Here is a 121,896-nt window from a genome sequence, read left to right as displayed (position 1 = left end):
CACTGTGGTGGAAGGCACAAAAATTTGGCCAGTCCTCCTCCATTTCCCCCCCGTGTACAGGACCAGAGTCCAGTCAGTCCAGGATCGGCTCTTCCTCACCGGAGACTGCGGCTTTAGATTGTTGTAGGCCGCAGGCCGGCGGTCGAGATTTAAAGTCCCCGCCACAGCCAGAAGCACCGTAGACTGCAGGGCCGGCGGTTGAAGCTCCCCTCCAGGGGTGATGGTAAGTCCATGCCGGCCCCGCGGTAGAAGTTGGCCACGGGCCGGCAGTGATGGCTTCTTCTTCCCCCGGGTCCCCCACGAGGGATCCCGGGCTGTAGACGCCGCACCAGCTGGAGCTCTGCAGACCGCGGCTTCAGGCTGCGACTTCAGGCTGCCGGCTGCCCCGGGCCAGCGAAACGGAGCGCTCCCCTCCAGCGAGGGCTCACCCGCTCCACAACAAGAGTCCACGCTGCGCCCGCCGCTGAAGCCCGGGCGTGTCTCCGGGAAAGGCCGCGTCGATCCTTGATGTTAGGCCACGGGGGAGGCGACCTGGAAAAAGTCGCCTCTCCATGGAGGAGGCGACCGAAGCGGTTTCCCCCTCACCCCCCCCACACCACCCCCCACACAAAACACACGAAGAAACACAAAATACACACTTTAAAACATACTAAAAAATAAATAAAAGCTGGAAAAACTGACGCGCTGCTGACATGGCTGCACACAGAGGAGCGCCCCCTTAGATAGATATCAAATACAGGGGTACAAAAATAATCAGGAAAGCACAAGTTAAATTATGATTTTGCGCTAACTGCAGATTCTACATTAGGTCTACATTAGTACAATTTTATGGCTCCGACCTTGAAGAGCAAGTGATGCCTCATTCACTTCCTGGCATAACAAGCTCTCTATCTCTCACACATCAAATATCTTTCTTTAATTGTTCAATATGGAGAGAGGACAAAGAAGCTGCAGGGGAGCTTATAGAAGGACTGAGGCTTGTGTTATCCGGCCAGCAATGCATGAGAGAGTGGGGGACATAGCGGGTGTGGTGGATTTCCTGAGAGTTGGCCTGCCCTTCCAGACAACAGGCTTGTGGGAGCTCCCCCAGGGCAGGGTGAAGTTAGGTGTAGAGGACATATGTTTCCCAGGCCACATTGTGAGAACATAGCAATCTCTCCTGAGGACATCAATCCCACTCTCCTCACTCCCTAAATCTCACTGAGGTATAAAAGGTGCTTCTGTAGTTAAACTGTAGCCCCCAGAAACTGATATTATCCATTTACAACTACCAATAAAACTTTGTCCCTGACTGTAACAGAAAATGCAATAAATACTCAGCAGGTCAGGACCCTTCATTAAAACTGTCTCCTTTTCCCCCCCAAAATTCAAGCATTTGCATTTTTTTAAATTTCCAAACTTAGCTGTACTTTGCGGCAATTTTATTTGTCTTCTCTACATCCTAGTTTCAATTATTTTAAATTCATCCTGCAGTTTTATAAAAGCCTCGGTAATCAGATTATAGGTAAATTATTCTAATTGGGATTAAGACATAATGGGTGGTGAGTTGTCATTAAGGTGCATGCTGCTGGAGTATACACGGTTACTTCATGCTCTCCACTTGCGGAGGCATTTACTGTTACCAAGATCGATACCTTAATAGGAAAACAAAGCAAAACCCAGGACCATGATGAGCTGGAAACACAAGAGACTGCAGATGCTGTAATCTTGAGCAAAATACAAAGTAGAGGAACTCGACAGGTCGGGGACATCTATGGAGGAAAATACAGACACCATTTTGAAGAAGGGTCCCGACCCAAAACGTCGGCTGTCCATTTTTCTCCACAGAAGCTGCCTGACTTGCTGAGTTCATAAGATCATAAGTGATAGCAGAATTAGGCCATTCGGCCTGTCAAGTCTACTCCGCCATTCAATCATGGCTGATCTATCCCTCCCTCCTAGCCCCATTCTCCTGCTTTCTCCCCATAACCTCTGACACCCGTACTAATCAAGAATCCATCTATGTCTGCCTTAAATATATCCACTGACTTTGCCTCCACAGCCTTGTGTTGCAAAGAATTCCAGATTCACCATCCTCTGACTAAAGAAATTCCACCTCATCTCCTTCCTAAAAGAAGGTCCTTTAATTCTGAGGCTATGACCTCTGGTCCTAGAATCTCCCATTAGTGGAAACATCCTCTCCACATCCACTCTATCCAAGCTTTTCACTATACTGTACTTCAATGAGGTCCCCTCTCATTCTTCTAAACTCCAGCAAATATTGGCCCAGTGCCGTCAAATGCTCCAAAAGTTCCTCCAGTAGTTTGTTCTTTTGCTCAATGGTGAGTTAATTAAATGGCAAAGAGCATGTTCCAGAAAACAATACTGCCTGTGCGTTGGAGTACAGTTTGTACTAAAACCTTGTGCAATGTATCAGATTTGAACTCTGGCGAGGTGCCGATTGTCAGTAAGATATGGATCGTTTCTCAGGCAGCCCCGTCCCATTGGATGAGCAAAGGGGCGTTCCACTAAACATGGGAACTGTGACATGGAAGTGGCCAGAGGTGGGCAGCTGGGGTTGTAAACGGCCGGGCTAACAGTGCGAGCTGAGGGTGGCGTTGACAGCCTTGAGTAGGTCTATTCTCAATAACCAAAATCGGTTATAAAGAGGTCGGTTAAAACAAGGATTTCCTGTACAGAACAATACGTATTCCCACTCCATTAACACCGGTGGAACAAAGACTTTATAATGCTGGCAAAAGGAATGTAATGCTGAGGCTCTTGAAGGCAGCAGGCAGGCCACATTTGGAGTATTATGAACAATTTTGGGCACCATATCTGAGGAAGGATGTGCTGGCCCTAGAGAAGGTGCAGAGGAGTTTTACAAGAATGATCCTAGGAATGAGTCGGTTAACTTATGATGAGCGTTTGATGACCTGGGCCTGTATTCGCTGGAGTTGGGAAGAATGAGGGGACCTCGTTGAAAAGTACCGAATAGTGAAAGGCTTGGATAGAGTGGATGTGGAGAGGATGTTTCCACTAGTTAGTCTAGGACTAGAGGTCATAGCCTCAGAGGTAAAGGAGGTTACTTTAGGAAGGAGTTGAGAAGGGTTTTCTTTAGTCAGCGAGTAGTGAATTTGTGGAATTCTTTGCCACAAAAGGCAGTGGAGGCCGTCAATGCATATTTTTTAAAGCAGATAGATAGATTCTTGATTAGTACGGAGTCAGGGTTATGGGGAGAAAGCAGGAGAATGGGGTTGGGGGGAGAGATAGATCAGCCATGATTGAATGGCGGAGTAGACTTGATGGACCGAATGGGCCTAATTCTGCTCCTATCATGTGTTGACCTTATGACGTGCTGCAAGTATACAGCTTAAGTGTCTTTTCCGACAAATCATGTTTTCTTGGGAAACCTGTGGGGTAGTTTTCACACACGGTTCGTTGCCGCCTTATCTTGGGACAAGTTGGCCCCCATTTCTAGTACGTGGTGGCTCATCAAGGCATTCAGGTAGAAAACACATCAGCGGCAGCTCTTCGCAAATGATTCCCATGGCACCACTTGTTTCTGACTAGGATCTGCTTGTTAGTTTAGTTTAGAAATACAGCATGAAAACAGTCCTTTGTCACACCGAGTCCACATTGACCATTGATCGCCCGTTAACTCTAGTTCTATATCATCACATTTTCCCTACACATTAACTGTATTATACAGAGGCCTATAAACCTACAAACTCCCATGTCTTTGGGGCATTGGTGGAAACCGAAGCACCACGCGGTCACAGGGAGAACATGCAAACTCCACGCAGACAGCACTCCAGGTCAGGATTGAACCAGTCTCTGGCACTGCGAGGTAGTGGATCTACCAGCTTCGCCACTGTGCCGCCACATTTGACAAGCTCCAAGATTGTGCCAACAGAAAACACCTTTCATCTTGCCAATGTACTTAGCCTTGAACTAGACAATTTGGGAGGTAAAACTATGAATGAGTGGTTACCAGGATATGAGGCATGTATTGAAGGAACCCTCCCAACTTGCAAGCCAGGTTAAGAGCAGCTGGAGTTTCAAACTAAAAATAAACTAATACGTCCATTGAACGTTTTGGGTTATGCAAAAACCCTGTATTGGAGGGCAGCCTATGTTGTAGAGTACCCTTGCCGATGCTACGCTAACATTTTAAAATTTAATTCTGTATGGGTTTATTATTCTCACCTGTACCGAGATACAGTGAAAAGCTTTTGTTAGGGTGCTATCCAATCAAATCAAACTATACAAGAGTATGATCACACCATACATCAGAACAGGTAAGGCAAAGAGAAAAAAATGTGCAGAATATAGTATTAAGGCATTATAGCATTATAGAGTTAGAGAAAAAATACAAGGCCTGCAACGAGGTATGTTGAAAGACCAATACCTTTGCTTATGGATGGACAGTTCAGTAGTCTGATAATAGTGGAAAGAAGCTGTTCTTCCATCTGGTGGTACGTGCTTTCAAGTTTTTGTATCCTCTGCCCAACGGGAGAGAGAAGGGGAAACCCAGAGTGAAAAAGGTCCTTGATTGTGTTATAAAAAGACACAAAGTGATAAAGTAACTCAGCAGGTCAAACAGCATCTCTCGAGACATGGATGGGTGACATTTTGGATTGGGACCCTTGTTCAACATAATCCTTGATTATGTTGGCTGCTTTCCTGAGGCACCATGAACTGCAGCGTGGATGTTGGGGGATGCTGGTTTGGGAGATGGACTGGGCATCCACAACTCTATGTTTTGTGGTCTTGGGCAGAATGGTACCAAAACCAAGCTGTCATGCATCCTGATAATAGCAGGATAGTATGCTCATACTAGTAGCTTTCCATGGTGCATCTGTAGAAGTTGGTCAGAGTCATTTGAGACACGAGACAGACTTCCTTATTATTCTGGGGAAGTAGAGATGTTGGCCCTAGCTTCATTGTGGTCGGTCCAGGACAAATTCACACCAAGGAACCCGAAGTTCATAACCATCTCCACTTTGGCACCATTGATGCTGATTGGGGCATATTCTTTACCTGGCTTCCTGAAGTCAATAGCTCACTCCTTCATCTTGCTGACATTGAGGTTGTTAATTTGACACCATGTTACTAAACTCTATCTCCTTCCTGTACTCATCATTGTTCGAGATCTGGCCCACTATGGTGGTGTTATCTGCAAACTTGTAAATGGAGCAGAATTTTGTTGCTCAGTCACAAGTGTATAGAAAGTATACTAAGAGGCTGAGAACACTTCTTTACAGGGCCTTTCCAGTTCTAATGTTGAGAATTATTGTGGATAATGTTTTGTGGCCTACCCTCACAGATTGTGGTCTATGGGTCAGGACGTCAAGGATCCAATGGCAGAGGGAGTGCTGACTCCTGGGTCCAGAGCTATACTCAGTAAATCGACAAACGCATGCACAAAAATATTTGATGCGTATAATTTCTTGAAATGTATAGGTCTAAACAGTCACAAAATAACGTGATTTTGCATTAAATATCAACACATTCAAGAAGGGTCTCGACCCAAAATGTTGCCTATTCCTTCTCTCCATAGATGCTGCCTCACCCGCTGAGTTTCTCCAGCATTTTTGTCTACCTTTAAAAGGATGCGATGCTTATAAATGAAGCTTCATTCAGTCAGCCGCAACCCTTGGGCAAATAACCATTTCAAATCATATACATCATGGCAAGTGCAGAAATACCTCTGCTAACATTGAGCATCACAAGAGAAATTAGGTGAATGCAATTCGTTAAAGAAGCTAAGCAAAAAAATAAATATTTTTATTCTAAATTTATCTCTGTAATATTGATTTAGTCAATGGTGAATGTTTGAGCTGTTCACAGCTTTATCATACTATTCACCAACTACTACAGTAGATTTTATTAGTAGGGCAGTCTGGGGTATTACAAAATATATAACATCCACAACCACTCCATTCGCAGCTACAAAACAAAAGATTGAATTATAAACTTCTTTAAAATTCTTTTATAAAATGTTTGCATTAGTTATAAACCATAAATTCATATATATTATTCTACCATTTTATATATATTATATATATACACGCACACACCCATAATGCATATATTATATTTGTTTAAAAATCACACATCGGTACAGAAATTCTACTTTAAATGCAGAAATATAAATTAAGATTTCACAAGTCTTCTGCCATAAGCAACCCCAAAAGAAATATTAGTCAGCTTTTTAAGTTTTTCCTTGAGTGTTATAATTAGCTAGAGGGAGGATGGGAAAACGCAAGATGGTTTGACTTGTGAGGGATCACATGAAAAATCCTCCAATACAAGTTGGCAATGAGATGCAGAGTTTTTGAAAGTGATGAAACGAGGAATTTTGGTAGCATGGCTGGGAGTGACATTCTTGATGCAGGTAGCATCTGATTATGGCAGTTTATCAATAACATAAGTTAATTGTCCAAACAGATTGGGAAGACGCATACTGAAAACTCTCATTCTAAATTGCAAGAAATGTTTTAAAAAAAGATGGAATAAATGTATATCTACAGATAGAATATTTGGGAAGTATTTTCATAAGGTCATAAGTCTTAGGAGCAGAACTAGGCCATTCGGCCCAACAAGTCTACTCCATCATTTAATCATGGCTGATCTGTGTCTCCCTCCTAACCCCATTCTCCTGCCTTCTCCCGATAACCCCTGACACCCATACTAATAAAGTAATCAAAATCATAATTTTGGAAGTAATGTGGATTGTGAGGGAAAATTATTGTGTAATTTGAGTATCACTTGACTGTCTATATCCCTTCCCACACCTGCTGCTGCTACTCGAGGACGTAAAATAACCAGGTGGACCGAAAAGAGTAAATGATTTGGGTCACCTATGAATTGTTTGTATTACTCTGATCAAAGGTTTTTGGAAATGTTTTTCATCCACAGATGTCTAAATATTGCTAAATATTTCAAACAATTTGTTTTCATTTCACCTTTCCAACATTTGCAGTGTTTTGATTTTGTTTCGACTTCACTAGGGGGCCAAGTTCAAAACCAACAAATCAGTTTCCTAGGAGAGCAGAAAGATAAGATGGCAATCTCATTGCCACAACAATGTAACTGGGCCAAAAATTGATTAAAAAATAAGGACAAAAAGCACACGCCGACCAGTCTATCAACTGGCAAATGGGTCCAAATATACATCATAAACTCAGCTGGCAAATTTGGTGCTTTCGTTGGTCAATAGGAATGACCTCAGGAAAGACCAATAGAACACTAACTCACAAATTCCCAAACAAAACTCAGCATCACATTATCAATTAATGCTTAATCACTCACTTTAGTATATGATGTGATCTTACCGTTAAAGCAATTTTCATTTGTTGCCTAGGATCAAAATTTAAATGGTTAACTGAATATGTGTCCAATGATTGACAAGGCTAGAGTTCATAATTGCAGTTGACCAGTAGGTTATGCAAGGGAACAGCAAGCCTTCAAAATATCTCTCTCAAACATACACATACAATCTCAGTCATGCTTTCACTGCAGATATTTGAAAAGGACCTGTTGGGTTTGTTATAGGAACGTTTTATTACCCCAGGGCTCACTTTAACATTGGTTTGACCAGCCAGTGAAATACTTGAAAATTCTAGGTTACTTTTGAGTACATGTGCACATCAACTGGTAGTTTGGAGAATGGCATTCATCCCACCGGCCTGTGGCAGCTGTTAAAAGATCTGCCCACTTTGTTCCACTCCCTGGCTCTTTCCACGCATGCTTCAATATTCTTCCCTTGTCTTAGAAAATGACTACCTCCCCCACCTTAAATAGCCTGCCTATAATATTTTGGAAACAAGATACATGAGTGGGCATTAAACACTGCAGAGCCTAAAGACTGTGTATAGTCTGATCATTTGTGTTCAATAATGGATCCACCTGATTTGTTGAAATGGAAGAATGCTGATATCTGGGTGTTTACAGAAGTCCCTACACAGGGCAAGGGCTACAATAAACAGATTCTTCAGAGGTAGACTTAATGTGTAATCTGATACAAAGTCTAACTTTTTTTCTGCACCTATTCACATCCATTTAACGTTATGTTAGTGAAGAGCATATTTAACATGGTAAACAAAGCAGTGTTTGACAACTAGATTCACCAGGGTTGTAGAAAGAATGGTGAGTATATCAAATGGAATAGACTTTTGAGACAACAGCTTGAGTGAAAGAAAAAGTCACAATGAAATGCAAAACAAAAGAATAATTGTCGTGTACTTTTTCTGGTAAGTGCTACTACCACCATAAAAATAACAAAGACATTTCAATATTGTACTGCACCCTTCAAAAATCCAATTGAGAAAACAGTCTAGTAGTTCTAAACCTAGATTTTCGTAGACCATGGGATTACATTCGGCAGAAAAATCGGCATGGTCAGATGATGACCATGGTATGACTGTATGGTAAATCAAATTTTATTGGTATGATTGTATGGCAAATCAAATTCCTCGTATGTCGCGAAACATACTTGGCTAATAAAGTACGATTATTATTATGATAATGATGTTGAAAGCTTTCCATTAGAAAAAAAAATGAAGGTGGCATGGGATATTTTGGGGAGAAGAGAAAAGAATACAAGATGTCAAAACAACATGAAACAGCCATACACAGATTCTAATGGATCTTGACAGATGAAGAAAGGCCATAGGTTTGCTGTAAATTTTCATCCTATTACATTAAAGTTATTATAACCAAACCGTACAAGGTAATGCAGCATGTACCACATATACATCAACAAACCATGGCCAGATTCAAGTAATGGAGCATGTTTCAAAATGTATTATAAGGAAAGATAACATGGGCAACCATTACAAAACAGTTAAAAATTACCTGAGGTCACATTTGTTTTTGTGTGGCTAAAATTATTTTGGATTGCATAGCCAGCCCTTTGTAAATGTAATTTTGATAAATTATCATTATTCACAGGCAGTTGTTAAAACTCTGGACCTGTATTTTATACTCTCCAGAATTCTGGATTTTGCAATGTTTGGAGATTCCAGCATTGAGAGGATTATAAAGGATTAAAAAAAATATATACCATCCATCTTTATCTCACCACATCCTCTCCAATAGTCCTGCAGGTAAACAGATATCATACACAAGCATAAACAGAGCCCATAGATTTCAATTAGAACCTTAATCTATGGCACTACTTTTTCATTTAGAGATTGCGAGCATTCCAAAAATCCCAAGCCACAGCTCTGAACACCCAGAAGATATTAAATTTAAGTTTTAAAAGATATTCTAACATTTTTAACAGTTATACAGATATTTGAGATACGTGAAAATTATGTTAAAATCTCGACTCTTTTGTAAGCTACTAACTGGAATGGTGAATCTGGGCTTTTGTCATGTGCAGAATGCACAATGACAACTTCAATTTCTTTGATATAAACATTTTTCTGTTTTTAGATAATAGCTGGCGGCCAGCATTTGTTGCTCCTTGCTAACCGCCCTTTGGCTAAATGAATTGGGTGTTGGGTTGCAATATCCTCACAATTATGCAGTGTTGAGACATTTAGAGGGCAAAAAGTCATCGGTGTGAGGCATAAACGGAGTACCTCTGCAATGGATAGGAATCAAGCAGAAAACAGATTTGCATCACCATTGTGTAAACCTGCAAGGAGAATGATGACTGCAAATTCTGCAAGCCAGTAGTCGGTCTAGTAACTTGTATCGAAAATAAGGCAAAAATATATCAGCAAAGATTGAAGGTAGCTTGAAATTCAGCTGCCTTCAAGTGGTAGGAACTCCTAACTATGAAAATCACAAGATCTATTCTGCTTCTAGAACAGTCAATGTTATACAAAATGTTTCTCACAACATCTTAGTGGCAGGATTCCCAAGCCTTTAACAAATTCAACAAGCAAAACACCCCAAAAAATAGCAGTTTCTAACCACACAAGTGATAAGAGTGCAAGATATGCCATGTTACGCATCAGTAAAATCGTTTGTGCAGAATTTATTTGTTAATAAATCTGCTTTCTCTAATATATTAAATATTATTTTACAAGGGTTAATGCAGACACAAGGATTTACATTCCTCATGTTCACTGGTGTCCTGGATGAAGGCACAACTATCAAAATTAATAAAGTACTAACAAAGTAATCCTTATCAAATAAGCTTAAAATAAATAGTATGCAAGAAAGATGTTAAACATGTACTCAGTCAGACATTGGCTCAGTTTCTGGAAAGAACACAAAAAGTAAACATGCCGTCGACCAACATTTCAATCTCTGGTTTAATCATTAGCTAAAATACTAGTCATATTTCAAGTGCTGGTAAAAGGAGGATGAAAAGATGCATCTCAAGATAGCAGAAATGTTCTTCCCCCTCCCTTATTTTGTTTGATCAACTAAATTTCACACAAAAAAATGTATTTTCCATTATTGAAGCTTTCCATGCAGATATAAAGTATTTCCTCAGCTCTCCTCCATTGTGTTCCATTCCCTAATGAGGCTCCATAGGACCTACCTCTTCCACCAAGCTTCATCTTCCCAAAATGTCTCCACGTGGCTTGATGTCAAATTTTAATACGTAATCTTACTGTTAAGCACCTTCGGATATTGTTCTATGTAAATGCAAACTGGGGTTTTATCTGTCAAATCAACCCCATTGATAAAACAAAAATACATTAATGCAAGTAGCTGAATAATAATTTGTGGATTGCCTTAAAGCAGCATCTATCCATAGGCTTCAACTCATGGGTATGTTAGAGAGGAATCTACTGATGTCTAATCAGGAAATAAATGCCTAACTGTCTGGGCAAAGGTGAGATGCCCTCCCATCCCTTTGGAATAGATCACCTTTCTAATGGAGTATTTCTGCAATATTCCTTCAGCTTTGATTGCAGTTACACAACCAAAACTACTTCCCATCAATATTCCATAATAGCTACTTCATGGAGAAAGGGCAACTGAGCAGATTGATCTGAAACTCGGGTTAATATCCTGCACGTTTCAATTCGCTGATGGAACTGCATAATACTTCACAGCAACAATCTGCTGTTTATTTACTATGAATTCTGCAAACATATTATTTCCCAGTTACTTAGGAAACCTAGAGTTATTTCTCAAGGCTGCAATGTACATCATTAGTTGGTTATCTGCACTATACACACATCCAGTATATCAGCCCTGTTCACAGAGTTCAGTGTGTTTGTCTCACATTGAGGTGGATACACATTTGCTTTGTTACCCTTGAAGATGTTGATTTAATTAGTTGAAGGGCTTCTCTATAGACAACATTTCTGTGTAGAGAGATGAAGTATTTACAATTCATTGTACTGCAGCGACTGTTAGTTTCAGTGGACAGAGCCTTTGTTTATTTGATTGCACCAATCAGTACTTGCTTTCATGTCCTCGATGTCTTCACAAATTGAATACGCAATTGGGTTTGGGACCAAAAATAGGGGAGCCACTGTTTACCGTCTCTGGCCAAATTCATCTTACTGCAGCTACACAAATCCACTTCATTCCTTCTCGAATTAAATGCCTATTTTATGGATTCTGCTGAAGAACTATTTAAGGGAATTACCCGCACAAAGAAATATCATTGATATCTCACATTGAAAATACAATTTTTTCCTCTATGGTTGTAATGCTCTTTTATGTTGCAAACTCTCACCCTTCCTTATGTTTTAAAAATACTAAAGATCAAAATGTCTGTGGAAGTGTACATATTTTAATGGTTTCTGGTTTAAGAATGACAAAAAAAAATTCTGGTTTAAGAATGACAAAAAAAAATCATTTAATCTCTGGGTTGAAAGGTAAAGAACACAAATCATTAATTGAAGTCTGGATCATTGTGGTAGCTGCTTCTGCAGTTTTCGAGTCTTGATCTGGAGAGAGCTCTGGACTCAAGGGATATAATTTATTTATAAAGGCTCCACAAAACCCAGGCCTTATAGGAATTAACCTGTTGGGAAACCAGCTGTAAAAACTAATGATAAGACACAAAATTGCAGAATAACTCAGTCGGTCAGGCAGCATCTCTGGAGAAAATGGATAGGTAATGTTTTAGGTCGGACCCCTTCTTGAAACGTCATCTCTCCATTTTCTCCAGAGATGCTGCCTGACCTGCTGAGTTACTCCAGCATTTTGTGTCTGAAGAAGGGCCCTGACCCGAAATGTAATCTATCCATTTTTTCCAGAGGCTGCCTGATCTGCTGAGTTACTCCAACATTTTGTGTCTATCTTTGGTATAAACCAGCATCTGTAGTTCCTTTTTATTATGTAAAAACAGGTGCTATGTTTCAATACTATATTACCAGGGGCTATAGTTTTTGGTGAATAAATATTCTCATTTGTATTAAGTGAACTTTGGCAATTATATTTTACCCAACATTTCTATGATTCACCTGTGAAAAATCAGTGATGTAGTTCCTTATCAAATCCCCTTCCTGTAAACAAGACCACTGCTTCATGTCTCACAGTCCACCTTGAAGCTTACAAACTCCACCTCACTGATTACAAAGATGCCCTCATTGCTGCAAAATCTGCCTACCTCTCCAAACTCATCAGCTCTTCCAAACCCACCACCTGCTCCCTCGACCCTCTCCCCACTCCCCTGCTGAAGTCCTGCCTCCCCGTTCTCTGCCCCTACCTCACTAATCTCTTCAACTCCTCATTGTCCCAAGGAATTATCCCCTCCACTTTCAAAACTGCTGCTGTCACACCAATCTTAAAGAAACCTGGTCTTGATCCCTCCTCTCTCATTAACTACCGCCCAATCTCAAACCTCCCCTTTCTTTCAAAAACCCTGGAGCGTATCGTTGCGTCGCAACTTCATTCCCACCTCCTTGCGTATAACCTACTTGAACCCCTCCAATCTGGCTTTCGCCCCCTCCATAGCACAGAAACTGCTCTCCTCAAAGTCCTCAACGACCTCCTCACCTCTGCTGACACTGGTTCCCTCAACATCCTCATCCTCCTCGACCTGAGCGCAGCCTTCGATACAGTGAACCATAACATCCTGCTCACCAGACTCAAAGACCTCGGCATTGAAGGCTCTGCACTCGGCTGGCTCCGTTCCTACCTTTCCAACAGATCCCACATCTCTCTCCACAACCACACCTCTGCTACAGCCACAGTCACTCAAGGCGTTCCCCAAGGCTCCGTACTCGGCCCCCTCCTCTTCATCATCTACATCCTCCCCCTTGGTCAGATACTCCGCCACTTCAACCTGGACTTCCACTGTTACGCCGATGACACCCAGATCTACCTCGGCACCAAATCCCCCCACAACCCCCCCCTCTCCCATATCAACTCCTGTCTGTCAGCTATAAAAACCTGGATGCAACATAACCTCTTCAAACTCAACAGCGATAAGACAGAATTCCTCCTCATAGGCTCCAAAGCCACACTCAGCAAAATCAATAACCCCACTCTCACCATCGACGGCACCACTGTCTCCCCATCTCCCAAGGCCCGCAACCTTGGCGTGATCTTTGATTCCACCCTCTCCCTTGAGCCTCACATCCGCCATGTCATTAAAACCTCCTTCTTTCATCTCCGCAACATCGCCAAACTCAGACCCTTTCTCACACCTCCCGCTGCTGAAAGACTCATCCATGCCTTCATCTCCTCCCGACTGGACTATTGCAACTCACTTCTCCTTGGCATCAGCTCCACCTACATCAACCGACTCCAACTGGTCCAGAACGCAGCCGCCCGACTCATCACCCACACCAAATCCTGGCATCACATCACTCGTCCTCAAACAACTTCACTGGCTTCCCATCTCCCACCGGATCACCTACAAAATCCTGATCCTCACCTATAAAACCCTCCACCATCTGGCCCCCCCATATCTCACTGACCACCTCTCCCCCTACCAACCCTCACGGTCCCTCAGATCCACATCAGCCGGTCTCCTCTCCATCCACAAGTTCAACCTCCGCAGTTTTGTGGACAGAGCCTTCTCCAGGGCAGCTCCCAGGCTCTGGAACTCCCTCCCCCAACTGAGCCGCAATTCCGTGTCCCTCACCATCTTCCAGTCCCGCCTCAAGACCCATCTCTTCACCTCTGCCTATCCTTAGCCCCACGTCCCCCTCCCTTTTCATCTGTGCATTAATTGCCTCATATTGTGTTTTGAATTGTATTCTGTCTTTACTTTGTGTACTAGTCATGTCTCTACTATTTATTTCATTCCCCTTACATGTTTTTCCTCTACCTGCTAAATTTTTTGTAAGGTGTCCTTGAGACTCTTGAAAGGCGCCCATAAATAAAATTTATTATTATTATTATTATTACCCAGGCAAATATTCCACGTTTCCAATTTTACCACTTCAAGATACTGTGAATTGTACAATGGAACTGAAAATAAAACCAAATTAAGTTTGTTTTGATAAAATATGCTGTTCAAAACTCAGTTAAACACCGACAGGTTACAGTGAGTTTAACAGTTTACTTATTGCAAGTGACGGGATTGTACTGGATAAAGTGACTATTTAGCTGCGTGAAACATTGTTTCATTAGTAAACTGTAATAATGATGTTGCTCCGCCAAAATAAAAGTTAATGTATAGCATTAATATCAGGTACAAATTTGGTGCAGGGATGATTTCACTTATCCAAAACAAGGCTACAGAATTGAGAGAATTTAGAACGTTCCACTGTATTAAATGATTGAAGTCAATAGCATTAATTTATTTAAGAGGAAGCATGGGGGCATGGTATCTTTTGAAATGATGAGCAAGATGGAAGGATCTTGTGTGGGAATTAATGCCAGCATAGATCAGAAAGGTTTAAAGTTCCTATGCTGAAAATCTCTCTGCAATTTGCCAGTCATACCATGTGTGTACGGTTGCATCTCCCCAGAGAATGTTGCAGGGTCTTAATTGGATTGCAATTGGTGACATGTACTACCCATAAACAGAGGAAGGGCACTGAACCGGGAAATTGGTGCTTTCAGCAGCTGAATAAGTTGTGCATGGGCTGAAAACAGTGTCTTCAAATCCTGTCACTTCTTTGGGAACTCTATTCCAGCAGGGCATCAGTTTTATTTCAGGTTGATTATAACACAAGAACCCTGTGTTTGAGGTAAGACTGTCTGAACCAACATACACATGAATAATAGGTCACCGGCTGGAAATGTTAACTTTGGTTGCTTACTGACTGGCCTGCTGAGTGGTTTTTGCATCTTTGTTTCTCCAGTTTTTGAATTTGGACACCAATTAAAAAATGGCAAGCGTTAGTTAGTTGGGCAGGATAGGAATAAGAGATATTTAAGTCCTCCAGGCTCTTAAGGGAGGGATGTCCTCCCTTTAATGACTCCACCTCTCTCTCTCTCTCCAAGACTCTCTTTAAAACTTTCCTTGGAGGCTTCTGATCACCGCTCCTATGTGGCTCAGTGCCAAATATAGCTGAATAATGCCGTGGCATGTTTTACTGTGAAAGGCTTTAGAAAAATGTAAGTTTTTGTAGTTTCCCCAACCTGGTAGGAAATAATGTCAATATCCTCCAAACAGCACAGGGAAAGAAAAATTGGTGGTTGGGGAGCGTAGGATGGGGAAGGGAAAAATACAGTTTTTAAGCATTCACCACAGAATTGGCTATGGCTACACCCTGTTTAAGTCCATCCTATGCTTAACAGAGATTTTTGCACCTTACAGAGTCAGTAGTTTTCCCCTATTCTGACCCTGTTTACTTTCGTGAGAGCTATTGTTGTTTTAACCTACCTGTAGAGTTCACGTTACATGATTCTCATTTGTTTTGGGTGTTATTTCTTAAAATTAGCACAAAATAAAAGCTTGAGGTACTCCTCAGTTACAGGCCTACACAGTAAGCATAAAATTCGCCACACTGCAGGTCATACATCTCTGTGTCAGTGTAGTGTCAAAACATTTTTTTCCCTTCTTCTCCGAGAAGGGTCTTGCAGTGAGGCAGCCATCGTTAATCTCTGAAGTGTGCTCTTTAAAGGCCAGGAGCTGCAACTTGATTTTAGTTGCAGGAGGATTCAGTTGCCCAATTGGAAGACACTGTCTTTGCTGGTACATTACGCGCTGATGGAAAAGTATCTGGCCTACGACAGGATAGCATTAGAACGATTCATTCCTATCAAATTATCAGCACTGAGTGTTCGTCTTATAACAGCTTTGCCCATGTCATTATATTTGTCCTCACACAACCTGGAGATTGCCTGCAAGGAAATATTAAAAAAAGATTAAATCCACCATTAATTTTCTGCAATTCATTGTTCATTGTTCTGTTTCGGTACATATGGCAATTAAACAGTCTTGACTCGATTACTAAACCTGTCCATTTTTGTTTCCCTTGCATCAATCATTATTTTCAAGTGCAGATGATTCCCACATAAGCAATTGGGGTAACAAAAATCCACTCGGACGGAATTCACAAATCATTACCAAAACGTATGAGACACAGATAAAAAGTCACCCTCATCGAATTCTATATTGATCAATTTTGTCAATATATTTTCAACTTGAATATTATGATAATGCGCAGATGATGTGGATGGTTTTCTACGAACACATTACAGGTTACTTGTATTTTCTTCCAACCTCCCCTCACTATGCAGTGTCTCTCTCAAGACAGCAAGCAACAACATGGTAACAACATGTTGGACATTGTGTTGCCCTTGGGACTTCATCCAAGAACACCTCATTCAAGTTAATACAAAAAACATGGGTTTGGAACACATTCGGATTGCTCTCCAGCCCTTGTGCATGCCGTTCACCGAGATGCAGTTTTGGACTTTGGGGAGTCGGGTAAAGGAGAGGAACTCTGGGGAGTAGGGCGAGTCGCCTGCCAAGGTACTTAGCTTATGATGATGTCCCGGAGTCAGGTTTTAAGGCCTGTAACCAATTATTGTTATATTTCTGATTAATGGCAACAGGAATGTTGATGGTGGGGGACCTGAAGGATGTTGAATGTCCGCCCAAGTCTCACTGCATCCAGGCATGGACTGGTTCATTGGCTAAGGCATTGTTAACGGAAATGAGCAGTGCAGAACCATGTTTTCAATAGCTTTACTTTCCCTTGCAAACACAATAAAATGACTGGTCTGCAGGACTGACGAAAACCCTTCAAAGCAGCTGGCAAAAAGATTAATACATTTTTGCACACATTTCTCTCTCTAAAAGCAGAATATGAAAATTGCAATTTTCAAAACCAGTATTTGCAATACAGGTGCACAACCTTTTATCCGAAGATCCAAATAACGAAAACCTCCGAATAGCGGCCATTTTTTCGGTCCTTGAAGAAAGGTCCTTGAAAACGTTCACCGAGGGCGGCCCGCAGAGGTGACAGCGGAACCTCCGGTCGGTCCTCGAAGAAAGGGGAACTAAATCCCCATTCATAAAAGAGAAGATGAGGGTATATTGCGCGGGAGGGTTAATAATTGACAATATGCTGCTGCCTGCCCGCTGAATTAAAAAGTTCCCACGGTAGACTCACGATATACAGTGTTTCGTGAGTCTTGCGTGGAACTTTTTAACTCAGCGGGGCAGGCAGCAGCAGATTGTCGCTCCCTTCAGTATCACCCCACCTACACCCCTCTGCTTCCCGGCCATGTGTGTGACCCCTTCCCTCCCCTCTCCAGCTCCCCGCTCATTGCACCGGCGCGGGGGCTTTGCACTGTCTTCACGCCGGCGATTGCAGCAGGACCATGTCAGGACCAATTGGACATCGACCACCAGGCCCACCGCAAGCACGGAGATCCCAGAGACCCACAGCCAACAGCAGCCCAGCCCAGCCCCACTCCAACTACAGAGGAACCTGGGTTGCGGATGACGGGGCGCAGCTCGGGGCGTCGTAGGGGCCCATCGGGGAGCGGCCACTCAAAGCCACGCCGGGAGATGTAGGGCCCTGCCCCGGTCTTGATGTTGGAGCCCCCGGCGGGCGCTAGCAAGTCCGCGGCAATTTACAGCCGCGCCGGGCGTTGTAAGGCCCCCCTCCAGGTCACTCTCAACCTCTATGATGTTTGCTCTCAACCCCGTAATTCGGGCGGGAGAAGTCGCCGCTGCCGGTGCCCCGCAAAGCAGTCTCCCACCGGAGACCCGCGAGCTCCCGGTGTCACCATCCACCGGAGTCGGGTCGCAGCAGCTCGCACCCGCAACTCTCCACGCTCCGAAGCTGGCTAGCTCCACGGAGGTAGGTCCGTAGGTCCACAGCTCCCACCGCCGCCCACCGACCCCCAGGCCCACTGCAAGCACGGAGATCCCAGAGACCCACAGCCAGCAGCAACTCCAGCCCAGCCCCGCTCCAACTCCAGAGGAACACGTAGGGGCAGAAGCTGATGGTGTGCAAGGTACGTCTTGTTCTTGGGGTGGCGGATGAGGGGGCGCAGCTCGGGCTGTGGGCGAACTGCCACTTGTCGCTGTAGCGGCCAAATATCATATAGGAGCTCCTCTATGATCTTTGGTAGCGGCCCATCGGGGAGCGGATTCCTCTGGAGTTGGAGGGGGAGGGGGGTATTGTGCTGTTTGATCGCCCCCTGCTATCCCAGGGACAGGGAGACACAGCGGCTTTTTAGACTGGTGGGCAATCACTTCCAAAGTTCTGCCCACACAGTCAGTACACTTCTCCTACACTGTATTTCATACAAACATTTATTCTGCAAGAAAAAACGACATTGAAGACTCAAACTCGCGATCGAGTAACTGCCAGGATCAAGGCGCAAACTCGCGACCTTGCGGATATGAGCCGAGCACTCTACCACTGAGCCAGCCATTAAAATCTACGCAAAAAAATTTCCATTCCGAAGACCGACAAATTCTGAATTACGAAAAGTGTCTGGTCCCAAGGCTTTCGGATAAAAGGTTGTGCACCTGTAATTAAGAAAATGTATCAAGAGATTGGGTCACCAATAGTGTATCATTTTAAGAACGAAGGATGCACTTGCAACTCTTGAAAATCACTTAAATTACTGCCGACAGGAGAATGTGCCAAGTGACTCAATAGTGTATGGGATGAGGCATAGGTAGGTTGATTCACTTGAAACACAATTCCAGTTTATCCATATATCTTTGTTACATGCTTGTTGATGTTATTGGCAGCACCCAATTAGACAAGCCTGTTCACACTTGAGAATAAGATTGGTCGCATTGCTGACCCTGCTGACTCAAGGTTAATATCAGGAATTGGAGCAAGTTGGACTGACATCATTGTCTAATTAAGGGGCAGGCAGCCTTCGGACAAAACTTTAAACAGGCATAATCTACTATCCTAGATTATGCAAAAAAATAAATAAAGAGATAAATAAAATCCCAGGTCTCTTTTCAAAGAGAAATTCGGTAGTTTCAACACAACACAACACAAGCTGGTTTGTTTCCAATTATCATATTGGTTATCTCTTTGTCATTTGTGGGGTACCGTGGATATAAAACATATCAGGATGACCCTTGGTCAAATACATGTTCTGTAAATGGATAGTGCATTAGGTATTTCTGACAATCTTTACCTCCAGTTTCTGTGCTCGCTCTTTGCTGAGTGGTTCCAAGGGGAAGTTCATATTGTTATCATCTGCCAGAGAGCGCAGATCAAAGTAATATTTGGCGTAAACACTAGCAGGAACATTAATATTAAACTGTAGCAACTCTAGGAACTGTCTCTCCATCTCATTCCTGTAGGGAAAGAAAACAAAATAAAAAATATTTTAATAACAAGGTAGCAATTTCTCAATTTTTCAATAACAAGGTAACAATTTCTCAACTGGAAAGGCTGGTGGGTGTTTTCATACTGGTGTATACCAAAAGGCAGACAGTAGCACCCTATTTATTACAATGGAGTGTAAAATCTGAAATCAAAGGCATGTAATCCCAAAGCACCAATGGCATCATAACATAAAACATAAAACATAAAAAAATGAAAATTGTATGTTTGGAAACCATGGAACATCTATACTTAATAAAAGACTATCAAAAACCCAATTAACTTCACCAATCCAGTCCTGGAATGTGCAGATAAATTTAGCATTAGGCCAAAAATCAAACCATTTCATGTTGCACCCCCAGAGCTGAGGACTGCACAGAGTTGGTCTGGGGAGGCAGAAGAGCAACTATGGACTGCTTGGAGTCAGTAGACTGGGCAATGTTCAAGGACTCAGCAACGAACCTGAATGAATTTGCCACAGTCGTTACAGACTTCATAAGGAAATGTGTGGAGGATTGCGGTCCTACAAAAATCATCCGAGTGGTTCCTAACCAGAAGCCTTGGATGAACCAGGAGATCCGCATTCTTCTGAAGACCAGATCCTGGGCATTCAGGTCTGGTGACGCAGAGGTCTATAAGAAGTCCAGATATGACTTTGACAAGGCCATCAAAATGGCCAAAAGGGACATCCGCTCAAAGCTGGAGGATGGGACAACTGTGGCAGGGCTTGAATGCCATCACCTCCTATAAGGCAAAATCAGGAGGCAGCTCAAGGAACAGCAAAGCATCACTCCCTGACGAGCTCAAGGCATTCTACGCATGCTTTGATAGGGAGAACACTGATGTGCCTTCCCGAGCTCCCATACATGGTATTACAGTCACAGAGACTGAAGTCAGAAGATCCTTCAGGGGGGGGGTGAACCCCCGGAAAGCGCCTGGACCTGATGGCATATCCAGTTGAGTTCTTAAAACCTGTGCAGACCAACCGGCTGGAGATTTTGCGGACATTTTGCGAACATTTTCAACCTCTCATTATTGAGGTCTGTTCTCATCTGCTTTAAGAGGGCACCAATAATGCCCAAGAAGAGTAAGGTGACGTGCCTCAACGACTATCGACCAGTGGCACAAACGACCATGGTGATGAAGTGCTTTGAGAGGTTGGTTATGGTGCATATTAACTCCTACCGCAACAAGAACCTTGACCCATTACAGTTCGCCTACCGTCACAACAGGTCAACGGAGGATATGATCTCACTGGCTCTCCACTCCGCACTGGACCACTTGGACAATAAAAACAGTTACGTCAAGCTGTTGTTTATAGACTACAGCTCGGCGTTCAATACCATCATCCCCTCCAAGCTTGTTACGCGATTGGCCAAGCTGGCCATCCGTGAGTCAAGGCGCCAGACGGTGGAGGGCTCTACCCCTTTTCCAGGGATACGTCCGTGCCCGGGTGCGGATAGAAAGGGAATACGCCCTGTCTACGGGCACCCTGAGGGAGTACCGCGACCGCTGGGAACCGAGGGGGGTTGAATGTATCCTGGACAAGGATTGCAATATAGTTGTTTAGCAGTTGCTTAACATATTTGTTCGTCTTGTATTAAGGTGGTGTTTTGTTTTATTGTATTGTAAATACTATTTTAATATTTGAATAAATATTTTTGATCTTAAAAAAAACAAAAAAAAAAACAAAAAAGCTTGTTACGCGAGGTGTGATGTTGTGGAGTTCCCGTCCAAACACAAAACGAGTGAGTTTAAACATCATTTTGGAATTCAGTGGAGGTACAACGATACATTTAAACATCCTTGAGTCTCGCTGTGACACTGCAGAGATTTGTTTTAAAGTTTCTGTGTGTTTTGGGACTGCGAGCAGTATTATCAGCAAATTGCTCAGCTCCCACTACTGTGGCTGGCAACCTGCCAGGAAACTATGGCGCTCCAAAGGGGGGAGTAAACCTTTCTGGACTTTTACGCCTGCGGCTAGAATAACCCACCCTTACTGCCACGCGGTGCTGACCGGGCCGGTCTGTCTTTCGTGCGGTGTGGGAGGTTTTCTGCACCGTCTCGACCTCCTTCTGCAGCCTTTGGGAACCTGGAGCCTCCTTTCTCTCAGCAAGACCGGCGGAGGTAGGAGGCTTCCAACAACAGAGACTACAGGCAAAGCCCTTTCTTTGCTGCAGGCGCAGCGAACGCCAGCTGGGATTGTCTGCGAAGGTCAGCAGCTCACCAGGGAACACAGGAGAGCCGAGATAGCCGGGCGAAGAGGTGGTGATGCAGTAGTTTTCATGGGAGCCGCCATTATCAACATTCGAGGCGACACCACTTGGATCCCTACCTCGAACTGTTCCATTTTGTTTTTGTGTGTGGACTTGGTCTCGTGCCATTTGGACTGTCTGAGTATGTCTGGCACTTTGTTTAAGTGCTTTGCTTAAATTGTAGCTGCTGATACCATGCACGGTCAGTGTTCTGGGGGATCGGGGCCTTCCGGGAGCAATGCAAAGGCGGCTGCTTCAGCTGCTCCTCTTGGGGCCCGATTCCCCATGAGGAACTCGCCTTTCGAGCATGGGATAAGGTGCTACTTGCCCCCCCCCAAATGAATCTGGAGGACTGCACGGCTGCTTGGGGTTGCGCAGAGCACGGGTGGGGAGGGTCAAAAGAATGGGGGCAAGGTGACAAAGAAGATGAAACACATGGGGAACAAAACCCCCGGAGACAAGAATGTTCTACCCATTCCGTCACCTCCCGTTAGGGAGTCCGCAAGCCCCATATTTCAACCAAGGGCGGAGGGGATCGGGCGGGAGGAGGGAGTACCACAGAAGAAGGTTGCTCAGGCGACCCCAGGCGATCGAAAAAGAGGAGGAATCTCTCTAGGGAGGAGCGGAAGGGGGCCAAACGCGAATCCTCCAGGGGGGAGGGGAGTACGGTGGTGGAGGAAGACTCCCGCCCTCTGGTTCAGACCCCGGTCCCATGCTCTGGAGGGGATTCTGGGGAGGGTGGCGATGGGGACCACTCGGGTGATATGGAGCAGGGGGGAGATTTTTGTTGGTGAGGGAGACCTGCATCAGGCACCCGAGGAAGCCCAGGAGCAACCCACAGGACCTGGCTCCAGTGGGACTACCTGAGTCTGGTGCACCAGAGTCCACTCTGGACCCAACTGGGGAAGGGATAGATGCCCCCACTGCCTGGGTACATCTGGGGAAGGCTCCTCTGCCAGAGGCAACCACTGCACAGGGTGGGGCAGGAGTATCGAACACCAAGGGTGTGTCCGGGGATGGGGATAGTGACACCATTTGCAGTGAGTGGGTGGAAGGAGACTCCTCGGACAATGAGCCAATGGATTGTCTCGCTCCCCCCGGTGCCACTGCACTTATTCCAGTGGAGGAAATCCGCGAGTTCATCGTGGCCACCGAAGGAGCCCAACATCGGCCCAGACTGGCCTCCCTCCAGTGGCCAAACTTATATACAAAATGGCGGCGGCGCAGGCACATCGCGACGCCCCGTGTCTCCCAAGAATTGGAGAAATAGCGACAATTCCCCTACCTGTCTCAAGGCTGCTCACATGGAGCAGTCTTGTATCCCTTTCGTACAGCCGACAGGAACTTCTGGACTTCGGTTCATGCGGCTGCAACAACTTTCTGGGCGATCTCCGTCTCGCTCCTGAGCTCGTCAGAGCAACGGAGCACCGGAGCCGCGGGGCTGGAGACCGCCAGCAGAGCCGCGGGGCTGGAGACCGCCAGCGGAGCCGCGGGGCTGGAGAACGCCAGCGGAGCCGCGGGGCTGGAGAACGCCAGCGGAGCCGCGGGGCTGGAGAACGCCAGCGGAGCCGCGGGGCTGGAGAACGCCAGCGGTGCCGCCGGGCTGGAGAACGCCAGCGGAGCCGCGGGGCTGGAGAACGCCAGCGGAGCCGCGGGGCTGGAGAACGCCAGCGGAGCCGCGGGGCTGGAGAACGCCAGCGGAGCCGGAGAACGGTAGCGGAGCCGCGGGGCTGGAGAACGCCAGCGGAGCCGCGGGGCTGGAGAACGCCAGCGGAGCCGGAGAACGGCAGCGGAGCCGCGGGGCCGGAGAACGTCAGCGGAGCCGCAGAACGCCAGCGGAGCCGCGGGGCTGGAGAACGCCAGCGGAGCCGCGGGGCTGGAGACCGCCACCAGAGCCGCGGAGCGGCAGAACACCAGCGCGCACCAAGCCAGCTCGGCCGACCAGAGGCACCAACAGACAGCGACGCGTACGAAAGCATCGCCGGGGACGCAGAGGTGGGTTAAAGGCCAGGTTAGAGCTAGTCCCACACAGGCTAGCGATTCCTAGCCTTTTCCTCGCCAACGTGCGCTCACTGGCAAACAAAATGAACGAACTCCAGCTAAGGATCACCTCCCACAACTGGATCAAAGACTGCAACATCCTGATCTTCACAGAAACTTGGCTCAACATCGATGTTCCTGATAGCGCCATCCAGCTAACGGGGCGTCATTTACTCCGAGCGGACAGGACAAGACTCCGGTAAGACCAGAGGTTGTGGTCTGTGCATTTATGTAAATAAAGCATGGTGCACGGACTCCACCATCATCGAGAGTCACTGCTCAGCTAACCTTGAGTTCCTCTTGGTTAGATGCAGACCGTTCTATCTGCCCAGAGAGTTTACCTCCACTGTTGTGACTGCAGCCTATATCCCTCCGGATGCTAATGCCAAGCTTACAATGAAAGAGCTGCACACTGCCATTAGCAAACAACAGACTCACAACCCCGAGGCAGCCTTCATTGTTGCGGGTGACTTCAATCACTCCAACCTGAAGACTGTACTCCCCAAATTCCACCAACATGTCTCCTTCGCCACTAGAGTAGACAAGACACGGGACAAAATCTACACTAACATGGCTGAAGCTTACAAAGCCGTCCCCCTCCCCCACCTTGGTCAGTCTGATCACCTCTCATTGTTCCTGCTCCCTAAGTACTCCCCACTCATCAGACGGGTTAAACCCACTGTGAGGACAGTTAAAGTCTGGTCAGAGGAAGCGGACTCCACACTTCAGCAGTGTCTTGCAGCCCAGGCCACCCTTGACTCCCACACGGACATTGATTCCTACACATCCTCTGTTCTGGAGTTTATAAACTCCACCATCAATAGTGTCACCTCCCTCAAACGGGTGACCATATTCCCGAATCAGAAGCCATGGATGAACAGCGAGATCAGGCTACTGCTGAAAGCACGGGATACCGCTTTCAGGTCAGGCGATGCTCGAGCCTACAGTTCATCCAGGGCTAACCTGAAGAGGCACTTCAACAACAACTCCGACCCCCGACGCATGTGGCAAGGCATCCAGGCCATCACGGACTATAGACCCACCAACACCACCCCCACATTCAGCGACGCCTCCTTCCTTGAGGAGCTTAACCACTTCTATGGCCGCTTCGACAGGGACAATCTAGAGACAGCCATCAAGGCTGTGCTCCCTGCTGATCACCAACCCCTCACACTCACCCCCTACGACGTGTACGTGGCACTGAGTAGGACTAATGCACGTAAGGCTGCTGGCCCTGATGGCATCCCCGGGCGCGTCCTCAGGGCCTGTGCTGCGCAGCTGACAGACGTCTGGACTGACATCTTCAACCTGTCACTTGCCCAAGCAGTTGTCCCCATGTGCCTTAAAACCACCTCCATCGTGCCGGTGCCAAAACACTCCACTGCGGCAAGCCTCAATGACTTCCGCCCAGTTGCACTTTCTCCCATCATCACCAAGTGCTTCGAGAGGCTGGTCCTGGCACACCTCAAAGGCTGCCTACCCCCCACATTGGATACCTATCAGTTTGCCTACCGCAAGAACAGGAGTATGGAGGATGCCATCTCAACGGCACTTCACTCCGCCCTCTCCCACCTCGACAACAGAGACACTTACGTAAGAATGCTGTTCATCGATTACAGCTCAGCATTCAACACCATTATACCCTCTAAACTGATCACCAAACTCAGCGACCTGGGCATCGACCCCTCCCTCTGCAACTGGATACTGGACTTTCTAACCAACACACCCCAGTCTGTTAGGTTAGACAAGCACACCTCTTCAACCCTCACCCTGAACACCGGCGTTCCACAGGGCTGTGTGCTGAGCCACCTCCTTTACTCTCTCTTCACCTACGACTGCACACCTGTACATGGTACTAACACCATCATCAAGTATGCAGATGATACAACGGTGATTGGCCTCATCAGCAACAACGATGAGTCGGCCTATAGGGACGAGGTCCAGCTCCTAGCAGCATGGTGCGCTGACAACAACCTGGCCCTTAACTCCAAGAAGACCAAGGAGCTCATTGTAGACTTCAGGATGTCTAGGGGCGGCACGCACACCCCCATCCACATCAACGGGACGGAGGTGGAACAGGGGGTCAACATCTCCGATGACCTCTCTTGGACCCACAATATCTCAACTCTGGTCAAGAAGGCTCACCAGCGTCTCTTCTTCCTGAGGAGACTGAAGAAGGTCCATCTGTCTCCTCAGTGACTGCCAATCATGCCCCCTCCTCCCCCCCCATGCATGTAAATAGATTTATTTATTGAAATCATATTCTATGTCGCTCTTCCAGGGAGATGCTAACTGCATTTTGTTGTCTCTGTACTGTACACGGACAATGACAATTAAAGTTGAATCTGAATCTGATGGGCTCTCCCAGCTCGCTGAACCTCATCCTCAAAAACGACCTGGAGAAGGACGCCAAGACCAAGAGCTGTGTCGTTCCTGTTGAGGGACCAGTAGAGCGTTCCTTGTAGCCAAGGTCCGGAGGGCAAGGAGCACTGCCACCGCACCTAGGGTCCGTAGGGGGAGGAGCGGCTCTGCTGTTAGCGACCGAAGGACTGGTGAAATAATCTAGGGAGTGGGTAGGGCCGAAGATGTCCTGGTTGGGTTGCTCCGAGGCCAGGCCAAGCTGGCCTTCCGTGTGTCACGGCGCCAGGCAGAAGAGGGCTTTGCCCGAGCCAAATGTTTGCCCCTTTATCGGAGTTACATCCGCGCCTGGGTGGTGTTAGAGAGGGACATAATTGTACAATAGTTCTTTAGTATATTGTAAGGATTATAAAATAGTAGTATGTAAATTTAGTGTCTGAATAATTTGGTGATTTTGTAATATGGTGGCGGGTGTGTCACCACAGTTTTGTTTTGAATCGTGATGGTAATTAAAAAAATATTTTTGATACAAAAAAGGAATACAAAACTGATTACCAAGCTCACGGAACTGGGTCTCTGCGCATCCCTCTGCATCCTCGACTTCAACCACAGACCACAGTTTGTTCGAATTGGCAGAAATACTTCTTCATTAACATTCAATACGGGAGCACCTCAAGGCTGCGTGCTCAGCCCCCTGCTCTACTCACTCTAAACTCATGACTGTGTAACCAGACACAGTGCGAACTCCATCTTCAGTTTGCCGACATTCAGTAGAGGCCCTGGTCCCATCTCTCTCTCCCTCATCTCTCTCTCCCTGATCACTCTCCCCTGCCCACCATCTGCAGCAATTGGGGTCCCATCTACCCGTCCCCGCGGGTCTGTCTCCTCCGCCGTCGCGGTAACTCACCCTCACGGCTTTCTCAGACATCTTCTCCACCAGCTCATCGAAACTGATAGTGCCCACCGTGGCGAGGCGGCAGCGAGCAGGCAGGCAGGTGGGCAGGGCAGGGACGTGCCAAGCAGCGGGCGGGCAGGACGGGGATGGGCCGAGCGGCAGCAGCGGGCGGTGGGAAAGGGATGGGCCGAGCAACGGCTGTGTCGGAGTAGGCAGAGGGAGGGAGAGTCAGGTTGCAGGATGGCCGAGCAGTTTGCGCGGAGTTTGAGACACACACACACACTGCAAACTGGTCCAATCGTCAAGTCAACGGGATCTAAACCACAGCTAACAATGAATGACCTATGGAGGAATGAACTGCAGATGCTGCTTTTTATGGAGGGAGGGAGGGAGTGACTGAGGGTAGGGAAAAGGAGAGGGATGAAGGAATTGGGGGAGGGGAGGAGGTGAGGAGGTGAAGGACAAGAAGAGGGAGGGTGAAGAGGAGGAGAGTGCGTGCTGGGGGATGAGGGGAAATGAGCCGTGCCTGTGCAGTTGGGGGCTATGTGTGAGTGGTGCAATATTGCGTTGGGGAGATGGGTTGCATTGGGGGAACGGGTGAGTGGTGGAATGTTGCATTGGGGAACGGGTTACGTAGGTGGACCAGGCCTCCCGTGTGACAGGGACCCAACGGGTCAAACTTAGTCTAGTCCTGTTTATATCTATGGTGGAGAGAGCCAAAACTTCAAATTCCTGGGCATGCATATTTCCAAAGATCTTTCCTGGACCCAACACACTGATTATAAATAAAGCACATCAACGCCTCTACTTCCTGAGAAGATTACGGAGATTCGGTATGTCAGAGAGGATTCCCTTGAACTTCTACAGGTGTACAGTAGAGAGCATATTGACTGGTTGCATCATTGTCTGGTTCAGCAACTTGAAGCTCTGACCTCTTCACTACCGAAGGGATTTGTCAGAGTCGCTGCCTCAAAAGGGCAGCCAGCATCATTAGAGACCCACACCATCCTGGCCACACACTCATTTCACCCCTGCTATCGGGAAGAAGATACAGGGTCTGAAAAGTCCAGGTTCTGGAACAGCTTCTTCCCTACAGAGAGAGCGTGCGAGAGAGAGTGAGTGTGTGTGTATATATGCATATATAGGTAGACACAAAATGCTGGAGTAACTCAGCGGGTGAGGCAACATCTATGGAGAGAAGGAATCTTCTCCAGTCTGAAGAAGGGTCTCAAGCCAAAACGTCGCCAATTCCTTCTCTCCATAGATGCTGCCTCACCCGCTGAGTTACTCCAGCATTTTGTGTCTACCTTCAATTGAACCAGCATCTGCAGTTCTCCCTTAAATAAAGTGTGTGTGTGTGCGCGCGCGCGCGTGTGTGTGTGTGTGTGTGTGTGTGTGTGAGTGTGAGAGTGTGTGAGTACGTGTACACACTGAACTTTTTTTTCTCTCTCGTTTATCATATTGTTTAGTGTACTATGTTTACATATTCTGTTGTGCTGCAGCAAGTAAGAATGTCATTGTTCTATCTGGGACTCATGACATTAAAACATTCTTGACTCTTATCTTTTAATTCATCTAAATTTATAGCTGTCAACATAGCTGGCAAATGTAGTTGTACATTTTCACAGTACAAAGCATTCATGCCAAATGTATATTTACAGTGCTCTCCATAATGTTTGGGACAAAGACCCATCATTTATTTATTTGCCTCTGTACTCCACAATTTGAGATTTGTAATAGAAAACAATAAATCACATGTGGTTAAAGTGCACATTGTCAGATTTTAATAAAGGCCATTTTTATACATTTTGGTTTCACCATGTAGAAATTACAGCAGTGTTTATACATAGCCCCCCCCCCCCCCCATTTCAGGGCACCATAATGTTTGGGACACAGCAGTGTCATGTAAATGAAAGTAGTCATGTTTAATATTTTGTTGCATATCCTTTGCATGCAATGACTGCTTGAAGTCTGCGATACATGGACATCACCAGTTGCTGGGTGTCTTCTCTGGTAATGCTCTGCCAAGCTTGTATTGCATCAATCTTTAGCTTATGCTTGTTTTGGGGGCTAGTCCCCTTCAGTTTTCTCTTCAGCATATAAAAGGCATGCTCAATTGAGTTCAGATCAGGTGATTTACTTGGCCACTCAAGAATTTACCATTTTTTAGATTTGAAAAACTCCTTTGTTGCTTTAGCAGTATGTGTGGGAAAATTGTCATGCTGTAGAATGAACCGCCGGCCAATGAGTTTTGAGGCATTTGTTTGAACTTGAGCAGATAGGATGTGACTATACACTTCAGAATTCATTCTGCTACTACCATCAGCTGTTGTATCATCAATGAAGATAAGAGAGTCAGTACCTCCAGCAGCCATACATGCCCAGGCCATAACACCCCCACCACCGTGTTTCACAGATGAGGTGATATGCTTTGGATCTTGGGCAGTTCCTTCTCTCCTCCATACTTTGCTCTTGCCATCACTTGGATATAAATGAATCTTTATCTCATCTGTCCGAATGACCTTTGTCCAGAACGGTGGTTGATCTTTTAAGTACTTTTTGGCAAACTGTAACCCTGCCATCCTATTTTTGCAGCTAACCAGTGGTTTGCATGTTGCAGTGTAGCCTCTGTATTTCTGTTCATGAAGTCTTCAGTGGACAGTGGTCATTGACAAATCCACACCCGACTCCTGAAGGGTGTTTCTGATCTGTCGGACAGGTGTTTGGGTCTTTTTCTTCATTATAGAGAGAATTCTTCTGTGATCAGCTGTGGAGGTCTTCCTTGGCCTGCCAGTCCATTTGCGATTAGTAAGCTCACCAGTGCTCCCTTTCTTCTTAATGATGTCCAAACAGTTGATTTTGGTAAGCGAAAGGTGTGGCTGATGTCTCTAACAGTTTTATTCTTGTTTCTCAGTCTCATAATGGCCTCCAACTTTCATTGGCACAACTTTGGTCTTCATAGAAACATAGAAAATAGGTGCAGGAGTAGGCCATTCGGCCCTTCGAGCCTGCACCGCCATTCAATATGATCATGGCTGATCATCCAACTCAGTATCCTGTACCTGCCTTCTCTCCATACCCCCCTGATCCCTTTAGCCACAAGGGCCACATCTAACTCCCTCTTAAATATAGCCAATGAACTGGCTTCAACTACCTACTGTGGCAGAGAATTCCTAAGATTCACCACTCTCTGTGTGATGTTAATAAACAGCAATTAAATTTCTATAGGTGATGGAAAGACTGGCGGAAAGACTAGGTGCTGAGCGCTCCCTTTTACCTGCATGAAGGAGGCAATTAAACACACCTGAGCAATTACAAACATTTGTAATTGGAACTCCGGAATGCTGAGACCGCCGAGATAAACATCGCGGAGCTGCGGGTCTGTGGAGCGGCCAGCTGCGGCGCTGAACTGAAACATCGGGAGCCTGGGATCTCTCGATGAGATCGCCAGTGGTGGAGCTCCATCCGGCGCGGCCTTGTTGGCTTCGGAAGCCGCGGTCTCCGGTAAGGGAAGTGGCCGTTCCAGGGTTCCCATGCTGCTGAGAGGACTCTCCCGACGCCGGAGTACCATCACCCAGCGAGAACGGCCTGGAACATCGGGCCTCCGTAAAGGCAACTGTGGAGGCCTCAATAGGACTGACTAAAATAACCTTTGAACCTTTCGACCTTTGAACAAACGCCTGTGAAGCAATGTGTCCCAAACATTATGGTGCCCTGAAATCGGAGGACTATGTATAAACACAGCTGTAATTTCTACATGGTGAAACCAAAATGTATAAAAATACCCTTTAATAAAATCTGACAATGTGCACTTTAACAACATGTGATTTTTTTTACTATTACAAATCTCAAATTGGGTAGTACAGAGGCAAATAAATAAATGATGGGTCTTTGTCCCAAACATTATGGAGGGCACTGTAGCTGCTGCGTTTGGCATTGTATTATCCCTGTTGCCAGCTAGAAAGAGAAGAGTAGTGAAACCAATCTATACAAACCATGAATATATCAACCAAAACTACATCTTCTTTCCTCAACTGTGTTATATTACTGCACACCATGGTGATAGGTATGGGTAGCTCGGAGATCTGGCTAACAATCTAAAAAATTTCGGATCTCACCAGGCCAGCAAAAAATTATGCTTGATTAATAAAAGCTATTAGTAATGATCACAAAATTATCATTCCAAAAAACTATTTGTTTCACTGAGATTCGGCAGGGAAGAATAACTATTTATCTAATTTGGCCTATATATGACTTAAGACCAAGAGCAAAGTGGTTGTCACATAAATACTTTCTTAAAGAGTGTTCTCAAAGGTGGGAATAGAATTCATGAGGGATGTCAGGAGCTGATTATTCAGAGAGGAAATAATGTAAATCAAGAACTTTCCCCAAAATCATGTTAAAGCTGCAGTCAATTCAAAATATCACTGATAGATTCAATAATTGATAGATTTGGTTTAGGCAAGAATATTAAGTATACAACAACAATGGGTAATTGGAGTGAAGATATAGATCAGTATGATTCTACTGATAAACTAAGGGGCTGAATGGCCTATTCTTGTTCCTCATGAAAACACAAACTATCCGATTAAATGACAAAATTGTAGGCCTTTTCACATTATGTATGCAGAGCCTCACAGGTTAGTCCTCGCTTAGCTCCATTCACAATCATTCCCAACACCTCAGGAGAAAATCTGTTCAGCCGCAGGACATACTGTAAGTTCCTTAGGATGTTGTCCTAGACCCAAACATCTTCCAGTTAGTCTAACATCGGTAGTGGGGAAACTGCTAGTCAGTTATTAAAGATGGGATAGCAGCACATTTGGAAAGTGGTGAAATCATTGGACAAAGTCAGCATGGATTTACGAAAGGTAAATCATGTCTGACGAATCTTATAGAATTTTTCGAGGATGTAACTAGTAGAGTGGATAAGGGAGAACCAGTGGATGTGTTATATCTGGACTTTCAGAAGGCTTTCGACAAGGTCCCACATAAGAGATTAGTATACAAACTTAAAGCACACGGTATTGGGGGTTCAGTATTGATGTGGATAGAGAACTGGCTGGCAGGAAGCAAAGATTAGGAGTAAACGGGTCCTTTTCACAATAGCAGGCAGTGACTAGTGGGGTACCGCAAGGCTCAGTGCTGGGACCCCAGCTATTTACAATACATATTAATGATTTGGACGAGGGAATTGAATGCAACATCTCCAAGTTTGCGGATGACACAAAGCTGGGGGGCAGTGTTAGCTGTGAGGAGGATGCTAGGAGGCTGAAAGGTGACTTGGATAGGCTGGGTTAGTGGGCAAATCCATGGCAGATGCAGTATAATGTGGATAAATGTGAGGTTATCCACTTTGGTGGCAAAAACAGGAAAGTAGACTATTATCTAAATGGTGGCCGATTAGGAAAAGGGGAGATGCAATGAGACCTGGGTGTCATGGTACACCAGTCATTGAAAGTAGGCATGCAGGTGCAGCAGGCAGTGAAGAAAGCGAATGGTATGTTGGCATTCATAGCAAGAGGATTTGAGTATAGGAGTGAGACCACACCTGGAGTATTGCGTGCAGTTTTGGTCTCAAAATCTGAGGAAATACATTCTTGCCATAGAGGGAGTACAGAGAAGGTTCACCAAACTGATTCCTGGGATGTCAGGACTTTCATATGAAGAAAGACTGGATAGACTCGGCTTGTACTCACTAGAATTTAGAAGATTGAGGGGGGATCTTATAGAAACTTATAAAATTCTTAAGGGGTTGGACAGGCTAGATGCAGGAAGATTGTTCCCGATGTTGGGGAAGTCCAGGACAAGAGGTCACAGTTTAAGGATAAAGGGGAAATCCTTTAGAACCGAGATGAGAAAAACGTTTTTCACACAGAGAGTAGTGAATCTCTGGAACTCTCTGCCACAGAAGGTGGTTGAGGCCAGTTCATTGGCTATATTTAAGAGGGAGTTAGATGTGGCCCTTGTGGCTAAAGGGATCAGGGGGTATGGAGAGAAGGCAGGTACAGGATACTGAGTTGGATGATCAGCCATGATCATATTGAATGGCGGTGCAGGCTCGAAGGGCCGAATGGCCTACTCCTGCACCTATTTTCTATGTTTCTATGTTTCAACTGTTTCACCATCGATCTTCATACTGAAACTAAAGTAGGTGAGGATGGCCATTCATGACTTCATTCACAGGTCCTCAGATAATGAAACAATTTACGTCTTTAAGCAGCAGGTTCTGGATAATAATCAGGGCATGGGCAAGTAACAATCATGCATAGATGAACCAGGCAACAAACTTCTTCATCAAGAGACTCCAAACATCTTTGTTATTCAATGACAATCCTTTGGTCAGTATTAACCATATAAACATCGAGGCTACAAAACCAAGTCAAAGATTGGGAACACTGAAGAGCGAGATTCATCTTCCCAATCCCTAGCCTTTCCAACTCTACAAGGCACACCAGAAACACAGTGTGGTTGCAATCTAAAATATACACTACAGCAATTCACTAAAGGTTCCTCAACACTACTCAGACTTACAATATTCATTATGCGGAAGGTAAGTGGTAAGAGGTTAAGAGGGGTCCACAGAGGGGGTTTTTTCACCCAGAGGTTGGAATCTGGAACATACTGCCCAAGGAGGTGTTGGAGGCAGGTACTCCTATAACATTTAAGTAATATCTAGATGAGCACTTGAATTGCAAGACAAATAATGTAGCAAACCACAGTGGTAAATGGGATTAGTACAGATGGTGATGATGGTCAGGAAGGAACATGAAGGGGCAAATAACCTGTTTATGTGCTGTACGACTATGACTCAGGATGTGAACTAGATCAGTGGACCATTAAAAAAAAGCACACAGAGTTATTTGAGATAAAGGGTGCACTTTTAACTTCGAATTCTGTAGAATCTAGGTTTCCAAAGTATAGAGTCGGGTTCAAAGCACGGAATATCTTGTACAGTACAACAATTATGCCACAGGACGGCAGTAAAGACTATGCAACAAAAATAAACAAACTATAAATACATGTGCACCTTGCGCTTAGAAATGCAACCAGTTTTAATAAAGTATAATATGTTTACAATTTTAATTTGAGTTTACGCAATAGGTAAAGTGAGATGGCAATAACTGCACATTCATCACATGTGCATCATACAAAAATATTCTGTCCTTTAAACTGATATCAAAAAATAAATCTAACGAAAAGATATTCAGTTTCACATCTTTCAAAAATATAGTATCCACACAACAAATGAACAACATTCATATGTGTAAGAAAGAACTGCAGATGCTGGTTTAAATCGAAGGTAGGCACAAAATGCTGGATTAACTCAGCAGGTGAGGCAGCATCTCTGGAGAGAAAGAATGGGCGATGTTTTGGATCGAGACCCTTCTTCAGAAGCATTCATATTCGTATTATCAGCAAGTGAATCAAAGCCACTTTCACAAGGATAATAGACAGATTTACTGGGGAGCTAAAAACACATACATACACACAGACACATACACACACAACACACAAAGGCCTTAGCCAGTCACCAAGGCAACAAATGGACTCTCAGAATACTGCTGTTATCATGTCAGAGGATGAGAGCTCTTGAGCCTGCAGAGACGCATTACAGAAAAGGCTTTTAACAGAAGGCTGCTCTTCGTTATGCAACAGACTAATGTACAGGTAGCATATAGCAGGAGCGCTACTCTCCATTGCCTTTGACATCTGGAACCATGGAAGCTGTGCAATTTTCAATGAGCTTTATTAAATAATTATCTTAAAATGAACCTCAATATCCACTTACTCTCATCTTCTATCAGCTTCCAATTTTTAATGAAGCCGAACAAAGGCAACAATACAAAAAATAAACAGCCCCAAGATTTCTTAATTTACTTGTCATTCATTCCCACATTCATGGCAATAATCTTGGGAAAGGGCACCAACAATATGTTACAAGTAAATAAAGCAGTAGCAGCTTGCTAAAATTTGATGCAAGCTTCCCCCAGTGTTGGTAACATGCATAAGGCAAATTTAACAAGTATAGTTGAGATAATTCATCCACCTAATTTCCAAAATTAACCTTATTCACACATTGCCTGCGTCAATAGTTCAACTGCTTATTTTAGTAACTTGTAAAGAATTATTAAGATAATAGAATTTGGGCTCTTGTCTTTGTTATTTCCCCCTCCCCCAAACTCAATTATTTTGCAAGCTCCTGCAACACTAGTTATACATTACCCAATTTAAAGTAGAGATTAATGTAGAGATCCCAAACTTTTCTGCTTTCCTCTTTGTTAGATATCATAAAATCTCCTTCTTCTGCAACATTTGTGCATGCTGACCTACATTATCTGCTAGTAATGCTATGTTGTAAAGACTTTCAATTGTGCTCCAGTTTCAGTTCTTTACCTGTAAAATCTCTTCCAGACCTCTGAAATATCTAGAATGCCTACTCTCTTCCCAAAACAGCTTTGCAAGGAGGTAGGGGTGCTTCCTGACATCAAACGTCTTGACATGGCTGCCATATTGTCCCCTTATAAGGCTTTGTGTCATATTTTATTTGATAACTTTCCGATGGACCACATAGGGATATTTCATTATATTAAAGGTCTTTTGTAAATGTAAAATACAGTGAGCCTGAAAATGCTAATTAAGTCTGAATGTTGTGTTAATTCAACTTTTGCAAGACAAAACACTACAGATGCTGGAATCTGGAGCCACAGAGCATGTTGGACGAACTCAGCGAGTTAAGCAGTGTCTGCTGAAGGAACGGAGTTGTTAGGTTACAGGTTGAAACCTTGTATCAGGACTGATGTATGTTTTGAACCTAAAACATTGACAAATCCTCTCACCACAGATGCTGGTAAATTCCTCAAAGAAATCAGAGTGCCAGAATAGCTCAGCAGGTAAAGCAGCATCCCAGGAGAACATGGATAGGCAATATTTTAAACTGGAGAATTTGATATTCATACCGTTGGGTTGTAAGTGACTAACACAGAATATGTGTTGTTCCTCCAGTTGCGCGTGGTCTCATTCTGGCCGTGGAGGAGGACCAGGACAAAAAGGTCAAGCAAGGGAAAGAGAAGGGGAGTTAAAATGAACAGTAACCAGGAGATCGTGCAGTCCTTGGCGGGCTGAGCATAAGTGTTTGGCAAAGCAGTCGCCGAGTCTGCGCTTCGGCTCTCCGATGTACAAGCGGCCTCATCAGGAACATCGGGAGCGGTCTCTGCGAAAGGTGGAAAGGGGTGGGTGATGAGAAGATGGTGGGCTCACTTTGGAAGTGGTGGTAATGTCAGACTATAATGTGTTCGCTGCAAAGGCTGGTGGAATGAAAGGCATGGACCAGGGCAACTATCCTTGTAACGCCTGGGGTGAGGGGGAGTGAGAGCAGAACTACGGGACGCAAAGTAGACGCGGGTGAGGGATCCCTCTATAACAGCAGGTGGAAAACCATGTTTACTAAAGAACAAGTAAATCTCATATGTCCGAGAATGGAATGCCTCATCTTGGAAGCAGATGCAGTGGAGAGAGAAAATGTGAGTAGGCGAGTGTTTTTGTAAGTGGCAGGGTAGGAAGAAGTGTACTCCAGATAACTGTGGGAGAACTGTGTTGGTTTGTTGTAGATGTCAATTCATTGTCTGTACCAGAGAAAGAGTAGGGGGATGTTGCCAATGTACATTTGGAGTAAGGACTGTAAGTAACCAACAAAAAGGCTGGGATAGCTGGGGCACACATGAGTACACATGCCTACACATTTAAGTTGGAGAAGGTGAGATGAATCAAAGGAGAAGTTGTTGAGGGCGAGGACAAGTTCTGCCAGGTGGAGGAGAGTGCTAGAGGAGGGAAATGGATTAGATTCTTTGCAAGAGGCAGGGTGGAAGGAAGCTTGGAGCAGATAACTGTGGGAGTGGTGGGTTTGTAGCAGATGCCAGTCAAAAGTCAGTCCCTGTAATGGAGAGAGAGAGAGGTTAAAAAAGGAGAGAGGGGTTTCAGAGGTGGTCCAGGAGAATTTGAAGACAGTGTGGAAGTTAATTAAATCAACAAGTTCTGCATGGATGTAGAATGCAATTCAGATTTAACGGAGACAGAGTACAAAACTACATAATCCTCCCCAATCCCTTCTTCCCCAATGTGACGCTTTCTTTCTTGCCCACTCCTCCCTGCGCCCAATATGGACGCACCTATTTCTGTCCTCCATCTCCATTCGTTCCTCTAGCTTCACAATTCACAACTCTTCAATTATTTTAGTTTCAAACCATGTCTTTTCATCAGTCTAAAGAAGGGTCTCGACCCAAAAGGTCACCAGTCCATTTTCTCCTGAGATGCTGCCTGACTCGCTGAACAACTCCAGCATTTTGTCTTCTTTTGTAAGCCTGCATCTGCAGTTCCTTGTTTCCAGTTTGTGGTTCAACTTTGGCAAATTTAGATAAAGATCAACTCAAATACTTACATATCTTCAACAGTCATGTCTTTCAGGATCTGACAGTAGTCCACATTCCAGACTGCCTGATCATCCCATACCTTGGAAGCAAGCAGTATTGCACCCAACACGATCCGTTTCCAGTTACTGGGGCAAATATCTATCTCAGCATACGTTAGCAACCTCTCTAGGTATACCTGTAAACAAGAATGTTCAATCAAGTTATAATGATACAAACAAGAGTAAAACATAGATTTGAGCTCTTAATACTTTCATGTGTGGGTTTGGGGATTGGAAAACATAGATTACCATAACTGTCAAAAGAACCACCAAAAATGCAGCTGTATAGAAAAAAATGGAGAAGGACGAAGTCAAATCCCCAATATGTTGAGAGTAGAACCAAGTACTATTTTTACTGAGCATCTTTCATGTTATCTTTACTACAAATTGTCACTGTTTTGACAAACCTCAAAGCTCTCATAAGGTAAGGATGTAGTCCCAATCTCTCAACCTATCTAATTGCAGTCCATGGACATTAATATCTGCACTTTCTCTGTCGCTGTAACATTATATTTTGTACTCTGATTATTGTTCTCTTTGCGCTGTTATACTTTAATATGGTTTTATGCAGTCAGTCACAGTACAATTTAACTGGGTAGCACACAAAACAGTTTTTTCCTCTGCATCTCAGTACACGAGACAATAATAAACCAATACTAATGCAGAAGGTTTAAGGGTTGTGACTCATATGCAGTATTTCTCAGTTTCCACTGCGCAGCCCAAAGATGGTAAGAAACGGTGAAGAAAAAAAACTGAGGCCAAGACAATCTGGTGCGGTTTTGCAGGTTTCTTGGCAGAGTTCTCAATGAACAAGGAAATCAGTGGCCAAGGAGTGGTAGGCCTGTTTGGTTGGTTAGTGGTGCACGATGACCTAAAAGGGAATAAAAATCAAAACGAATAAAAATAAAATGTCACATCACTATGGTGCTGCCTCAGTACACGTGACAATAATAAACTAAACATACCGTAACACTGAGTGACATGGATTGTAATCTGGTATATACAAGAAAGCAACTTCCTTTTACCAAGGAGGGAATGGGGAAGGAGAAAATTAGTTGCCATTTATTGCTCACAGTAGATTCAAAATGACAGAACAGGGACATACCAACAGCAGCAGATCATTCAGCTCCTACACCCTGTTCCCCAATCAAGTCCATGCCCAATCTGTGATCCAACGCTTCCCTATATTCTTAACAAGGGCGACACAGTGGCGCAGTGTTAGAGTTGCTGCCTTACAGAGTGAGAGTCGCTGCTTCCATCCTGACTACGGATTCTTGTCTGTAGAGTTTGTACGTTCGCCTCGTGACCTGCGTGGGTTTTCTCCGGGTTCCACGGTATCCTCCCACACTCCAAAGATGTACAGGTTTGTAGGCTAATTGGCTTGGTATAATTGTAAAGTGTTCCCACTGTTTCCATTATAGTGTAAGTGTTCAGGGTTCGGTGGTTGGTGCGGACTCGGTGGGCCGAAGGGCCTGTTTCCGGCTGTACCTCTAAACTAAACTAAGAATGGCAAACCAGTTGCTGATGGGGCCTCTAGGCACAAGTTCATATGGTGCAACAATTAAAAAAAACAAACACTTCCAAAAAAGGCATAAAACACACAAGATGGCAGCAGATCATTCAGCTCCTGCACCCATGGCCAATCTGTGATCCAATGCTTCCCAATATTCGTAGTGTTTTTGGTTATCAGACACATATCAACATCTGATTTAAAGTTATCATGGACCAAGTATCCATTGCCATGGACAGAAGATTGTTCCCAATTTGCAAACATGTTTTATTATCTATTCCATCAGTTTCCCTCAGTATCTTGAAATCTTTAGACAAAGAATGCCTTAACCGTCCAAATTTCAGAAAGTAAAATACTCGTTTCTTTTAACTCTTTTCATAATTTAACATTTAGTGTCATGGCTATTACTCCAATAAACCTATGCTCTTCCAGATTTGTTGTTTTCCCACCAACAACTTTCACACCAATAATTAAGGCCTCCTCCAGGAAATGTTGCCTTTAGTTTTGCAAAGTGCAGCATACTAACATTATCCTACATCTAATAGAATTACTGCAGACTTTTTGCATAGGTGAAAGCCTGATGGTCAAGAATTCTGGTTGGTGGCCTCAAAACAGTTCAAATGAATTATTACCAGGTAGAGCAGTTGAGACAAAAAAAAGCAGATCAACTCAAGAATAAGAATGGGAAGCACATCATGGCAAATGAAACAGGAGAATTTTGGTTAAATCTTGTAGAATAGGATAAAACTTGTTTATAGCATTATAAACCAGCTTGGCCAGAAGATAACCAGCAAAAGAGCCTTGCTGTAAAAAAAAATGTATAACTATTTTAAAAAATATCAAAATTTCCATTGAAAATTGGTAGGCATAAAGCAACTTCAGCTGAAAACACCAGAGGGACAAGAAGCAACATTACCACCTAGTGGTGAGGTATGATTTGTAAAATCAAATGCAAATATATCACAAACAACATTCATTCTCAATTAATGGACTCAGCATGACAAACATGTTTGTGCACCAATTTATGAGAATCTATGAGTAATTTTACAAATGTTATCTTTTGGAAACTGAAAACAGAAACCGACTGCACAGATTGTTACCCACCGTGTCCATGCTGACTCGGTGAAGGCTGGCTAATAAATCAATTCAATTTTGAATTTACATATGACACCTGATATATCATAATTGATGTATAAAGTAATCTCGCAATTTCGCATTGGTTTCTGTTAATCTCTTTAATTTCAACAGGCAGCAATGTCAATTTGTATTAGGAATCTGATCACAGCTGCAAGTTCTAAATGCACAATATGGCAACATATTCCGGCTGCGTGTCAATTTCAATGCACGTAAATGATGGGTGTGAAGTACACGTCTATGATCAATGTGTAGGAAGGAACTGCAGATGCTAGTTTGTACCGAAAATCGATACAAAATGCTGGAGTAACTCAGCAGGACAAGCAGCATCTCTGGAGAGAAGTCATGGGTGACGTTTCGGGTCAGGACCCTTCTTCAGACTATGAGTCATGGGAGAGGGAAACGAGATTTGGAAGGGTACAAAGAACATGCAAGGTGACAAGAACAGATCAAAGCAGACGATGATTACCGAAATGTACAATGGCTCGTTGTTGGAGGGGAAGGTGACGACGAGTAAAATTAATCAGGAGGACAATAAAACTAGTAGGAGAACTAGGGTGAGGGAGGGATGGAAAGAGAGGAAAAGCAAGGGTTATAAGTTAGAGAAATCAATACTCATACCGCTGGGTTGTAAGCTGCCTAAGCGAAATATGAGGTGCAGTTCCTCCAATTTGCGTTTGGCCTCACTCTGACAGTGGAGGTGGCCCAAGCAGAAAGGTATCAAAGGTATTTTATTAGTCACATTCACATACACCTAGGTGTAGTGAAGTGAAATGCTTTTTGCCATTTTGCAGCACACAAAAAAAGAATACAGACATAATACCAATGAGAGTCTTAAACACATACATCCCCCCACAATGGCTCCCACCATGAGGGAAGGCACAAAGTCCAGTCTCCAACCCCAGTTCACCCATAGTCGGGCCCATTGAGGCCTCCACAGTTGCCTCTACGGAGGCCCGATGTTCCTGGCCGTTCTCGCCGGGTGATGTTGCTCCGGCGTCGGGAGAGTCCTCTCAGCGGCTTGGGAACCCTGGAATGGCCGCGTCCGCACTGGAGGCCGCGGCTTCCGATGCCGACAAGGCCGCGCCGGTTGGAGCTCCACAACTGGCGATCTCATCGCGAGATCCCAGGCTCCCGGTGTAAAGCTCAGCGCCGCCGCCCGCAGGTGGCCGCTCCACAGACCCGCAGCTCCGCGATGTTGTTCCCGGCGGTCACAGCTCACCGGAGCTCCAGCGCGGCGACCCAGGCAAGGCATCGCCTGCTCCGCGATAGCGCTCCAGCGTTGTGTCGCTGCCGAAGCCGAGGTTCTGGGCGGTCCGCGACAGGAAATGCCGCTCCAGGCCCGCTGGCAGGCCGCGAGGACGGGTCGAAGCTCCAGCCCGGAGAAAAGCCGCCTCTCCGACCAGGTAGGGACCCTGAAAGGCAGTTTCCCCCTCCCCCCCCCCACCCAACATAAAAAAGTCTAGACCTCCAACAAAACATTTTAACTAACTTAAAATAAAAATAAAAAGTTGAAGAGACAGACAGCTGCTGGCAGGGCAGCCGTGCACAGGACAGCGCCCCAGTATAGGAATGGGAGGGGAGTTCATGAGATCATAAATGAAAGGAGTAGAATTAGGCCATTCGGCCTATCAAGTCGATTCCGCCATTCAATCGTGGCTGATCTATCTCTCCCTCCTAACCCCATTCACCTAACTTCTCCCCATAACCTCTGACCTGTAATAATCAAAAGCACCCGGGAGATCACGTGGGTCCATGAGGACTGCCTATGCTCAATGTTGTGTGTTTAAGTACTCAAAACCAAGGATAAATGTCTTCTCCGGTAGCTCTTAGCTAATATATCAATCTGTCAATATTAAACAACCATAACAAACCCCCTTATTCATGACATATTAAAAAGGCACACGTCTCAAATGCAACTCTTAGTTGAAATTTGATTAGTTAATCAGAAGTCTTATTTTTCAAATGAAGAGAAAGGCAAAAAGAACAACCAGGCATTGCTTAATGAATTATTTTTCAATTGATTTGATGAATTAATGCGGTATTCAAAAAGAGATTTCGTGAAAATACAAGGAGTTGCAAAACCTACAAAGGGAGGACACCTTTAATAAAAGGCAAACCACCATACAGCTGAAAAAAAAAAAAACTACAAGCATAAAGGAGGTTGGCTTAATTACGAATGAAGTCAGCCCATCACTTTCAATCTTCAAGTAATAGGCACAACTACGGTTGGGAAATTAGTACATATTATTGCTACCTGTTCAAAAAACAAGAGTAATTTATTGGGCAACTGACTGAAGGTTAACTTTATAAAGGATGACATTCCGATGAATATTCAATTTGTTAGGAATACTTATGCTTGGCTTGAGAATATCAATCAATTGGGACAAGCATTTATTTCAACCTGATGGTTTGGGGGAGGTAATCGGGAGATTACCTAGCAGCTGCTTGAAATCCCAAATCCTATGAATGTGCAGTTAAGACAGGGTTGGACAATAAAAAATATTCTAAATATCAGCCAATGCAAAATAGGTGTTAATTTTTAATTAAGTTGCTGGTCAATAATAAATGTAATTCACCATTCTGTACTGTACAAATCTGCCCAAAACACTTTATTTCACTCTCTATCCCACTCCCACGATATCCTTTTAAGAGAGCTGAAACAAATGAGAATGAAGCTATGGATTAGGTAACTTTCAAATCATTATTGCAATAAGTTCAAATGCTGTACAAGGTTGGCTGTACAAGGACACCAAAAATACATGCACGGGTACAAGTCCCTTACCAGCGTCACTATTGCACATTCTGCAGTCAATTGGGCAGCACTGAAGAGAGTCCGTATGAACCGGTATATATGTTTGTGTTCTGGATCACGTTTATAATAATCTACTGGCACTTCTTCTTTCTGCAACAAAGGTACAAAATGTCAAAAAGGTTTATTAGTAAAGCAGTCCCTTCTCTGACAAATCAACCCAATCGGGGAAAAGCAGCAGTACTTTCTGCCAACATTTAGTTTGTACTATACAAACCAACTGGCGAAGGCCACCAAATTATGTTCACCCATCACCACAGCCAAGTTTTGAAGCACAGCATGCAGAGAACTGTTGGATGTTCACAATCAGTACTTCAATCCATTTCACTGTTCTCCAGTGGGATGGCATGATGCTAGTTTAGCAGAAGATTGACTATTCTGGGTTTGCAGCCACACCACACTATAATTCACAACACAATTTGGCAATTTTGCTATTAAATGAAACAATCTGGAAAATTACATTACACTGATGAACAACTAAAACAGACCATTTGCAGAAGCTATTTGTATAACATATGGAATAATCTTTGATTCAGTTTTACTTGGGGCACCTTTCCTTAACTCTTTCCTGGATGTCAATGATCGGATCAATGCTGGTTACTGCACTCAAAAATAATGTAAAAATGTCATGACTTTTGCTGCCAATTTCCACCTTTACATGGTCGATCCTTGACACTTACCTTCAGTGATATCTCTGTCTCTATCGCGAGGAACAGGCTAGTCAATAGGTGCAGGAGGAGGCCATTCGGCCCTTCGAGCCAGCACCGCCATTCACTGTGATCATGGCTGATCATTCACATTCAGTACCCCGTTCCTGCCTGCTCACCATATCTCCTGACTCTGCTATCTTTAAGAGCTCCATCTAACTCTCTTGAAAGCATCCAGGGAGTTGGCCCCCACTGCCTTCTGAGGCAGAGAATTCCACTGATTCACAACTCTCTGGGTGAAATCGTTTTTCCTCATCGCCGTTCTAAATGGCCTATCCGTTATTCTTAAACTGTGGCCCCTGATTCTGGACTCCTCCAACATCGGGAACATATTTCCTGCCCCTAGCGTGTCTAATCCATTAATAATCTTACATGTTTCAATAAGATCCCCTCTCAATCTTCTAAGTTCCAGAGTATACAAGCCCAGCCGCTTCATTCTATCAACATATGACAGTCCCGCCATCCTGGGAATTAACCTTGCGAACCTACGATGCACTTCCTCAATAGCAAGAATGTCCTTATTCAAATTTGGAGAACAAAACTGCACACAATGTGGTCTCACTAGGGCCCTGTACAACTGCAGAAGGACCTCTTTGCTCCTATACTCAACTCCTCTTGTTATGAAGGCCAACATGCCATTAGCTTTCTTCACTGCCTGCTGTACCTACATGTTTACTTCCAGTGGGTGGTGAACAAGGACCCCCCAGATCTCTTTGTACTTCCCCTTTTCCCAATTTGACATCATTCGGATAATAATCTGCATTTCTGTTTTTGCCATCAAAGTGGATAACCTCACATTTATCCACATTAAACTGCATCTGCCATGCATCCGCCCACTCACCCAACCTGTTCAAGTCACCCTGCATCCTCATAGCATCCTCCTCACAGTAAGTGATAAACATCCTTTACAAACCTACATCTCTCAGATAACAACAATACTTCTTCCCCCTCTGCCTCGGAATCCATACCTTTTCCTAGTTTTTCAGCTTCTTTCGTAGTTCCAATGTGTAGATTTTCCATACAGGTCGAGATATCTTCCTGACCTATGATTTCCACTCTCTACAATTGACAAAACCTTCAGCTGCATCTCATCGATTTCTACAAGTCGGCTCTCATCCCCTCTCTTCCTGGGAACAGTAAAGGTAAAACTCCTCTGGTCTTTAACTCTCACCACAGCAGCCTTCGTTTTCAACATATTATCCTCCGCAGTTGTCTTCACCGAGATTCCACCACGGGACATTTCTTTGCAACTCCTCTGAGCATTTCAAAAGGGACCCTTTGAGACTCTCTGGGCCATTCTTCTGACTCCACCCAACATTCCCCATTTCACATGACTCCTTCTTACAACTGTAGGAGATGCAAATCTGTTTCATTTCTTCTAGCTTATCATCCAGAGACACAAACAACTCAATGTTAAATCAGGTAGTCATTTTCTCGGGTTATATCAGAATTGACCATTTCTGCTCTACCTTGCGCGCCTGTGATATTGGCTGAGTTTTTATCCTTCCATTAGTTCCACCTGACTCACTAGACATGTCCTAGAAACCTGCATTTGCCAACATTTTATTCCTTTGTGTTCCCTAATTGCCTCATTTAATTGATATTGGTCCATTTTCTCATCTGACTGCTCTCATTAACCTATCAACAGGAAGACTTTTTGCACCCTCGCGCTCACAAATCCTGGCCTCAACCTATGATATTAATTTAGTCCTGTCCATCCCTACATTGCTCTCTCTGCAACTTAAAACCAACTTGACTTCTCTCTTCCTAGTTCCAATAAAGGGTGTTAGACCTGAAACATTAGATGTTTCACTTTCCACTGAAAATGCCTGACCTGCTGAGTGTTTGTTGTGTTTTCTGTTTCTAGCATGTGCATTAAAAATAAATCACTATGTTCCTTATCATGGTGCAGAGACTCCCATAGAGGAATTAGCGGCACTAAAGTCTTTATTTAAATTGGATGTATTGTCAATGTACTTTGTGGTTACACTAAATTTGCAGAAAATATAAAACGTTTACATAAGTTAAAAATGCATGATGATAGATGTTGAGGGACAAGAGGGATGTGTTGAGACAATTAGTGAAAGCCACAAGAGGACCAAATTTGTGTGCACTTTGTGAATTCTGCCACTGTCTAACCGTCAGAAATGTACAGAGACCTATATAACAATACAAACATGATTGGCGATCAGTATATCCATCTTCATCATGTTCACACACTAAGTTCAAAGAATTCAATCCCCATACTGAATGTTTTGTTAATTTATTCATTTTGTGATGACTTGGTGGGGAGAATTGTAAGATTTCAATTTAAAAAATACTTACTGTCAGTGGATGCATTTTCTCATCAAAAATATCTATTGATCTGTCAGAGTCTCTGCAGAAGTAACACACAAACAACATTAACCACTCATCGCCTTCTTCTTGCCTATAATCTATATTCTGCTGCTCCTTCAACTGCATAGCTATGGAACCCTTTGCTCAGTATTGAAGCATTCATCCATGCCGTCCAAATTTATCAGCCGAGCATTTAGCCCTTTGTAAAACCTAGCACTCCCTTGCTACTTCAACACGTTAAAGCTGTCAGATTTCTTCCTGTTTGTGTTGGAAGTTGCAGAAATGATCACACTAAATTTGTAGCATAAATGCTATCGATTTGATCCAAACTGGATATCCTGATGTCCACAAATCTTTGCTCATCTTATTTCATCTGCCCCAACGTGTTCATCTATTCCATTCTCCATTATGTTTTAGTTTTCCTTCAATTTAAATGTATCGGTGACATTTGCCTCAACTGCACACATGGAAGCAGATTCCATATTTGAAGTACTCCAAGGGTTAAGTTTCTTGCGAATTTCTTAGTGATTATTTACATTGTTTTATAAACAAATATTAAAACTATTGCATTTAACTGACCAACCTTCAGCTGAAGGTCTGTTTACCACCTGTTCATACATAACTGGAATCTGCCAGGATCAAATCTGGAGATCTCCAAGCAAACTGCACTTCATGAGCAGAACCCGATAGAACTCATAAATAGTGGAATTGCTCTTATTGATCCTTCTTGCACTTGCCAGGAAATATATCGCCCCCATCTCTTTTCCAGTTTCCTCCTGCCTACTACAAACCTTAACACTTATTAGATTGAGTCGTGGATGAAGATTTTCTCTTACAACAAGAGACTGAGCAAACATCTACAATCCCGAGAGTTTAGAAGAGAAATCCCTGACCTCAACCATTACTTTGCACTGCTGTGTCAGGAACATTGTGCAAATTCTTTGCTCATGCTCTAGCAGCACTGAATCTCCACCAGTCAGTGCAGAGAGGTCGCCTGCAAAGACTGGGGCAAATGTGCCAGCTCAAGGCCAGGATGTGGGCTTCAAGGTAGCATCCTGGCTAGTACAATGGTTGAGGATCGTTTCTGGGGACCAACAGCACCTGCTGCATGTGTTGATCAGCTCAGATTCAACGATGTTTCTCATGTAATGGAAGTTCCTGCCTCCTCTCTTTCTGGCTGCACAGAATTTCCAGCTTGATATTTCTTCACAGTTATAGCTCAATTGTGGTTCGTGGATGTTAAGCTTGCTAAAACGAAATACTTCCAGTCTGAAAAGAAGTTTGTAGCTAGTGGAAGACAGCAGGGCCAGGGCGGTTTCTATCATCTCCAGCGAGAGACTACAAGAACTGGGTGGTCTGTCAACACATGAAGCAGGTGCTGTTAGTCACGGCTGCTCAACATGGCAGCGGAGTATTGAGTCGCGGGGTGTTAAGGTTTGAGTAGCTCCGAGACCAACACCACGGTCTCGGCACAGCAATAGGAAAGACAGGGGTTTGCACCAGGTTTCAGTAAAGCAACATTGTCAGTAATGCATTTCTAGAAATAGATTATAATAATCTTTTTTAATAATGATTCCAGTAGTGTTCTAGTTCCCGATAACACATCCTGAGCACAATGCAAAGCATCTATGTATTCTGTTGCAGTATTTGGTTAAAAAAATGATCAGACAACCTGACAAAATGTTTAAGGTAGACAAAAGTGCTGGATAAACTCAGCGGGTGAGGCAGCATCTATGGAGCAAAGGAAATAGGCGACATTTCGGGTCGAGACCCTTCTTCAGACTCTGAAGGGTCTCAACCCAAAACGTCACCTATTTCCTTCGCTCCATAGATGCTGCCTCACCCACTGAGTTTCTCCAGCATTTTTGTCTACAGACAACCAGACAACGCATCCAAATAAATACACACAAAATATGTGGAAGGACTGATACCTATAAAATGCAAAACTGTAGTTTAATACATCTGATTATCCAACCTGTACATCAGGTTCCAGCTTTATGAAATGTTTTTCCTCTATCATATCTGCACAGGTGGGATCAAACCAATTAGGTATCAAGAATTCCTTCAACGTTCTTGAACCTTAAAAAGGAATTGTGTTCTTCTTGTCATTCCCCTGAAGAATATTTGTACATATTTAATGGAAAGTTACTCAACTCATTTTTAGGTGCCTCGCCACCATACCCCTCAAACACATACCTATATAGCAATGCTTCCTTTGCCACTTTTTAATAAGACTGACTGAAAATGTCATGTAGTATTAATCTTAATGATTAATAATCTAAATGATCTTTCATCGTTTTTTAAAAATTGGATGGAAGTGGAAACTTGCAGTCCGAACTTACTGGTATGACTGCTCTTTTGGAGTGAAAAAGAAACGTTTTATATAATCACACAAATTAGTTTGAACAAGAGAGCAGTGGACAATTAATGGCCACTAAAGGAATAATTTGAAAAACGTAAGATTACCTGTTCTTTGTGTGATAATAAATTGCCAGGGTGACGCTATTAAGAAAAAAACAATGTTAATAAATGGGTAAAGTCTGCGCCTTGTTGTAAATTTAAGTACAAACCAATACTATCAACAAATGCAATTTCCCATCATCTCTTAACATGTCCAATGGCTAAACTCAAGCATTGTGGGGATAGAGATTTTGGATTTTCCCAGATGTTGTAAAGTATTAAAGTAAAGTTTGAAGAGAAAGGCAAGATTTTTTTTTAAATTGAATGTTCTTATTATCCATTTCCAAAGAAAGGCAGGGTATTTTAGGCCAGATTGGTCACTCAAACCAGTCTAACACATCGTGAGAAGCCAGAAAACTCAGGTGAGCCACACTTCCACAAATGCCCAATAGTTTACAACATCTGGGAAAATCCAAAATTTTCAGACTTGTCTGGGTATCAAACGTACAAATTTACCAAAGAAAAAAGCAACTGCAAAAGAGCATTTCATCCATATCATCAACCTCACCTGTTAATTTACGGTCAAATTAGACATTCAGTTATTTTACTGAACAGTGGTACTTGAATGAAAAATGGTACAGGTAGTACAGTTAATAGGATGTAGTGGCATCAATATTTTGCCAATACAGGCAGTTATGCTTTAACACAAATGTTTTGTTCCCATGAACCTTTACGTTATTATAAAACTGCTATAAAAAAACTGTTAATGGGCAGAAACTATGCAGAAGCTAGAATTCCTGACTCGAGAGAACAGATTTTATTTTCCCCGCAGTATTTCCAAAAAGTTATTTTTAATAGCTATAAGTTTATTTTTGTTACTGCAACCTAAAAATACTAAAAGTTATGTCCTTAAGAGGCAATGGCTCCTGATTAAAACAGGGACGTTACACAAAAGCAAATTTTTTTGCAAGATAGCTTTTTTTTAGCTTGTCATTTTCCAAAGTAACTTTTAAGCGGGGGGGGGGGGTTCCTGATAAAAAATAGAACTATAACTAATTTGGCCCGCGTTATACAAATAGTGTTCCCTAATTCATCAATTGTGTTATATCCATTTGTGATATGGAAACACGTTCTAGCAGAACTACCTGTCTAATCAGAATTGCCACCGATTTCTTCATAAATCTAAAAGCACAACTTGCTTTAAATGTTATAACCAATTTGCATGGTGAATTTGCATAGATGGCATATGAAATTAATGAATATTTTAATTGTCTCTTGTGGTGTTGGTTAATGAATAAATTTTGGCTACGAGTTTGGAAACCATTCCACTCCTTTCAAATTATATCATGGGATCTTTCAGATCATCTAGAAATGCCTTGGTTTTACATCCTAATCTGATGGTTTACATCTCATGCATCTTTAGCCCAAATAATGTGTTTATATATTTATGTCCTGTTCTTGGCTTTACTCCACCAGGTCTCTCTACTTTAATAAAGGATCATTTACTCAGATAACTCGCAACATAATTTTAAAAGATTATTAATCAATACAAAAACTAGAGGGCATGGTATTCCACAATTGGGCAAGCACAGAAATCTAAGCAAAAAACAAATTGCTGGAGAACTCAGTGGTTCATGCATCAGCTGTGGGGGAGGGGTATTTTTTTTTACCATTTCAGATCAAAGTCAGGCTAGGTTTACTGTTTTTTAATTTGACCTGATTTAAAAAAAATGCACGTGCTGATTATCTTACCATTTAATTGTGCTTTTCAGGTTTGGTTGGCTTACAGTGCTGTCATCAATAAATATCGTTGAACATGAGCTGTATTTTTTACTGAGTTGACCAGGAGATACCTGTATAAAATAAAATAAAGTCACTGCATTATAGTACTTTTAACTTGGTAGAACAGCAAGTCAATTTGTGTGAAATAAACAAGTGTGCTCCATAAGAGTTTGCATCTCCATCATAACTAATTGATGATATTACACAACTCTGCACCATATTGCAGAACTCCCTGATCCAACCTACTACTTTGACTGCCACAACACTGTTCTTTACTTTAGTATCTCCTTACGTGACAAAATTCAAACCCTATTCAACTTGCAAACCACTCCAAGTTTGCTGTAGATTTTAAAAGAGTCAATTTTACTAAGCAGTTTCTATCACTGTGAAATTAACGCTCATCTCCAATTGTAGCAGTAGCAAGAGGTTAAGCAGTACCTAGTTAAAATAGAGATACTGAGCTAAAACACAGATCTGGATCATTGTGACTAAATTGAAAAACTGCACCCTAATCCTTACTTGTGAATTTGTCCACGTATGATCTTTTCACATAAACAAAGACACCACAAAAACCCATAAAAAGGATCAATATTCGTTGCAGGGAAACTCCTAAAGAAAATAAACAGGCACTTCCCAAATCTCTGCAAATGTTAGTTCTTGATTCATCAGAAAATAAACTGTAGATGGACACAAAATGCTGGGGTAACTCAATGGGACAGGCAGCATAGCTGGACAGGAGGAATAGATGACGTCTCGGGTCAAGATCCTTCTTCAGACCTGAAACATCACCCATTCCTTCTATCCAAAGATGCTGCCTGTCCTGCTGAGTTACTCCAGCATTTTGTGTCTATCTTCGGTGTAAACCAGCATCTGCAGTTCCTTCCTACCCAGGAAATAACGTAATGCTTTCAAGTATTATTACAAATAACATAAAAAAGTAGTGATTCTCCAAGCATGTGCTTTATTCCTTTGTCTATGTTACAAACTGCTGAATGAGCACAACATCTAGAATTACAGAATAAATCAGGATATTACAATGTGAAACCTAGATGAAAAATTGCATGAACAATGAGAGACAATGTTGGTTTTTTTTTTTAAATGAGAAAAAACTGTATAATTGAGTAGAATAGTTGGTGAATTGAGATCACATGATGTAATCTCAAGTAATACATGATGACTCTGTGATATACAGTAATATAGGAATCTGCGACTAACCTGAAGGAGTACACCACTGTCATGACCGATTTCATCAGCAAGTGCAGAGAGGAGTGTGTGCCGAAGAAAACAATCCGAATGTTCCCCAACCAGAAACAATGGACGAACCTTGAGGTACATTCTCAGGTGAAGGCTATGACTGCTACATACAAGTCAATCGATCCCAAGCGGTACAATAAAGCTTGTTGCGATCTTTGAAATGTCATCAGGAATGCCAAGAGGCCATACCAGGACAAACTTGAGTCCCAGTATAATCACTGGCAGACTGTGGCAAGGCATGAATACTATAACTGGCTGCAAAGCAAAGTAAGGCAGCATCACTGGTGATAGTGTGGCTCTCCATGATGAACTTAATGCATTCTATGCTCGCTTTGAGCAGAAGGCCGTGAAGGTGACAATATCTCGACATAGTCAAGTGCACCTTTTCCCAGTATCACTGTGCAGAAGTTAGATTGGCCTTCCTGAGTGTGAACCCACAGAACGCAACTGGCCCGGATGGAATCCCTGGCCGTACCCTTGGGAACTGCACGGACCAACTAGTGGGAGTGTTCACGAACATCTTTAATCCTCCCTACTCTGTTCTGAGATACCCACCTGCTTCAAGACGACGGCATCATTTTGGTGCCAAAAAAAAAAAGCAAGATCTCAGGCTTTAATGCACTGCAGTTTGCCTACAGCCCAAGTCCACAGCTGATGCCATCTCGCTAGCCCTACACTCATTCCTGAAAGAACTGGTTAAGAAGGACATCTACGTAATTGAAAACAGTTTTCAGTTCTGTTTTCAGTACCATTATCCCCATTCATGCTCATCTCCAAACACGTGGAACTTGAGTCGGCATTCATCCCTGCAACTGGATACTCAATTTGCTGACCAACAGACCCCAATCAGTGAGGATAGGTGACCAATCTCCCTCTGTGATAATCCTCAACACTGGGATGTGTTCTCACCCCCCCCCTTCTAAACCCCTTAGTCACCGTGCTGCTAAATTCCAATCCAACTCAATTTACAAATTTGCAGATTACACCACAGTTGTGGGCCGGATATCGAATAACGAGATGGAGTACAGAAAGAATATTGAGAACCTCATAACGTGGTGCCAAGGCAACAACCTCTCCCTCAATGACAGCAAGACAAAGGATTGTAATCGACTTCAGAAAACGAAGCGGTACACACACCCATACATACATATGTTCACACACATTAACTGATGGCGCCGAAGTAGAAATCGTTGGAAACTCCAACTTCTTAGGAATAAATATTACCAACAATTTGGCCTGGACCAGCCACATCGAAGCAATGGCCAAGAAAGCACACCAACGCCTCTACTTCAGCATGTCTCCAACAAACCTCACTAAATTCTACAGATGCTTCGTAGAAAGCTTTTTATCAGGACATATCTTGGGAGCAGTTCCATCCAAGATCGCAAGAAATTGAAGAGTTATGGATGTAGTTCAGACCATCATGCAAACCAAACTCCCTTCCAATGACTCCATCTATATTTCATGCTGCCTCAACAAGGCCACCAGCATAATCATGATCTAGTCTCACCCCAAACACTCCCACTTCTCCCCTCTCCCATCAGGCAAGAGCAACAAAAATGTTAAAACACTAATATCCTGATTCAGAGACAATTTCATCCCAGCTGTTATCAGGCAACTGAACCATCTTCTCAGGTGTTCCTGACCTTCCATCGACCTCATTGGAGACCTACAAACTATCTTTAATCAGACTTTATCTGGCACTAAATGTTATACACTTTATCTGTACACTGTGGATGGCTTGATTTTAATCATGTACAATTAGTATTTAATAATTCTGTACATCCTCAGGCATTCTTGTGGGAACTGGCCTCAGCAATCCGCAAGTCACCGCACCATTTAGTTCTCTTATTTTCACTCAATATATTTTGTCCTAATGCAGCAAATTATACTTTTGAAAGGACAGTGGCCCTGAAATTATATCAAAGTGGATGAATACCTGGGTCCTTTTTGAAAGTCTAAGTGGAAATGCCAATAGATATTAAAATAAATGTGTTTATAAAAATTAGAGCCAAAAATGTTATGCATTCTTATGCTAATTTCCTACAATTTAATTTCTAGAGCCTATAAAAACCAATATCAGTCATCTTCAACTTAATGTTCGATGTTCGTTGCAGAAATCAAAGATATGTTTTCTTTTCAAATCCCAATGCACATATCGGACACAAGGTGGCACCCAAAACCTTCCCTGACACCCTGCCGGGTATTCTAGCACAGCACACATTATGCCACACATTACAAATATGTCGATCATCTCTCCCCCCTGGGACAATGCAAGCTGCAGACATTTATATTCTACTTACGGCATACAACCTGAATTAACATACACATTACATATGCCCGAGTATTTTCTGCATTTTCTGTTTTTATTTTAGATTTCCAACTTCAGATCTTCAGTTTTTTGTTTTTTTTTCCAATTTGATGATATTGGCTAGCATGCACCATGTGTAAAGTTATCCTCATCACAATGATTATGCTAAAAAATATACTAAATATTAAATTGATAAAACAAAATATTGAAATTGCACAAGGGAACTGACCAACAGTTGCATATCTAGGCTAACTAAATTTTGAGTGTTTTCAGTAAGGGTCAACAGAAGTGAAAATGTCAATACATTTTTGGGAAAGTCTGAAGTTCTATTGAAAGACCGAATGGCTGAAATGGTAGAGCAGAGAGTTTGTTTACAAGAACTTCACTTACATGGTTTATGTGGTTACTCTTCCTCTTCTCTCTGACTGTTTACAAAACAAAAATGGAAGTGAAATTAAAACATCAGTTGCTCAACTCAATGAGCCAATTTTTAGATTATGATTTATACAATTTAAACGTGGGAACAGCAGATACAGCTGAAGCGTTGCAAGCATGTTGCTACAGTAAATTTGTTATTTACTGCCTCTCACATAATCAACACATCATAATAGACTTCAAAACCAGTTAAATAGTTTTCAGGTATAATCAATGGTTCATGGGCAAGCTTCACAGGCAAGTTGTGCAAGGCAAGCTCCAATAAACAGTAATGAGAAAACAAATTAATTCACCGATGGATGGAGGGTAAATACTAGCTAGATCACTGGGAGGACTATCCTGATTTTCCTCAATGGAAGAATCATTATAATAAACAGCGCAGAAGTAGATGTAGGTACAGTCTTCCAACTGTACTTAAATCTATATATATCTATCTATACATAACTAAAACTCAGATCTTGTGCTCTTCCGGTTTGTGTAGTTTTTTCGCCACCTTACTCACCATTCTCCTGTGCTCAAGTGCAACAAGTTTTGTTCCGATCGATGGTATGTTGTAAAAGTTATTAAGGTTAAAATATCGTAAAAAACTCTCATGTGCAGATTGGTCTCCTCTCCCGTCAGTCCCCGCCACAGATTGACCTCCTTTCCTGTCAGCCGGGATTGACCTCCTTTCCTGTCAGCACTGATTGGCCGTGTCCGCTGTCAGTCGTGCAGCAGCACATAGCAGTAGCAAGCATAGCAGAAGTCGGCTGGAGGTCGCCACCGGCGTCGCGGTGAAGGAGTGGCGGCAGCTGGCGATGCCCGACGAGCTGCGGCCGCCAGGTATCTGATGGGGAGGGTGGGTGCCACAGATGAGCCCGGGGACTGGGCCTGGGCTGGGGCCGAGCCTGGTGCTGGAGCTGGAGTGAGGGCCGAGCCAAGGGCTTGGGATGGAGCCGTGACCGGGGCCGAGAAAGAAGCCGCTGTCAGGGCTGGAACCAAGGACGAGCCTGGGCCAGGGACGAGCCCGGAGATGAAGTCGATGCCTGGACTGGAGCCCACGCGGCGGCCGATTTGTGGGCTGGAGTCTACAGCCAGGACCGGGCCGAGTACGAGAACCAGGCCGAGATCCAGGCCCTGGCGCTGCTCTACGACCTGGGTAGGAGCTGGGGCAGGGAATGGGAGTGAGGGGAGGAGGATGAGGGAAATGACGAGGAGGGAGATGGGGTGGGTAGTGGGTGGTAGAGGGAGATGGGGTGGGGAGTGGGGTGGTAGAGGGCGATAGAGGGAGATGGAGGGTGGAGGAGGGAGATGGAGGGTGGAGGAGGGAGATGGAGGGTGGAGGAGGGAGATGGAGGGTGGAGGAGGGAGATGGAGGGTGGAGGAGGGAGAGGGGTGGAGGAGGGAGATGGGTGGAGGAGGGAGAGGGGTGGTGGAGGGAGAGGGAGGTGGAGGGAGAGGGGGGGGGAGGAGGGAGAGGGGGGGGTGGAGGAGGGAGGGGGGGGTGGAGGAGGGAGAGGGGGGGGTGGAGGAGGGAGAGGGGGGGTGGAGGAGGGAGAGGGGGGGGTGGAGGAGGGAGAGGGGGGGTGGAGGAGGAGGGAGATGGGGGGGTGGAGGAGGGAGATGGGGGGGTGGAGGAGGGAGATGGGGGGGTGGAGGAGGGAGATGGGGGGGTGGAGGAGGGAGATGGGGGGGTGGAGGAGGGAGATGGGGAGGTGGAGGAGGGAGATGGGGAATATTGCGTTGGGGGAACGGGTTGCGTTGGAGGAAACGGGTGAGTGGTGGAATATTGCACTGGGGAATGGGTTGCATTGGGTGACCAGGCCTCCCGTGTGACAGGGACCCAACGGGTCCCACTTAGTCCAGTCCACCATAAAAACAGCATTTTAGGCTAATTCCTGTTCCTGTCTCCCACCTTGTGAGTTTGGGAGGTAATCATCCAGGCAGAGTGTATTCCCATATTACATCAATTCAATTTTATGAAACTCTAAAAATACTACAAGCAAACAAACTGAAAATTTAGATTATGATACACCTGAAGTATTATCGGCATGGTGGTATCGCTAGTAGATGCTCATAGACCAGCATCCTGAGGGTGTTGCTATTGAGAGAAAAACTTCCTTTAGAAAGTATCTCCACTCATAACATGGGATTTAATGGGAAAAAAAGGTTCCACGTTACATAAAATGACAATGAGGACATTTTTCTAGGAATGCAACCTTTCCAGAATGTGGGGGTACACTGCAATTTTTAAATATGATGATGATTTCAACTCTTTGGGAGATCGAGCTTCAGACCCCCGTGGGACGTGAGATTTTCGTTATGCACCTCAGCACTACAGCTTCTAGATGTGCACAGGTTAAGAAGTGGGGTATTTGCCCAACTAGACATCAACCTCTCTAATTAGCAGGACAAAGTAGCTTGTTTCAGGAAACAAGGTAGTGTGCATGCCACAGTCATCATCAATGGCGACAAAGAGGAGATGCTCGAGAGCTTCAAGTTCCTAGGGATAAACATCAACAAGTTGGTCTTGACCAACCACATTGAAGTCACAACCAAGAAAGCACACCAACATCTCTACGTCCTCAGAAGACTAAGGAAGTTCAGCATGTCCCCAACGACTCACCTCTACAGATGCACCGCAGAAAGTGTCCTGTGGGCATGCATTACAGTTTAGTACAGCAACAACGCTGCCCAAGACCACAAGAAATTGAAGAAAATAGTGGATGTAGCCTAGCTCATTATGCAAACTAGTGTACCCTCTGCCCTTCCTCCCACCCCCCCCCCCCACCATCACGATTGATACCATCTGCACTTCATGTTTCCTCAAGTAAGCAGCAAACATAATCATTTAAATCCAATCATTTACTCTTCTTCCCTCTCCTGTCGAGCAGAAGATACAAAAACTTAAAAGCACGTACCACCAGATTCAGGAAAAGCCTCTTCTGCACTGCTATCAAACGGCTTGAAAGTCCACTCATAAGGATGTAGTCCCAATCACCCACCCTACTGCATTGCAACCAGAGTACATTTTGTCCACGCTCTCTCTGCAGCTGTAACTCTATAATGCTCTAATACAATATTCTGCGCTTTGGTATTTTTCTCTTTATACTAGTCGTTGTACTTGTGTATGACGTGGTTACATTCATGTATAATATGATTTTACTGGATAGCATAATGTATATCTCAGTACATGCGACAATAAAAAAGCAATATCAATATCTATAGCCAAATCTTTCTGAACCAGTGGAGAGCGTTACTACTTAAAACAATCCATAAGTGGCATAGGATGAATCAGCTTTTAACTATGAACAGACATTAACAGATACCATTTTTGCTGCAATGTTCAGTGACACTTAGTAAATAACATTATTAAGAATTGAAGTACACATGATTCACATGGAAATTTGTCAGCTGTTCTATGTAAGCGATATATTTGCTCCGAAAGTGGCTGAGCAGAGAGAGACAATAGGTTATTGACAGAAATCGATTCTGCATACTTTGACCGAGAGATGTGAGCTCAACGAATAAAGCAAAAGCAGCTCAAAATGACCTTGGTGCAGATCAGATGGAATTACTGTACTTTAGGTAGGATATAAAGATTTGGCAGAGTGCAGATTCTCTGGAATGATTCCAGTTTCAAGAGTCTCAGTTGGAAGTTAGACTGGAAAAGCTGGCGGGTGAGGGGGTGGGGTGACAGTGGTCTCCTCCTAGAGAAGCTTTTTCCCTAAAAGTGCAGAAGATGATCATGGTATAGGTATGATGGACAGAGAGATGCCAGAAGGATCAAGATCCACCTAATTAAAAAATGTCAGCAAAGGGCAGAAAGAGTATGCAAAATAAAGCTGCTAGGAATAAGTACAAACTAGTAATCACTGTGGCTGGTGGAAACAGACTCAATGTGTTCAAAGGAATATCTCATGGACACTTGGGAAACAATAATTTGCAGGGTTTTCGGAAAGAACAGAAAGTGATTGATCGGAGTGCTCTGTTAATTCAATGATTCTATCGTGCCTCTCGGTGCTCAGAAGTTTGGTTGGTGTACGAGTCCCCAAATCTACGGATGAGCTTAGAGTAGCGTTGTTACAAAACCTACCATCAGTGGCGCTGCATATCTGCCACTGCCTGTGCATGTAATTCCCGAGGTTTGGGGAGGAGGGTGGGGGTTAAAATGCAGGTTTGTATTGGTTGTCGGAGAGGGATTTCTTCGGGCTGCTAGCTGATGAAGAAAAATCGTAAGCGCTTCCATTCCTGTTTTTAAAAAAAAATTTGCTGAACGATTGCATCGCTGCATTGAAGTTAAACGCAACTTCTAACGCCTTCAACATCGGGGATCGCAATATCAGGATAAAACAAATGGTATTTCGTCTATTTAACATATTATCTTGCTTTTTGGTGTGGCTTCATTTTAATCTTATGATGCGAAAAATGTTATTTAGGCCCACATACGAATCAGCCGTGTCTTGCATGCCAATATGGGCTTAAAATTTATGGCAACGGCAACATTCCAATCGATCACATTCCAGAAACATCCACTCTCAAGATAATCAAATTCATTATTTTTTTGCAAAATCATGTCAAAAGAACATCTAAATCATCTATATTTTGTGTTATTGCCTATCCATAATCAATATTTTCACACTAAATATCCACAGTACAGTTTTAGTCAGATGCATTGTACAAAAAATAATGATTTTGATTATCTTGAGAGTGGATGTTTCTGGATTAATTTATGGGAATTAAACATTAAACATTAAATTCCTTCCATTTGGCATATGACAAAGTGAAATTTAAAAATCGTTATATTGTGAATTCTTGTGTGAATGGGATGTTTGTTATTTGTTATTTGGATACTTAGGCTATTTAAAATTTTTAGCCTTCTCTTAAGAAATGGATAGATGTTTAGATCTAGTAATTGAATTTAGATGAATTTAATTGATTTGATGAGACTAATGAATATGATTTTTTGGTTGGGTATTTACTATTTGTTTTAGCGTTTAATTTAATCTAAAACGGTAAATAATAACTTGTTTCTGTTAATGCTGTTCAGTGGTTTTTTTTCTTTACATTTTAAACAGATGTCCCGAAGAAGAAATGCAAAATTGTCAATCCAAATGCCCAGCAAAAGAGACTGCAGAGATTATCTGAATTTGGACTACTATAAATGTGATGATCTATAGAACATTGTTAATGGGAAAGTAGTGGGCAGAAAGGCATGTCATGCGTGGTTTGAAGAGCAAAACTTGTAGTTTACAATGCCAAAATTGAAAAGTTAAGGAAAAACAAGGTGCACAGAGTTGCTTATTGGTTACAATCTGAGGAGTCTGATGATGCTACTGATTATGATATGTCAATGTACCAGCTAGCAACTGATCTTCTCCATAAAGGCGGTCTTTCGCTAGAAATAGTAATTTCTTTACCTATCTGTTATGGACCTACAGCATATAATACAATAATATTAATGTTCTGATCTTGAGAATATCACATTTTTGAATTTTCAAGGCAGTCTCGGTGTTTATTACGATTTCCGTCATAACGGTCAATTTTGTAGTTAGCTACAATTAGGTTAACTAATTATATGCTTTAATTTCAGGTCATCAAGTAAGATGTTTCATATTTGTTTCAGAATGCTTCAATCTATAATAACTGAAAATTTCATTCAGTTCTCTTAATTTTAAAGAAAGTTATGGGCTTTTGACCGTCCTCGATCACAGCTTTTGTGTTAAATCAATGGAAAAGCAATAGGGAACAAGATGCTAATTTCCGAGTATGAAAATGACCATAACTTTTTTAATACTGAAGATATGAAAGTGAATTAGGTATCAAATTAAAGTTATTTTTATGCTTTATCTGATGGAATAAATTACAGGCTGGATTTTTTAAATCTCAAAATTTTGTAACATTCCCACTTAGAGCCTTCACCTGATACAGCAGAAAATAAGGATTTCCAAGTGCTAAAAATGCCTATATCGGTATCATCTGATGTGTCTGACGGTGCATGACACTGACATTATTAATACATTAAGAACTTTCCTTGTCATAGGCAACTGGTGCATTCAATGTTTCATGCGTGATAGCTACAATTTAACTGAAGAACACTTCAATATTGTCACCAAATTATGGTCAGTGTTATTAGTGAGATGAATTGCCTATTTGAAAAGCTGAAATATGAACAGGTCTGTACTCGTTCTCACCTAGGCCACAGCAAACAATGGCCTGTTTCCTTTATCATCTTTACTTTTTTGCATATCTTTCGTTCATTTGTTCTATATCACTCAGCATCACCGTCGATATCTCTCATTTCCCTTTCCCCCAACTCTCAGTCTGAAGAAGGGTCTCAACCAGAAACGTCTTCCATTTCTCCAGAGATGCTGTTTGACCCACTGAGTTACTCCAGCTTTTTGTATCTATCTTCGATATGAACATGGTAGTCTGAGGTAGGATTAGTCTCATTCAAGAGATGTGGTTCAGATCTTGAAGTGCAGTACTCACGGATTAGTGATGTTGAGAGTGCGACCTTTTGGCCGAGGTGTTGGGATTCAAGTCTACACTCTGTGATCCCCTAGCCCCACTTAATATATCATTCCTGAGGTGACCCGTTGTCTTGTCAAAAACATTTCATTGTACCGTTGACCCTGTGTTAACCTACATATGACAAATAAAAACTGAACTGAACTGAACTCCAAAGTAACTTAATCAATTTTTATCCCTCCAACCAATATAAACTAAAACAGATTCACATTTTTTTTTGTACAACTCGGACGTGTGAAAATTATCAATGTTTCCCAAATTCCAACAAGATTATACTTAAATAGCTCTAAAGAGTGTTAGGATGTCCTGGTGCAGTGAAGGGCGATGTAGGTATGAAATCTTCCTCTTGTATGCTGCATTTGGCTACCTCAACCTCATCTGAGGAAGGAACATGGAATCTCTTGAGTTTTCAAATCACAAAAATTAATTTCCTGACCGAAAAAATAAAAGATAATTCAATAGTAAAGTTCCATCACAAATTTGATTCAAAGATAAATGGATTTAACTTGGTTGAGTTACTGAGACATCAATGTGAAGATTATTTTTACCTTCGGAATTGCTGGTTACCATGACCCCCAGGTTGCTGGCATATCGGAACCTGCGGTCCTGGTCATTCCTTAGGGGTGACAGACAGCTCTAAAGGCAAATAAGGAAAAACAACCTTCACATTATATTTCAGCATTAATAGGGATCAAAGAGGATATCAGATTTGTCTCCTTAGCCATATAACTGAAAAAAATCAGCATTTGAGGGAAAAGCATTGAATGAGAATGAAAAAGTATAATTCCAGTTTGACCTAAAAGCAATATGTACGTTAAACGGTTTAAAAGAAAAATCTAAAACTACAGTTAAAATTTGGTGAGGCAATGCCTGGTATAGTTCTGTTATTTGTTCAAAAGGGAACTGCAGATGCTGGAATATCGAAGGTACACAAAATTGCTGGGGAAACTCAGCGGGTGCAGCAGCATCTATGGAGCGAAGGAAATAGGCGACGTTTCGGGCCGAAACCCTTCTTCAGACTCGTTCTGTTAGTTCTGTTATTTGTTTTACAAAAAGAATTAAGTTTGATGCCCTGATACTGGGTTATGTTTACTTATGGAAATTAGATAACTGTTCCAATATGACGCTCACATTTATTGTGTTTTCATGATGACAATGAAGCAGCCTGAATTTCTCAGAAGCACAAGTTATTCTGGGAGGTAATAGGAAATAGTAGTATGCAGAAATCATCTATCTAATCTGGTTTAAATCTACTCACCATCTGGCTGCGATTTGCTCAGGAAAATCGTGCTGGCCCTTGGGTGTTCAGAAGGGTTGGACTCAAAGTTCATGTCTAAAATCGGGAAAATTGAAAAATTGAGACAGTAAAAAGAAATCAAAACTATCTCCAAGCATACAAAAGTCATAAACATGTGTCACAAAAAAAGTTCGGAATATTTATCTTTTTAACTATGGGGAAGGTGAAAACCTAATCATAAATACAGCAATCCCCACATTATGGCAATTTCGGTAACAGAAATTCACCTTTACAGAGTTTGAGATACAGAACAGTTTTCTCTCACAATTTTTGTTTCCAATTCTTGTTTGTTCACATATGCGAAGATGACACAGAGTTACATTATGAAAAATCATAATGCAGATCATTTTTAGAGAAAGCAACCTGCGCCCCCATAACTCGGAGTGACCTGCATTGAAGTTGTAACAAACCCAATAGAAAATGTGGAGAATAAATCTGTAGCATTTGAATATAGAACTCATGGTTGCATGGATTAATTGAGGTCTTTGCCACAGAAATATCAGGAAAAGTTAGATAAGTACAGGTGCTATTATGTGATAGTTGTATTTCTATGAAATCCAATGCCATAGAAAATTGGGTTATAAAAATCATTGTGTAAATGAGAAAAGGCAGTCAGGGGCTAGAGAGTTTTAGATTCATATTTTTCCTGCAGAACTTTTAAAAATAAATGTCTTTTCAATACAATAAGTTAATTTTTGTTATTGCAAGCTGAAAATACTAAAGGCTGTATGTTACTTTGTATAATAGAGTATGGTTGCACTACTGTCAATAGAAGAAATTGCCTGTTAATCTCTATGGCCATCCAAGGTTAAACTAGCAGCTGTATTTTAGTTTGGTTTTAAATTTTAGAGATAGTGTGAAAACAGACCAATCGGCCCACCTAGTCCACGCTAACCAGCGATCCCTAAACATTAACACTATCCTAAACACAATGCGGGACGAAACCAGAACTCCCGGGGAAAACCCACAGAGGTCACAGGGAGAATGTACCGACAAGCACCCGTAGTCAGGAACAAACCTGGATCTCTGGTGCTGTAAGGCAGCAACATTACCGCTGCGCCACCGGCCGCCCTTCTTAACAGACAATTCTGTCCGATTACTGTGGGGGAGGGGGGGGGGGGGGTTCTCTAGTTCCCATCCTAAATCATGTTATAACAGATTTGACCTGTGTATTTGCAGATAATGTTCCCTCATTCATCTTTTGCGTTATATCCAAGGTGTGTTATAGAAACACATCACAGCAAACCTACGTGCACTTCAGAGAGAAAGAAATAGAATACTAGATTAAGTGGGACCCGTTGGGTCCCATGTTCACACGGGAGGGCTGGTCCCCCGACGCAATATTCCATCTCTCCACCAATTCCAATGTTGGTGGCCAGTGGGGGGGGGGGGGGGGTATGGAGCGCTGGTATGGGTGTTGTTGACTGCAGTGACTACTGGACTCCAGAGGGCTAGTATGGACATTGTGGGCCAAATGGATTCTTGGCAGCTCAGCCAAGTGGCAGCTCAGTCCCTCAAGCCTGATGTGCTGGCAGCTCACTCACGGCTGGTGGGCTGGCAGTTGACTCACGGCTATTCCTTGAAATTCCATTTCAAGCAGAATGCAAGGCCACCAAATTCAAATCCATTTTCCTACCATTTCAAGCAGGGTGCAAGGCCACCAAATTCAAGTGCAGTTTCTTACCTCTTCGAGCAGGGTACAAGGCCACCAAATTCAGGTTCAGTTTTCTACCACTTCAACCAGGGTGCAAGGCCACCAAATTCAAGTGCCGTTTCCAACCACTTCAAGCAGGGTACAAGGCCACCAAATTCAAGTGCAGTTTCATACCACTTCAAGCAGGGTGCAAGGCCACCAAATTCAAGTGCAGTTTCATACCATTTCAAGGAAGGTGGAAGGCCACCAAATTCAAATGCAGTTTCATACCATTTCATGCGGGTGCAAGGCCACCACATTCAAATGCAGTTTCATACCATTTAATGCAGGGTGAAACCACCATAAAACCACACAAAACACCACACTCAACAGTTCAGTAGACATTCAGTGTGTTCAATTGATTCACAGCTCAGACAGAGTCGTGACCTCTCCCTCCCCCATCATGCAGAGACTGAGCCACACCCACACTTCCGGGTTTTATAATCCCTCCCCCTCCCACCGGAAAAGGTGTGGCCTACATGGCATGATTGACAGGAGAGAGATTCTCAACATTTTTAAAAACACAAATAACACTTTTATTTTTCATTGATGGGAAGAATCCTCTGCACCTGATGAGCGGAGGGGGACTGAGTAAGATGGCCAAAAATCACAGCCATAAGTGGTGGCGTTTTATCTAAAATCAATATAGTGCAAACAGGAAGTTGTCAAGTTTAGACAACCATTTGCAGTGCCTTTTCACTTCAACCCAAAACCCCCAAACAACCCTTTGCAGCGCCTTTTCACTTCAACCCAAAACCCCAAAACAACCCTTTGCAGTGCCTTTTCACTTCAACCCAAAACCCCCAAACAACCCTTTGCAGTGCCTTTTCACTTCAACCCAAAACCCCCAAACAACCATTTGCAGTGCCTTTTTACTTCAACCCAAAACCCCCAAACAACCATTTGCAGTGCCTTTTACTTCAACCCAAAACCCCCAAGCAACGATGTGCAGTGCCTTTTACTTCAACCCAAAACCCCCAAGCAACCATTTGCAGTGCCTTTTCACTTCAACCCAAAACCCCCAAGCAACCATTTGCAGTGCCTTTTTACTTCAACCCAAACCCCCCCAAACAACCATTTGCATGCAGTGCCTTTTTACTTCAAACCAACCATATTTTCATTTTCAAACCACATTAAGGGGACTCACAGTTGAGTAGACATTTGTTCAGTGTTATTCAGAGCTCAGAGAGACGTGACCCTCTCGCTTCCTCCATCTTGCAGAGACGGAGTGAGGCACACCACTTCTGGGTTTTATAGTCCCTCCCCCCTCCCACCAGCAGGGGCAGCAGAGAGAATGACAAACATTTTTAAAACATTAATATCGCTCTGATTTTTCATCGATGGGAAAAATCCTCCAGTCCAGTCCGGCGGAGAGGGGCTCCGAGCGAGGTGGCCAAAAATGACGGCCGTAAGTGGCGGTGTTCTCTGGGAAATCACATTGCAGTGAGTCAAAAGCGGTCAAGATCGTACTTTTAGTAAACCATAAACCAGGGCATTATGAAATACGTGAAATGAAATTTGTGTGTAGCATAAACACTGGCAACATCTGGTTCGGACTTATTCTGTTTACACAAAAAGAAAATTTGCATGTTTCTAACTATTATTTCTGCTATTGACTACTGCTAATGGATGAATTTAGATTATACATATTATTTAGCCGCCTTCACCCGTGCCCAACGCTCTGCTCAAATAGAAAAGTGATCTGACAGCTCCTCCAGAAGCTGGTTAGCAAATTTGATTGCTGACTCTTAATCTCGATCTCTCTAATGTCAAGGCAAAATGTAATGCCATAGTTTAGTTTAGTTTAGCGATACAGCGTGGAAACAGGCCCTTCGGTCCACAGAGTCCACGCCGATCAGCGATCCCCACACATTAACACCATCCTACACCCACTAGGGACAATTTTTACATTTACCAAGCCAATTAACCTACAAACCTGTACGTCTTTGGAGTGACATCAAAGTTGGCTCCACAAGCTTGCTCTGCCATTTAATAATAATAATAATAATAATAATGGATGGGATTTATATAGCGCCTTTCTAATACTCAAGGCGCTTAAATAAGGTCATAGCCTGATTGTAACTTCAGCTCTGTCTTCCTGCTGTAAATGTTCTGATCAATGTTTGTTTAAAAAATATTTGAGGTTTCTGCTTCCAATAGAAATAGGATTCCAAATACTTGAAACCCACAAAGAACAATATTTGTCTGATCTTTCTTTGAAATGCACAACTATTTATAAACAAAGTCGTCTTATTCTAGATTCTCCCAATAGCATCCCCTCTGATCAAACATTCATCCCTTCAAAACCACTAAACTTATATATTTCAATCACGACACCTTTCTCTCTTCTGAAATTCAATGAATAAAGTCCAGCTTGTCCAATCTTTCCTCACAAGATAACTCGGCCATTTCAGGTATTAGTCTAGGGGACGCTTCTCTGAAATGTTTCTAATATATTAACATCTATCTTTAGCCAAGGAGATCAATGCTGGACCAAACCTTGTACAGTGCATTCTGGATGTGGTCTCACTAATACCCAATGTTTCCGAAAAATATCGCCCCTCTTTTGGTATTCAATTCTCTTTGGGATAAATAACATTATTGTGGCGTGGCGATAAGCACGAAATGAAGGTGAGGTGCCAGGTATTTCGGGAGGAATTTTATTCGCTGTTGTTCTCTTGTCCAGTCGGGTCTGCAAGAGAACAATCGCACCTAAACCCCTGCCCTTTATCCCTGTAGCTAAGGGCCCCCGGGCTAGATCATTCCCGTGCCGAGGGGTTCGATAGAGGAATAGCCCAACCCTTGGGAGTCGCCATAGGACCCCCCCCCCCCGAATAGGAGGCACGAAACTCACAGGCGGGCGTACAACCCCAGGAGGGAGCCGCGAAGGGGGGGGCGACCTCGCGGCCGAGGCTGGGCAACCACCGGCTGGTCAATGTCCAAATGTAAACAAGCTATGCTGAAGATGAGGCCAAGTCCTCCTATGGCGCAGTCCGGATATCCAGCAAGACCCACGGCAGTGCATCCATCCAGTCCGGGCTGGAGAGTCTTGCCTTCAGCGCTGCCTTGAGCTGCCGGTGGAACCTTTCCACCAGGCCGTTTGCCTGCAGGTGATAGGCCGTGGTGTGGTGCAGCCGCACACCCAACAGGTGAGCCATGGCCGACCACAGCTCAGAGGTGAACTGTGGCCCCTGGTCCGAGGAGATGTCCACCGGCACCCCAAAACGAGCAATCCAGTGCACGGACAACGCACGAGCGCACGCAGCTGTCGAGGTATCGGCCAGCAGTATGGCCTCCAGCCACCGCGTGAAGCGGTCCACCACCGTGAGGAGGTGGGTGATGCCCCGGGACGGCGGGAGAGGCCCCACAATGTCCACATGGAGGTGGTCGAACCACCGGCATGGTGGACTGAACTCCTGGAGGGGCGCCTGGACGTGGCACTGGATTTTTGCCGTCTGGCACGGAATGCAGGTGCGGGCCCAGTGGCACATGAACCGAGCAAACGTGCCCTGTGGCACATGAACCGAGCAGACCGTGCCACATGAACCGAGCAAACGCAAGTGCCGTTGTCGCCCGGATGGATGGGTGAGCCAGCCCGTGGATCACGTTGAATACCCTCCGGCGCCAGGGACGATGGGGCGCTGCTGACCGGACGACACATCGCAAAGTATTGTTGCTCTTCCAGGGCCGTGAGGGACATCCTCAAGGCGAAGGCTGGAGATGGCAGTCCGGTAGGCGGGCATCTCATCATCCGTGAGCTGAGCCTCCACCAGGGCAGAACAGTCAATGCCGAGCACCACCTCGAAAACGGTGTCGACGGCGGGGCGGGACAACACCCGGTTCTCCTTCCCCTCGATGAAGCGGATGGAGGTGGTGTACTCCGAGATGTATGCCAACTGCCGCTGCTGCCGTGCAGACCAGGTATCGGAAACCTTTGCCAGGGCGAAGGTGAGCGGCTTGTGGTCCATGTAAGCGGTAAATGGGCGGCTCTCCAGGAAGTAGCGGAAGTGGTGCACCGCCAGGTACAGAGCCAGGAGCTCGCGGTCGAATGCGCTGTACTTCCTCTGGGCGTTGTTGAGGGTGCCAGCTGAAGAAGGCCAGGGACCGCCAACCGCGATGCGTCCACCGTAAGGGCGGTCGGGGCATCCTCCCGCGGGTGAACCAGCCGCGCAGTCCGAGCAAGGGCCTCCTTCGCGCCGTCAAAAATGCCGCCAGCGCCTCGTCGGTCCACTCGACGTCCTTACGCCTACCCGCCAGAAGTTTATACAGCGGCCGCATAATATGGGCCGCAGATGGCACAAAACGGTGATAAGAGGCCACCAGGCCGACGAACTGCACCAGGCCGCACACAGTGTATGGACGGGGAAATTGGCTGATGGTGTCGACCCTGTCCGGCAGGGGAACCGCACCTTGTGAAGTCACGCGGTGGCCGAGGAAGTCAATGGTGGTCACCCCAAACCGGTACTTGACGAGGCTCATAGCCAAACCATGCTCACTGAGCCGCTGACAGAGCTGCCGGAGGTGGGCACAGTGCTCCTGCCGTGAGCGGCTGGCCACCAAGATGTCGTCGAAGTAGACGAACACAAAATCGAGACGACACACACCTTCTATTAACCGTTGAAATGTCTGCGTGGCGTTCTTAAGGCCGAACGGCATCTGCACAAACTTGTACAACCCAAACGGCGTAACGATTGCCGTCCTGGGCACATCCTCCAGGTGGACCGGGATCTGGTTATAGCCCCGCACCAAATCCACTTTTGAAAAGATAGTAGCCCCGACCAAATGGGCGTTGAAGTCCTGGGTGTGGGGCACGGGGTATCGGTCTGTTGCGGTAGCGGCATTCAACCAGCGATAATCCCCGCAAGGTCGCCAGCCCCCGCTTACTTTGGGGACCATGTGGTGGGGTCGCCCATGGGCTGTTTGAAGGGCGGATGATCCCCAAGGACTCCATCGTGCGGAACGCCTGCCGTGCCAGACGTAGCTTATCAGGCGGCAGGCGGCGTGCTCGTGCGTGGAGGGGTGGGCCGGTAGTCGATATGAAATGAACCACCCCGTGCTTGGGGGTCGACGACCGGAACTGTGGGGACAGGATGTCCGGGAACGCAGCCAAGACCCGAGCAAAACAGGAATCCACGGACGACAGGAGGCGTGCAATCGGCTCATCCAGACGCAGCGTGATTGGCTCGTGGAGGCGTGGACCCCCGCTTATCGGAATGAATGTCCGCTAGCAAAGGGGGCAGGATGCTCAGCTCCGCCCCGGTATCCACGAGGAAGCGACTCCCGGAGTGCCGATCCCTGGCGAAGAAGCGGTGAATCTGGCCAGCCGCGGAGACTATTGGCAGCAGGCCCCGGCGTTTCCCGGGAACATGCATGGCTGGCGGCATTGTCGTGCTGCAGCACCCCAGCGCTGGTGGTAATAGCACCAGTGCCTCCTGCCGGTGGCGCTTGGAGCTTGCTGGTGCGGGACTGCAGGTGCGGTACCTGTCACGGTCGCGGGGAGCGATCGCACAGGTCTCCGGGGCGCAGCTGTCACTCCCTCCACAGCTCCCCCGCCCAACCGGAGGAAATCGGGCGCTGCCGGTGTGACGGCCAGCACGCTGACGTCATCCCGGCGTGCCATCCGCAGCAGGTCAGCGCGCCTGCCGAGGGCCCGGAAGTCGGCGAACGAGGTGTCGGTGAGCTGCAGGTGGATATAAGCCGGCAGCAGATGCAGGTAAGTATACTCAAACATGAGGCACGGCGTGTACCTATCCAGGAGTGCGACCATCTCGTTAAGGAGGCTTTATGGCAGCCGATCGCCTAGGCCCTCCATATGAAGGAGCCTGGCAGCCCGCTCCATCCGGCTGAGCCCGTAAACCTGGAGCAGGAGCTTCTTAAGGCCGAGGTATTTCTCGGCGGCCGGGGGGTCTCCGAGGAACTGAGTGACTTCTCCGGCCGTGTCCTGGTCGAGGGCCCCCACCAGGTAGTGGTAGCGGGTGTCGTCCGCCTGCTGAAACTAGATGCGAGGCCGGGCGGTCCAGAACGTAGGTAGTTTGACGGAGACCGAGTTGGCCTGTGAAGCGGACGGACGGGCGGCTCTGTCTTTTGACTCCATTGTGACACCAATGGAGTGTCGGAGTCACCAATGTGGTGCGGCGATAAGCCCAAAATGAAGGCGAAGAGCCAGGTGTTTCGGGAGGTATCGATAGAGGAATAGCCCGACCCTTGGGAGCCACCACATTATTGGCTTTCTTAATTGCTGGGTATAGTTGAAATTACCGAATTACTAAATTACTAAATTGCAGATCATACACAATACACCCAGATCCTCATCACCTGACAGCCCAGTAAAGTCCCACCATTTAGATTTTCCTTTTGCCAAAATTGATAACATCAAGCCCATCTGAGTGTTTCCATGGCAGTAACCGTGGATGAACCAGGAGCTCCATTACCGAATGCAGACCAGATCTGTAGCTTTAAAATCAGGCGATCCAGAATCATACAAGAAGTCCTGGTACAACATCCAGAAGGCCAACATGAATGTAGACACTTCTGGACTAAATAGGAGGCTCAGGTGGACACTTGGCAGGGCTTGCATGTCATCACTTCCAACAAAAGTGAAACAGTAGCTCGAGTGTCAGCAGCACATTACTCCCTGATGAGCTCAATGTTTTCTATGGTTGCTTTGAATGGAAGAAAAATGACGTATCTTCATGAGCTCCCACGGTCCCCAATGACCTTTTGATCTCAGTCACCGAGGCTACCGAGAAGATCCTTCTCTAAGGTGAACCCTCGGAAAGCATCCAGCACTGATGTCATATCTGGCTACCTTCTCAAACCCTGAGCAGAACAACTGGTTGGAATTTTTGTGGACATCTGGGATATTTCACGACTAGTCCAAGGTTCTCACCTGGTCTAAGATACTTCCATAATACCCGGTGCGTATAAAGAGCAGAATACCTGCATCAGCAACAATCAACTAGTGACATTCACATCCAATGTGATGAAATGCTTTAAGAGGTTGTTATAAAGCAAATCACCTCATGCATTAGATAAGGTCCCACATAGCAGATTAGTGGGCAAAATTAGGGCACATGGTATTGGGGGTAGAGTGCTGACATGGATAGAGAAGTGGTTGGCAGACAGGAAACAAAGAGTAGGGATTAACGGGTCCCTTTCAGAATGGCAGACAGTGACCGTGGGGTACCGCAAGGCTTGGTGCTGGGACCGCAGCTATCTGCAATATACATCAATGATTTGGATGAAGGGATTCAAAGTAACATTAGCAAATTTGCAGATGACACAAAGCTGGGTGGCAGTGTGAACTGTGAGGAGGATGCTATGAGAATGCATGGTGACTTGGACAGGTTGGGGGAGTGGGCAGATGCATGGCAGATGAAGTTTAATGCGGATAAATGTGAGGTTATCCACTTTGGTAGCGAAACCAGGAAGGCAGATTATTATCTAAATGGCGTCAAGTTTTGAAAAGCGGAAGTACAAAGGGATCTGGGGGTCCTTGTACATCAGTCTATGGAAGTAAGCATGCAGGTACAGCAGGCAGTAAAGAAAGCGAATGTCATGTTGGTCTTTATAACACGAGGAATCGAATATAGGAGCAAAGAGGTCCTTCTGCAGTTGTACAAGGTCCTAGTGAGACCACACCTGGAGTATCGTGTGCAGCGTAGGTTTACAAGGTTAATTTCCGGGATGGCGGGACTGTCATATGCTGAGAGAATGGAGCGGCTGGGAGTTTAGAAGGATGAGAGGGTATCACATTGAAACGTATAAGATCGTTAAGGGTTTGGACACGCTAGAGGCAGGAAACATGTTCCCGATGTTGGGGGGGGCCAGAACCAGGGGACACAGCTTAAGAATAAGGAATAAGCCATTTAGAACAGAGACGAGGAAACACTTTTTCTCACAGAGAGTGGTGAGTCTGTGGAATTCTCTGCCTCAGAGGGCAGTGGAGGCAGGTTCTCTGGATACTTTCAAGAGAGAGCTAGATAGGGCTCTTAAAAATAGCAGAGTCAGGGGATATGGGGAGAAGGCAGGAACGGGGTACTGATTGGGGATGATCAGCCATGATCACATTGAATGGCTGTACTGGCTCGAAGGGTTGAATGGCCTACTCCTGCACCTATTGTCTATGCTTCAATGATGACCTGGACGCATTTCAATTCTCCTACCGCCACAACAGATCAACAGTGGATGTGATCTTGTTCTTAGGGAACTGGGTGTCTGCTCCTCCCTATGTAACTGGATCCTCAACCTTCTAATCGGCAGACCTCAATTAATATAGATAGACAACACCACCTCCTCCACACTGAGCATCAGCAGAGGGGTACCTTGAGCCTTGCTAATGCACAAATATAAATAACTCTTGACATTCAAAAACCAATGATAGATCATCTCACCAATAAAAATCTTCCCATCTCAAATCTTCATATATACTGCCAGCAAACTGCTCACATTTAAAAACAGAAAGTCAACCAGAATTCAAACTATGCCTTGAAATGAAATTAGTCACCATCATCCCAATTGGGTTTTTTTTACCATCGGAAATGTATTATAGCACATAGAAACATAGACATAGAAAATAGGTGCAGGAGTAGGCCATTCGGCCTTTCGAGCCTGCACCGCCATTCAATATGATCATGGCTGATCATCCAACTCAGTTATCCTGTACCTGCCTTCTCTCCATACCCCCTGATCCCTTTAGCCACAAGGGACACATCTAACTCCCTCTTAAATATAGCACAACTTAAATATAGCACAAACAGCACTAGCTACAAATTTGCTTTTTTCTATGCAGAGTATGTAATGGTACCAATTTAAAATCTTCACCAGAGGTTACCGCATCACTCAGCAGTGACTGAAATACTACACAGTGGATAAAGTTACTTAGAAATGAGTATCTGTCACTGGAACAGGACTGGAATTAGAAAGCAGCCTGTCCTTGACTTTTAACACCTCAACAGCAGAACAGTGTTTGCAACTTTCTCATCTCTCCCCACAAGTCTATCAGCAGCTTAATATCATTATTCAAGTGTTCAGAAACATGATTTCTATAATATTTGTATGTTCCACAAAATGATTATTTTATTTACAGCAGCTTTGGAAAAATCATTTGTCCGACCTTGCATTTTGTGGCACTTAAGAGGACCACAATATTACAGGAAATCTGCCAAGATGTCATTTTTGTATTGCACAATTTGAAACTCACATTATTAAGAAAATGATTAATCATTTTCACCCAGTTTATCATCGGTATTTCTCCCATTCTAACCAGATTTTGAGACGAGATATAACCATGCTTTGCATTGTTCTGAAGGTTTAGAAACAAGCTTTACTTGGGAAATAGAATTAAAATTGTTATGAAGCCAATTCAGCAAGACAACCTTAAAATCACATACGCAAAATGAATGAACCATCAGTCATTCTGTTCTTAATGGTTTTGAGTGAAGGTGAAATTTGGTCAGAACACAGGAGGAATTGCAATCTTTGAGTTGTGTCATCTCATGGGTTGGATCTTCCTGATCAGGCTTAATGTCTCACCCAAAATATGACACGTCTAACAGCACAACATTTGTGTGTCAAGATCATTCACTTAGGTGGTTTGAATCAACTATTCTACTTAAGAGACAAGGTTGTCAACAACCATGAAACTGAGGCCCTGCTGCTCATAGGGGAACATTAATAACACATAATTTTTATTTTCCAAAAGAAAAATACAGCAGTTCTTCCAAGGGGTTGTGTACTTCTCTGTAGTCAACCAATATTTATCCATCAGCCAATTTTAAGAATTAAATTGCCTGGAATTTAGCTGCATGCTTAATGTCTGCTGTGTTTAACATAAATCTTCAGCTAGGTAGACAGCGCCAATGTTACCTGGTTGTCATGTTTCTTATGTTATCACATTGTTCAAATGCTTTTTGTGAATTAAATGGATCACATAAGGTCATAGAAGTTGCAAATCAAATGATGGTCTTTCTTTCCTTTTACCCAGAGCCAGCAATAAAGACATTGAACAAGTGGTCACTGTAATTGACCATCACAGCCTCCCCCCTATGACATCAGTCAATAGTTCTCTAGTATATTTTGGAAATTTATCTCACATTTGTGAATTCCAATTATTTAGGTGCCATATTATTCAAAAGAACAAGTCAAGAACAGTTGGAGTCATCTGTTGAGAAAGATTAGTCCATGTTGAAATTAAAAAGATTTGAAAATGTTTTAACTTTAATCACACTGGTTCAGTCTAAAATTAACATTTCAGGATTCTAAATGTGGTAAATCTCAAGGGTGTTAATTGCTAATGAAAGCAGCTGTTACCATCAAGAGCTTTCTACAGAACAGAATGTACATTGATCACTGGGAGTCCATGCACCTTTGGGAATAAGCGTTCGGTATTCCGTAAAACGCAAGGAATCCTGGGATTTGTCAAAGGTCATTTGTGATAAAGAAAAAGCGAATGAAGCCTTGGCTGTATAAACTGTATATAAATTGTTAAGTATTCTAGCAATGAATCAATCTAGAATTCTGTCAACTCAATAGCGGGCAGGCGTCGCTCTTTTATGAAGATTAATTCGATCTTATTTCTATCTCACTTCACAAACCCACCCTCTGGAATTCTGCAGAACCTCTCCTGACAGCGTTGCAGGACATTCTCTCTCTCTCTTCTCCGCGCTGACTGTAAGCCTGGGGCCACCACTGCTCCGGGCCGGTGTCCCATCACCTTGGACATCTCCGGCCGCCCCTGGACAGGGATGGGACACTCGGGAGGGGAGGGTAGTGAGACACCGCTCACAAATCTGCCTCCTGGGGTATGCAGGAGAGGGGTGCGTGGTTCGCCCCTGTATAACACGGGAGGGCCGCCCGATGTGAGAATGGAATTCATAGACCCAGGCTGACAGGGAGCGAACCATGATTCATCTGTTGGGGGAGGGCTGGAGAGAGAGGTGGAGGGAGGGGTGTAGAGGGGGGGAGGGGTGTAGAGGGGGGGGGAGGGGTAGGCGAGGGGGAAGGGTAGGGAGGGGGAGAGAGGGGGAGAATGTCCACCCTCCCTGCGTCCTCCAATGACTTACCTTTACCTAGTTAGATTAATTTGCTTTAGGGACACAGCACGGAAACAGGCCCTTTGGCCCACCAAGTCCACACCAATCACCCGTTCGCACCCGCACATCTTTGGAATGTGGAGGAAACCAACGTTATATTGCACAGGGAGAACGTGCAAACTCCACACAGACAATAGTACAGACATTTGCCTTTCAGATTTCTCCCATCACTTCTTGAATCCAATCAATTCTAAGAGACCCACTGGCATCAGTCACCTATCACTCCCATTGCTTATATGTGGCCTTTATCAATGATTACCTGCAAATTATTTAAGCATAATTGAAATAACATGTTGCATCCAAGCTCAGTACCCACCTCAAGTGGAAAAAAAGGAGGACCCCCAAACATTCCCTGAAGATTGGACACTAATTGCAGGCCTGTTACTGCCACACTAAGGTGATCATGAAGTGAGACTGCATATTTATTTCAGGAATAAATTTTCAATCTTAATCACACTAGTTCAGTCTAAAATTAATTTTTCAATTAACATACAATATTCAAAATTGAGGCAATTAATGCACAAAAAAGTAATTATTCAAAAATGTATAGTGAAAAATTACAGTAAATTGAAAAGTGCCGTTGCAAATTAGATAAAGATCACACATAGAATTACAAATCGCCTACAATATGTCAATACTCTTGCCTTGGCAGGGTTACAAAATATATCCACAAACTCATTTTTTAAAGAATTTAACAATATTTAAGGCGTCACTAAAAAGCTATAAATATTCCAAAGTATGCAATATTTCCAATTGGTAAGGATTATGGGTTCAACTAAAAACACTCAGTTTCCCACAAAGATTTAGAAGTACATGGTGTGATTATGGAAATTATTTTGGCCAAAAATTTTCAACAATAATTTTATACTGACAAGCAATTCAAAAATTGGCTGATATGAACAACAGGTAAAGTTAGAACTGCTCTCAGCCACGAGCTCGCTAAAAGGTGCTTACTGCCTGTCCTATTAAGTTAATGGCTTCAGCTGAGGGGGCAAGGACAATGAATGGCTTCTACAACATTGTTAATACAACAGTGTACTGTAAGATAGCCAACATTTTTTATGGGACCATTAACATACGAAAACAAAACTGATCTTCAAGGTTTCAGCCAAAATGGAGAAAAGAGCAGGTAACCTGATGATTGTTTCATCTGCATTTTTAGAAGATGAATGGGTCTGGAGTAGCAAGGTATACCTAACAAGGCTGCTGCATTCAGAATAACGGATTACCCATTTTTATGATGAAGAATTTACTTTCTCAGCAATTGGGAATCTCCAGAACACTCTAAACATGCAAGTGGTGGAGGTTGAACCATTCAAACATTCAAGGCTTAATGTTTAAGAAAGAACTGCAGATGCTGGAAAAATCGAAGGTCGACAAAAATGCTGGAGAAACTCAGCAGATGAGGCAGCATCTATGGAGTGAATGAATAGGTGATGTTTCAGGTCGAGACCCTTCTTCTGAAGAAGAAGGTCTTGACCCGAAACATCACCTATTCCATCGCTCCATTGAATACATTCAAGACTGATCATTTTGGATAGGGGATTCAAATGTGATGGGGAACAGTCATAATGGGGTTGAAGATAAAATCAGCTTAGCCATGAAGTTAGACACAAAAAGCTGGAGTAACTCAGCAGGACAGGCAGCATCTCTGGAGAGAAGGAATGGGTGACATTTCGGGTCGAGACCCTTCTTCAGTGGTTAGGGATAAGGGAAACAAGAGATATAGATGGTGACGTGGAGAGATAAAGAACAATGAATGAAAGATATGCAAAAAGTAACTATGATAAAGGAAAGAGGCCATTGTTAGCTGCTTGTAGGGTGAAAATTAGAAGCTTGTGGGACTTGGGTGGTGGAGGGATAGAGAGAGAGAGGGAATGCTGGGGCTACCTGAAGTGGGAGAAATCAATATTCATACCAGTGGGCTGTAAGCTGCCCAAGCGAAATATGAGATGCTGCTTCTCCAATCTGCGTTTAGCCTCACTCTGACAATGGAGGAGACCTAGGACAGAAAGGTCTGTGGAGGAATGGGAAGGAGAATTAAAGTGTACAGCAACCGGGAGATCAGGTAGGCTGAGCGAAGCAATCGCCCAGTCTGCATTTGGTCTCGCCAATGTATAAGAGTCCACATCTTGAACAACGGATACAGTAGATGAGGTTGGAGGAGGTGCGTGAACTTCTGCTTTACCTGAAAAGACTGTTGGGGTCCTTGGATAGAGTCGAGGGAGGAGGTATAGCGACACGTGTATCTTCTGCAGTTGCAGGGGAAGGTACCAGTGAAGGGGCTGCTTTGGGTGGGAAGGAATGAGTTAACCAGGGAGTTGCGGAGGGAACGGACTCTGCGGAAGGCGGAAAGGGGTGAAGATGGGAAAATGTTACTCGTGATCCCGTTGGAGGTGGCGGAAATTTCGGAGGATTATGTATTGTTTGCAATGTCTGATAGGGTGGAAGGTAAGGACTAGGGGGACTCTGTCTCTGTTGCGATGAGAGGGAGCAAGGGCAGAGCTGCGGGGTACAGAGCAGACACGGGTGAGGGCCTCATCTATGATGGGAGAGGGGAACCCCCGTTCCCTAAAGAATGAGGACACCTCGGATGTCCAAGTATGGAACACCTCATTTTGGGTGCAGATGCGGCGTAGACGGAGGAATTGGGAGTAGGGGATAGAGTCTTTGCAGGAAGCAGGGTGGGAAGAAGTGTAGTCAAGATAGTTGTGGGAGTCAGTGGGTTTGTAATAGACGTCAGTCAATAGTCTATTTCCTGTGATGGAGACTGTGAGATCAATAAAGGGGAGGGAGTTGTCGGAGATGGTCCAAGCAAATTTGAGTGCAGGATGAAAATAGGTGGTGAAGTTGATGAAGTCCATGAGTTCTGCATGGGTGCCATGATGTTATTGAGTAGTCGCTGGACCTATTCCTACAAACTTTAAAAGTATTGTTTTGATAACTAATTATGCAAGGAATCTGTGAAATGGCAAGTGTTACATTTTGATGGGAAGAATGAGAACAAGTATAATTTAAAGAGGAAATTATTCTAAAAGTGATACAAGGCCAGAGAGGCCAATACGGATGTGCGCACATTTAACTGAAAGTATAAAGGCAAAGAATACAAGAGGAAGTCATGACAACTCTTTATAAAACACTGGCTTGACCACAGCTGGATTGCATCCAGTTCTAGGCACCACATTTTTAAGATCAAGATCCACAACTGATTTAAAGTTATGTGGATAGAAGTTGGATCTGAGCGATTGGAGAGGGTGCAAATCTTGGTGCAGGCATCGGTAAGCGCGAGGTTGGCACAAGATGGATGTTTGGCCTGCCTAAGCAATCTATAACTATCAGTAACAGGCCCCATATAAGGGCTAAATTATTTAGTAATGTGATGAGAAATTTCTTCAGTGCCAAATCTTTAGAATTTTCATCTGTAGAGGGGTACAGAGTTTTTAATTGCTTGCATTAAAACAGATTTCTGAATATTGAGGGAATCAAAATATTTGGAGAAAGAGTATGTGCAATATAGAACGGCTATGATATTGGTGAAATTTGGCCAAATTACCCAATATGGCTATTATTCCTATTATGTTAGCGTTGGAAATATGAGATTCCAACAATTGCCTTTCAAACTGAAAAGTCATATAGCAGTGTAGGGAGGATAGAAACAAAATGTTGTAGTAATTCAGCGGGTCAGGCAGCATCTCTGGAGAGAAGGAATGGGTGACGTTTCGGGTCGAGACCCTTCTTTAGAAAAAGTCACACAGCAGAATCGTTCCCACTTCCATTTGCACGAGAAAATACGTTTGTTTGACAGAACAAGGCAAGAGGTAGTGGGAGGAGATGCAGAAGGAAATTTGGAAAATAACGGGGAGAAGGCAGGGGGCGTCGTAGAATGAGCTGGTGTTCTCCTGCACTGCTAAAATGAACGGGCCAAATGGCCTCCAGACTGACACCTGTGTGGGATTAGGAGGCGACTGCCAGGTCTCAGGTGAACACAACTCAGCATCTCTTCCGGCCACGTGCCTGTTCGGGGCGAGCTCCATGACGTTCTCGGGTCGGGCGCACCGGCTCCACACCCCCCCCCCCCCCCCTCCTCCCCCCGACCCGCACGGTGTAACGGCTCTTACCATCCGGCGCGTCCCTGTCGCTGATGTGCTGCAGGTTGGTTCCGGGGCTCGATTCGGCTTCCCTGAGCTCCGCCTCCACCCGATAGGCGTCAGTCCGCTCCTGGTGCCGCAGCTCCTGACCGCGAAGCCCGCTGCGGCCCGAAAGCGTGGGGCTTGCACCGGGCGACACGCAGCACGACAAGGTGTTCCCCATTGCTCCTCAGCTCGACCCCAGGGGAAGGAGATTTAAGGAAATCGCCCGACGCCTGCGGCCCGAAGCGGGTTTTCTCCGGACGAAGGAGGGAGGGAGGGGAGAGGAAGGAAGGAAAGGGCGGCCCCACGCACGACGTCGTTGTCACCGCTGCCTCGCAAAGAAGCAGGTAAGTGAGTCAGGGGAATGTCTGTCGGCCGGCCGGCCTCCTCCGGTAAATATAAACCTCCTCGACCCTGAGCTGGATGCTGTCAACCGCGGGCTTAGCCCTGCAGCCCGGCCTTGTCTGGGCCCCCGCGGGATCTCTCCGCCATTTTGCGCGGCGCCTGGTCTGCGGGGCCCGGCATGGCAACCGAGCCCGCCCACCGGAAGGCCCGCCCCTAACCCCGCCGCGATTGGCCGCCGCCAAACATGCCCCCTCCCTCCTGATTGGTGGGTGGCCCGGTCAATCATCCGTTCTTATTGTTGCGAATTAAAAGGTGATTTTATTATTTTTAAAACCCACCCATGCGTCCCACTTTGCCAACTCCTCAAAGTGAGGTCTTAGACACCTGGTCAGGGCACACAGACCCAGACATAAAATTGGGCAGCCTCCTTATGACTGGATCATTTTGAAAGCATGCTGCTTGCATTAAATGAATTCATGATTACCAATATGAACCTTGCACCGATTATGATTCAATGCAATAAACCTTGTTTATTCATTCAGATATACGCCACGAAAAGAATGCAATGTGCCCATGAAATTCATTACGTAATGAAATCCATTCGTTCTCTCCAGAGAAGCTGCCTGTCACGCTTAGTTACTCCAGCATTTTGTGTCTACGGTTTAAACCAACATGCAGTTCCTTCCTACACAAATTCATTACGTTGTTTCCATACCAATCTGTTCAATAGTAAAGTCTATAATCTTATGTATTTCAGTCCATTTGCTTGCTGTTTACAGTAAAAATCTTCATTTTTCATTCACTGACACCATACCAAGGAATGACTTTAGTGACCTCAAAGACTCTTACTAACAGGTCTTACATATGCACCATATAAAGCATCCTACTGGATGCATTGTTGCTTGTTTCGGCAACAACTCTATTCAATAATATAAGAAATTGCAGAGAGTTGTGAATGTAGCCCAATCCATCATGCAGACCAGCCCTTCCTCCATCGACTGCATCTACAGTTCAGGATGTCTTGGGAGAACAACCAACATAATCAGTCTGAAGAAGGGTTTCGGCCCGAAACGTCGCCTATTTCCTTCGCTCCATAGATGCTGCTGCACCCGCTGAGTTCCTCCAGCAATTTTGTGTACCAACATAATCAAGGGCCGTTTTCGCCCCAGTCATTTCACTGTATATCGGTACACGTGACAATAATAAACCAATACCAATTGCTCATAATGTGACGTGGCAACGTTATCAAACAAAAAACTAATACTAAGGCACTCAAATTATTAAGAAAATTATTAAGAAATATTGTTCATTTGGGAGCTTTAACATTTGGAACTATTCAACTGCAGTGGGATTAATGTTGAGGCTGATCTTTTCCTTATGCTGCTAGAGAACAATTGAAATTATGTCTCTTTTCCCAGCAATATTAATGCCACTGAACAGAGACTCAACTTATTGTTGCCATGAATGTCAAGCAGCATTCTTGAACTCCTGCTGTCTGTGTGGGGAGCATACCTACAGTCTGTCCAGGCAATAGCTCTGAGCTACTCATGGCTGGTTCCTTGAACTGGATTTTATTACTCCAATAAAGAAAGTGCCTTAGCTTGTTTTAGATTCACCGTTATGGTGGCGCAGTGGTATAGTTGCTGCCTTACAGTGCCAGAAACCCAGGTTCGATCCTGACTATAGGTGCTTGTCTGAAAGGAGTTTTACATTCTCCCCGTGACCTTAGTGGGTTTTCTCCGATATCTCCTGTTTTCTCCCACACTCCAAAGACGTACAGGTCTGTAGGCTAATTGGCTTGGTGTAATTGTAAATTGTCCCTAGTGTGTTTAGCATAGTGTTATTATGTGGGGATTGCAGGTTGACGCCGACTTGGTGGGCCGAAGTGCCTGTTTCCTTGGTGTATCTCTAAACTAAACTAAACTAATCTGTGAAATGCTGCTTGGTGAAGAACTGACAAGAGAATATTAGAATGGTTGGGAACTATGGTGCGACAACAGACATGGGTACCTTTGGTCCTGTGAAGTAAGAAAGGATCTGACACGATTCACCAGAAAATATATAAACCAAGCAAGGCATGAGGAGCTTTCCGTTTGAAAATGGATAGAGTACAAAAAAATTAAAATGTTCAAATGTGAAAAAAGGATGCAGTGGTTTAAAACTCAGCAAATTTTTGTTATGCAATTAGTCTGGAGTTAACAAAATGAAACAAAAATGCATTAAAAATAATCAGCAAGAATCTAGAGGTAGTTAGACTTTTTATTAAACTACAGGACAATAAAGCACCCTGTTACAGAATTAGGTAAGTTCTACCATCTTTGAAGGAAAAGTAGATTAATATTTGAAAAGGAGATCTGATAGCAGGTTATGAGATGAGGGCTGGATGATTCTGAGGTAGGAGATGTCACCGAATGAAGAGGCCAATGGCTTTGTTCCCTATAAAGTTCAAACATCAGATAAACTGTTCCCTATAAAGTAAAACATCAGATAAACTTACTGTTGTTGTGGAAATCTTATCAACAAGATAAGGTTTAATTTAGTGTGTGAAGAACAACTGAGATAGCAATCCTACTATTTATAACAAAATACAATGATGTTGGAAATCTGAAATAATAAATGCTGGAAATACTTAAAGGGCCAGTGATATAAGGACACAAACAAAAGCAGGAGTATGTCAGTCAGACCTTTTAGGTTGAAGATAGACACAAAATGCTGGACCTACTCAGCGGGACAGGCAGCATCTCTGGAGAGAAGGAATGGGTGACATGTTGGGTCGGACCCTCATTCAGACGGGTGTAAACCAGCATCTGCAGTTCCTTCCTACACAGACCTTTTAGGTTGGTCAATAGACAATAGGTGCAGGAGTAGGCCATTCGGCCCTTCGAACCAGCACCGCCATTCAATATGATCATGGCTGATCATCACCAATCAGTACCCCATTCCTGCCCTCCCCATATCACCAGACTCCGCTATTTTTAAGAGTCCTATCTAGCTCTCTCTTGAAAGCATCCAGAGAACCTGACTCCACCGCCCTCTGAGGCAGAGAATTCCACAGACTATTCACTAAAAGTTCACTAAAACCGGGGCTGATCCAGTTGTGTCTTCAATGCTACTTGTCCTCCTTTTCTTCACTTTCCAGAGCTCTCCATTGACGGAGAAAGAAATAGAACTAACATTTATGATTGAGGGTTTGTAATCTTTGTATGGTTCAGTGAGTAGATCAGAGGCGTCGTTTCTGCTTAAGAAGTTCCAAAATAAAGGTGTGGATATGGGAGTGTTCTCACACAATGTTAAGAGGGGCGCCGCATCAAGGCTGCCTCTGCCTACAGTCTGTCCGTTTTTTCCATTAAAATTTTTTTTTTAGTTTGTTTAAAAGTATGTTGAGGAGCTTTCTTTAGTTTTTCTATGTGGGGGAGGGGATAGAGTAAGGTGGAAACCGTCTCCCAGTCGCCTCCTGGCGAGGATGCGACTATTCTCCGAGTCGCGTACTCGTCCCCCTCCTCGCGGCCTACCAGCGGCGGCGCAGCGCTGGATACATCGCGGAGCGGGCGATGCCTCACCTGGGATCGCCGTTTGAAGCTCCAGAGTGCTGGGCCTGCTGCAACAACATTGCGGGGCTGTGGTTTGAAGAGCTTCCAGCACGGGCAGCACTGACTTCAACATTGCGGTGCCCTGGGGCCCATTGCCGAGGGCCGCCAGCGTGGGTCTCCGCTCGGCGCAGCCTGTGAACTTCGGGAACCGCGGTCTCCGGTAGGAAGTGGCCGATTCGGAGGTCCAAGCCGCTGAGGTTGTTCTCCCGTTCCGACGTCGGAGTTCCATCATCCCGGCGAGAGGGCCTGAGCATCGGGCCGCCCGTAGCAGCGACTGCGGAGGGCTCAGGAGGCCCCGACCACGGGTGTACATCAAAGAGGAGAATGACTGAACTTTGGGCTTTCCCTCACAGTAGGAAACTTTGATTCTGCTGTGCAGGCGATGTTTATGAAAAAATACTATCGTGTTTTGTTCTTTTTTTATTCGTATGGCTGTATGGTGACCCCAAATTTCACTGTACCAATTGGTGCATGTGGCAATAAATGTCTCTTGAATCTTGAATCTTGAATCTCTCTTGACATAGTTCTGCACTGAGACAGGATCAATTCATTGATTAGGATATGAGATTCTCAAGGAATATGAGAGAAACTCAGTTACCCTGAGTACGTGGAGCTCTCTGACAAACAAGACTGTTGAGAGGAATCAAAATAAACGGGAGGAAATATTCATGAAGAACTTGGATGAAGAAGCGGTTTATGTAACCAGGCCAGATGACCTTTTTCGCCCTTTTGGTTGCTTAAATTCTGTGTGATGTAAGAGATTAAGTAATTGTGGAGTCTGGAGAAAATGCAGGGCAGGAGAGTAACAGAAGGAAAGGTCAGAAAAATGGAGGGTAGGGAAGATTTAAATCATATCGAATTAGAAGTTGGCAGTGCTGGCTCGAAGGGCCAAATGGCCTGCTCCTGCACCTATTGTCTATTGTCATGTTGCAGTTGTATAAGCCGCATTTAGAGTATTCTGTTTAGTTCTGGGCACCATGTTATAGGAAAGATGTTGTCAAGCTGGAAAGGGTACAGAAAATAATTATGATGATGTTGCCAAGATCAGAGGGTCTGAGCTATAGGGAGCGGTTGTGTAGGCTGGTACTCTATTCCCTGGAGCGCAGGAGGATTAGGGGTAATCTTATAGAGGTGTATAAAATCATGAGAGGAATAGATCGGGTAGATGCACAAAGTCTCTTGCAAGAGTAGATGAATCGAGGACCAGAGGCCATAGGTTTAAGGTGAAGGGGAAAAGATTTAATAGGAATCTGAGGGGTAGCTTTTTCACACAAAGGGCGGTGGGTGTATGGAACAAGCTTCCAGAGGATGTAGTTGAGTATGGGACTATCCCAACATTTAAGAAACAGTTAGACAGGTACATGGATAGGGCAGGTTTGGTGGGATATGGACCAAACACAGGCAGGTGGGACTAGTATAGCTGGGACATGTTGGCTGGTGTGGGCAAGTTGGGCCGAAGGGCCTGTTTCCACACTGTAACACCATATGACTCTATGACACATAAGTGCAAAGCAAAAGGTGTTGTGCAATGGATAATGAAGGGGTTGAATAAGTACAAGTTGCAGCAGAATCTGGAAGACATATGGGGCACGCACTTCAAACTTGACTGCTGGCAGATATTATTGAAAATATTCAAATTAATTTAATTTTACATTTGCTTCATTATGGCATGCAATCCCATATCCTAGTCAGTGGGTCCAGAATTGATTCAATCTCAGTGTAGAATTATGTCAATTAAGGCTGTGACATCACCCAATACTTTCCTCAATCAGTGCTGCTCATCATCTCTGACAAGTTGCCAGAGGAAGTATCCCGACACAAAACGTCACCTATCCATTTTCTCCAGAAATGCTGCCTGACCCGCAGTTTCTCCAGCATTTTGAGTCTAAATTTGGTATGAATCAGCATTTGTAGTTCATTTTTTATTACATTATTTTTATTACATTATTATTAGCTTCCTCCTGAGGTGGAACTAATCTACGGAACTAACAGGAAACTGTTAAAACAATTCAGAATGAAGGCCACACCGACCTAAGCAGTCAAGCTGCAGTAAGCTGCCACCACTCGTCTTTGCAAATTCCCACAAGGCTGATTACCATTCACAAAAGCATTTGGGAGGATTAGTTGCATTTCACACCTGCAAAGCAATATCTCATCCAACCTAACCCACTGTCCTCCAACAATAAAACTAGCATCAAGACCTTGACTTATGGAATATTGACCACAACTTGGAAGTCACTTGTCAGTAGAGCAGACGTTGCCAACAAAGTTCACCATCTGAGGAACTGTGTGCAACTGAGGAAAGGGTTTTTGAAGATCAGGACATCAAAACCGGCTCAAAATTATCCATCCCTTCCCTCCTGTATGCTTCTGGAGCAAATAACTGGAGAAATATCACCAGCATTCATCTTGCTAAACCAACCATCCTCAGGCCAAGATTCCCTGCATTTTGACCCTTAATATGCTCAAGGGCCCTTATTACATGTCTGCCATCTGGTTCATCAACAGCCCCTCTAAAACAAGCTCTCTCATGGAAGCGATTTTCAGGAGAGCGGAGGGAGAAAAAAATCAAGTATGCTCCCTAATCTTTCAAAATAGTGAAGATGTTTGTCAAAAATTGCAGCAGGATCTTGATCGGGTGGGCAGGTGGGCTGAGGAATAGTTGATGGAATTTAATACAGAGAAATAAGAGCTGTTGCATTTTGGGAGTATTAACATGGGCAGAACCTACACAGTTCTGGGGAGCATTGTAGAGTAGAGGGTTCTAGGAATACAGGTACATAGTTCCTTGAAAGTGGCATTCCAGGTAGATAGGGTGGCCAAAAAGGCTTTTGGCATATTGGCCTTCATCAGTCTGAGCATTGAGACCAGTCTGAAGAAGGGTCTCGACCCGAAACATCACCCATTCCTTCTCTCCAGGGATTATGCCTGTCCCGCTGAGTTACTCCAGCTTTTTGTGTCTTATCATTGAGTGTAGAAGTTGGGAGGTCATGTATAATTGTATACGGTGTTGGTGAGGTCGCATTTAGAGTATTGTGTTCAGTTTTTGGCACCATGTTATAGGAAAGATGTTGTCAAGCTGGAATAGGTAAAGAGAAGATTTATGAGGATGTTGCCAGGACTCAAAGGCCTGAGCTATGGGGAGAGGTTTAGCAAGCTGGGACTCTATTCCTTGGAATGCTGGTGGATGAGGGATGATCTTATAGAGGTGCATAAAATAATGAGAGGAATAGATCAGGTAGATGCACAGTCTCTTACCCAGTGTAGGGGAATCGAGAATCAGAGGGCATAGGTTTAAGGTGAGGGTGGTAATATTGAATACAAATCTGAAGGATAACTTTTGCACGCAAAGGGTGATAGGTGTAAGGACCGAGCTGAGGAGGTCGTTGAGGCAGGTACTCACCAAGAAACGTAAGAAACATTTAGACAGGTACTACACCAAATGGGACCTGTTGGGTCCCTGTCACATGGGAGGGCTGGTCCCCCAACGCAACCCGCTCCCCCAACGCAATATTTGACCACTCACCCATAGCCCCCATGGGAGGCCTGGTTCCCCAACGCAACCCATTCCCCAAAGCAATATTCCAGCACTCACCCGTTTCCTGGGAATGTTCACCGTCTGGGAATGTTATAGATGTTGTTCACCCGTTTCTTAATTCTTATTACAAAACAGAGCATCTGTTGCTTATAATGAATGGAGTGCTCTCAACAAACTGAGGGGCACATATATATAGACTCTTCGTCGCTATTTCTCACTCAGAAATATTTAACAATAGGAAATACAACCTGGTACCTAAGAATCAGAATTCATCATTAAAAATAGAATATGTTGGATATGTTCATAAGAAAAGGCAGCTACTATCGAGAAAAATAGAGATTTTTCATTATAACTGGAAAGCAAACAACAACAAATGCTGGAAACATGAAATTAAAACCTTAAGTACAACGATAACTTTGTAGGTTGAGCAGCAACTCTGCATCTCAGTTGGCTGACATGTTAAGAGCCTCAATCATTTTTTTCTGTTTATTTATTGGTGTCGGTTTATTCTTGTCATTTGCACCAAGACACAATGAAAAGCTTTATTTTGTATGCTATCTTGTCAAATCATACTAATGATTTAATTGCACATCGCAATGAAGCCATTCACAAATATAACAGGTAGTGCAAGAGTGACATACCAGAGTGGAGAGTATGATATTACAGTATTATAACAATACAATTACAGAGAATAAGTGCAAGGTCCACAATAGGTAGATTGGAGAATAAGTGCAAGGTCCACAATGAGGTAGACTGGAAATTTGGGACTACACTCTAGCTTAGGGAGGACCGTCCAATAGTCCAATAACAGCGAGGAAGAAGCTGTTCCTAAATCTGGAGTGTTGAGAAGAGTGAATGACCAGGGTGATAATAGTTCTCGATCACATTCCGGAAGTGGCGGCGCTGCCTTGCAGCTGCGGCTCGCCTGCAGTCCGTTTGTCTTTTCTGTTTTTTGTTTTCTCTTGTCCCGTTTTTACAGTTTATTTTGGTTTATTTAGTTGTGTATGTGTGGGGGGGTGGGTGTAACATGTTTTTTGACTCTTCCTTCGGGGGGGATGCGACCTTTCCTGCCGTATTCTCCGTGTCCGTCTGCGCTGAGGCCTATCGCGGAGCTGGCGGCCTCCAACTGCGACCGACCTCGAGGCTGCGGAGGCAGAGCCAGGACTTACCAACGCGAGGCTGGCCGACTTCGGGGCTGTGGTTGCGGTGCGACCCAACTTCCGACCCGACTTTGGAGGCTCGGCCGCGGGCCAGTGGACGACATCATCGGGAGCTCGCAGGTCACAGGTGGTGAACTGTTTTCCGGAGCTCCCGCAACTACAGCTGCGTCCACTGGACTGGAGGGCGGCAGCTTCGGCAACTTCGACCGCCCCGGGCCGCGGAGTTTGAACCGGCCCGTTTGCGGAGCACGGATTCAGCCGCGGGACTTACCATCACCCGGCGGGGTCACAACATCGGAGGCTTGGATTGCTTCAGCGCAGAGGGAGAGCAAGGAGGGAAGAGACAATGACTTTGGGACTTTAAACTGTGTTGAGTGTTTGTTATTTATTCTATGTTATGACTGCAGGCTAAACCATTTCGTTGCACTGAAAAGTACAATGACAATAAATTGAATCCAATCCAATCCAATGTTGGCTGCTTTCCCGAGACAAGGTGAAGTGTAGATGGAGTCGCTGGGGGTGAGATTGGTTTGTGTGATGGACTGGGCTATGTTCACAGCTCTCTGTGATGCATCCCGATAGAATGATTTCTATGGCGCATCTGTAAAAGTTAGTAAGAGTCATTGGAGACATGCCAAATGTCCTCAGTTTTCTGAGGAAGTAGAAATGTTGGCGTGGTTTCTTGAGCATAACTTCAATGTCGTTGGATCCCTGACAAACTGTTGGTAATCCTCATGCCTAGGAACGCAAAGCTCAGGACCATCTCCACTTGAGCACCATTGATGCTGATTAGGACATGTACAACACTTTGCTTCCTGAAGTGAATAACTAGCTCTTTTGCCTTGCTGACATTGAGGGAGAGGTTGGTGTCTTGACACCGTGTGACTAAGCTCTCCTTCTCCTTCCTCTACTCCATTTCATCATTGTTTGAGATCCGGCCGATACGATGGTGTAATCTGCAAACTTATAAAAGTAGTTTGAGAAGACCATTTAATCAAACCTGGAAGTTTTCAATATTTTCTGCCTTTTATTTCAACTGCCAATATCTATTGAAATTTTGCTTGTCAATCAATATTCTTCAGTATTTCCAAAACCTGAGATTTAACAAACACGTATTTTTGAAGAGTTAAGCGGCCTTTTCACGGGGCGAGTTGACGCAAGATGTCACCAGAGTGAAGAGGTCGTGGTCCAGCACGAGTCTCGCACGATATAACGGCAGTAGATAAAGAGTTCCCACGGTACTCGGCATTTCTGCTATTTGTGCGAGTGACTTGTCCGTTTCCCGAGCATTCCCGTTAAATCTTGAATGAACATCGTGAACTACACGTGACACAAATGATGTAACTTTTTTTTTCACACACTATATATATCCTCCCTTGGTTGAATTGGCTCATTTGGAGACATATTTTACTGTGTATGTGGGAGACACAGATGGACTGAGCACAGTACCTCGGTCTTACTGTGTGTGGGAGAGGGGGAGAAAGAGACGGACACTCACAGAGGCAGAGTCTCTCAGCCTGTGTAAGAGGGAGGGAGAGAGAGAGAGAGGCACACACAAGGTGGATGTGAAATCTCACCTGCCTGTTTCAGTGACAGACACCCGCCGTCAGTAAATGAAGACACCCCCATCTGTCTCCCCCTCCTCGCCCTCGACTCCCCCACCTTTCTCTCCCAACTCCAGTCCCGTCCCGACCCCCTGGGAAACTGAATAGAGCAACAGTCAACTGCTGCCTGTGCGCTGATATGACAATAAAGGCTACTTTACTTTACTGAGTTAAAGAGTTCCCACGGTAGACTGTAAAACTGGGACCCTGGTTCTGGACTCCCCCAACACCGGAACCCTTCTTCAGACAGCCTAATCGGAATTGAGTCTGAAGATGTGTCTCGTCCCGAAACATCAGCTTTTTTTCTCCAGAGATGCTGCTTGACTCGCTGAGTTACTCCAGCTTTTTGTGTCTGTCTTCGGTTTAAACCAGCATGTACAGTTCAGAATAGAATAGCCTTTTATTGTCATCCAGACCGAAGTCTGAACGAAATTTAAGCAGTCATACATATAATACAATACAATAAAAACAACAATAAACACATATTAACATCCACCACAGTGCGTCCACCCAACATCTCCTCACTGTGATGGAGGCAAAAGTCTTAGGGCTGCAGTCTCTTCCCTCCTCTTCTCCTTCTGCGCTGAGGCGATACCCCCCGGGCGATGTTAAAACCTGTCCTCGCGGCTCAAACACCGCGGCCCGGGGTAGTCGAAGCTGCCGCTCACCAGACCTGCTGACGCAGCCGCTGGCCCGCGGCCGAACCCCCGGTCTCAGGCCACCGCCAACAGAACTGCCGTCCCAGCCCCCGGAGCATCGTTCCAGCCCCGAGCCGGATCGCCCTCACGTGAGTACTGCCACCGTCTCAGCCTCGCGCCAGGCCGCCGCTCCTCCCTCGGGCCAGGCCGCCCCGACCGGGCGCCGCTCCTCCCTCGCGCCAGGCCGCCCGACCGGGGCACCGCTCCTCCATCAGGCTGGGCCGCCCCGACCGGGGCACCGCTCCTCCCTCAGGCTGGGCGCCCCGGACCGGGCACGCTCCTCCCAGGCGGGCCGCCCGAACCGGGCAAGCCATCCTCAGGCTGGGCCGCGCCGACGGTCGTCCGCTCCTCCTATGCTGGGAACGCCGTACCTCCCCGAGCTCGGGGCTCCTCCGGACGGGAGCACCGTTCCTTCCTCGGGCCGGCCGTCACAGCCCCTCACGAAAGCCCTGTTCCAGCCCCGAGCCGGGCCGTCCTCACGGGAGCGAGCTCAGTGCGAGTCCTGGCGGGCTCTGCCTCCTGAGCCTCGAGGTCGCCAGCTCCGCCATTATGCCTCAGCGCAGACGGAGGCAGAGAAGGGGAATACGACAAAAAAGTCGCATTCCCCGCAGGGAGAGACAGCAAGCCCCGTTTCAACCCCCCCCCCCCAAAACACAAACTAAAAACCAAAACTAGACTAACCAAAAACGAAAATAAACAACCCAAAAACACAAAACAAACAGGACTGCCGGAGAGCCGCTGCAGCCAGAGCCGCGCCGCCACTAGGACACTCCTTGCACGGGTCTCTGTACAACATTGATTGGTAGCGTTCCGGACCCCTGGACCCGAGGACTCCGACCTGTATCTCTCAAAGAAGTAGATGTGAAAAATTTCTCACGGACCATAAAAATGCGTAACCTTTCAGTAAAGTCCCTTTTAAAGTCCCTTTTAAAGATTATAGTTATTTTCTTGAATCTCATTAACATAACTCATGAATAAGTTGATGTCCATATGCGGATGCAAATCTTTATTTTTATTTATTTTTTAAATTCAATCCCACATAAGATAATTTTTACTCACCTTCTGTTCCCTCTGTCCAGCTTCCGGGTTCACCGTTCGCAGGAGTTCCCACGGTACCCGCAAGAGTTATTACGGATATCGCACTGGCCACTACGTTCATATAATGTTGCAATACTCAACCACAAGTGTACAAGCCAATCTTGGAGAAATTCAAACTTTCTTGAATTTTCTCCCGAGTGACCAAGTTACACGATGACCTGCCGTTAGCGCTACGGTGGTCCACGGTGGTCCACGAATGCCGCACTGTTATCGCACGAGGTTCCCACGATGTTAAACTCCGGTTAACTCTTGCGTCAAGTCGCCCCGTGAAAAGGCCGCTTTAGAAGAACACATTTATCTCTTTGTTCTCTAGTTTAATGTGATTCAAGAAGAACAGCAGAAGGCTTTTAGCCAAGCTAATATGTTAGGGGGTCAGAGCACATGAGTGTGGAGATGTTAAATTAACACCCCATCTCAGGTTGACACAAAATAATCTGATGAAGGATCTTAGACCTCAAATGTTAATTCTGTTTCCACAGAAGCTCTCTGATCTGTCAAGAGTCAAGAGTGTTTTATTGTCATATGTCCCAGATAGTACAATGAAATTCTTACTTGCTGCAGCACAACAGAATATGTAAACAATATAATAAACGAGAGAGAAAAAAAAGTTCAATGTGTGTGTATATATATATACACACACACATACACACACACACACACACACACATATATATATATATTGTACTAGACCAAGTGCAGACCCGTTGGGTCTGCTCCCCCAACGCAGCCGTTACCTACCCGTAACCCCCACGGGAGACGCGGTCCTCCAACTCAAGCGGCTCAGGAATCAGCAGTGCGGCTGTTTTTAAATGGCGTCTTTGAGGCGAGAGGCGGGCGCCAGCAGGAGGCGACAAAATGAGTGAGTATGGGGGGGGGGGGAGAAGGAATTGATTAAAATTGTGTACATAAACACAACAAAATTTAATGAGGAGTGAATACTTGTAATGAAAAGTGAAATCTGTACCGAAATGGGGAAAATCAGGGCGTTTGTGGGTCGGGTGTTGTCGTGGCAACGAATCAAAGGCTGGCACCCACAGGCTGGCAACCACAAGGCAGCCAGCAGCCACACAGTTTTAATAGTATACTAGACCAAGTGCAGCTCCCCCAATGGTGTGATCCCCCAACCCAATATTCCACCATGCACTCATCTCCTCCAATGGAACTGAAGCCGTTCCCAAATGTAAGATTCCAGCACTCCCCTGCCTCCCTCAGCAGTGGATTAAAAAAAAAAATCCAATTGCACCTCCCCTGCCTGCTGCAGCAGTGAAAGGTTCAGAGTGTTCCTGTCTTGCAAGTTTGTTTCGAAGTGTGTTGGAAGCTGATAGGAAGGAGCAGCCGTCAACAAATCAAAAGGCAGAAAGTCAACGAATCAAAAGGCAGACAGGCAGCCGGACGGACGGATGTCGGACGGATGGGGCGAGAGTTTTATAGAATAACTAGACCAAGTGCAGACCCGTTGGGTCTGGTCCCCCAATGGTGTGATCCCCCAACCCAATATTCGTCCAATGGAACTGAAGCCGTTCCCAAATGTAAGATTCCAGCACTCCCCTGCCTCCCTCAGCAGTGGATTTAAAAAAAAATCTAATTGCACCTCCCCTGCCTGCTGCAGCAGTGAAAGGTTCAGAGTGTTCCTGTCTTGCAAGTTTGTTTCTAAGTGTGTTGGAAGCTGTTTCGAAGTGTGTTGGAAGCTGATAGGAAGGAGCAACCGTCAACAAATCAAAAGGCAGACAGGCAGCCGGACGGACGGAGGTCGGACGGATGGGGCGAGAGTTTTATAGAATATTAGATAGATAGATAGACAGACAGACAGACAGACAGACAGACAGACAGACAGACAGACAGACAGACAGACACACACATATATATATATATATATGTATGTATAACTAGACCAAGTGGGACCCGTTGGGACCAGGAGGCCTGGTTCCCCAACGCAACCCGTTCCCCCAAAACAATATTCCACCACTCACCCATAGCCCCCATGAAAGACCTAGCCCCCAATGCAACCCGTTCCCCAAGGGAAGTTTTGCACCACTCACCCATTCCCGCAACTACACGGGCTGCTCATTTCCCCTTATTCACCCTACCTCATTTTAAACTTTAAAAAAATGCTTGCTGGGGGTGGCAGGACTCAGTATCCTAGGATAGCAACATTGTAGCGAGCAGGGCTACAATCCCATTGTGACGTCATAGAGGTAAGTGCCAGTGCAGAGGGAATAAATCTTTCTCAAATTGGGGTTTTGCAAAAGTTAAAAATGTGAATAACTTTTAAAATATAACATCAATCTGAACAAAACTTGAGACACCACACCACAGGACAATTGTGAGTAAGGTGGTGCAAAAATTGTAACACTATCGTGTACCGTTTTGGCGTAGTTCCGGAATCACATGGGCACGCAGACAGACACACACACACATACACACACGCATAGAAACAAACAAGATGAGAGTTTTAGTTATATACTAGACCAAGTTTCCCCAACGCAGTTCTGACTCTTCCTTCGGGGGGGATGCGACCTTTCCTGCCGTATTCTCCGTGTCCGTCTGCGCTGAGGCCTATCGCGGAGCTGGCGGCCTCCAACTGCGACCGACCTCGAGGCTGCGGGGGGGGGCTGCGGCGTCACACTCACACTAACCACTTCCCCAAACACACAGGTGGGGGGAGGGGGGGGGTGAGGGGGAGAGGGGTAGCGGGGAGTGGTGCAAGAGAGAGGGGAAGGGGGTGGGGGGGAAATGGAGGTGAAGAGGGGTGGGGAGGGGGGCGATGGGAGGGATGGGGAGAGGGGTGAGGAGAGAGGGAGATGGAGGGGGAGAGAGGGGGGAAGGGGAGGAGCGGTGGGGGAGGGGGTGGGGGAGGCGATGAGGGTGAGAGGGTTCGGGGAGGGGGTGAGAGGGGTGGGGGAAGGGAGAAAGGGGTGGGGGAAGAGGGAGGAGGGAGAGAGGGGGAAGAGTGTGGAGGGAGAGGGGGAAGAGTGGAGGGAGGGGAAGGAGGAGAGGGGGAGATGGAGAGGGGAGAGGGGGGAAAGGGAGGAGGAGAGAGAGTGGGGAACCTGCAGCCTTCAGGAGGAGGAGCCATCTTGGGGAACGGCTGCTAACCAGCAGCCGTCCGTTTAATTCACTTTTGTTTTGAAGTTTTTAGTAAGTCCTGTGCTCTGTCTGTTGGAGAAATTGACTTTTTAATGTGGGGGGTAGGGGGTAATTATACTTCTAGGTCCCTACCTGGTCGGTGAGGCAGCTTTTTCTCCGGGCTGCCCCGTCGATCCGTCCTCGTGGCCTACCAGCGGGCGTGGAGCGCCGTTTCCTGGCGGGGGCCGCCCAGCACCTCGGCTTCGGTGGCGGCACTGCGCTGGAGCGCTGTCGCGGAGCGGGCGATGCCTTGCCTGGGTCGCCGCGCTGGATCGACGCGCTGAAGCTCCGGTGAGCTGTGACCACCGAGATCAACACCTCCGGGCTGCGGGTCTGCGGAGCGGAGCGGGCGGCGCCGACATCAACATCGGGAGCCTGGGAGCTCCAACCCGGCGCAGCCTTGTCGGCTTCGGAAGCCGTGGTCCCCAGCTAGGAAGCGGCCGTTCCAGGTGGCCCAGCCGCTGAGAGGACTCTCCCGACACCGGGGCAACACCACCCGGCCAGAACTGCCAGGAACATCGGGCCTCCGTAGAGGCAATAGCGGAGGCCTCAATAGGCCTGACTTTGGGAGAACTGGAGATGGGGACTGGACATTGTGCCTTCCCCCACAGTGGTAACCATTGTGGGGGGATGATTTTTTTGTGTGTAAGTTAATATGTTAGTCTGTGTCCAAGATGGCTGTCGGAAGGGAGAGTGGACGCTTGCGCGGTTTAGCTGCCGCTGCTCTCTCTTCACATTGTGTTTTTTGATTTTTTGTCTTTGGAGCAATTTCTGTCTTTAATTTGTGTATTGGTGATGTCCTTATTATTTATTTTACTCCGACTATATGTTTTTTCTCTTTTGTTAATTTCTGTAAGGTGTCCTTGAGACTTCGAAAAAGGCGCCCGCAAATAAAATTTATTATTATTATTATTAGAGAGGGTGGGGAGGGGGTGAGAGAGGGTGGGAAAGAGGGAGGGGGAGAGATGGAGGGGGGGGGGGGGGAGGGGAGGATGGAGGGGAGGGAGGAGAGAGGAGAGGGGGGACGAGTGTGGAGGCAGGGGAGAGGGTAGGGGGAGTGATGGAAGAGGGACAGGGGTAGGGGAAGGGGTGGGGGAGAGAGGGAGGGGGAAGGAGGGGGGGAGGAGAGGGGTGGGTGAAGCGGGAGAGGTGGAAGAGTGGGGAAGGGAGGGGAGGAGGGGTAGTGGGATTGGAAGGAAGAGGGCAGAGAGGCTAGGGGGTAGGGGCGGGGGAGAGAGAGGGGAGGGGTAGGAGGGGTAGGAAGAGGAGGGGGAGGGAGTAGAGGGTGAGGACTGAGGAGATGGAGAGAGGGGTGGGGGATATGGGTAGGGGATGAGTGGGAAGAGTGTGGAGGGGGGGAGAAGGGAGAGGGGAGGGGGGGGAGAGAGGGAGGGGGGTTGGGAGGGAAGGCATGGGTGGAGAAGGACGAGGGGTGAGGAGGGGAGATGGAGAGGGGGGAGGAGAGAGGGGGTGGGGAGGGGGGGGGGGAGAGAGGGAGGAGGGAAGGGGAGGGCAGATGGGGTAGTGGAAGGGGGGGGGAGAGAGGGGGAGGGAGAGTGGGAGGGGGAGGGATAAAGGCAGTCCATCTATTCCCCATTCCCTATCACCCCCAATCCTCTTTCTCTATTCCCACACACGTGACCATGCGCTTCGACACAGGCTGGGGGCTGGTGCAAAGGCATATGTAAATGAGATCCATTCTGATTGGACATCTGTGAGGGATGGCATTGTGACATCACACAATGGAACGACGTGCTGCGACATCAGGTGGGGGGGGGGCTGGAGCAAAGGCATATGTAAATGATTCCATTCCGATTGGACATCTGTGAGCATTGGGCATTGTGACATCACACAATGGAACGATCACCAACATTCTATGGGTGAGAGCTGTTTTTTTTAACATTTGGAAAAAAAAATTTGGGGGGGGGAGGATTTTAATAAAAATGTGCACATAAAAACGACGAAATTTAATGAAGAGTGGATTTGCGAATGTAAAAGTGAAATCTCTACCGAAATGGAAAAAAATCTCGGAATTTCTGCGTGCGGTTCTTGCGGACCAAGGAATCAAAGGCCAAAAATCTAATCTGAAAAAATATCTGAAAATGTAATCTGACATACACCCACAAGACACGCACGCACACACACACACACACACACACACACACACACACACACACACACACACACACACACACACACACACACACAAACAAACAGTTTTAGTATGATAGATAGATGTATATATATATGTATATAATGTGTATTTATATATATATATATATACATACAAACTCAAAAAACAAATAATAATAGTGCAATAATAACAACCATAGTCTATTGTAGTTCAGAGCTTATTTGAGGTTGTAGTTTAATAACCTGATGGCCAACCTTTCCAGCACTTTTTGGGTTTATTCTCCTGAAAACATTCACTCCCTTTTCCTGATAATACTTCATCATTAATTGTCATCTTAAAAAGAGATAACTTGAGCAATTTCACTTTACTATCTGTGGGAACGTCCTGTGCACAGATTAAATGCCGAACTTCCTAAATTATAACTGTCAGCTCATACCAAAAATATTGTATACGTCCTGAAACCTCTTAGACCATTCTAGTCGTGGGAAATGTGCTGTAAAAACACCAATATTTGTTTCTTTCACAGACTAAATGGAACCCCGGGCTACATCATAATGGCTTTACTGCCCTACGATAATGCCATGATCCCGGAACTCCGGAAATTCCATGAAGCCTCTGCAACCTTCCAGTTTGTTAACCGGGACATAGTGATCAGGCAGGACTGGAAACAGCTGGGGGTGGCAGCAGTGGTGTGGGATGCAGTAAGTATTTCAGTATCATTTCACACCTAATTGTGTGTACAACACCTCATGATCAGATGGGTAAATGGGCCAAGGAATGGCTAATTCAATTTAAATCAAATAAGTATGTAGCAATGCATTATGGGACATCAAACCAGGGTAGGACTTTCACAGTAAACATTAGGGCCCTTGGGGAGTGTTTTCAAACAGAAGGACTTAGGAGTACACCTACTTAGTTTCCCAAAAGTGATGTCATAAATGGACAGGATGGCGAAGAAAACTTTTGGCACATTGGCCTTCCTACATCAGGGCTTTGAGCATGAGAGGTGGGATGCTGTGTTGTACACTACGTTGTTGCGGCCACTGTTAGAGTATTGTGTACAATTTTGGTCACCCAGTTATAGGAAAAATGCTATCAAGCTGGAAAGTGTGCAGAAACTATTCATGAGGATGTTGTCAGGTCTCAAATAACTGAGTAATATGGAGAGGTTGGGCCGGCTAGGACTTCATTCCCTAGAGCATAGGAGACTGAGAGGTGTATAAAAATAATGAGCTGGTAGAGATGGAATGAACAGCCTTTTTCTTAGGCTTGGGGAATCAAGAACAAAATGGCATGGGTTAAAGTTGAGAGGGGAAAGCCTTAATAGGAACCTGAGGGGCAACGTTTTCACACTGAGGATGGTATGCATATGAATGATATGCCAGAGGAAATGATTGAGGCAGGTACAATAACAACATTTAAAAGACACTAGACCCAGTGCAGACCCGTTGGGTCTGCTCCCCCAATGCAAGATTCCACCACTCACCCGTTCCCCCAACGCAATATTGTACCACTCAGGCATAGCCCCCAACTGCGCAGGCGCGGCTCATTTCTCCTCATCCCCCAGCACTCCCTCCTCCTCCTCTTCACCTTCCCTCTTCAAACCGTAGAGAGGGAGGGGGTTAGAGAGGGAGGGGGGGGTAGAGACGGAGGGGGAAAGAGACGGAGAGGGGGGCAGAGAGGGAGAGGGGGGCAGAGAGAGAGGGGGAGTAGAGAGGGAGGGGAGGGGAGGGGAATAGAGAGGGAGAGGGTAGTAGAGAGGGAGGGCGAGGGGGGCAGAGAGGGAGGGGGTAGAGAGAGGGTGGGGGTAAAGTGAGGGAGGGGAGAGGAAGAGGGAGGGGGCTGGGGTAGGGGAGGGTAGAGGGATGGGGTGGAGAGGGAGGGGGTAGAGAGGGAGGGTGGGAGTGAGGGCAGATAGGGAGGGGGTAAATCCCTCCTCCACACCCCTCCCCCCCCCCCATCTCCCTCTACCACCCCACTCCCCACCCCATCTTCCTCCTCCTCATTTATCTCATCCTCCTCCCATTACCCGCCCCAGGACCTACCCAGGTCGTAGAGCAGCGCCAGGGCCTGGAACTCGGCCTGGTTCTCGTACTCGGCCCGGCCCTGGCTGTAGACTCCAGCCGTCAGCTCGGCCGCCACCTGGGCTCCAGTGCAGGCCCCGACTTCACCTCCGGGCTCGTCCCTGACCCCGGACCCAGGCTTAGTTCTAGCGGCGGCTTCTTTCTCGACCCTGGTCACAGCCCCATCCCAAGCCCGGGCTCGGCCCCTCACTCCAGCTCCAGCACTACCCCCCCCCCCCCCCCCCCACCAGTTGTCGGGCGCCGGCAGTCGCCGTCGCTCCTCGTTCACAGCGAGCGCTGGAGTGCCTCTCCCTCCCGGAGTGTCCCGTCCTGCCTTGCAAGTGCATTGTGACGTCACTCGGGTTTTTCTTTCCGAAATGGGTGAGTTTTCGGGCTAATTTTAATTCTTTAAACGGTTAATAACTTTGGAAATATAGGTGGGATTACGACGGGAAGATGTTTATCGCCTTGACGGGAAAAATGTGAGTAGGATGTGTGAAAATGGGAAGGCTGTGGCCTAGCGTTTGGAATAAGATAGGAAAACCAGGTTGACACGTGGTCGACACAACATGGGCATAAACAAGACAAAGACTTTTAGTTATATAGAGACTTGGACAGGTACATGGATAGAGAAGGTTTGGAGGGATATCAGTCAATCTCAGGCAAATGAGACCAGATGGTCATCTTGGTCAATATGAACGATTGGGCTGAAAGGCCTATGCTGTATAATTCTATGACTATGATTTAGGGGAATAATCAGATAATCCAATGGAATACTGAATTTTAACAACAAAACGATCCAAAATGTCCAAGAACTTTTGTTTTAAAAGAGAAAAAAAGTGTGATAGGAATGCCATAACTATAACAGAAGTTAAATAAATATAAACATTTTGTGTTTTAGGCTGTGATACTTTGCACGTTCCTTGAACTGGGAGCGGTACAGCTCCAAGACCGCACTGTGATAGAGCTGGGAGCAGGAACTGGATTGGTTGGAATAGTTGCAGCACATCTAGGTGGGTTTTGGATTACCAATGGTCTTTACCACCAACAACATAACACAAAGTGATGGAGGAAATCTGAATCGAATGGACAGACAACATTTTGGGTCAGGACCGTTCAGACTGATTGGAACTGGAAAAGAGATATGGGGGGCAGTTTGCAGGATAAAGCCAGGAAAGTGACAGGTAGATGCAGGTAAAGGGGGGTTGATTGGTAGATGGGTGGAGTAACTGACAAAAGCTAGAGGTGAAAAGGAGACAAAAGGGTGTCATTTAAGGCGAGAATAAGAGGAGTGGAAGAGAAAGGGGCAGGGAAGATGAGGGAGGAAGAATTGAGAGACTCAAGAATGGGAGATAAGCATACAAAGGAGGGGAAAGGAGCAGGATGATTGGGGGTGGGTGGGAGATAGGATAAATGTTTGCTCATTAGGGTGAAGAGGAGATGATATTACTCAGAATGAGAGAATTGAATGATCATTACGTTGAATTACAATGGAACATGAGGTGCTGTTCCTCCAGTTTGCGTGTGGCCTCACTCGGGCAATGGAGGAGACCCAGACCCAAAAGTCAATATGGGAATGAGAAGGAGATTTAAAATGGTTAGCAACTGGGGGATGCAGCACTTGTCAGACAGAACACAAGTGTTTGGCGAAACGGTCACCTAGCCTTCGCTGGGTCTCACCGATATAATGGGGGCCACATCGGGAGCACCGAATGCAGTAGATGATATTTGAAGAAATTCATGAGAACCTCTGTCTCACCGGGAAGGGCTGCAGGGGTCCCTGGATAGAAGTGAGAGAGGAGATGTCGGGACAGGTGTTACATCTCCTGTGGAAGCATGGGAAATTACCTGTGGAGGTGGTGATTATGTGGGTAGGGACAAATGAATCACGGAGTTGCAGAGGGAGTGGTCTCTACGGACAGCGGATAAGGCTTGTTACGGAAATACGTGACTGGTAGTGGGATCACATTGAAGGTGGTGAAAATGTCAGTGAATGATGTGTTGGATACGGACACAGGTGAGAAAGGGTGAGGATCAGGGGAACTCTATCCTTATTCCATCGAAGGGATAGGGAGGAAGAGAGCTGAACTATGGGGCACTGAGGAGACACAGGTGAGGGCTTCATCCACAACAGCAGGGGGAACTACATTCACTGAAGAGAGAAGACATCTCAAATGTACTAGCACGGAAAGCCTTATCTTGGGAGAAATGTGGTAGAGACTGAGAAATTTAGAGTAAGGGATGGGAGGAGGCGTAGTCAAGGTAACTGTGGGAGTCAGTGGATTTGTAGTAGACATTTGTACGTCCACATTATTGAAACTAGTTTGTATTTCACAAAGGAATCGATAAATTTACAATATACATCAATGATTTAGATGAAGGGATTTAAAGTAACATTAGCAAATTTGCAGATGACACAAAGCTGGGTGGCAGTGTGAACTGTGAGGAGGATGCTATGAGAATGCAGGGTGACTTGGACGGGTTGGGTGAGTGGGCAGATGCATGGCAGATGCAGTTTAACGTGGATAAATGTGAGGTTATCCACTTTGGTAGCAAAAACAGGAAGGCAGATTATTATCTAAATCGTGTCAAGTTGGGAAAAGGGGAAGTACAACGGGATCTGGGGGTCCTTGTTCATCAGTCAATGAAAGTAAGCATGCAGTGCAGATACAGCAGGCAGTGAAGAAAGCGAATGGCATGTTGGCCTTCATAACAAGAGGAGTTGAGTATAGGAGCAAAGAGGTCCTTCTGCAGTTGTACAGGGCCCTAGTGAGACCACACCTGGAGTATTGTGTGCAGTTTTGGTCCCCTAATTTGAGGAAGGACATTCTTGCTATTGAGGGAGTGCAGCGTCAGTTTACAAGGTTAATTCCCAGGATGGCAGGACTGTCATATGCTGAGAGAATGGAGCGGCTGGGATTGTAAACTCTGGAATTTAGAAGGATGAGAGTGGATCTTTTTGAAACATACAAGATTATTAAGGGTTTGGACACGCTTGAGGCAGGAAATATGCTCCTGATGTTGGGGGAGTCCAAAAACAGGGGCCACAGTTTAAGAATAAGGGATAAGCTATTTAGAACGGAGATGAGGAAACACCTTTTCACACAGAGAGTTGTGAGTCTGTGGAATTCTCTGCCTCAGAGGGCGGTGGAGGCTGGTTCTCTGGATACTTTCAAGAGAGAGCTAGATAGGGCTCTTAAAGATAGCGGAGACAGGGGATATGGGGAGAAAGCAGGAACGGAGTACTGATTGGGGATGATCAGCCATGATCACATTGAATGGTAGTGCTGGCTCAAAGGGCCGAATGGCCTACTCTTGCACCTATTGTGTATTGTCTATTGAGACCAAGCGCAGGGTTAGCGATCGCTTTGCCCAACACCTCCGCTCAGTTCTCAATAACCAACCTGATCTCCCGGTGGCACAGCACTTCAACTACCCCTCCCATTCCAAATCCGACCTTTCTGTCCTGGGCCTCCTCCATTGCCAGAGTGAGGTCCACCGCAAATTGGAGGAACAGCACCTCATATTTTGCTTGGGTAGTTTGCACCCCAGCGGTATGAACATTGACTTCTCCAATTTCAGGTAGTCCTTGCTTTCTCCCTCCTTCCCCTCCCCTTCCCAGCTCTCCCACCATCCTACTGTCTCCGCCGCTGCCTTTCTTTTTCCCACCACCCCCCCCCCCCCCCCGACATCAGTCTGAAGAAGGGTCTCGACCCGAAACGTCACCTATTCCTTCGCTCCATAGATGCTGCCTCACCCGCTGAGTTTCTCCAGCAATTTTGTCTACCTTTAAAAATGCTGGAAGTATTCAATGAATTAAACTACATCAGGAGAAAAGGAAACTGAGTTAATGGTTAACTCATGATCTTTCATGGGAACAGATCAAAGGCTTGAAACATTTGCTTTTCTTCTCTTTTCCTGGATGCTGCCCAACCTGCTAAATATTAACTGGTTACCAGGCAGAGGTAAAGGAAGGTGGGGGAGATGAAAGTTTAGCATTGTTGTCGAGGTTACAATCTTCATGTGTAGGGTAGTGAATTTTTAGAATTTTGTACTCCAGGGTGGGTGAGGTTTGATGTGCAGGAGTCATGGAGACATTTATTGAGTACATTATAGATATTTTAAACATTTAGGAATATGAAGATAGTGCAGGATAATGTCTTTGAGCGAAAAGATCACCCATGTTCTTGAAGAATGTTAGAACAGATTCAAAGGGCTTAATGGTCTACCCCATTCCTAGTTCTTATCAGACTAACCAAGACTTTTTAAATGATGAGCATGCTCCTAATTCATATGACCACAGGTCAGCAATTAAAAAATTAAAAATAGAAAAGCTTGTATTTTTCTCAGACCGTTAACGATCTTGGTATCCTCCAAAATTATATCACTGTCAGTGATTAAGTAACCAATCTAATGTAGGTAGTGGAGCAAGCAAACATATAGACAGCAGATCCCATGCATAGTCATGAATTGATGCTTTGGTGGTTGATCTGAGGGAGAAATATTGGCCTTGATGCCCTACGCATGCTGACATGCTTGACTCTGCAGCAGTCCCTCATACTCTATAGTCAGGCATAGGCTTCTTCCACTCTCTGTCCTTGACTTCATCTTTGATCAGATTCTGCGACTAATTTCTGACTTTTTTAATGCCTATGTGTCAACCTTGCATATTTTGCCTGATATATAAATGAAGGCTGACAGTTATTTGTTGTAAAATAAGTATTTAATCCTCCATCCATCACTGTAAAATTACATGTTTTAACACAGTTTTGTTTTCTTGTTGGACTTAAACCAGGTGCCGATGTTACAGTCACTGATAGGGAAGTAGTGCTTCAGTTCTTGGAGTCTAATGTGCAAGATAACATCTCTGATGACCTGCGAGGCAGGGTGCGGGTCAAGGAACTGACCTGGGGGGTAAACCTCTCCAAGTTCGAGCCTGCCAGCTATGACGTTATCCTGGGGGCTGATGTGGTTTATTTGGAGGAGACGTTCCCAGCCTTGCTGGAGACTCTGGAATACCTCAGCTCTGAACAGACCACAATCCTGCTGTCCTGCCGCATACGGTACGCACGGGACCACGACTTCCTGATGATGCTGGGAAGTCATTTTGCAGTGGAGAGAGTTCATTACGACAGCAAGAGAGATGTTCACATTTACAAGGCACAGAAAACAAAGTTGAAGGAAGAACTCTAAGGAAATGGAAGTCATTATGTAGTATAGGACTACTGGTCAGGTCGACAAAGGAATAGCAAGAATCCATTCAACAACTCAAGCCTGTTGTGCTATTCAGTGAGCTAAGATCTACACTTCGACATTTACTTATTACAATTTTTACCTATAAATGCCTTCATCCAATAGAAACCAGAGCAAGACATAAAATGCTGGAGATACATAGGAGGTCAGATAGCGTCAATGCAAAGAAAACATTTCAGGGCTTTTGTTAGTCTTGATAAAAGACCTGGAACCTGAACTGTTACTTTCTCTCTCCACATAAAGCTGCCTGATCTGCTGAGTTTCTCCAACAATTTGTTTTTATTTCACAAATCCAGAATATGCAGGGGTTTTTTCTTGCTTTTTGAAAAATGTTTAAATATCCCATTGGCACCTGGCTCAGCAGCTTTGTGGAAGAAAGGATTCCTGATTACCACTATCCATTGTTTGAAGTACATCCCAAACTCATTCTTCAATGGCCTTGCCCTTGTTATGAACTTCCCACCCCCAATACAGGAAATAACTTCTCCAAACACTTCATCAAATCCTTTAATCACCTTAAAGGCCTTGATTAGATTATCCATTAACCCTTTGTACTTAAAGATTTACAAGACTAGTCTTTGCAATGTCTTCGCAGTTTAACCCTTTTGATTCCAGAGTATATTCTTTCAAATTCCAGAGCTCTGAACAGTTGAAAATGACTTCTATTATAAATTGGTCTGAAGAAGGGTCTCGACCCGAAACGTCGCCTATTTCCTTCGCTCCATAAATGCTGCCTCACCCGCTGAGTTTCTCCAGCATTTTTATCTACCTTCTATTATAAATTGACTGGGGCGGGAGATGCGGTCATGGCAGTAAAACTAGTAGAGTCACTGCCGCATAGTGCTAATGACTCAAATTCAATCCTGACTCCTGGTGCTATCCGTTCAGAGTTTGAATTTTTTCCCTGTGACCACAAGGATTTTCTCCCACACCCCAAAGATTACCTGTTGGTAATCAGCCACTGTAAATTGCCACTAGTGTGTACGTGTGGAAGAATCTGGGGGTAGTTAATGTGATGGGAGGAGAATAAAAAAAGGGATCAATGTAGAATTATTGAAAATGGGTTGTAAATAGTCGTCACGGACTCAGTGGGCTATTGGACATACTTTTGAGCCGCATCTCTCAATGCCTCTGGAGTGTTTCAGCCTCTTTCAGGGAAAATCAACATTACATTGGTCTTAATCATTTTGTTGGTATTTCTGTATCTCCACCCTCACCTCTACCCCCAACACTTCCATCCACTTGCTATTGACTAAATGCTCTGCTCATTCTTTCTTAGAACCAGAATGTGTCATATCACCATTATAGAATCCAGTCTCAATCATTGTGTTTGAGTCCAACGGACTCTCAATGAGAAATCTAATTATAAACACGTCGTATTCAAGATGATGTTCTACCCATGTGGGTCTATTTAAAAAAAAAGCTTATTGTAATTCTGTAATAGCTTAATAATTACCTAGCCTATGAGGACTTGACCATAAACTCCAGTGTAGTACTAAAGGAGTGCTGTACTGTCAGGCAAAGATCATAGAGCGGAGCAAGATAAACCACTCCTGCAAAATCCAATGGACTGACGTGTAGTACGCAACGGAGCGGAACCTCCGCCACTTTGCGAAACCCGACTCAACTTCCGTTATGCCTCTCGCATTGTAATCAGCGTTGAGGGGGAACAGTATATGTGTGTAATATAGCTCGTCTACCAAATTCGTCATTTTGTTAATTTTCTTTTTAATTGTTTTCCTCCCTGCTTAATCTATCTGTTTCTGCCCATTTCCCTCCCATCCTTCCTCCCCATCCCCCTCTTTTTCTGCATTTCCCCTTGTATTGCTCTAATACACACTATGCACAAATATCTTATTATATATATAATATAACACAAACACACATTCATATATATATATATATATATATATATGAATGTGTGTTTGTGTGAGAGGCAAGATAGAGATAATAGACCTCAAAGTTCCCTCATGGATCAGAAGCAACATTGATTTAAAGCAACGCTCTATTTCTCTATATCTTATTTCTCATGATGTACATGTAAATGTAGATTATATTTCATAATGCTTAAATTCTTTAGATCCAGAGTGGGTCACCTTTTTAGAATTTGATCTCAACCTGTGTTTGTGTCCAAGAAACTGCGAGAAGTCTAATAAAGAAGCTATTGTTTTTAAGATGACATTCTGCCCATGTGGATTTTTTTTTAAATAACTGATTTTCCACATCTATTACTTCTATTAATACCCAAAAGTGTTTTCACATCTTTAAATATGTTACACTGTAGAAAAGTAATTTTTGCATCGTAGCTGGCCAGTTTAGAGGAAGCAGAAAGTAAACAAGCATTTGGTGGTCTAGTTTTGGCCGCACACCTACCCCATGTTATTGAGCCATGATGTTCTGGATGCCAACGCAGGAATCAGTTATACATACCGCTTATGCTCAGTACCCCTGGCTCACTGTACTGAGTAACGAGTGTGGCAGATGGTGAACCATTAAGATTTCCAAAAAACACTTTATATGCCAGATTATTGTAGTTCACTGTACAGAATAATTACCTCAATTCAGTTTATTGTCACATGTACCAAAGTACAGTGAAATTACAGGATTACAATCGAGCCATTTACAGTGTTATAGGGATGATAAGGGAATAACATTTAGTACAAGGTACTGTAAAGCCAGCAAAGTCCGATCATGGATAGTCCGATGGTCACCAATGAGGTAGACAGTAGTTCAGCACTGCTCTCTGGTTGTGGTAGGATGATTCAGTTGCCTGATAACTGGTGGGAAGAAACTGTCCCTTCTGGAGGTGTGTGTTTTCACACTTCACCTTGAAACCTCTTGCACTGTAATCTCTTCAAAATCGGATGCATCTGACAACTAAGCTAGAAGTCTTACAATAAAACAAACCTGCTTTCCAAGTCACACAAATCCAAAAGCAGAATATTCCAGTTACTGGAAATCTAAAATAAAATGTTCAAGATTTCTGTGGAGAAATAGAATTCATGAGTTAAAAAACCTATCGCGGGGCTTGTCTCAACAGAGGCCCAGGAGCCGTTACAGAGGGAGGAGCGACCTCCGTGTGGTGAGTTAAAAAACCCATCGCGGAGCTTGTCTCAACAGAGGCCCAGGAGCCGTTACAGAGGGAGGAGCGACCTCCGTGTGGTGAGTTAAAAAACCCATCGCGGGGCTTGTTTCAACAGAGGCCCAGGAGCCGTTACAGAGGGAGGAGCGACCTCCGTGTGGTGAGTTAAAAAACCCATCGCGGGGCTTGTTTCAACAGAGGCCCAGGAGCCGTTACAGAGGGAGGAGCGACCAAAATCTGCAACGTTCCATTCGCAGATCACACTTCAAATTAAGGGGGCTGGTGGAAGCCTTTGATTGGTCGAACGGACTAGAGGAAGCAGCCGTTACAGGACTAGAGGAAGCAGCTGATTGGCTTGTATCCCGGGTAAGGCTTTATTGTATTCGGTTAAGGGGGAGAATGAGGGCCAGGGCAGTTTACTGTTCTGGATGTCAGATGTGGGAGGTCATGGAGTCTGAGTGCCCTCCAGACGTCCACATCTGCGCCAGGTGCGTCGAGATGGGGCTCCTAAGGGACCGTGTTAGGAACCTGGAACAGCAACTCGATGACCTCTGTCTGCTCAGGGAGAGCGAGGAGGTCATAGATAGGAGTTACAAGGAGGTGGTCACTCCAAGACCACGGGAGACAGAAAACTGGGTCACAGTTAGGAAGGGCAACGGGCAGAGGCAGGGACTGGTGAGTACCCCGGTGGCTGTACACCTTGAAAATAAGTACTCATGTTTGAGTAAGGGTGGGGGAGACAGCCTACCTGGGGGCAGCGACAGCGGCCGGGCCTCTGGCATAAAGACCGGTCCTGTTGCTCAGAAGGGTAAGGAAAAGAAGAGGAGGGCAATTGTAATAGGGGACTCTATAGTCAGGGGGTCGGATAGGCGATTCGGTGGACGCAGACAAGAGACCCGGATGGTAGTTTGCCTCCCTGGTGCCAGGGTCAGGGATGTGTCTGAACGGGTCCAAGAAATCCTGAAATGGGAGGGAGAGGAGCCTGAAGTTGTGGTACATATAGGTACCAACGACATAGGTAAAAAAAGAGAAGAGGTCCTGAAAGAAGAATTTAGGGAGTTAGGTAGAGAGTTAAGGAGAAGGACTGCAAAGGTAACAATCTCAGGATTACTGCCTGTGCCACGCGACAGTGAGAGTAGGAATGGAGCGAGGTGGAGGATAAATGAGTGGATGAGGGACTGGTGCTGTGGGTTTGGATTCAAGTTTCTGGATCATTGGGACCTCTTTTGGGGAAGGTGCGACCTGTACAGAAAGGACGGGTTGCACTTGAACTCGAGGGGGACCAATATCCTGGCGGGGAGATTTGCAAAGGCTACTGGGGAGACTTTAAACTAGTATGGTTGGGGGGAGGGACTCAAATTGGGAAAGCTAGCAGTCAGTGTGTGAGGCAGGAGGCAGAGAATGGTGGCACTCTGACCCAAAATGTAGGGGAGAGAGAAGAAAAAGACAATAAACAGAGAATAAGAGAGGGTGGGTTTCTTAAATGTGTATATTTTAATGCTAGGAGCATTGTAAGAAAGGTGGATGAACTTAGAGCCTGGATTGACACCTGGAAGTATGATGTTGTGGCGATCAGTGAAACATGGTTGCAGGAGGGCTGTGATTGGAAACTAAATATTCCAGGATTTCGTTGCTTCAGGTGTGATAGAATTGGAGGGGCAAGAGGTGGAGGTGTTGCATTGCTTATCAGGGAAGATATTACAGCAGTGCTTTGGCAGGATAGATTAGAGGGCTCGTCTAGGGAGGCTATTTGGGTGGAACTGAGAAATGGGAAAGGGGTAGCAACACTTATAGGGGTGTATTATAGACCGCCAAATGGGGAGCGAGAATTGGAAGAGCAAATATGTAAGGAGATTGCAGATATTAGTAGTAAGCACAAGGTAGTGATTGTGGGAGATTTCAATTTTCCACACATAGACTGGGAAACACATTCTGTAAATGGGCTGGATGGGTTGGAGTTTGTAAAATGTGTGCAGGATAGTTTTTTGCAGCAATACATAGAAGTACCTACTAGAGAAGGGGCGGTGCTGGACCTCCTGTTAGGAAATGAGACGGGTCAGGTGGCAGAGGTATGCGTTGGGGAACAGTTCGGGACCAGTGATCACAATACCATTAGTTTCAATATAATTATGGAGAGGGTCAGAACTGGACCTAGGGTTGAGATTTTTGATTGGAGAAAGGCTAACTTTGAGGAGATGCGAAAGGATTTAAAAGGAGTAAATTGGGACATTTTGTTTTATGGGAAAGATGTGGAAGAGAATGGAGTACATTTAAAGGTGAAATTTTAAGAGTACAGAATCTTTATGTCCCTGTTCGGTTGAAAGGAAATAGTAAAAATCGGAAAGAGCCATGGTTTTCAAGGGAAATTGGACACTTGGTTCGGAAAAAGAGGGAGATCTACAATAATTATAGGCAGCATGGAGTAAATGAGGTGCTTGAGGAGTATAAAGAATGTAAAAAGAATCTTAAGAAAGAAATTAGAAAAGCTAAAAGAAGATATGAGGTTGCTTTGGCAAGTAAGGTGAAAGTAAACCCAAAGGGTTTCTACAGCTATATTAATAGCAAAAGGATAACGAGGGATAAAATTGGTCCATTAGAGAGTCAGAGTGGACAGCTATCTGCAGAGCCAAAAGAGATGGGGGAGATATTGAACAATTTCTTTTCTTCGGTATTCACCAAGGAGAAGGATATTGAATTATGTGAGGTAAGGGAAACAAGTAGAGTAGCTATGGAAACTATGAGATTCAAAGAAGAGGAAGTACTGACACTTTTGAGAAATATAAAAGTGGATAAGTCTCCAGGTCCGGACAGGATATTCTCTAGGACATTGAGGGAAGTTAGTGTAGAAATAGCAGGGGCTATGACAGAAATATTTCAAATGTCATTAGAAACGGGAATAGTGCCGGAGGATTGGCGTACTGCGCATGTTGTTCCATTGTTTAAAAAGGGGTCTAAGAGTAAACCTAGCAATTATAGACCTGTTAGTTTGACGTCAGTGGTGGGCAAATTAATGGAAAGGATACTTAGAGATAATATATATAAGCATCTGGATAAACAGGGTCTGATTAGGAACAGTCAACATGGATTTGTGCCTGGAAGGTCATGTTTGACTAATCTTCTTGAATTTTTTGAAGAGGTTACTCGGGAAATTGATGAGGGTAAAGCAGTGGATGTTGTATATATGGACTTCAGTAAGGCCTTTGACAAGGTTCCTCATGGAAGGTTGGTTAAGAAGGTTCAATGGTTGGGTATTAATGGTGGAGTAGCAAGATGGATTCAACAGTGGCTGAATGGGAGATGCCAGAGAGTAATGGTGGATGGTTGTTTGTCAGGTTGGAGGCCAGTGACTAGTGGGGTGCCACAGGGATCTGTGTTGGGTCCACTGTTGTTTGTCATGTACATCAATCATCTGGATGATGGTGTGGTAAATTGGATTAGTAAGTATGCAGATGATACTAGGATAGGTGGGGTTGTGGATAATGAAGTAGATTTTCAAAGTCTACAGAGAGATTTATGCCAGTTGGAAGAGTGGACTGAAAGATGGCAGATGGAGTTTAATGCTGATAAGTGTGAGGTGCTACATCTTGGCAGGACAAATCAAAATAGGACGTACATGGTAAATGGTAGGGAATTGAAGAATGCAGGTGAACAGAGGGATCTGGGAATAACTGTGCACAGTTCCCTGAAAGTGGAATCTCATGTAGATAGGGTGGTAAAGAAAGCTTTTGGTGTGCTGGCCTTTATAAATCAGAGCATTGAGTATAGAAGTTGGGATGTAATGTTAAAATTGTACAAGGCATTGGTGAGGCCAATTTTGGAGTATGGGGTACAATTTTGGTCGCCTAATTTTAGGAAGGATGTCAACAAAATAGAGAGAGTACAGAGGAGATTTACTAGAATGTTGCCTGGGTTTCAGCAACTAGGTTACAGAGAAAGGTTGAACAAGTTAGGGCTTTATTCTTTGGAGCGCAGAAGGTTAAGGGGGGACTTGATAGAGGTCTTTAAAATGATGAGAGGGATAGACAGAGTTGACGTGGATAAGCTTTTCCCACTGAGAGTAGGGAAGATTCAAACAAGGGGACATGACTTGAGAATTAAGGGACAGAAGTTTAGGGGTAACATGAGGGGGAACTTCTTTACTCAGAGAGTGGTGGCTGTGTGGAATGAGCTTCCAGTGAAGGTTGTGGAGGCAGGTTCGTTTTTATCATTTAAAAATAAATTGGATAGTTATATGGACGGGAAAGGAATGGAGGGTTATGGTCTGAGCGCAGGTATATGGGACTAGGGGAGAATACGTGTTCGGCACGGACTAGAAGGGTCGAGATGGCCTGTTTCCGTGCTGTAAATTGTTATATGGTTATATGTTTCACGCTGGTGAAAGGTCATATGCCTGAAACATTCACTGCTTCTTCCTCCACAGATGCTGCCTGACCTGCCGAGTATTTCCAGCAATTCATTCCAAGCACCAATCAGGGCCAAAGTTCATAAATTCATAAGCCATAGGAGCAGAATCAGGCGATTCGGCCCATCAAGTCTACTCCACCATTCAATCATGGCTAATTTATCATTCCCACTCAACCCCATTCTCCTGCCTTCTCCCCATAACCATTGGCACCTTTACTAATCCAGAACCTATCAATCTCAGTTTTAAAATACCCAAAGACTTGGCCTCCACAGCAGTCTGTGGCAACGAATTCCAAGGATTTACCACCCACTGGCTGAAGAAATTTCTCATCTTTCTAAAGGTACGTCCTTATTCTGAGGCTGTGCCCTCTGGTCCTAGACTCTCCACTGGTGTAAACATCCTCTCCATATCCACTCTATCCAGGCCTTTCATTATTTGGTACCCATCATCTTTGTGAACTACAAGTACAGGTCCAAAGTCATCAAACACTCATCATACCTTAACCCAATCATGCCGGGATCATTCTCGTAAACCTCGTCTGGACCCCCCAATGCCAGCACATTCCTCCTCAGATATGGGGCCCAAAATTGATCACAATACTCCAAATATGGTCTGACCTTCTCCTTAGTAATAGCACCTTCTCCTTAGTAATAGCAACTCCACTAACTTCTGTGCTTGAGTCTTGAATTTCTAGCATGTTCCTTGTGTCTTCCGCTGTGAAGACTGACGCAAAAAACTTAATTCAATTTGCCCGCCATTTCTTTATTCCCCATTTCTTTATTCCCCATGGCTGTCATATGAGGAAAGATTGGAAAGACTGGGCTTGTATTCACTGGAATTTAGAAGGATGAGAGGGATTCTTATAGAGACATAAAGTTATAAAAGGACTGGTCAAGCTGGATGCAAGAAAAATGTTCCCAATGTTGGGGGAGTCCAGAACCTGTGGCCACAGTCTAAGAATAAAGGGGAAACTGAGATGGGGAAAAAATGTTTTCACCTTGAGAGTAGTGAATTTGTGGAATTCTCTGCCACAGAAGGCAGTAGAGGCCAATTCACTGGACAAATTTAAAACAGTTAGATAGAGCTCTAGGGGCTAGAAGAATCAAGGGATATGGGGAGAAGGCAGGCACGGGTTACTGATTGGGGATGATCAGTCATGATCACAATGAATGGCAGCGCTAGCTCAAAGGGCCAAATGGCCTCCTGTACCTATTTTTTATATGTTTCTATTACTACTTCTCCAGTGTCATTTTCCAATGGTCCAACATCCACTCTTGCCTCTCTTTTACTCTTTATATATCTTAAGAAACGTTTGGTATCTTCTTTTATATTACTAGCTAGCTTACCTGCATATTTCATCTTTTCACGCCATATTGCCTATTTGGTTGCCTCCTGTTAGTATTTAAAAGCATCCCAATCCTCTAGGTTCCCATCAATCTTTGCAATATTATATGCTTTCTCTTTTACTTTCATGTTATCTTTGACTTCCTTTGTCAGCCACATTGTCGGGTCTGTCGACCATCTCATTGTCCCCTCAGTTTCTTCCACTTTGGGATGAAATTATCTTCTGTCTTTCAAATTACTCCCAGAAACTCCTGCCATTGCCTCTTCACCGTCATTCCTGCTAGGGTCCCTTTCCAATCAACTAGCCAGGTCCTTCTTTATTAGGCAACCCAGCATCAAGCTGGTAAAGGCACCTCAGTACACCATTTATCTGTCAAACTTCTGATAGCAGGGCTCTATCTTAACTTTTTTTCCCTGTTGCCAGCTGGGCAACCTTGGCAGCTTTTTAAGTTGCCAAATGACAGTTTAGGTGGTCATTTAAGACAGTTTGCATGACGCGTGCGATAATGTGCTCGGACGAAGTGCGTAGTTACCAGTCTGAATTATACTCAATGAAGCATTCACATATTATTTCTGCTGCAAATAAAGTCACAAACTAAACATATTCACCAATCAAGACATGATATATCCCACAATGACATGCAGCAAAATTATAAGACAGGAGTTCAACTCTTTTTACACATTGCAATTAATGCAATTTCTATTAGTTCTTTCCACTTCCAAACAAAAATGTGGTTGGATTATTCAGCGATGGATGGAGGAGAAGTGCAGGATGGCTGGGAAAGGGGTAAGTACAGGGTGAATTGGGAAACCAGTGTAGGATGGATGGGGGGGGGGGGGGGGGGGGGGGAGGGGGTGGCAGGAGAACCAATGTGAGGTGGATAGGGTGATCAGCGCAGGAAGAATAGATGGGGGGGGGGGTGGGGGGTAGATGGGGATTGGAGCACAAGGGATGTCAGTGAGGACTGAATAGAGGCAGGAATGGGGATCAGTGCGGGATGGAGAGGAGGGGTCCCAGGATAGGGTGGGGGGGGGGGGGTGGTGGAGGGGGCGTACAAGAGAGAGAGAGAGAGAGAGAAGGGGGGCGAGGTATGGAGGAAGGACGGTCAGCGCTCCTCGGACAGCATCGCCCTGCTGCCTTGGCCATTGGGAACTCTTCGCCACCGCCTCCCTCCTCCGCCAGCCAACAGCAAGGTGCGGGGCTGAGCGGTGCAGCTCAAAGATCCCATAACTATAGCATCTTTGGTGCAGCTGCTTCAGAAGGGTCGGAGCGAATGACGGGCCCTGAACAGCGGCAGCAGCGGCCGCGACAGCGGCTCCATCTCTACCTCCTCCCGCACCCCGCCCACCCTGATAAGGGCCTCTGCTTGCAAATGCGCTAACGGCGCTTTCAAAACAAACCCTCCCGCACGCCGAGGCCAGAAGGAGGGAGGGGGAGGCCTCGGCGTGCGGGATGGTTTGTTTTGAAAGCGCCGTTAGCGCATTTGCAAGCAGCGGCCGCTATCAGGGTGGGGCCCGTCATTCGCTCCGACCCTTCCTCACTCCGCACCTAGTATCTTTACCACGCAATACAGCCGTCACCGCCGACACAAAACGTTGCGTTCCTTTTCTCCAGAGATCCTGCCTGACCCGCGGAGTTACTCCAGTTTTTTGTGTCTATCTTCGGTACAAACCAGTATCTGGTTGCCAAGCCGGGCAAAATGACTCGGTGTTTAGGTTGCCCGGCGGCGCTTTGAGTGGTCAGTGGCACCCGGGCAACCGCTAATTTCGAGCCCTGGATAGAATTTCTGGGAAGTAACTCACCACATTATGTAAAATGCTTTGTATTTTTGAATGAAAGAACTAATGGGGTATGGATGTCCCACAAGGTTCAGAAAAAAGGGATGTCGTGGATAGCTATCTTGTGGTAGATAGCTATCTGATGGCATTGAACTTGTTTTGTATCTGCTGAATTCTGCATGTTGTCCAGATGATACTGCATGTGGCCATTGATTATTGAATTACCCGAAGAGCCACAAATGTAACTAGTCTGAGAAATTGTCAGTGAACATCCCCATTTCTATCCTTATGTTGGATCAATGCATGCAGGTACAGCAGGCATTGAAGGAAGCAAATGGCATGTTGGCCTTTATAACAAGAGGAGTCGAGTATAGGAGCAAAGACGTCCTTCTGAAGTTGTACAGAGCCCTAGTGAGACCACACCTGGAGTATTGTGTGCAGTTTTGGTCCCCTAATTTGAGGAAGGACATTCTTGCTATTGAGGGAGTGCAGCATAGGTTTACAAGGTTCATTCCCGGGATGGGGGACTGTCATATGCTGAGAGAATGGAGTGGCTGGGCTTGTACACTCTGGAGTTTAGAAGGATGAGAGGGCATATTATTGAAACATATAAGATTGTTAAGTGTTTGGACACCCTAGAGGCAGGAAACATGATCCCGATATTGGGGGAGTCCAGAACCAGGGGCCACAGTTTTAGAATATCAATCAATATATCAATATCAGTTTTCTAAGTGCAAGCGAAATGAATTTTGCAGCAGCGGTACAATGAAAAAGAACACACAAAAACACAATAAAAAGTCTTAACACAAACATCCACCACAGCATTCATCGCTGTGGTGGAAGGCACAACATTTGGCCAGTCCTCCTCCATTTTCCCCCGTGGTCGAGACCTCAACCCTCCGCAGCCGCCGCTGCGGGCGTCCAGAAGCTCAGACAAGGCAAAGTCCAGGTAAGTCCTGAATCGTTGCTTCCCCACCGGAGACTGCGGCTTCAGGTTGGTGTAGGCCGCAGGAACTGATTGGGGATGATCAGCCATGATCCCATTGAATGGCGGTCGGTGCTGGCTCGAAGGGCCGAATGGCCTGCTCCTGCACCTATTGTCTATTGTCTAATGCCCTTGATAAAGCAATTGTAGATGGTTAGGCTTAGCACCCTGACAAAGTAACTGCAACACCAATGTCCTTGGCCTGATAAATGCTGGGCACAAACATGACAGGTAAACAACATGTTAAGTGGTCAATGCTTGGCACAGGTGAAACTGACCCCTGGCTGCTTAACACCTTCACAAGAGAAAAACATTGAACAAAATGAGCAATTTGAGTTTAAAATATCACCCAGGTGGAGATGGAGTTAATAATAAAGGAATAGTCAAGTTGGTCTTTAAACCTTACTACTTCATTTGTTTTCATTTGTGAGACGTCTGAATAATTTGTGCAGAATACTGTGACTGCCAGTTTAAATGACAGAAGACAATGAAGGGTGATGGTTACAAACACTTCTATTACCCATTCTCTTCCCTCTGCAATCAACATAAACACTCTGAATTTCTAAGGCACGTACACTTTTCAAAACACTGCATGTCACCCACAATTGAAATTTAAATTCAGCAAGAAACCTAATCACTCAACTGTTAATTATTCAACTGCATTAGCAGTTTCAACCCATTAGATTTTGGTGGCATGGGTGTATAGTTTAATATAATTAATTGATTCATGAGAATAATTAACTAGAAAACACTACCACTGTAACACTTGTTAATTTGAATCCCTTATTCTTCATTCCCAGCACCACTTTGTTTAAAGCTATAGATGAAAACTGTACGCAAAAATCTGAATAAGAACAAAGGTTGTTCGCAAATGTTCAATCTAAACAATTAAAGATAAGTGCTGTACTCATTTAGAATAAAATAAATTACTTTATTTATCCTGCCTTGTCCTATTAAGTTATTTTCATCTCTTGCCATTTATTCATTCACTTTCAAATTTCCTTAAAGTCATTGAGGGGGAAAAAACCCATGTAAGCCACATGTAAAAGATATGAGCACAGCATGTAAAATTGATGGGGCTGTCAGAGTTTTTTTAAATGAGCTGTTAGACGGAGACCTCTCAAGTGATTGTGAAGAATCCACAATAGCAGTTCTAAAAAAGAAGGGAAGTTCCAGTATTTAACTCTCCAACAAGCGACACTAAATCAGTTTATGTGGTCATTTAGCACAATAGGGTTCGCAGCAGCTTTGTCTATTGTATTTCTGATTTGATATCAATGGACCACGCTTTGAATAAAATATTTAATTCACAATAAAATTATTGAGATCAAGAGTAGTGAGTCACAGAAGGCATTTCAGACTTCAATTTTTTCTTTGGGGAGAAGAGTGTAAAGAGATCCACGTCTAAATGTTGCCGGTGGCTGAAAATTCAGTTGATCTGCTGCATTCCTAAGGTGTTTAATCTTATGGAATCCTATCACATATGAGGTAATTGAGACAGAGCTGGGAGTCTACCAGAGTGGCAGAACCAATCAGTCAAACCATTTACAACAATAAGAATAATTGTGAGGCAGTGTGTCACAGTTCAATGGCTGCAGATCCTGTGAATAAGAAGTGACAGCTCAGCATTCAGCAATGGTTTCTGAGGCAGCACTCCATCTACTCTGATGCCATTCCATCTGGTTAGACTGGACTGACAATTTAATCTTGTGTCTCAAAGAAGTAAGATTTTAACTCTGTGTTATTGAATAAAGACAGAAAAGGGCCTGTCCCACTATGGCGACCGTATTTGCGAGTTTAGGAGAGTTTGCGCTCGCCACAAGCTCGCAGCATGGTCGACACATGGTCGTAGGTGGTCACTGGTAAGTCTCCTTCATGGGTCGAGATGAATTCCCGCATAGTGGTTACTATTCGCGGCCTCAGTTTGGTCGAGGAAAATTTTTCAACAAGATGAAAAATTTTATGCGAGTAAAAATTGTCGGCATGGAGAAAATCGATACTTTTGAACTCGTAGTGCAGTGGTAGTGGGGTCGCCATGTCGTTGTAGGTAGTAGAGGTAGCCGTAGGTAATCTCCTTTGCTGACCGGGCATTTTCATTGGCTCATTGGGGGAAAAAAAACGTAAGCACGAGTTTTCAGAACCAAGGAAAACCGACCGGTAATGTTAAATGCCCGCTAAACTTCACAGCTGTGTATCTCTGGCTTATTAAACGTTGTCTGGCTTCTTAAAAGTGTCTCCACTACTTCTCCCCCCTTCCTTCCCCTTCTCCCCTACCCGCTCTTTTAAAGGACTTACCGTACACTGTGCCACCCGTTCATTGCGGGTATCACCGTGGCTTTGCACTGTGTGAATTTCCCCTGCTTTCCCTGGCCCCCACCTTTGCAAAGTGTGTGTGTGTGTTCAGTGCTGGCGGTCGATCCAGCTCGCGGTTTTTCTGGCGAGTGCGTAAGTGGGACATGCCCTAAACTCTTATCCAAGAATCCTGCATTTGTGTTTATCAAGGTGACAATGTTCCTGCATGGGAATCGGACACTTTCCTAAAATGTAGCATAAGTTCATAAGTCATTGGAGCAGAATTTGGCCATTCAGCCCATCAAGTCCACTCCACCATTCAATCGTGGCTGATCTATCTTTCCCTCTCAACCCCATTCTCCTGCCTTCTCCCCATAACCACTGACACAGGCAGGATGTGTACAGTAATGAGTAGAGCCAGGATGTTGAGGCACTAAAACACTCTGAAATAGGCAGGCAAAAAAGCATAATAAAATTACAAAAAAGGCACGAAAAAGGTGTTTATTGACAAATAAGGCATAACAAGGCATTTATTTCCATCACCAAAATATGGTTAAAAATGATAATATAAAGGTATACTACATTAAATGACCAAAGTTGACTGGTTGCACATAATTACTAGCATTGTTCTCAAATTATCTGGTGTTAAACTATGCCGTCTGTCGGACAGAATATGCTTCAGTTGTGAAAAACTTCTTTCTACCTCAGCTGAGGTCACTGGTGCATACCCGAAACAAACTACAGACTCTATATTCATGTCGATTTCTTGTGCATTACAACTACCTTTGAGAACTTTAGCTATGTTTTGTATTTCTTCAAGATCTTTGTTAGCTAAAATCACTCTCTCACATTTTCCTTGTATGTCTTTACCTACATCACCAGGAACTTTACGAATATCGTCAGTTACTTAGTTGAAAACCAGCAAGTTATTCACTAATGTTTTGCCACATTTCTCAAGGGAAGTGATAGCTTGGTGGGAAGTTTGCTAAATTGGAAGCAATAAATACAAGATCTCGGTGGAGGGACTTTTTCTGCATGATTTCATTGACGATCCTGACTGCAGCACATACTTCTTCTTCAAAACAGTTGATGATTTATTTTATCTTTTCAAAATTTGCAGCATAGTAGAGTACAGCAGAGAGCCACGTACCCCACCTAGTCAAAACGGGCTGAGGAGGTAGCGGAATATCGGGTGCCATTTCCTTGAACAACTGCACACGTGACGGTGCTTTGAGGAAGATTTTCTTGACATTGGAAACTAGGCGATCGACATTTGGAAACAAGCTACGTATGTGCTTGTCAATTCTATGAAGTCCTTGAGCTAAGCATGTCAAATGCAACATTTTGGGGAATAAAACTAAATCACAAACAGAAGAGCATTCTCGTGTTTTATACCTTCTGGCCAAAGTACAGCAAGTGAAGATATAAACAACTGAGCAATAGTTGAGCTGTTTGACTTATCCAATACTTCCGATGTCAACAAATACTCCTTTGATAGTTGACCTGCCTCCAGTGTACCGATGATCACATTGGCAACATGTCTCCCCACAGCATCATTGTCTCGTCTATTGAAATCCATATTTTGTTGCATGCAACTTAATCTCTAATTTTCTGTACAACAATGTTGAAGTTGCAGTCAACATAATTTTTCCATAATAATGACTCGCTTGGTCTATGTTCCTCTGTACATTTCTCTAAAAAACCTCCGAGAGGTTTGTTTTCCAATTTCCACAGTGGAATTCCAGCATCAATGAATGCCTTGCACAGATCACTCGAAAACTCAGATTTGCCACTGGAGCCAGCAGTAAATGTAGTGAGGAGACAAGCTTAGGTATTTCGCTTGGGTGGTCTACACCCCAGCGGTATTAACATTGACTTCTCTCATTTTAGATAGACCTTGTCTTCTCCCTCCTCCCCCTCCCAGCTCTCCTTCTAGTCCTACTGTCTCTGCCTCTTCCTTTCTTTGCCCCGCCCCCCCACATCAGTCTGAAGAAAGGTCTCGACCTGAAACATCGCCTATTCCTTCTTTCCATAGATGCTGCCTCACCCGCTGAGTTTCTCCAGCATTTTTTGTCTACCTTCGATTTTTCCAGCATCTGCAATTCTTTCTTAAATAGTTCTTGGAGAAGACTGAACCAGCGGGCACAAACGAATGAATGACCGATGGTGGCGCCCCCGATTTCGCCTCGGTGGTGGAAGTTTTCTTGTAATAACATTAATATTAATATTAACGTGTTAACATAGAAAATGGTACAACTAGAGGAAATAGCACGACCTTTTAGCAAAACGGCAAAAAAAGGCTGATTTAGGCACTCGATCATGAAAAAGGCATTATCCTGGTGAAATCATCAAAAAAGGCATGAAAAGGCATTTATGGCAAAATCCTGGCTCTAGTAATGAGTATAGTAGAGGGCTGAGGACGCATCGTTGTGGTGCACCAGTGTTGATGATTATCATAGAGGATGATTTGTCACCTATCCTCGTGGATTGTGGTCTGTTGGTCAGGAAGTCAAGCATCCGGTTGCAGAGGGGAGTGCTGACTCCAAGTTCTATAAGTTTGGAGATGAGCTTGGTTAGGATGATATTGAAAGCAGAGTTGTAGACTATGAATAGGAGTCTAACATGGTTCCCTTCTTATGGTTGGCAAACTGCCATCAATCTAGGCTGCTTGGAAGGCTGGAATGTGCCATAACCAGCCACTCGAAGCACTTCATGATGGTTTATGTCAAGGCCACTAGACAGTGATTAATAAAGCATTTCCTATACCTTAGTGTGAGCTTGATCAACAGCACTGTGAACAAAGCTTCTTGGTTTTTGGGGTGGAGAGGGGTGATAGCGGTATAAAGGGGAGGGTAGTGTCTTGTGTTCTGTGTCTTGTGTCTACTGTTTGTGGGTAAGTGTGTCTGTTTAGTGTTCAGCCATGAGCGAATGGCGGTGCGGGCTCGACGGACCTGGTGGTCTACTCTCGCACCTACTTTCTATGTTTCTATGTTTCTATGTCTGCCTGAACCCTGTTGCCCATCGGGAAATGTTTTCGACTGCAGGGGTATGTGCTGAGGGACACACTTTGTGCAGCCAAGGCAAAAGGTTCTATGTGGGACCACAATCTAGATTCCTTCCACTGCTGGACATTGAGGGACAGTTTGGTGGGGAGACCCTTCAAATAATGAAAGATATCACACCCAGAGACCATATTATTGGCAAGGGTATATTGCTTAGACAGGTGTGAACACTACTAGTACGACATTATTGTATAGACACATAGAATGTATGAATAGTCTTTGCACAGATTTTTTGTGTATATTTTTTAATCTGAATAAAAGTTTATTTTTAAGTTAAAAAAACCCATTGTGAACACACGCCTCTAACAGAGAGAGATTTAACAGATACTAGACCAAGTGGGACCCGTTGGGTCCCGTCCCCTCAAAGCGCAGTTGCGGGGCGGCGGCCTGCGGCATCACACACACACACACACTAACCACCCCCCTTGAAATTATATTAATATTATTAATTCGCTTTTATCCCATCCCCTCCCTATCAACTCACGCATAGCCCCCAACTCGCAGGCGTGTCTAGAGAGGGAGAGGGAGGGGGTAGAGAAGGTAGAGAGAGAGGGGGCAGAGACAGAGAGAGGGGCGGAGAGAGAGAGAGGCAGAGACAGAGAGAGGGGGGAGAGAGTGGGGCGCGGAGAGAGAAGGGAAGAGAAAGAGGGGGTAGAGAGAGGGGGGGTGAGAGATAGAGGGGGGAGGGATGGAGGGGGGGGGAGAGAGGGAGGGGGGAGGCCCGAGTCTTTTGAATAAATGGGGGGGGGGGGGGGGTGACGTAACTTACAGCGCGTGGAAGAAGGGTGCACGTAGCAGACCAATTGTGACGTCATCAGCGAAAGTGTTTTTTCAGATTTTGGAACATTTTCCGTAATAACTGGAGAAATAAAGCCTGAAAATTTCAGATAAGGCGATTTTGGACTCCATGGGAAAAATCTCTACCGGAACATTTAAATTTTTTACTGTTACCGCATTGTTTTTTCGCGAAGATGTGACAACACACAAACAAATAAACACACCCACACACATCCAAGATCAGAGTTTTATAAGTATAGAGATATGTCAGACCTTAAAATATTGAAGTGTCCTTTGAGGCTGGTGCAATGGCCAATGCTTGCCAAATCTAGTTAATCAGATATCTGGATAATTTATACAATGTTGATAGAGGATTAAATATTGGCCAGAACACAGGGTAGAAATACCCAACTCTTTGTTCTGCTGCAAGAGCCTTTGTGCGGGAAAGCAGTTTGGTTTCTTCTTTGAAACGATTGCAACTCCTTATTCAGTACTCAAAACTGCAGGCAGAGGGA

At 44.9% G+C, this 121,896-nt stretch overlaps 2 protein-coding genes across 5 annotated transcripts; one reads left to right on the top strand and one right to left on the bottom strand.

Annotated features, from left to right (window-relative positions):
• Window positions 1-14,276: 14,276 nt before the first annotated feature.
• ccnyl1 (cyclin Y like 1) lies at window positions 14,277-79,602 on the bottom strand. 3 transcript variants are annotated; one of them, XM_033024360.1, is made up of 10 exons: window positions 79,035-79,602; window positions 62,092-62,166; window positions 54,279-54,313; window positions 50,294-50,394; window positions 48,608-48,643; window positions 46,130-46,181; window positions 43,071-43,190; window positions 37,612-37,778; window positions 19,435-19,597; window positions 14,277-16,152 (listed from the first exon to the last, which is right to left on the bottom strand). In XM_033024360.1, exons 1-10 carry the CDS (start codon window positions 79,225-79,227, stop codon window positions 16,036-16,038), a joined length of 1,059 nt encoding a protein of 352 aa, XP_032880251.1. In that variant the 5' UTR covers window positions 79,228-79,602; the 3' UTR covers window positions 14,277-16,035. The 3 variants fall into 3 exon arrangements, with proteins under 3 accessions (XP_032880251.1, XP_032880252.1, XP_032880253.1); XM_033024361.1 differs by lacking the exon at window positions 54,279-54,313 and having other exon boundaries at window positions 79,035-79,087; XM_033024362.1 differs by lacking the exons at window positions 46,130-46,181; window positions 50,294-50,394 and having other exon boundaries at window positions 79,035-79,248.
• Window positions 79,294-104,683, top strand: mettl21a (methyltransferase like 21A). Of its 2 annotated transcripts, none has more exons than XM_033024363.1 (4): window positions 79,294-79,393; window positions 96,866-97,040; window positions 99,304-99,415; window positions 103,198-104,683. In XM_033024363.1, the coding sequence occupies exons 2-4, from the start codon at window positions 96,894-96,896 to the stop codon at window positions 103,593-103,595; spliced, it is 657 nt and encodes a 218-aa protein (XP_032880254.1). In that variant the 5' UTR covers window positions 79,294-79,393; window positions 96,866-96,893; the 3' UTR covers window positions 103,596-104,683. The 2 variants fall into 2 exon arrangements, with proteins under 2 accessions (XP_032880254.1, XP_032880255.1); XM_033024364.1 differs by lacking the exon at window positions 79,294-79,393 and adding an exon at window positions 83,280-83,333.
• The last annotated feature ends 17,213 nt before the right edge of the window (window positions 104,684-121,896 follow it).

The sequence above is a fragment of the Amblyraja radiata genome, chromosome 7 (genome assembly GCF_010909765.2).
Source record: "Amblyraja radiata isolate CabotCenter1 chromosome 7, sAmbRad1.1.pri, whole genome shotgun sequence".
NCBI classification, from domain to species: Eukaryota; Metazoa; Chordata; class Chondrichthyes; order Rajiformes; family Rajidae; genus Amblyraja; species Amblyraja radiata.
The sequence above is the reverse complement of the archived record's forward strand: the minus strand, read 5'-3'. Positions and strand labels throughout refer to the sequence as shown.

Coding starts and splice junctions, on each gene's coding strand:
- ccnyl1 (XM_033024360.1), bottom strand. CDS start 79,227: ATGGGGAACACCTTGTCGTGCTGCGTGTCGCCCGGTGCAAGCCCCACG. Junction 62,167..79,034: donor CGACAGGGACGCGCCGGATG/GTAAGAGCCGTT, acceptor TCCCGATTTTAG/ACATGAACTTTGAGTCCAAC. Junction 54,314..62,091: donor GAGCAAATCGCAGCCAGATG/GTGAGTAGATTT, acceptor TTTTGTAAACAG/TCAGAGAGAAGAGGAAGAGT.
- mettl21a (XM_033024363.1), top strand. CDS start 96,894: ATGGCTTTACTGCCCTACGATAATGCCATGATCCCGGAACTCCGGAAA. Junction 97,041..99,303: donor CAGCAGTGGTGTGGGATGCA/GTAAGTATTTCA, acceptor TTTGTGTTTTAG/GCTGTGATACTTTGCACGTT. Junction 99,416..103,197: donor AATAGTTGCAGCACATCTAG/GTGGGTTTTGGA, acceptor GACTTAAACCAG/GTGCCGATGTTACAGTCACT.